This window comes from Juglans microcarpa x Juglans regia, chromosome 2S (assembly GCF_004785595.1).
Source record: "Juglans microcarpa x Juglans regia isolate MS1-56 chromosome 2S, Jm3101_v1.0, whole genome shotgun sequence".
In the NCBI taxonomy this organism is placed as follows: domain Eukaryota; kingdom Viridiplantae; phylum Streptophyta; class Magnoliopsida; order Fagales; family Juglandaceae; genus Juglans; species Juglans microcarpa x Juglans regia.
In genome coordinates this window covers 8657390-8801568 of record NC_054597.1, presented here as the reverse complement: position 1 = coordinate 8801568, position 144179 = coordinate 8657390, and the positions used below count along the sequence as shown (strand labels likewise).

Below are 144179 nucleotides of genomic sequence, written 5' to 3'. Positions count from 1 at the left end.
GCAATATTCATCTCACATTGCAAAACAAAAAATAAAAGAAAAAATAAAATTGTGAGTTTCTTAAACCTTTTATATAGGACAATGTTAGGATCATGTAGAAAGGTGATTCCTACGTTGTACCGATAATGTAAATTATATATATATTTTTTAAATATTTTTTTAAATCCCTTTAAACATTTTAAATAAAAATAATAAATAATAAATTTATTAAAAAAAATTTATTAACTATTAAGTATAGAATAATGATAGGGTTACTACCTTACTACTTACTACCTATCTATTACTCTTTTTGTATTTGATTTTTTTTTAATTTTTAATTTTACTTAATAATTAAGGAAGTGAGTATTAATAAAATTATATATATTTTTTAATTTTTTTTAATGATTAAGGATGTTAAAAAATACTTAAAAAAATAATAAAAAATAAAAAAAATCTTAAAATACACTTAAATAATAGATAGATAGTAATAGAATAGTAAATCTATAACTACCCTAATTATAAACGTCAACAAAATGGACCGTCCAAGAAATCTCGGATCCAAATTCCACAGGACAGGACTGACAACCATCCCCCCAAGATTCCACCGAATTTATCTCAAATAGCACTGAAAATTATTTTTTTAATTAAAAAAATACAAGAATAGTGGACGAGGTAATCCCTATAAAATTTGAAAAATAATAAAGATTATTATCTTCTTACTGCTTATTTATTATTTTTTTTTTAAATTTTTATTTTATTTAGTGATTAAGAAAGTAACTATTAATAAAATTATATATTTTTTTAATTTTTTATTAATAATTAAGGAGGTTAAAAAAAATAAATAAAAGGGGTAATAACCCATCACTACCCATAAAATTTTCAGAACAATGATTGGAATGATTGGAAAGAATAATGCTTTGAACCGATAACTGATTGATTTTTGTTTTGTGTTTTTTTTTTTTTTTTCTTAGTGATTAAAGTTTCGTTTGGCTCCTAAACTCATCTCAACTCATTATTACAATTATTTCAAATTTTAATAAAAAATATAATAAATAATTCAATTTTTTTAAATCTTAATATAATAATAATATTAAAAAATAATATTCTAACAATATTTTATCACATCAACTTAACTCAATTCAACATCTAAATGCAGCCTAAGTAAGGCGTCTCATTTGTTTTCACAACTTATTTCAACTCATTTTATCTAATCATTACAATTTTTTTAAATTTTTACACAAAATAAAATAAATAATTTAACTTTTTTAAATTTCAAAACAAAAATAATATTAAAAATTATATTATAATAATATTTTATTCAACTTTTAAATTTAATCTTAATTTATCTCATCTCATCTGTAAAAATAAATAAGAGTAAATATTATTGAGTTTATGTATTTTTTGTAAAAAAAAAATATTTAAAGATTTTAAAAAAATGAATAAAAGAAAAGTAAAAAAAAAAAAAAAAAAATCTAAAATCCACTTATCAGTTGGATTATCGGACATCGGTCCGTATAGCATCATCCGGGAGGAAAATATGGTACAAATAAAAAGTAAATGAATATAAATATAAAAATACAAGAGAGGGTGAAGTGATCAATAATATAAAATTCTCATTACAATACTCGAGTGCTGGAAGGAAAGAATGGTAAAATTAAAAAATTAAAATCATCATTATCTCATAATTTATATCATTAACTCCTTTTAAACTGGACTACAGCCACACGGGTTGTACTGAATATAGACTCCTATTTTCTTTTCCTTTTTTAAAGAAATGCTACCAAGCATTTGCATAGTTGTATTTTTATTTTTATTTTTCTTAATTATTAAGAAATGCGTTGAATTGGTTTATATATAATTTTAATAATAATCCTCACTTTTTTATAAATAGAATGTGTAAAAATTATATATTTCATAACTGTAATATAACATTATCCATTCTTACTTCAACGCAAGAGATGGGGCTTCTACATCCCACAAGTCGGTCACCTATATATGATTGACCCCCTTGTATTACATCTTTGTTCGAATTAACATGAACCCAATGAGCACTATTAATTTCTTTGTCACATCCCTGCTATTAGCAGATGTACAGTTATCAGGAAAAAGCAGCATTAATGGCAGAGAAGTGGCGTTGTGCATATGATATTGCGTCAGCTTATTAAGGCAAGCTTTCGCTCCAAGTTTCGCCACTTAAGATTTGGTTTGGATTCACAGTTTATCTAAATTCATTTTATTACTATTTATTAATTTTAATTTATAAATTTTATTATTATTTATAATCTATTTCACTATTATTTATAATTTATTTTTAAATTTAAACGAGCTCTAAATGATGATCACAATACATAAGGCTTATCCATACCAACGGCAGGATAAGCGGTTGGTATTCTTTACGTATTCTTGGCGTCATTTATTGCGTTTTTTTTTTTTTTTTATATCTTGTACGTAAAAAAATATATAAAAATTAATGCACATAAAATTTTTATTATTTTAAATTATACAAAAGTCATACCACTGAATTTGTTATTTATTACTCGTGCAAAGGTAGGTCTTTAGCCGTAGGGCTTAACCATGGTTAGTTATCTAACTGGACCGTGGTTACATTAATATTTATAAGGAGAGTAATCATGTGACCTCTGACGACAGGTAACGAGCGGGACAAGTTATCGTTAATTGCGGCGTCAGTGAATTGAATTGAAGGGCAGACAAAGTCGTGGAGAGAGAAAACGACCTTTGGATCCAAATGGCTCTCCAAAGGCCATTTATTCATCACGCATTTGAATGACCCCACCCACCATTTCAGCTGACTTAACTATGGTTAGTGTCGGCATGAAATACATCAACTTATACCCCTTTGTAGATTGTTCATTGTTGTACCATTTATCTAATTGATCTTATAGAAAATTAATATGCATGGTTAATTATATAAACATGTGAAGGATGTATCATCTACATCTTTGTAACTTTATTTACAGACAATAACAAACCAACTTTGAGTTTTTTGTAATTCATAAGAATTTAATCATATATTGTATTAGTTTCCTAATTTTATCTTATATTTTTACCTATTTAAAGTATTCTCATAGTAAACTAATATTCTTTTATTAAGAAAATCAATCAATATAAAATTATGCATGTTGGTCCAATATATATGTTGTAGGCACGACAAGAAGTGCAAGCAACTCATGATAAGACTCTTCATAATAAGCGAAGGAAGCAACAAGGGATCCACATGAAGTAAAGAGACTAATGAATAAAACTTGACATAATGCACCGTATGGTGCTGAGAATAAAGATAAGGAGTCATACTCGATCAGAACCACAATTGATCGAATCCATCACGATTGGGATCCGTGGAGATAAGGTCGAACAGATACTTGCCATGGAGGAGCGCTATCAATAACAAAATTGTGTTTCGAAATGAATGTTACCATATTGAATTCCTAAAAATGTGTTCTATAATGTGTTATGATATCATGTTGATTAAGTATGAGATTTGTGCAATAATTATTTTCATTTACAAACTTTGAACTTTGAAGATGGCAAGCGACAAAGGGCTAAAGCTAACCATGGTTAGCCAAATTTGATGTGAAAAACGTAGAGAAACGAAGGAATGCATGTAATCAAATTATCAAAGCGTGCCTCCGAAGTTGCGTAAGAAGTAAGGGAAAGGCCGGTACTGAATTTGCTCGGATGTGGGACATGGGCCTTTAATTTTAAGGGTGGGGCCCTACATTGAGTCGATGACACGTAGTTTCCTACGTGGATATCACTTCCAGGCCACGCAAAGCACCTGGCCTAGTGCTTACGGTCTACTCTCTGAGCTCTATCTCTCTCTCTCTCCAGGTATGGTACTGGTACAATATCTAATGTATCTGCTTCTAGTCTACTCTTGTTGTTACGATCTGACGTGTACGTGACAACCTTTCTTGACTTAAGATTTGGACAAAATCTCATCCAGCCAATATTTACTTTCTCCTATGTTTCTATTTGCGGTTTAAAAATTACAATCTACCATTGTTTCATATTTTTATTTTTGTCTTTTTTCTTTTTGACATGGAATGGTCTCATGGAACTAGGTTTCGAATCCTTAAGGCCGTTTAGATGATGAAAGCAGCTCAAGTCAGTCTAAGTTTGAATTTCATCTGTCATTTAAACACATTTTGAGCCGACTTTCATCTGTAAAAAACAGTGAACTTATTTCTAAATTGTAGATAAATGTGACACATCCTTGAAAAAGTAGGGATTCCTGATTTCATCCGCCCTTTTTAATTTTTTTTTCTCCATTCTGTTATAACTCCTCCTTCTGTCTCTTCCTCTCTCTTTCCCGTCTTCCTCTTCCCAACCCGTCCTGTAAATTCCAAAATTCTCGTTCCATTCAAAACCTCTCGGATGCTTCCATTCAAAAGTAATATGAAAAACAAAAACTTGAAAGAAAACGGAATTGTGAATAGTGAATACTATGAAAATGAAAAAAAAAACCGATGGCTGCTTTTCGTTTCTTTACATTTTGACCATTGTTTTAGTTGGCGCGAATGGCTGCAGTGCACACAAATGCATCTTTTTTTTCTTTGCTGTATTTGGCACCAGTAGAGTAGACAATTTCGGTTTTTCTTGTCGGGTGAATAATATAAAATAATGGTGGGATACATTTCTTTTACAATTTCTCATAAATATATTTAAACTCATCTTAACATTCAAACACACTTTAAACTCATCTTAAGTGGATCCCACCAAATTCATTCAATAATCTCAACTCATTACTATTTATAAAAAACTCAATTCAGCTCAACTCAGCTCAACATTTAAACGCAGCCTTAATCCATGTGAAATGATCCATTTTTTCCTCTTCAAATCCATCATATATATAGCATTTATTCATTAAAACTAATGTTATAAAATAATATCAAACAAATGTACTAATAAAAAAATTATAATTTAGGAAGACAATTTTGAAAATAACAACTTTGAAAAAAAAAAAAACTAACTTTAGGTTATGTAAGAGTTTTATTTAAACTCTATGTCTCGCATACCCATATTCTGATGGGTTTAGAATAATTCCAATGAGATGGGATTAACTCTATATTGAATCACAGTGGGACACCAAGTCTCTAGATTTCTTAATGATCAGAAGTCTATAAATAGTATTAGAGGGTTAAGGGTTTTTACTTACAATATCATTGTGCCTCTAGCCATCGAGAGATACTCGGAGGTAAAGTTATTAGGGTAATCTTTCTCTCATATTCAAGTTAGATTTTTTATCAAACTGTAATGGAGGGAGGTACATTTTCTAAATGTTATTATTTTATTATCATAGATTATAGAAAATCGAAGATCCAATTATTAATATTTATGTTAAAATATTTAACAGGCCAAAGTTATTGTCTTTACCGTGACCTCAAGAAATTATAATTGTATATTTACTACTCATTTTAGAAGATAGTTATTGTGGCGGGCTCGTTTGGGGAGTGTGATGAGATGTGAATTTTATAAATAGTAGTGAGATAGTTGGAGATGAGTATTTTTAGATTTTGTGAAATAAGAGAAAAAAAATTGAATAAAAAATATTATAAAATTAAAATATTGTTAAAATATAATTTTATAATATTATTTTTGTTTAAAAATTTGAAAAAGTTAAATTGTTTTTTGTTTTTTTGTTTGAAAGTTTGGTAAAGTTGTAATATTGATTAGTTTGAAAATTTTGTATTTGAATTATGTTTGAAAATGAGATGTGATAAGATGAGATAAGAATTTTAAAATGAGATTATTTCTAAACAAGCCCTAGTCATTTTTGAAGTCGTCGTAAATAATATCATATCTAGTCAATTCCAAATAGAAGTATGGGATTTGATCGAACCGTTTAACTTACGATGGAATTATGAGCAATAAACTTTGAATCTGAATAGGAAATGCTAACCCTACACTTAAAAATCAAACCAATTGCAATTAATATTTGGAAATATCATGTAAAATAAAATAAAATAAATAATTTAATTTTTTTTAAATTTTAAAATAAAAATAATATTAAAAAATATATTTTAACAATTCTTTATTTAATTTTTTAGTTTTAATCTTTAACTCATCCCTAAAAACAAAAGAGGCCGTGAGGACGTTAGATTCCTAAGACAAATCAGAGCAGCAACAAGCCCATCCCCCCACCCCATGCACATGCGGATTAATAGTACTACGTACTGAGCTAGCGGACACATCACGTGGCTTTCTCATGTGATTAGCTTCGAGTTTAGCCCCTCGCTCACATGCATGATTTTAAGAATCCAAACGGTTTGTTAATCTCCATGTTAATCTCTGTTTTAGCGACAATCAGTGTCGAACCATTGTATTGGGTCCATCTTATTCTTATCATAGAGGAGTAAACCTAATTTGATTCAAATAACTAGATCATGTTAGTTTGATTTGCGTGTTATTCCTCATGTTCACGTACGTATATAAGCCTTCTTAATTTTTTTCCCCACTGTTCATAGTACGTAATAGACATATTTTTCTAATAAAACTACTTAAATAATAAATGAATATGTGATTCTGAGACAAAATATTTTCTTATTTTTTTCATCATTCATCAATTACACACCTCAATACAATATTGATAATTACATTTATATGAGCATCCACAATGGATTAGCTAAAAGTTAAATCTATTGAATATTTAGTTATTAGAAAGTACAATATATTTGCAATTGGATTAGAAATAGAATTTATCTACAGTGACTTTCAAATGTTTTTTCAAATTTAAAGGTTATTGTACATACATCAAATATATATTTTATTAATTATTTCTCTCTCTTTCTTTCTATTACATATTTTATCACAATTGATATATTAATTTGAGTTCGTGATATATTAATTTAATTAGAATAAGATTATTAATTAATATATAATAGGTAGAATAGTAAAATATGATAAAATTAAATAAATTAATAATTAAAAAAAATTAAATATTTTTGAAATTATTAGTTACTTATTACTATATAATGAATAAATAGATAATTCAATGTAGAGATTTGATGTGAATAACTAAAACTAAATTTATCTTATATTATTTTATTATTATATAATGAAAAAATAGCTATTTCAATGTAGAGATTATGTAAATAGAATAGTCAAAAGTCAAATTTCTCTTACATTCATAAAAAAATGTCCTTTAATTTTGACTAATCCATTGAGGATGCAATATTGATAATTACACACGTCAATACAATATTGATAATTGCATTTATAAGCTGATTAGGAATATATATACCAATTCAAAGGTTTTCATACATGGAGGCGGCATCATGTACTAGAGAAGGCTAGCTTTGACGTACTATCCTCTAGCAGTAGCTAGTGAAAAAAATGGAGGGGCGAGAGTTTTTGAATTATTTTGAATTAGCTTCCATCTTCTTGCATGGACTTGATCATATCACTTCGATTTTGATGGTATACAAGTGAAAATCCTCGAATCATATATAAATTAGAACCATTTGATATATATTTATATTGCAATGCATCAAAATCGAAGTCTCAAACTATATTTTTAAATTCTTTGCAAATTAAGAAGAAAAAATGACTGCGTATACAATTTGATCTTAAAAATTAGACTCCCTTTTTTCTGATGAATTAGATAAATAATGTCTTAATTAAGAAAAATGAGAAAGTTTTAAAGGGAAGATAACCAAACCAATTAATGCTAGCTAGCTAGCTAGAATGTCATGTGTAGAGATGTTAATAATAATTAATATCATATTAATATATAAGTCTAACAAAATATTTAATGATTAAAAGCTGGATCATGATAACTACTTGGAAAAGGAGACAAATAATTCAATAATTAAACGAGGTCAAATGGAAAACAACGAGATCGTTCTTGGCATAACTCATGAAGAATTGGAAACAGATGAATGGGAGGAGAAATAGGTTCGTATAATGCACCTCACGTTCTATCAACGGGGTATCCATCGGATCAGAAGATGCATGGAATATTCTACTCTTTTACTAAAACTTAATTTCAAGAAGATATTAGAGCAAATGGCAAGTAAGATTTCAAAAAAATGTAGAAAGAAAATTAAAAAAAATAATGCATCTAGCTAAACTTAAAAAGTTCTCATCTCGATCAAGGATTACGGATCAGCATAGCCCTTTCATTTTTCAACTATATCATATCATGAATATGGCTATCCCATAGATAAACAAATAATATATAGGTGATTGAAGCGTGCGGGTTTCGCCTTTCTATAGATTCAACCCTCATTTGTTTTTACAGATGAGATGAGATGATGTGAAATAAAATAAGTTGAGATAAAAATTAAAAATTGAATAAAATATTGTTGAATATATTTTTTTAATATTATTTTTATTTTAAGATTTGAAAAAGTTGAATTGTTTATTTTATTTTGTGTGGAAATTTGAAAAAATTATAATGATTATATGAGATGAAATGAGAAGAGAATAGTTGTGAAAACAAACGAGGCATTTGTAGTACTAGTATTAAACCCTTAATAATTTTATTAAAGCAGTTTCCATATATAATCAAAGTCAATAAGTTTTCCGTTAGTGCATCTCAGATAATTTAACAAGAAAATAATCTAGTTTGATTACCGTAAGAATAAAAATATAAAATTTTGAGTTAATTAAATCGTCCGATTTATACGACTCACCCGAAACCGCTCCGCCAACAAGCATTAACGTGATAGTATGATTATCAATTTAACATACAAAAATAGATGCGTTTTCCATCAAACTATAGAGATAAGGTGGGAGGTTTGAGGCCACCATTAATTAAGCACAATGAAACATTCAGGCCATCCTAATCCTAATCCTAATCCTAATCCTCCAAATAATAATACTGTTGTTATTTAGTGAGAAGAAAACAAAATAAATATTCATGTTGTAGCATGATCGATCATCTCTGTTTGTCAGCTTTAGGAAAATTAGTCAAATGCATTATTGGATAGCTAGCCAGCCACCCACCCATAATGCTCAATGATTCACTCAAGTTGCTTTCTTTAGTGTCTCAACCATTTTCTTATCAGCTCCAATAATTCCATTAACTTAATAAAAAAATGAGTTATTTAATAAGTTGACTTCCTCATTTGTCAACGCTGAGCACCAACTTAATGGCTGGAAGTATTTGAATAATTATATCAACAACGAAGAAGATTATTCTTGATTAGCTGGCTTAAAAAAAGTGGACTTTATGATTACATTGCTACAATGATTTAATCATTAAAGAATTAATTTTTAAATTATATAATCATAATTTATATTAATTAAACAAACATTTTAAATTAAATATCATACGTTGTTATTGTAATTTAGCCATTTTCGCGGAAGAAAAGAAAGAAAAGAAGGAAGAAATTTCTGAGAGTAACGGCAATTATCGGAACAATAGTGACAAGACTGAGTTAGCCAATAAGGGTAGTTGTGGGTTTAGGATATGATGTTTATGGTTGACAAAAAAAAAAAAAAAATGATTAAAAAATATCAAATGCAGAAAAGACAAAACGGAAGATCGAGTTGATAAACTTGTAATTGCATGGTTAGCAGCAACTGAGCGGTTGAACCTATAGCATCCCTCCCAATAGATTCTTTTAGGTTGTATTTGAATGTTGAGATGATCTTAAATAATTTGAGTTGATCGTTAAATAATAAAATTTTATAAATGTCATTAAAATATATTTAAATGTAAATAGAATGAAATATGTGTTTAAAATACATAAAGTATGTTGAAATGAATTTAATATTTTTATATAAAGTTGAAAAAATAGTAGATTTCATTAATGGTTTATTTGAGATGAATTGATGTGAGTTTGTGTTCCAAACATAGAAAAATCCCAATTTGTGACCCATATGAAAGGGAAATTAATGAGGGTCTTTGAAGTTGAGAATCTACTAGCCCCTGAGCTGGAGTTAAATGAAAGATCTAAAGTCCAGGATTAATTTAGGGTCATGCCAAAACTTGATTCTAGTGTCATCGCCTGTCACAAGTCCCGCGTGTCTAGTAAAAACCATTCATCCTCTTATGATGGTTTTCCACAACCTAACCTCACCACAAGCCTTGTGTGTCTAGTGAAAACCACCTCTTTCTGATATTTTTCCACCACCCAACACACACTACAGGTGTGTAGTGAAAACTGCCGATCCTATTCCAAGGTTTTCCACAATTCAAAACACCACTCTCCCCAAGCACCACCTTATTTTGAATCTACTACAGTTTTCCATAGAGCTTCTCAAGGTGATATCGCAGCAAACATACACCAAGCTGGGCTCGATTGGGATACCTGTATGAGAAGTTCTTGATCTTTATAATGATATCAAAGGGCTTCATAACCATGTTTGGCAGCGGATATCACATGGGTCATGAAGCATTATAAATGCGCAACATTCTCACTTCCACTTTAAGGATAGACATGAACTATCTTTCCCTACTCAGGAAGTAAATCAAAGTTTAACAAGATATACATTCTGAAGAACCAAGTATAACTCACCTAACTAATCAGAGTAGTTCAAAAAAATGGGTCCCTGTTATGGTAGTTTCCAAACAGTTTACTGACTCCCTTGCCATTAGATAAGAGGCTCTAAGAGTTAATATCTCTAGCACACCACTTTTAATCCGTATCACTTGAACCAAAATCCTCACTGAACAGATCAATCTTATCAAGTATTACCATTCCCACGACAGACTATAGAAGTATAAGTTTACTACAAACACCAAAACCGTTCCAAAACCCCACTCTAGAATTTGAACTTTTACCTTCGGTACCAAGACTAATTTTACCCCTACTCTGACAGTGGTCAGTGTGATTACTCTTCTTTGCCTTTGAGCCTATGTCACACTTCAACAAATGTTATTTAAAATTTCATTTCAGTGAAACCAAACGTTCAATCCACCTTAAAAGGGTATAGCAAATTGGTTTTTACAGCATAGTTTTGGTCCTCTTACTGGACAGTTACCACCACTCATTTACTAGCCCAATAACCAACACAAAAGTAATTTGACCGTAAAAATAAATGTCAATAAAGTAAAAAAGGTTCTTTAATGGTTCACAAGCTTAATCATGGCAAAGGGAAAATAAAAACAATAATTAAAACATTCTCACAATTGCTAAGCTGGTAAAATTAACACTCGATTCTGGCCATAGCTCAACCAAGTGAAGATGCTGAACAAGTTAAAGAGGTAGATAGCACTGCCAAAAAACATGGTTCAAGTTCAAGGTAAATGAAAAGCAAAATTGTCACTCTCCTAAGCAGGAAAATGTTTTTTCATGCATGATACTAACGGAAACAATACTATTCCATATGTTTAATGGAAATTTTACAGATTCCAAAAGAATGGTAAGAACTAGAGGGGTTCTGCAAACCACCTACGCTCACATGTGGGCACATGCTTCTGCATGCTAACAGATAAAGTACTCATTCTTACAATCACCAGGACGCTAATGTTTCTCTGCAGCCATTCCATTGCGCATCTGCAGATCGGTCTTGCAGTTTTCTCTCAAATCTTTTAGTGCCACAAAGTTGGATTGCTGCCAAGAAAAGTCGAGCATATTCAACACACTTGGGTTTGGAAAAGAAAAGAAAAAAGAACTTACATGCCATGGATAAAGGATGATCTTGAGAGATTGGCCAATTACAAGGAAACATCAATGCTGGCAGAAAAACATTGGTTAGAGCATTGACTCACAAAGTTACAGTAGTCACCAGATAGGTGGTTTCGACTAAAGCTTTATAGCCAGCAAGTGGATTCATAATTTCTTATGATAACATGAGTCCTCTAGATCTTTTCACTTTCATTCTTTAGTCAGGAGATTAATCCTTTTTTTAGATAATTCATATAAATTAAACCAAAGCCAGGTCTCTCGAATGAAAGTGGATTTTGAAAGATATACAAATTGAACTATATTAGAAAAGCCATAGAGTTCAGATTGGGTAATTCGAAAAGCCAGGTCTCTCAAATGACACAAGCCAGGTCTCCCGAATTACCCAATCTGACACCAATCCAACACCATTACTCGTTCCATCCGAAGGTGTCAGATTGGGTAATTCGAAAAGCCATAGAGTTCAAGCATTGTGTGGGGATAATGTGTGAGGGTTTTGAAGATGAATTTTTGGCATTACTTACAGCTATTGAAGCTGAAAGTGCACAATCCACAGCTGATTCTTCACTTAATTTGGATAAAAAAGAAAAGAGAAAGAGAACTCAAGAGGCTGACATGGGCTATGAATGATGATCGAGGGGGTAACAACTGATCATATATGAAGCCAAAAATAATTTCTTAGAACGTAAGGGGGGCTGAATGAACACAACAAACGACTCCAAGTCAAAAATTTACTTCGTCAATGGCAAGGAGATATCATATGCTTACAGGAGACAAAGCTAGAATTAATAACAAGGAAAATAATTCGAAGTTTGTGGGGGAGGACATCATGTTGGGTGGTCATACTTGCCTTCTAAAGGAGCATCCGGTGGTGTTCTTATTATGTTTGATAAAAGGGTGGTGGAAAGGTTAGAGGAATGTGTGGGCAAATACACTATGGTCTGCTCCTTTGTGAATGTGGAAGATGGGTTCCAATGGGCTTTTGCAGGAGTATAAGGCCCCAATATTGATGTGGAAAGAAGGTCATTATGGGAAGAATTGGCGAGACTTCTTAGTTGGTGGGAGTTACCAAGTTGGTGGGTTTCAATGTCTCTCGTTTCCCGAGTGAGAGATCAGGTATGACCCACATCACACTAGCTATGAGGGATTTTTCTGATTTCATCACAGAACAGGCGCTCATGGATATTCCATTAACGGGAGGCAAGTACACTTGGTCTAACACTCGTGAACTCCCATCCTGGTCGAGAATTGATAGATTTTTGCTAACTCCAGATTAGGAGTTACATTTTCCAGATGTCACTCGTTTTTGCTAACTCCACAACCTGACTTTTTGTGGAGTGGTTTGGAGGATGAGTTCAAATTCCATTTACTTAATTGGTCAATCGTTTGTACTCTAACTTCAGGGGGTGGACTGAGAATTCGTAACTTGATGAAGTTCAACCAAGCTCTATTGGTAATGGTTGTGGCGGATCAACATGAAAGGGGGGCCTGTGGAAGTCTGTTATTGATGTGCAGGTTGGGGAGACATGGAGTGGTTGGTGTTCAAATGAGGTACGTGGCCCATATGGGGTGGGTTTGTGGAAATACATTGGGAAGGAATGGGAGGTGTTTAGGAGACATACACATTTAGTAGCGGGTGATGGCTCTCGTGTCAGGTTTTGGTATGACAACTGGTGTGGTGAACGAAGCCTCAAAGATACCTTTCCTGCCATATTTGAGCTCGCACGAGAGAAGGATGCAGCGATAACGGACCTCTTGGTGTTTTCTGGTGGCTCCCCTCAATGGAATATTGATTTCATTAGGGCAGCCCAAAACTGGGAGTTGGAGATGATCATAGAGTTCTATGCTGCACTGTATTCTATACGTATGACCAAGGGCACCATGGATAGGATGATTTGGAGACCATCTAAGAGAGGTAAGTTCACTGTCAAATCTTTTCACAAAGTTTTAACGAGCCCAGGCATGCACACATTTCCATGGAAGAGCATTTGGCAGACAAAAGCTCATTCAAAAGCTGTTTTTTTTGTCTGGACGACAGCATTGGGCAGAATTCTCACCACAAATAACTTGAGGAAACATCAAATAATGGTGTTGGATTGGTATTGTATGTGCAAGAAAGATGGGAAATTGGTAGATCATCTGTTTACACATTGTGAGGTGGCGAGGAACATGTGGAATTACTTCTTCTCAGGACTCGATTTATCATGGGTCATGCCTTTTAGTTTGGTGGATTTTCTAGCTAGTTGGAGAGGTCTTCGTGGTAATTCACAAGTTGCAGCAATTTGGAAAATGGTCCCTATCTGCATGTGTTGGTGTATATGGCGGGAACAAAATGATAGAAGTTTCGAAAACCGTGAGAAGACAATGGAGGAGCTGAAAGTTTTTTTCTTTAAAACATGGGTGGGGGCTATTGTATGTAACGGACTAAATGTCCATGAATTTTTACTATCAACTATAAACTTTAGTTAGGTATTTCTCATGTATACTCCCTCTATACTTAGGCTTTGCCTACTCTTATGAATAAAATACCTTGATTACCGATAAAAAAAAATTAAAAAAAAAAAAAAACTATATTAGAAAATGATTTCATATAGAGATTTTAACTGAAGCTGTTAGAAACATAAGTTGCACTCACAAGATGGTTCCTTTCAAGGACAAGCATATCCCCCATATGTAGATAGAGTGACCTCCAGTGACCTGTTAAATCAGATTCTAATTTTGATAATTTGTTGTTGTTTCCTTGGCCATCAACGTTTATCTCCTTTTCCCTGCAACTTTGTTGAACCAAGATGCTTGTTTCTTTCTGAGTCTTCTTCAATACTAGTGGAAAGATATAAGCAATACCAATAAAGGAAACGAAATAATATTTGTAAAGAGAAAAAAAAAAAAACAAACAAGAATAAATTTTGAGAGACAGTAGCCGATCAGCTGCCATGGACAAACATACCAGCTATTCGACCCTTGACATCCTGGTAATGGAGGTCCGACCAAATATAACCGACTGATTATCAAATTGCAAAAATGGCATACCCGTTTTAGTATGATAAATGATATAAAGAATTATATTTCATAATCAGAACAATCAAGCAAGTGGAAACAAATCTCAAAACTTATAGGACAATAAAAATAAGTTTCCCTGTTGGGTGGTTACCTTTCAAGCAAAATGAACAAGAGCAGCCTTTGAGAATGTTGGCACCAGCGTTTAAATTAGCACACACATCACCCTTAACTCCTGTGCATCTCTCCAATTCAGGGAATTTTGAACTCTGTGACTTGGGCAATCTTGGCCACTCAATAGAATGGTAGTTGCTTAAGGCCAATTTACCAACGCCAATATCATTCTCGTTTTCCTTGCACACACGCGTGACAAATCCTTCACTTGCCATTTTGCTTTGAATAACACCAGAACTGTGTCCTTCCCCGTCTTCACACTTCCCTCCAGCCCCACAATGATCCTTCTTGCACGATCCAGAGCATGCGGGCAGCAAAATGCTAGATGCACAACTATCCCTCGATGCATCACCAGCTTCCAAAACACTTTGCGGTACTGCGTCGTCTTTAACAGTTTGCACACTGTCATCAAACAACCTTGATGTCTCCTTACATTCATCGGGTAATGCTGCGCTAGCAGATAAAACATTCTCCAGTGAGGTACCAACTTTTTCACTATCTACTGCAAGCACCGTTTCACATTTCTCTTTGATTAAATTCTCAACTCCTAAACAAACTTTCTTTGCGAACTGTGAATTCCCATCTTCACCATCCACTTTTTTACCATACCCATCTACAGATTTAAGCCCCAGATCACCCAAAACCGAAGAAAACGCCCTTTTCCTATTAGTCACATCGGCTAGAGCCGGACGGGTTTTACCAAACCCATCTGCTAAGTTATCTCCTCTCATCTTGAAACTCACTTGCAGGTAACAGATCGGAAGCTCTATACGCCAAAAACCCACTTCTCCATTGGACAAAAAATCAAATAAATTCCAAACTCTGGCCCATAATTCAAGAACCGCGAATTCACTACACAACAAAAGCACAAACCAGAAAAAAAATTATCAGAATTCAATTTCAACAGTATCAGATCGTAAGCACAAAATGTTCCAATCCACTGTAGGGAAAACACGGTGAAGGTGAGTAAAATCTAAAAGATATTGACGACAAGGGCATGATTAAAATGTGGAAACATCGACTACCATAACTCACAAATAAAAAGAAAAATGAGGAGGGGTGGGAGAGATACCGACCTTGTAAAGATTGACGAGATTTGATAACAAAAAAAAAAGTTGTTCGTTCGGGGCTTTGAGAGTGAAGTGGAACTGAAACCGAGAAGGAATATGCGGTTTTTGGTCACTCGCAAACACTAATCGGACTTGAGCGAGAGCGCGATTGCTGTTTTGTTTACTGTTTAGGGCCCGAGGCGGAGACGGAGGCGGGGAAACATTTTCGGACTCTGAGATAAGAATTTTGTATTTTTTTTTTTAGAGTTTAAAATATTATATTTTAATATTATTATTGTATTGAAATTTAAAAAAGGTGAATTGAGATTTGAAAAAATTGAATTATTTATTATATTTTATATAAAAATTTGAAAAAAGTATAATGATGAGATGAAATAAAATAAAAATTTTGTGTCTTATCCCATCTCCAAATCTGCCCTGAAGGCGCGTTCGAGGTTTGAACGCAGATTTTTGGGACTAGGCATGGGCAACGGGTCTTCACAATAAAGATTACTAATTTAAGAAAAATAAAGTACGATATTTCTTTTATAAATGAAAAAAAGTACGATAATTTTATTTTGTTAAAAATAACTCATTTCATATATCCGAAATGATTACAAACAATGAAGACAGCAAGGAGTAAGGGTACGTTTGGTTACCAAACTCACTTCAACTCATTTCAATTCATCATTACAACTTTTTTAAATTCCAATACAAAATATAATAAATAATTCAACTTTTTTAAATTTCAAAATAATAATAATATTAAAAATTAATATTCTAACAATATTTTATCATCACAACTCAACTCACTTCAACATTCAAACACACCCTAAGTCTACTGTGCACTGTGCATTCTGATACAATGTATTGAGCACTCTCATTTCATTTCAATCTGAGCATTTTTACTCAATGTATGAGTTATTTACATTATTTTCTCCATGGACATGTTTAGTAACACAAACATCTAAACACTTGATCCTTGATCTAATATCTGTTACTTGTTTTTGGATATCTATAACTACAATTTTGGAATCACCCTCTAATATTAGCTTTCTCATTCTCAAATCAATTCCAAAATTTGTTGCTGTTAGTGCTCCTATTGCTTCTGCTATTAAAAGGTCAGGACATAGGATTTGATTCTTCCTTATAGTAGCCAAGTAATTTCCTTCATCATTTCTGATTGCAATCCAAGTGCCAATCTTGTAATAATTTCTGTCAACTGCCACATCCAAATTTATTTTGCAAAAACTTGGTGGAGGATTTTTCCAAGTGCTAGTTCTAACTATGTTCCTTTGAGCATGGTTGAGTGTTCTGAATTCTAACCCAGCAATATCATGTTGCATTTGATGAACTCTATATAGAACTATGTTAAGATCAATAAGAAGGTTTTTAAAACATGTTCATTCCTTCTCCACCACATGTTCCAACAAATTAAAGTCAGTTCTTTCATTTCATTCTTTTTAACTTGTTGAACATACCTGACATTAACACCTTCACACTCTGGCATGAAGCCTTACTCTTTTGGATACTCTTTGAACTTTAACCCAGAATGTCTGCTGCAGAAATGCATTCTCATAGTATGTGTTTAGAGGTTTCTGGTTCTCCTAGGCACATGAGATAGGTTTTATCAGTCAATATCTTCTTTTTGCAAAGATTGACTAAAAAAAGTACATATTTGATGAAATGTCTTCGTGCCAACAAAATTTTATGTTTCTTGTTGTAAACTAATCCTCGCGCTTGCTTTCACTTTTACTCATCATTTCTATATCTGTTTTTATTTATTTTTTTCTTATTATATGTATGATATACAGATGATGAATAGAAGAACTCTCAATAAAAAAAAAAGTATTACAATTATAAGTAGATTCTACAATTTTTTTTTTTAAACTGAAGCTATAGCTATGACTGATAAATATAGGAAAAAATCCAGATTACAAGCCAAATTACTCATCTGCTTAAGTCTTCCCCACAATCATTTCATATATATGAAACTATTTCAAACAACGAAGACAGTGAGAAGTTTCCTCCAAGTCCACTATGCACTCTGATATAATCAGAGCACTTTTACCCAATGTATGAGCTATTATATTGTCTTCTCTACGGACATGTTTAGTAACATAAACATTAAAACATTTGATCCTTGATCTAATGTCTGAGATGATCATCCCAAAGTAACTGCCATCTGTCACTTGTTTTTGGATATCCATAACCACCATTTTGGAATCACCCTCTAGTATTACCTTTCTCATTTTCAGATCAATTCCAAAATTTGCTGCTGTTAGTGCTTCTATTGCTTCTACTATTAAAAGGTCAGGACATAGGATTTGATTCTTCCTCATAGTAGCCAAGTAATTTCCTTCCTCATCTCTGATTGCAATCCCAATGCCAATTTTGTAATGATTTATGTCAACTGCCAAATCCCAATTTATTTTGAAAAAACCTGGTAGAGGATTTTCCCAAGTGCCAGTTCTAACTATGTTACTTTGAGCCTAGTTGAGCGTTCTGAATCTAACCCTGTAATATCATGTTGCATTTGATGAACTCTATGCAGAACTATGTTAGGATCAATAAAGAGGTTGTTGAAAATATGTTATTTCCTTCTCCACCACAGGTTCCAACAAATTAAAGCCAATTCTTCCATATCATTCTTTTGTAGCTTGTTGAACATACCTGCCAATAACACATTCACACTCTGGCATGAAGCCTTACTCTTTTAGATATTCTTTAAACTATGACCCAAAATGTCTGCTGCAAAAATGCATTCCCATTGTATGTGGTCAGAGGTTTCTGGTTCTCCTATGCATATGAGATAGGTTTTATCAGTCAATATCTTCTTTTTACAAAGATAAACTAAAAAATGTACGATAATTGATTAAATGTCTTCGTGCCAACAAAATTTTATGTTTCTTGTCGTAAACTAATCCTCGCGCTTGCTTTAACTTTTACTCACCATTTCTATATCCATTTTTCTTTATTTTTCCTTATTATATGTATGATATACAGATGCTAAATAGAAGAATTCCCAATAAATAAAGAGTATAACAATTATAAGTAGATTCTATAAAAATAAATACGTAATTTTATATATACGTTAGATTTATTTTACACAATTTTATAATTTTTTTATGATTAAAACATTTCTCTTATTAAATTTATTAAAAAAATACTCTAAAAATTTTAAAAAGGCGCTCTTGTATCTTTTTTTTTTTTAAATTGAAGTTACAGCTGTGACTGATAAATATAGGAAAAAATTCAGATTACAAGTCAAATTACTCATCTGTTTGAGACTTCCCAGCACTTATTTCATATATCTAAAACTATTACAAACAATGAAGACAGTTGGGAGTTTCCTCCAAGTCCACTATGTACTATGGTACAATTAGAGCACTTTTACCCAATGTAAGAGCTATTACATTGTCTTCTCTATGGACATGTTTAGTAACACAAACATTAAAATACTTGATCTTTTATCTAATGTCTGAGATGATCATCCCAAAGTAACTGTCATCTATCACTTGTTTTTGGATAGCTATAACTATCATTTTGGAATCACCCTCTAGCATTACCATTCTTATTCTGAGATCAATTCGAAAATTTGATGTTGTTTGTGCTCCTATTGCTTCTACTATTAAAAGGTCAGGACATAAGATTTGATTCTTCATTATAGTAGCCAAGTAATTTACTTCCTCATCTCTGATTGCAATCTCAATGCCAATCTTGTAATGATTTCTGTCAACTGCCACATCCCAATTTATTTCGCAAAAACTTGGTGGAGGATTTTCCCAAGTGCCAGTTCTAACTATGTTGCTTTGAGCTTGGCTGAGTGTTTTGAATCTAACCCTGTAATATCATGCTGCATTCGAGGAACTTTATGTAGAACTATGTTAGGATCAATAAAGAGATTGTTGAAAATATGTTGATTCCTTCTCCACCACAAGTTCCAACAAATTAAAGCCAGTTCTTCCATTTCATTCTTTTGTAGCTTGTTGAACATACCTGCCATTAACACCTTCACACTCTGGCATGAAGCCTTACTCTTTTGGATACTCTTTGAACTTTGACCCAGAATGTCTGCTACAGAAATACATTCTTATAGTATGTATTCAGAAATTTATGGTTCTCCTAGGCAAATAAGATAGGTTTTATCAGTCAATATCTTGTTTTTGCAAAGATTGACTAAAAAAAGTACAATAATTGATGAAATGTCTTCGTGCCAACAAAATTTTATGTTTCTTCTCGTAAATTAATCATCGCGCTTGCTTTCACTTTTACTCACCATTTCTATATCTGTTTTTCTTTAGTTTTTCTTATTATATGTATGATATACAAATGATGAATAGAAGAACTCTCAATAAATAAAAAGTATAAAAATTGTAAGTAGATTCTATAAAAATAAATATGTAATTTTATATCTACGTTAGATTTATTTTACACAATGTTATAATTTTTTTTTTATGATTAAAACATTATTCCTATTAAATTTATTAAAAAATACTCTAAAAATTTAAAAAAAGCGTGCTTGTTTCTTTTTCTTTTTTTTTTAAACTGAAGTTACAGCTGTGACTGATAAATATAGGAAAAAATTCAGAATACAAGCCAAACTACTCTTCTGTTTGAGGCTTCCTCGTACTCATTTCATATATCTGAAACTGTTACAAACAACGAAGATAGTGGGGAGTTTCCTCCAAGTCCACTATGCACTTTGATACAACCAGAGCACTTTTACCCAATGTATGAGTTATTACATTGTCTTCTCTATGGACATATTTAGTAACACAAACATTAAAACACTTGATCCGTGATCTAATTCTGTGATGATCATCCCAAAGTAACTGTCATCTGTCACTTGTTTTTGGATAACCATAACTACCATTTTGGAATCACCCTCTAGTACTACCTTTCTCATTTTCAGATCAATTCCAAAATTTGTTACTGTTAGTGCTCCTATTGCTTCTGTTATTGAAAGGTCAGGACATATGATTTTATTCTTCCACATAGTAGCCAAGTAATTTCCTTCCTCATCTCTGATTGCAATCCCAATGCTAATCTTGTAATGATTTCTGTCAATTGCCACATTCCAATTTATTTTGCACAAAACTTGTGGAGGATTTTCCCAAGTGCCAGTTCTAACTATGTTGCTTTGAGCCTGGTTGAGCATTCTGAATCTAATCCTATAATATCATGTTGCATTTGAGGAACTCTATGCAGAACTATGTTTGGAACAATAAGGAGATTGTTGAAAATATGTTGATTCCTTCTCCACCCCAGGTTTTAACAAATTAAAACCAGTTCTGCCATTTCATCCTTTTGTAGCTTGTTGAACTTACCTGCCATTAACACCTTGACACTGTGACATGAAGCCTTACTCTTTTGGATATTCTTTGAACTTTGACTCAGAATGTCTGCTGTAGAAATGCATTCCCATAGTATGTGTTCAAAGGTTTCTGGTTCTCCTAGGCAAATGAGATAGGTTTTATCAGTCAATATCTTCTTTTTGCAAAGATTGACTAAAAGAAATACGATAATTGATGAAATGTCTTCGTGCCAACAAAATTTTATGTTTCTTGTCGTAAACTAATCCTAGCGCTTGCTTTCACTTTTACTCACCATTTCTATGTCTGTTTTTCTTTATTTTTTTTCTTATTATATGTATGATATACAGATGATGAATAGAAAAACTCTTAATAAATAAAAAGCATAATAATTATAAGTAGATTCTATAAAAATAAATATGTAATTTTATATATACGTTAAATTTATTTTACACAATTTTATAAATTTTTTTACGATTAAAACATTTCTCTTATTAAATTTATTAAAAAAATGCTCTAAAAATTTAAAAAAAAAACGTGTTTGTTTTTTGAAACTGAAGTTACAGCTATGACTGATAAATATAGGAAAAGATCTGGATTACAAGCCAAACTACTTATCTGTTTGAGGCTTCCCGCACTCATTTCATATATTTGAAACTATTACAAACAACGAAAACAGTTGGGAGTTTTCTCTAAGTCCACTATGCACTCTGATACAATTAGAGCACTTTTACCCAATGTATGAGCTATTACATTGTCTTATATATGGATATGTTTAGTAACACAAACATTAAAATACTTGATCCTTGATCTAATGTCTTAGATGATCATCCCAAAGTAACTGTCATCTGTCACTTGTTTTTGGATATCCATAACTATCATTTTGGAATCACCATATAGTATTACCTTTCTCATTCTCAGATCAATTCCAAAATTTATTGTTGTTAGTGCTCCTATTGCTTCTGCTATTAAAAGGTCAGGACATAGGATTGATTCTTCCTCATAGTAGCCAAGTGATTTCCTTCCTTATCTCTGATTGCAATCACAATGCCAATCTTATAATGATTTCTATCAACTGCCACATCCCAATTTATTTTACAAAAACTTGGTGGAGGATTTTCCCAAGTGCCAGTTCTAACTATGTTACATTGAGCCTAGTTGAGCGTTCTGAATTCTAACTCTACAATATCATGTTGCATTTGATGAACTCTATGCTGAACTATGTTAGGATCAATAAGGAGGTTGTTGAAAATATGTTGATTCCTTCTCCACCACAGGTTCCAACAAATTAAAGACAATTCTTCCATTTCATTCTTTTGAAGCTTGTTGAACATACCTGCCATTAACACCTTCACACTCTGGCATGAAGCCTTACTCTTTTGGATATTCTTTGAATTTTGACCCAGAATGTGTGTTGCAGAAATGCATTCTCATAGTATGTGTTCAGAGATTTCTGGTTGGCCTAGGCACATGAGATAAGTTTTATCTGTCAATATCTTCTTTTGCAAAGATTGACTAAAAAAAGTACTATAACTGATGAAATGTCTTCGTACCAATAAAATTTTATGTTTCTTGTCGTAAACTAATCCTCGCGCTTGCTTACACTTTTACTCACCATTTCTATATCTGTTTTTATTTATTTTTTCTTATTATATGTATGATATACAGATGATGAATAGAAGAACTCTCAATAAATAAAAAGTATAACAATTATAAGTCGATTCTATAAAAATAAATATGTAATTTTATATACACGTTAGATTTATTTTTCACAATTTTTTAAATTTTTTTTATGATTTAAACATTTCTCTTATTAATGTTTTTTAAAAAATACTCTAAAAATTTAAAAAAATCATTTTTTTAAAACTGAAGTTACAGCTGTGACTGATAAATATAGAAAAAAATCCAGATTACAAGTCAAGCTACTCATCTGTTTGAGACTTCCCCGCACTCATTTCGTATATCTGAAACTATTACAAACAACGAAGATAGTTGAGAGTTTCCTCCAAGTCCACTATGCACTCTTATACAATCAGAGCACTTTTATCCGATGTATGAGCTATTACATTCGCTTCTCTATGGAGATGTTTAGTAACACAAACATTAAAACACTTTATCATTGATCAATTGTCTGAGATGATCATCCCAAAGTAACTATTTGTCACTTATTTTTGGATATCTATAACTATCATTTGGGAATCACCCTCTAGTATTACCTTTCTTATTCTTAGATCAATTAGAAAATTTTCTGTTGTTTGTGCTCCTATTGCTTCTGCTATTAAAAGGTCAGGACATAAGATTTGATTCTTCATCATAGTAGCCAAGTAATTTCCTTCCTCATCTCTGATTGCAATCCCAATGCCAATCTTGTAATGATTTCTGTCAACTGCCACATCCCAATTTATTTTGCAAAAACCTATCTAATGTGCTTAAGAGAATCAGAAACCTCTGAACACATACTATGGGAATGCATTTCTACAGTAGACATTCTGGTTCAAAGTTCAAAAAATATCCAAAAGAGTAAGGCTTCATGCCAAAGTGTGAAGGTGTTAATGGCAGGTATGTTCAACAAGTTACAAAAGAATGAAATGGAAGAACTGAACTGGCTTTAATTTGTTGGAACCTGTGGTGGAGAAGGAATCAACATATTTTCAACAACCTCTTTATTGATCCTAACATAGTTTTGCATAGAGTTCATCAAATGCAACGTAATATTGCAAGGTTAGAATTCAGAACGCTCAAACAGGCTCAAAGTAACATAATTAGAACTGGCACTTGGAGAACTCCTCCACCTTTTGAGATATGTGACTTTGTAAGAACAGAGTTTCAATCTTGGTTTGTCTAAGAATATTACATTATGTAAAAACAAGATAATCAACCCCTATTCTCCAAAGGAGGAGAAGGACAACCACCCCCATTGTCCAAAGGAGGAGCGGGAAAACTATCCCCCATCCTCCAAAGGAGGAGAGGGTTCTCCTGTTATGGACAATAAGTCCAATAGCTTATTTCTTTTTATTTTTATCTAACACAAGTAACAGAGTAGAAAAACATAGGAAAAATAAAAAAGACAGAAATACAACAAAACATAAACTTGGAATACATTGAAAATTGAAAAAACACTGAGCAAGGAGGCTGTAATGGCGCGTGAAGGATACGCGCCACACTAGGAGTGTGCTGGATCGTCAATCCTTTGTGTAGTGACGCGTGGAGGCCACGCGCGCACTTTAACCCGTGCATGAGGATCACGCGCTGCTCCTTTTGGCAAAACCTTCGGTGGTCTAAAAGATCAGCGGCTTGGGAACCCCACAGTGGGGCACATGGTGGTCGCTGGCCACTGAAAAACATCAAACGCCGCTTCTCCATGCTTTGACCGGAAAAAGCAAAAACAAAACTAAAACATCGACTGGAAAATTAAACACTTGGAGAAAACTACATCTGGGAGGAGGGGAGGAGGGAGGGAGGGAGGGAGGAGTCGAAACTCCCACCCCCCTCTGAGGTGGTTATCGGTTTGGGTTTTTAGAGAGAATGTAAAGCTTCTCTCTTTAGAAACACTTCGATACTAAATCAAAAATTAATAATGAAAGATCGGATCAGGAATAAAAATTGGAATTAGGTATGTATAAAAGAGCTTCCTATGTCTAAATTGTTTTGCAAAAATGATTGCGTGCTTGTTTCTTTTATATATATATGTATATAATATATATAAACATATATTATTTTTTAAATCTCAGCTCACGTACAAGAGATGTGACATCCATTTTTCTCTTGCGGCTGTTGTTATTTTATTTAGTTTAGCATATATTCCACCTGAAGTTATCCATAAGTCATAAACATTAACCTTATCATTCCATTGCTTTGAATTCTCTCTCTTGTAAAACTTCATTTTCAATTTTGTTGATGTCATGTTTCGCATGCCTGAGCCCCTCCACGCTAGTAGTACTCAGGCTCTTCCTTACAAGGAGGAGAATGGGGGAGCTTAGGGGCCATGAAACCTCCGACGCTCAAGTTAGTCTAAGGTTGTGGAAGAAGAAGAAAGAATAGAAACTAGAATGAGATAGCAACAATGTTCAAGTGTGAGAAAGTAACCCTCCTCTTGGTGAAGAAAGGGGTATTTATACCTAACCGGGGTGGATCCCAAGGTGATAGCAACCAGTGGTTACTCCGTACTGTGATCGCACGTTCCTGCAGAACTCTGCTCCACGCCAATCTTCTTAGTCCTAGCCTGGATCGTTGTAGGCATTCAGGAAGGTGCTTAGTTGCGTGCTGACCCTTAGGCGCATTAAATGCGACGTGGCTTCCCTGTGGCGTACTTGCCTTCGACTAATTTAATGTGGCATGGCCCCGGGGTGGCTATGTCAGGGGCGAGAATATCCTTGATGGCCGGCCAACCTCGATTACCAAACTGCCTTGTAAGGGTCAGGTGCCCCCTAGTCAGTGGCCCTGATCTTGTGTTAGGTTATGCCGTTTACCCCTCCATCTCGTCAAAACATCTGACCTGACATTTCTTATTCTGAACGTCCTGGGCCGAGCCATTCCATCCCAAGTCCTGGATGTGGGCTTGGGCTTGGTGACCAAGCCACCCTAGGTCTCGTGCATGGGCCTAGGCCCGGTACCCCTCTCAGCCTTGTCCTTGGGAATTCTTCCCCTCACAAATTCTATCATCATCATAATAGAGAAATTCTATTTGTAATTTTGAGTGGGGGACTGCATGTGCAGTCCCATTGATAAATGGGATAAAAGGGAAAAAACATCATTTTAAAAAAGATATTATTGTAATTTAAATTTTTTTAAACATAATTTGTATGGGCTTGCATGAGCAGTCTCCATTTGAGGACTATATATAGACTAACTCATCATAATATATATGTAATAATTAAAAAAAAAACTTGACTAGCCAATTAGTCCATATGAATTAACATTATCTATAATGTTTTGATTTAAATACTTTTATAATTAAATTAGAGAATATTAAATGTTTTGTAGATGGCATGAAGTGATCTAACAATGTTTACATGTATTTATATATTTTTAAAATTTAAAAATTATTTTCATAAAACAAAAAGGAAAAAGAAATTCGGGTTCTATGTATGCACAGGAGAGATTGAATTTTGATGCACATTGTATGCAAAGGAAAATGATACATGTATCATTATTTTTATAATTTTTTATATAATTCTATTTTAAATAAAAATATTTTATAAAATCATCTTATAAAAATATATTTACTTTAATAGAAAGAGTCGTAGAAATGAATACATTATACGTCTATCGTGCAAAATCAATCTGATCCGAAAAAAGACAGCACTCGTCAATGTTGAAAGGCGCGCCAAAAAAAATAAATAAATAAACAAAATAACTGCCAACTTCCCCCTACCAATACATTTTTGACACGTTCTCCTATATGGCTCGTGCCACGTCACCTCCTCTACCCTTGCTTGTATTATAAAACAACTGAAAGAGGAACCTACGATCAATTCTCCGCGTTCCCATACCTCTTTCTCTCTGCGAATTCTGCGCTATCAGCAGAAATGGATACGCCAGATCTAAATCGGAATTGGACCGACGACGAGGAAAATCAACCAATCGGCCGGAGAATCCAACGCCTGTCCTTGCACCTCACCCCGGTGCCGCGGCAGCTTGGCGACCTGCAGCTCCGGACGTTCACTTGCGCTGCCAGGACGAAGCTCAACGTGGACGCCAAAAGCTTGTCCGTTTTCATGAGAGGGAAGCACAGGGACATCCAGGAGAAGGTTTTCGACTTCTTCAACGCTCGACCGGAGCTTCAGACCCCCGTGGAGATCTCCAAGGACGACCACCGCGAACTCTGCATGAGGCAGCTTCTCGCGTTGGTCAGAGAGGCCGGGGTGAGGCCCTTCAAGTACGTGGCAGACGAACCGTCTAAGTACTTTGCTATCTTGGAGGCTGTGGGGAGCGTGGACATGTCTCTTGGGATCAAGATGGGTGTGCAATACAGGTGATTGCTGTCTGAGCCTCATCTTTTTTTGGGCGTGTTTAGTATTTTGTCAATGATTGCATCAGAACTTTTCAAATTCTGGTGGAATTGTTGGGTATGAGAATTTTTTAAAACGTGGATTTGGTGTTGTTTGATTTAACATTTGGTGAATTTTGTTGTGGCAACAATTTGTATGTCTACTGGAAGTATAACCACGAAGGCTTAATTTAACTACTATGTTCTGAGCTGATAGTGGATATTTGATCACCATGGTTTTGAGTTGATTCGTTGTGCATACTTTTCCTACTGATACAGTGAGTTGATACAGTTTTTTTTTGTTCATGATTTTTTTCAATTGCCTTTTAGATTACGATTGCTTTAGGGTTGAAAAAAACACTCAATTTGATTGCGGTTACTTGAATCACATTAGTTAAATTTTAGGCTCTTGAATGATTAGATCCCACCTAGGCCGCTCTTTCAGTGGTAATGTTCTTAGCTAGTAACTCTATCTTCATAGTTTTCAGCACTCATTTTCTGGGATGAAAAATGATTTGTACAATCTTAGAGTTTGCAAGCTCACGCAGTCCCTTTAAAAAAAAGGTGAGACACACTTGGGACCCACCTGAAACATCGACTTTTTTGTAGTGGGGCCCCACTTTTTAAAAGGGATTGCGCATGGACTTGCACATCTTAGGACTATATCTAGCATTACTCTTCTAAGATAAGGATTTAGCTGGTGTGAGGTATCATATAAAAAAATCTCCTGAACTACCATTTCTTTGGCAATATGCATAGGGCTGTCATCAGTTTGGTTCGGTCCAGGTTTTGCATATTTTCCAAAACAAACCAATTCGTTTAGTTCAGTGCTTTTGTACCCTGCAGTCAACAGGAAAGTCCTAAAAACCTATTCTAATCAGTTCGAAACGGTTCAGTTCAATTTATGGTGTGATTCAGGTTGGAAGTTTACAACAAATTCAATTAAAATACAAAAAATCAACCAACCCAATAATGACAAAATTTCAATGACAACATATTCACCAATGCATTTATTATGTTAAGTTATATATTTGGTGTTAAATTTGGTAGGTTCAGTCGGTGCTGGTGTGGAAAATAAAAAACTCGAAACCGAACTGAAAAAACAGAAAATACCATTATAGAACTAAAACTGAACAAAGTAAAGGGAAATTATTTATTTTAAACACAAATTTTCAAGTCTAACCCAAAGACTTTGTTAATATTTATTTTACATCTTCAAATGATGATTGATATTGAGGCAGGTTCCTCATTTGTATCATTAAAAAGATGAGCAGAAATTATACTGTTCGAAATGTCTCTTCCGTTTTGTTCATTGATTCTAGTATTGCACTGTCTTAGCTGTAAGCTTCATATGGTCAAAATGCTAGCTTTGGTTGAAGAACCGACTAACCTGAACAGCATTATCAGACGCTCTCGCTCTCGCTCTCTCTCTCTCTCTCGATTGCAAAAATTTTGGCTATCTAAGTCTTCTTTAAAATAACAAGTTCTTCTTAGCTCCTACATGGTGCTCGAATTCCGTTGATGTATTTACTTGGGATGTTCATTTGCAAAAAACATTCACAGAATCTTTTCTTGTCCATTTTTTTCAGTGTTTTATTGTCCAGTTATATTTTCTTTCCAAAATAAGAACTGTACGATGGTCTTGCTCTCCTGTGTTGATTATCTATACTTCTGCTGCAGTCTCTGGGGAGGTTCTGTGCTCAATTTAGGAACTAAGAAACATAAGGTTAAGTACTATGATGGTATTGACAATATGGAATATCCGGGTTGTTTTGCCATGACAGAACTACATCATGGTAAGCTTGCCTCCTTGTCTGTTATTGCTTTGTTCCTTGAATTTTTGTTTCCTGCAACTAAGGTGATCATTCTATTGCTGTTGTGTTCTTGAGATCTTCCTGCCATAGTTGTATACACCCTTCTTGCTTTTGTTGAGGAATTTATTGTATTCCAGCTCAAGCAATAACAACAAAGAACCAACTTTGCAGTTTTTTGTCCTGAATCTAATTGTTGACATGATGAAATTTGATCTTAAGTAAATTAGGTTAGTTGGCTAACGGGCACTTTACAACTTGCCCGAGACATTTTAAGATAAAGCCAGTTGGCTTGTATAAGTTTCTTTAGTGATTTGGAACGTTACGTTCACTATATCAATGTCGGAGAATGAAGTCACTTGTTATTTGCTTTCACCATCTACTTTTTTGTTCTCTCTCTCTCTCTCTCCCCACACCACCCCAAAATTTGGTTCCAATTTGGTTTTGTTATTGATATGGTCCATATGTATTTCTTGTTGATGTTTCTTAGGTCTCTGTTCTTCATCATTGCCACTTTTCTTGGCATGCATATCTAATCTAAGCTGTCTTTTGTTTTTGCGCTTAAAAGGCTCAAACGTTCAAGGCCTCCAAACGGTTGCTACATTTGATCCAATCACAGATGAATTTGTAATTGACACTCCCAATGATGGGGCCATAAAATGGTGGATTGGTAATGCTGCAGTTCATGGCAAGTTTGCCAGTGTCTTTGCTAAGCTGATGTTGCCAACTCACGGCACGAAAGGAGTTACTGATATGGGAGTGCATGCCTTCATCGTTCCAATAAGAGATTTGAAGACCCACCAAACACTTCCAGGGATTGAAATTCATGATTGTGGCCACAAAGTGGGCTTGAATGGTGTGGATAATGGAGCGTTGAGATTCCGTTCAGTCAGAATTCCTCGAGATAATCTCCTTAATCGATTTGGAGATGTCTCCCGTGATGGAAAATATACAAGTAGCCTCCCAACGATAAATAAAAGATTTGCTGCCACATTAGGGGAACTTGTAGGTGGGAGGGTAGGTCTTGCATATTCTTCAGTTAGTGTCCTTAAGATAGCTGCTACAATTGCAATCCGATATTCTTTATTGCGCCAGCAGTTTGGCCCTCCCAAGCAACCAGAAGTCAGTATTCTTGATTACCAGTCTCAACAGCACAAGCTCATGCCAATGCTGGCTTCAACTTATGCATTCCACTTTGCCACTCTGCATTTGGTGGAAATATATTCAGAGATGAAGAAGTCTCATGATGAACAATTGGTTGGCGATGTCCATGCACTTTCGGCAGGCCTCAAGGCATACGTGACATCTTACACTGCAAAGTCACTGAGCATCTGCAGGGAAGCTTGTGGAGGTCATGGGTATGCTGCTGTGAACCGGTTTGGTAGTTTGAGGAATGATCATGACATTTTTCAGACGTTTGAAGGGGACAATACAGTGCTGCTACAACAGGTTGCAGACAAATCCCATCCTGTTACACATTTTGCTTAAGACTTTGATGATGTAGACTCCTAGTTTGTTGCATCTGATAAAGCATGAGAGCACCTAAATTGATTGTGCTATTTTCAGAAGTGGTAGGAATCAATACAAGGTTAGTTTAGTACTAGAATAGCACTTCTCCACCATATGGACCCACCCTGCCTTGTGCTGTTCTGAAGTGTAGTCAGGTGGAAACACAGAGCAGGGCTAAAAAATCAACATTATGCTACTCGAGTGGCTGATATTGTGAGGTTCCTGAAAAATCAAGACCCCAAATTAGGTTTGAAAAGCCAGTGTGAACTCAAGCTTTCCGTGTATATTTTCTTAATAGCCTGTCCTTTAGTGTAAATTCAGGGTGAGCTGCCTGAACATTGCACCCTTTGCCATTCCAAGGCAGTAGAGGTGTGCTTCCAATAGATAAGATTATGCTTTGTGGTTACCTTCGAGGGTTCTAGCTTCCATTTATACATAGGAGACTGCTGTATGAACAAATTTTCTATGCAGACTTGGGTTTTGGGAAATATGAAATAATATGAAATAGAAGGGCAATATTTGAGCTATAAGTGAAAGATGAAGTAGATGACCACCTTGCAGGGTTAATATATTCTGGGAAAAAACCCTTTCTTATGGCATTGCACTGTTAAATATATGAGTGCCAATTTTGAGCATCACTTGTCAGGATGCCAACATTCACCATAATTTCGTATCCCCGTATTATGTATATGTGTTTGCAGTACTTGTAAACCTTAATTTCTCTCTTGCATGGAAACTAAACTCTTGAACGTTTCCCTTGTGATGCAGGTGGCCGCTGATCTCTTGAAGCAATACAAGGAGAAATTCCAAGGTGGGACACTTGCAGTTACATGGAACTACTTGAGAGAATCCATGAACACTTATCTGTCTCAGCCAAATCCAGTAACTGCTAGGTGGGAAAGTGAGGACCATTTGCGGGATCCTAAGTTCCAGTTGGACGCCTTCAGAGTGAGTTTTATCTCAGTTCTGCGATTTACAAATTTCAATTGTTGTAAACAATGAATCCATACAGTTATGGCTTAATAAATTGCTGGTTGTGTTTTATTTCTTTTTTGTTGCAGTATCGAACATCTCGATTGCTTCACAGTGTTGCTGTGAGACTAAACAAACACACCAAAACTCTTGGAAACTTCGGTGCTTGGAACAGGTGTTTGAATCACCTTTTGACGCTTGCTGAGTCCCATATTGAATCTGTCATCCTCGCAAAATTTATTGAATCGGTGAAGAGGTATCTCCTCTCCAAATCTGAGTCTCAAATATTCTTTTACGTTTTCCTTCATGAATCTTGGGTTTTTAATTTGGTGTGATTGGCAGCTGTCCGGATGCAAGTTCCCGAGCTGCTTTGAAACTTGTTTGTGATCTTTATGCCTTAGATCGAATCTGGAAGGATATAGGAACCTACCGTAATGTTGACTATGTGGCACCCAACAAAGCTAAGGTATTCTACCATAAAGGCTAATGAATTTAAGAACGTTATTGATATTTTGAGATATGTTATACATACAGAATGCGATTGAAGCATGGGAAGATTTTGACCTGCCTTACTGCAGAAGAAGAACAAAATGTGACTTTTTTTGTCTAATTATTCGTTATATCTTAAATAATTGATAGTTGCATATTTTTGTTTTGCAGGCAATCCACAAGCTCGCAGAATACTTGAGTTTCCAAGTGAGGAATATTGCAGGGGAACTTATAGATGCATTTGATCTGCCTGATCATGTTACACGGGCGCCTATTGCCATGCAGTCTGATGCTTACTCTCAGTACACCCAGTACGTGGGATTCTAATCCCTATATGGGGGAAAAAAAGCAGCATAAAATTCCATTCGAAATGATTGCTGATGTCCAAGTGTTTTGATTCTCCCAGCATGTTAAATAGGTTGTCAATATCGTTGGTCTGAAACCCATGTTGGCATCTCATTTCTCATATAGGTTTGGGGAAGAATAATGTACTCAAAAGTTGAAACAATACGTTATACGTGATTGATTCTAATTTGTAATCATCACCAATTTTTTTTTTTTTAATTCTAAATACAAATTTTAATTATTATAAATAATTTGTACTATACGGGCGGATGGCACCTTCGCCTTCGCCTAGGCGGGTAGTACATCCCATTGTCTGACTACCATGAAAATCACTATATAAGTCTATATCTACACAAAATATAGGTGGAAATTAGAAATACATTTTTGTACATTTGCGTTTGTGTCCTTTCACATTTACATTTACATTTTGTATTAAGAGTACATATAATTACTTCTGTACTTGAACTTTTACAAATAATGAAATATACATTAGAAAAGGATTTTCTCTCAAATCTCTAGCTCTCTGTTTCTCGAAGCTTACTTTTCATCCTTATGCACTCTCATCTCAATGGCAGAGTTCAACTTTTGTCATGGTATCAGAGAATTATCGTTGCTCTAGAATTTTGTCATGGATTCCGGTGCCGTTTCTTTTTCTTCTTCCCCTAACACCTCACTTGAGAATCCTTCAAGCCCCTATTTATTGCATCATGGTGAAAATCCCGGCATAATACTTGTTACCAATTTATTAACCGGTCATAATTATCACTCATGGTCGAGATCAATGTCTAAAGCCATCAGTGCTAAAAACAAAAGTGGATTCATTAATGGAATCCTCAAGAAGCCGATTAATGAAGCTGATCCTCTTTATTTGTCGTGGATTTGATGTAATGATATGGTTGTCTCGTGGATCCTCAATTCAATTGCAAAGAACATAGGATCGAGTATTCTCTACATTGATAAAGCTGTCGACATGTGGAAGGACTTGCAACATCGTTTCTCACAAGGTAATCGTCCACAAAATTTTCAATTGAGAAAAGCAATTAGTTCATTAAAGCAAGATCAGAAATCTGTAAGTGATTACTACATAGACTTGAAGTCCTATTGGGATGAATTGGCAACTTATAGACATAATTTGCCACAGTGTTTTATGGAAACACTAAAATTTTTTGAAGAAATTCAGCAAGAAGAATATGTAATGCAGTTTTTAATGGGGCTGAGTGACTCTTTCAATAGTATACAGAGTCACATCTTATTGCTTGATTATTTTCCCTCCATAAACAAAGTTATTTATTTGGTTTTACAAGAAGAGAAATAGAGAGACTTACTTTGGATATATCTGTACCTAGCCTTGAATCAATTGCTGCCTTGATGGCAAAGCCTGCGACAACTAGAGATTTTGCTTCAAAGCAAACTAACTTTCACAAGTATAAACCTGTGTGTAGTCATTGTGGATACATAGGTCATATTTTTGAAAAATGATATCGAATTCATGGCTTTTCTCCTGGTTTTAAGTCCAAAAGAGGAAGTACTCATTCAGCCAATCAAACTTCTTCTTCTGTGGGTAAATCAATTGATGATGCTCCACAGTTTCCTTTGTCTCAAGATCAATACCAGCAACTACTTGCCATGCTCGAACCATAATCCAGTCCACACTCAGCAAACCAAGCCACTTCTGGTATTCTACCAACTCCACAATTGTCCTCTACTGATAACTTTGCAGGTAATCTTGTTCCCTGGATTATTGATACTGGAGCTACAGACCATATGATCAACTCCATTGCTTATTTTTCCTCCATAACTTCTAAAGTTGCTTCTATTGTTAAACTACCAAGTGGTCATTCAGCTCCAGTAACACATATTGGTATTATTCATTTACCAGATAACAATGTCCTTTGCGTTCCTTCCTTTTCTTTTAACCTAATTTCTGTCAATAAATTGACACGTGATTCTTCATGTTGTGTTGTTTTTGTTTCATCCAGGACCTGTCTACATGGAAAACGATTGGAATGGGTGAGGAGAAGGCTGGCCTATTTCAATTACTGCAAAAACCTTTAGCTGGTTGTTCTAGTTCATCTTCCTCAGAATTTTAGTCTGTGGCACTATAGGCTAGGTCACATTCCCTTTTCCAAGTTAAAATTTCTCAATAATTGTGTATCAAATCTACAGTACCAAAACTTCTTAATTCTTGTGTTTGTACAATCTATCCATTAGCTAAACATAAATGTTTACCATTTCCTTCTAGTGAATTTGTTTCAGCATTTGCATTTGAGCTCATTCATTGTGATCTATGGGGGCTTTTCTCAATTTCTGCTTTAGATGGTTCAAAATACTTTTTCACAATTGTGGATGATTATTCCAAGTCCACTTGAGAACATCTTCTACAAAAAAAAAAATTCTCAAACCAGGCCTTATTTACAATCTTTCTTCAAATTAGTTGAAACTCAGTTGCATTCTCAAATCAAGAAAATTAGAACTGGCAATGGAATTGAATTTCACATGCCATAATTCTTTTCTTCTCAATGTGTTATACACCAGAAAAGTTGTGTTGAAAGGCCACAACAAAATGGTGTAGTAGAAAGAAAACATCAACACTTACTCAATGTTGCTCGTTCTCTAAGATTTCAAGCTTCCTTACCATTCAATTTTTTGGGTGATTGTATTCTTGCTGCTACTCATTTAATCAATCTTACACCAACTCCATTACTCTCCCATTATAAATCTTCACATGAAGTTTTATACTCCAAATCTCCTTCTTATAACCATCTCAAAGTATTTGATTGTCTTTATTTTGCCTCTACTTTGACTCGTGATAGATCTAAATTTGATCTAAGAGCAAGAAAATGCATCTTCGTTGGTTATCCTTTTGCTGTGAACGGATACAAATTATATGATCTTAAAACACATTTATCTTGTGATGTTTTGTTTCATGAACATATATTTCCTTCTCTTCCATTTCTTCTTTTACCACACTTTGTAATTCATTTGTTTTTCCAAAATCAACATATGATTTTCCAAATTTAGTTTTCTATTCACCTTCAACTTCAACATAATTGTCTTCTCAAAATTCTATAGATTCACTTCCTTCTTCTTCATTAGATTTGCCTCATTCTTCTTTTATTACTATTCCTCCACAATCTACAGATTCAGCCACTCCTATTTTCCAATCCATAAGGACAAGAAAACCACCAAGCTACTTGTAGGATTATCATTGTCAACTGGCTTCTCATTCCCCATCTCAGTCTACTTCCTTGACAGAAAAGTCTTCAGGTATCAAATTCCCACTTTCTGAAGTCATTTCTTATCATCAACTCTCTAGTTCCCCTAAACATTTTGCTTTAACCATTTCATCTATTTCTGAATCTCAAACCTTTTCTCAAGCCATACAAATTCCTGAGTGTCAAGTAGTAATGAATGCTGAAATCAAAGCCCTTGAGGCAAATCAAACATAGACTCTCACTACTTTACCTGTAGGAAAGAAACCAATAGGCTGTAAGTGGGTTTATAGAGTTAAGTACAAAGCTGATGGTACCATTGAAAGGTACAAAGTTTGCTTGGTTGCTAAGGGGTACAACCAAATTGAGGGTCTTGAATTTCAGGAGATTTTTTCTCCAATTGCTAAGATGACTGCAGTGAGATGCTTGCTAGCCATAGCAGTTGCCAAAAATTGGCATTTACATCAATTAGATGTAAATAATGTTTTCCTACATAGAGATTTAGATGAGAAAATTTACATGACCATTCCACCTGGTTATGCACAACAGGAGGACTCTAGAGTATGTAAAATACGAAAGTCTCTTTATGGGCTGCGACAAGCTTCTAGACAATGGTTTTCAAAATTGTCTACTGTCATTATTGCTTATGTTTTTCAGCAAGCACAATTAGATCATTCCTTATTTGTCAAATCAGAAAATAGTTCCTTTATTGTCTTGCTAGTTTATGTCAATGATATAATTTTGGCTAGTAATGATTTGAATTCAATTTATGAACTGAAAACATTTATGGATAACAAATTTAAAATTAAAGATTTAGAAAATTTGAAATATTTCCTTAGATTAGAAGTTGCTAGATCTTCCAAAGGCATTATATTGTGCCAAAGAAAATATGTTTTGGATATCTTCTAAGGTTCAGGTTTCTTGGCTGCCAAATCAGTGACATTTTCTATGGAACAAAATGTAAAGTTCTCTAAATCAAACGGTCATCTTTTAGAGTATTCTTTTATCTATAGAAGATTGATTGGAAGACTCATTTACCTTACTATATCACGTCCAGATATTTCTTACTATGTGCAAGTTTTAAGTCAATATATAGACAAACCAAGACAGTCACATTTAGATGCAATACACAGACTGGGCTGGGTAGACCTACATAGGGCCTTTTCTTTCCTGCTAGCTCTGATTTTCATCTCAAGCCTTTTGTGATCCAGACTGGGCTAGGTGTGTGGATACCAGAAAATCAATTACGGATTTTTGTGTTCCTTGGAGATTCTTTAATTTCTTGAAAGTCCAAGAAGCAACAAATGTAAATCTATTGGCAATAATAAGGTTTATTACCCTTTACCAAATCAGCTTGTAAGAAAAGTGAGTAGACAGACATGTTAGCATCCAGTGTGAAAAAAGTTATCCGAACCCGTGAATTTAAGGACTTCACCTTTAGCTTCCAAAAATCTAGCCAAACTAGCTAGTATTCTCTCACACAACTCCCCAAATATTTGATCCTACCAGTACTTTGCAACTTTAATGAAATGTACAAGTATCTAATTCCAACCACAAACTCCGATAATTGCATGAACTTTTTATGTTCTAGTTGGCCCTCCTTTCAAATATCTAATTCGAGCTGTTTCACTTTGCTGTCTAATATCTTCATACATTTTCAATGAAGCCTCCGAAAACTTTTTCAGCTGATCAAGAATCTTTGTCAAACTTGTTTTTATGCTAAACAAATTGGAAGAAGCGTCATCATCCTTCAGATTTTCTTTGCTTTCTGGTTCTCCATTTTCTGCATCACTAGGTTCCGGTTTCTTCTGCGGTTGTTCAGCATGTTGCTCCATCAACTGGTGCACCTCCAATAAAAATGTTTTGATTGCACGACTAAGTTCATCAGATGGCAAAGCTTTAAGCCCAGCTGACCAATCACGACAGAGAACAAATACAGGTGGTGCCAGAACTCGACGAGGGGATAAAGGCTTTCTGGCCCTGGAGTGTTCTCGAGGCTGTAGGATGCAGTTTTGCAGCCAACCATTCAGAGCTTCCACATATGATGTGAGACTGTTAATCCAATCAGCAAAACTTAAGCCAAAGCATTCAGTCTCGTATAGGAGTTGAGACATTATCTGACCATGGGTATTTCCTTGGGGAGTTCCTGCCGACGTCCTTGAATGGTATGCCAATGAGATGGTGATGTACTGTGCATGATGGCATTCAAGCATGGCCTTCCACATTCTGGTCAATCTACATAGTCTCATAGTTAACTCATAATTACTCCAGAGTAAAATCCTGATGGAATAAAAAGTATTAGGAAAAAATTTGGTGTAGAAAAGAATATTTATTTACCCCATGATCAACTCTACCAATTGTGGTTGCAGCTCTTCATCCCTAATTTTCTCAATTCGCTTAGATATTGAATCGACAGAGTGAATTGCCACCCTTATTTGTGAGTGAAGATCCTTCACAATTGCCCGGGTTTTGTCAATAACTGGACTACTACAATCCTTTGCAAACTGCTGCCTAAGCTGATCACACTTCCGATCATACTCCTTCCTGATAGATTCACTGGCCTACCAAGAATCAAAAGGTGAAAAAGTCAGAAGCAAGGAGTTGCATCATTTATAAGTGCTTTTTTTTAAGAGCACATTGTTCCATTTTAAGTGTCCCAAGTGAAGATGCCAAAGTTGAAAAGTGGACCAGTTTGCCAGCCAACATTGAGCTCCCCACAACTGGGTAATTGATTTCCATTGATAAAAAACTATAGCAGTACAAAACAGAGTATCAATGCAGCCCACAAATAAGTCTGACAGCAGGGCCAAACAAACAAGGTCAACAAAATCAGCAAGTGCGGTGACTAGACCTACTTCAACCTACAAAGATAAAACCATCACAATTTCAGAGCAATTAGTTTCAATGAATGCAAACCACTCCATTTACACAGATAAGAGAAAGAACAGTTAAGTGCATATCACTTCCAGTAGATGCAACACAACTAGAACACCCCAACTGTAGCATTTAGACATCCATGCTCAATCCACCCGGTAGCACTAAATCACATCCTCAACAAAGTGCGGCAGCTATTAGCAAACGAGTCAACCAAAAAGATGCCAAAAGAAGCACCAATCCTAGAATCCAATAATAATCTATATACTATATCATTTCCATAGCATGGAGCTTTACTTTCTATAAAGCCAAGTCATCCACTATCTTATTATACTATAACTAAATGAAAATTAAACCATATATTTCACTACGTTAAACTTATTAGATGAAGAATAATATACCCAATTAAATTTCTAATATTATTTTTTTTGATAAAGTAAATTTCTAATTTTATGTAAACTTAAATTAATTAAATGATAAATCAAATGTCTTTTAAAGAGAAAAATCCACTTGGGAAAGAGTATAGAGGCATGAAAAACCTCATTACTTGATGATATTGTAGAAAAAAAGGGCTCAAAAAGATAGGCTCACAACCTTTTTTCTCAGTTTTTACTGGTACAAAGTATAAAGTGAATCTAAAAATTTTATATTTCTTTAAAATTTTTAAAATAAAAATATTTTTAGAGTTATTTTTGAATTGCATATCTGAGACTGTTACCACACACCACGTGGGTTTGCGACTAGCTCTCCATAAAAGCAAGCCAAACAAAGAAATAACAACCTTCTTAAAATACAAACAAACAAAGAGGCCCATCTGCATTTTATGATACATTGATCCTGCAGAAACAAAAAAAGTACAGCACTCCGGTACACAACATTATCCAGACACATCAGAATTGAATGCCTTCAGAAAGGTCCCAAATCAATCGACAATATAGACATCTAGCTGCTGAGTTAAGCCCGGTTTGTATACAAAAATGTCTCCAACTCATTTCATCTAATCATTACAATTTTTCAAAATTTCCACATAAAATATAATAAACAATTTAACTTTTTCAAATCTCAAAACAATAATAATATTAAAAAAAATATTTAACTTTCATCTCAACTCATCTGATCTCAACTCACTATCCAAACCTCACATTAGATAGTGACTGTTTCTTGTTGTATTTGAAACTCCAGCTAATGAGAACTCTGAGTAGACATTCTCTCTCAAATCCATAGACACTCAAATTCGCAAGTGCTAAAATATAGTTGGCATCATATTAAAATATCATTTTACAAATTTTGGATCATCTTTTCCATGTAAGAAAATACAGTTGAACAAGGCTTCTGTATATGTGGCTTTCTTTGTTTGGATGACAACATTAAGGAAGATTCTCCCTTTGGATAATCTAAGGAAGTGGCGTGTTTTAATGATTAATTGGTGCTGTATGTGCATAAAAAGTAGAGAAATGGTTTACCATATTTTACTTCATTGTAAGGTAACATAACTATATGTACAGGCTGCAGTGGGCCATGCCTCGACGGGTAATGGATATGCTAACATGCTAGAAAGGCTAAGATTGGAAATCTACATAGTGTGAATATATGGAGAATGGTTTTGTCATGTTTGACATGGTCTATTTGGAGGGAAAGAAATTATCAGAGCTTAAGGATTGCAAGAGGATAATGGAAGAACTTAAAGAGTTTTTTTCCTCAATTCTCTGAATGCTCATGTTTCTTTTGATTCTAGTTTTGAGGATTTTCTTGCACTTTTCTCTCTTGTGGTTTAGGCGCATCTCCTACAGACTCCCTGTATACTTGGGTAGCACCTCTATAGCTTTTCTTCAATAATATTTTCAACTTATATACAAAAAAATGAAAACAAGACTCTTTTGCTTCTCATAAATTGAAGGGTAGGACAATTACCAAAAAGCAATAAGCTCCTAAATATCGAAGAATCATATCTAACTCTTAACAAAATCGGCCTCTATGCCATGTGCAATCTTCCACAAGATGTATATTTACTCTTTTTGTCCATGTAGAAAAGACAACACTATTAATCATGAAAGGAAATGAAATATTATTCCATGAATGATCTTTTATATTTAACAAGTTTTCAGACTAGTTTTTACATCACATTGAAGCATAACTTAATAACATGACATAATACACTAGAATGTCATGGATATGGTTCATAAAGTAAATAAAAGATATACCTTCCCAAAACAAGATACAAGAATGTGGTCTAGATCTGAAATCAAGATAAAACCACTTACTTTTAGATGCTATTGTTAATAGAGTTCCCTGAAAATGGCTCATTTTAGATTTACATTTATGCCCCAAATCATGAGATCGTGACAAGTTTATTACTTAAGAATGCCCCATTGAATGCATCGCCAGATCCCAGATAATCAAGAGGATAAAGAAGATGTTTCGACTTTTATATGAATTAAGTAGCTTCAACCAAGTACCTTTATTTCATCATAAAGTTTTCTCTCCCATGCATATAGCCGGTCTAGGGTTGAGGAATGGCTTCCTGCAATCATGCAGAACTCTTCAACAAAATCATTTCTGCTGTCATCATTATCTTCTTTTGATGCTGGAGCAAGAGGAATCCTAGATGAGGATGACCTTGAAGATGTTGTTCGCTTCCATGTAATAACCTTTGTTACATTTTGTGAAGGTTCTACACAAACACCGAAAATGAATATGAAGGCAAGGACAGGAAATTTGCACTGTAGTTGCCCATGACAAAAGTTGTCCTTCATTAAGCCTGACGAGTCTTAGTTCGTTGAACATTATGCAGATGATGCCCATATTAATTGAAAACGATAAATCCCACACTAAAGCAAAACAATCTATTAAGATATACTATTACCTAAAAAAGTCTCGCAATGTTTTGTACCATAGATACAACTTCTTGCCACTACCTTTAAAGATGACTGCCATACCCATTTTTTTCTAAGGTTCAACACAGCCAAAAATTGTTTACCAAATAAATGGATTTACCTTTAGTGTTTTAGGGATTATGACTGAAACTGTATAGAACCTTGTTTTTTTAGCAGAAGAGATGAGATGGGTTGAAATAAAAGTTGAAAGTTGAATAAAATATTGTTAGAATATATTTTTTTAATATTATTTTTGTTTTAGAATTTGAAAAAGTTAAATTGTTTATTTTATTTTGTGTGAGAATTTGAAAAAATTGTAATAATTAGATTAGATGAGATGAAAAGTTTTGTGAAAGTGAACGAGGCTAAATGTCCACGGCTAAAACCTAAGAACACCATAGAATCGAAAATCAATTTGTTGATGCTAGGTGAAAAGCTAGAAATTACCGTGAGTAGCAAGTGCAGTTTTCCAACGGCAGCAAACAAGCAGGAAAGCCCCCCCCAAAAGAGCCAAGGATGATGAATTCCCTACGAAAGTTTAGTTGTTATTTGAAACTAGCAGTAGACATTTCAGTAACAATAAAAATTTGAGCCACAAAGTTTTAAACGGAATTTTCAGTACAGAATACACAAATTTAGAAAACAATACAGCACTATTTGAGTGATAATACGCAATTCTCTCATTTAAAAAAATGACTACCTTTTGCCTCAGAATATCCAACCCTGATTGTGTTTGCCTCTAGCATCCTGGAGACCTCCCTACCAGATTCAGAAGCTCGAAAGAAGCGATTCTCTATATCCTTTATGCTCGAAAGAAAATCTTTAGCTCTGTGAGTAATGAATTCTGAAGGATCCTCTCTTTCTGCAGATAATTCCTTCTCTACCAAGGTTTTCTCCCTCTTTGAACCAGACTGTTCTAGAGCAACTGAATCATTACCTGCCAAAGTCTCAGCTGACCCGTTAATATTATTAGCTCCCGACTCTAGCCTGCTGACTTTACCAGAAACCGTTTGTTCAGAACCTTCAACTCCTCTAGAGGTAATTAAATTAGCATTATGCTCCATGCTATTATTTCGAGTAGCCATATTCCTGGGGATTCCACCAGCCTTAAAGGTTCCTTCATGAAGTTCATTAGCCCCATTGCTCTTGAAATGTCTCCATCCACTCATATCATCTGAATTCATATCCAATCCGCTGTGCCCCATAAATCTAAAGCTCTCACTATCATCAATGGGGTCAAAGAAATCCCACGAGCCTGACTCAAGAGGAGGTGGAGGTGGTGGTGGGAATGGAAATGCCATCAATTCCTCATCCACAAAACTATTACCACCACTCGGATTGACCATAACAGTCACAGCAGCACTGCCCCCTGACCTCATATAACTCAAAGCCGCCACGGGTGGAGAAAGGGAGCTCTCATTGTGCAACGGAGAGTCCGAGACTTCAGCAACATGTGACGGAGAAGGAGACGGGTATGACGAATGTGATGGGGTCTTATCCGAGGTCGACAGAGACGACTCGATCATAATCTCTGCCTCGGCCGACCGCCGAAGAGTAATGCCGATGTTTCTGAGGGCTTGGATGTAAGATACATGAGCAGCTGCTAGGGAATACCTTGAATCAATAGCCTGCTTGATGAATCTCATACGCTCTCTGCAGAGACGGAGAGCTTCATTTTTCTCAGTTTTGGAGTTCGCACAACCCATTTTTCGCCAAAATTCTGAGGATGCGGTCAAAAAATTTAATTCATTTTATTTCACAAAATAAACAAAAACGCACATGAACAAAACCAGAAAGTGCCTAAAGATTCAACTTTCCAGCTCGACATCCCCATTCCCAAAGGCTTCAAAGTGCATCTCTCTGCAGTACCGACTGAAATTCCGATTGAGAAAAGCTTGAACGAAGCTAAGAATTTGGACACGGGATATTTACCAAGTAAACAAACAGTCCTTCGAAATGACCAAGAATTTCAGTTCAATAGAGTCACCAAGAGCCTAAGCAACCAACATTTCAGTGAAAATTGGACAACTCGCCTCATGAAACAAACCGTAATTTGCAGAGCCACTTCCTTAGGACCTTCAAAACTTTTTTACAGTAAAGGGTACAAGAAAATGCACAAGCAAGGAGCCCTTATTTTCTACGAACCCTAACCTTGTGGGCTTGAACAGAGGAAAACAGAGCAACCTTTTCCAACAACCAAAAGGCAAATGGCTTCTGCACGAAACAAGAAGCCCACTGGGCGAGAAGGCATGGTTCAGAAGAAAGGAAAAATCCCGATCGTGGAAATAAGAGTAAATCGTAGGAGTTCCTTTCACACAATGCTCAGCGCCAAAAACAGAGAACTAGTTGTTTCCATGAAGAGAGAGAGAATCAGAGCAAGCAAGAGAAGTAGTTGGTTCCTAAAATCGAAGCCATTAACGAAAACCCGAACAGACCGAAAGCAATTAATGGGGGAACCTCAGCGTATCAGCTTCCATTTGGTGAGTCTGGGACCATGATTTTCCATAGTGCTGGAACGATAAAAGATAGATATTTAGCACTAAAGCAAATGTGAAAATGCAGGGAGAGAGAAAAAACTATCCGCTAAAGCTACTGTTAATACTACAGAGAAAGGAGCCTCGAGATGTGTGTCTATTCATTCATTGCAGTTCATTTATAACCATTAATGAAATCGTAAAAAAGAAAAAAAAGAGGGAGTGGCCTTGATTTTTTCTGTCCAGAAATGGATTTTCTCTCTTTTCTGCTGTTAGTTCAAGGACTGTACCTTGGTGGTGGGTTACAGAGCCAGGGCGGAGGGTTGAGCTCATTTTTTTCTTGTAAAAAACCAGAGAGAAAAACTTTGCTTTATACAGAGCACAAAGGGTGAGAGCTGTCAGGCAAGAATTCCTGTTTTCATTGGAAAAGGTGGGTTTGGCTGACATGTTTGGCATTAGGTTTTCCCGAGGGACGGAACCTCTATTCTCTAACGGCTCCTTTATAGAATCCGGTTTTTGGGGGTGATTGGCTTCCTTTTTCTAATTCCTGCACCAGAAAAAGAAAGGAAAAAAAAGGAGTAAAAAGTAATAGCAAATGCCTTTTATTGGAGGTAATTGTGATTTGTGGTAACCTTACAGCTAAACAGTACAACATTTTGCCAGGTTTCAACAGTGGTAGTGGGACAGGGAGAGTGGGACTTGGATGACCAGTGAGGAGGCCACAGTTCTTTTTTGTTTGCCATAAAAAAAGATCATGAATTCATTGACCGACTGGATATAATGTTCTTGGTTTTATTTCATTAACCTGTTTATTTTAAAATCTTGATTGAATATTCCAGTATAATGTACTTTAATGTTAATGCAGTCTGGGTGAGAAGCCACCCATGTCATGGAATCTGGGTGAACAGAACAGAACAGAACAGAACTCCAGTTTGTTGAAGTTCATTGTTTGATGAGCTGTACAGAGATCCGGATTACTTAACCAGAAAAGCCCAACAAGAAGATTTTTCTAAGAAATTTGTTCAAGAAACATGAAATTGGAAGAAGAAATTGAGAAAGGAGGTTTGAGATAAGAAGATGACACATGTTTATGCATGTGGGGTGTGGGGTATGGACATTGGTAGATACGGTAGTGAAGGCTAATCTATCTCAAATGTGGCTGTAATTTTTTTTTGGGATGCCATAAGACCTACAATGAGCTGCCCGTCAAACGCTTTTGCTTGTCATTTGTCGTTTCCCAAATAAAGATAAAGGGAAAGGGCAAAAGCACACTAATCAGGATTTACCTATTTCAACTTTAATCATATCCTTGAAATATGCTTGGATGCCAAAGTGCCCTTTCTTCCATCTTTAGGCCGTATAAAGAATTGGGAAACAAGAAGGGATGCAATAACCTCGTTGGCCAATTAAAATAAAAATTTTAATTTTTTAATAATAAAGCAAATTCCTTTTTAAAAGAAATATACAATACTTACATAATCTATAATTATATATAGAATTACTGTAATATTTTACTTTCATCCCTCCATTTATACAGTTGTACTATCTTCTGCCAATTCTAGGAGGGGAAGGAGCATATTTTGGAAAAATTTTGTATTAGGATATCTTTAAAAAAAACCATATACTAAAGCATATTTTGGAAAAATTTTGGGGGTAATAGCCCCCCAACCACCAACGTAGATCCGCCCCTTAGTGTAGAGTAGTATTTACAATGACTAATCTTAATCTTAATCCCACATGAGGTATTTTAATTTATTTGATTAAAAATAGCATATCTAAGACCTACAGTTTATATAAAGAATTATAAACTAATTAAATTACCTCTCTCAATGGATAATGCTAGCTGGGTGAGTACCCAACAGTGTATTTTGTTTTTTTTTTTTAAAAAATACTAAAACATAAAACACACAAAGAAAAAAAAACACTACTGGATACAATTGTTCGTACAGTTAATAGATGGGCCTAGCATTATCCTCTCTCAATATTATTCTGGCTCTGGTCCATGTCGAAGCTGTTTGGATCAGGACCCAGTTCTTGCTCGTCTCTGACCTGCAGAGGTCCAAATGCTGGAGCCAGTTCTGATTCTATTCTAACGAACCATAATTCCCAAACCAAAGGGGCAAAAGAAGAATCTAGCCTCATAGTCCATTGGGCTCCGGGTTTAACTCATACTAAGCCCAATCAATAACTTTGAACAATAATCGCATTGATCCGTTCTACCCTCTTTCTTCCAATTCAAAGCTCAATGGAAGAAAGTGGATTGTAAAGTTTGAGGAGTTCATGCGTTCGATGCAGGTCTTTAAGTCCAAACCACCTTAAATCCTTCTCTCCCTATAAAAAATTATACCTTATTTTTACATACTTTTTATACATTCCACTAATGTGATTGGTTGCATCATTTTTTTTAATATAAAATAACTGTTTTAACTAACTATATCTGTATAGCGGACAAAAAATAATTGTATGAAATAAAACTATATATATATATATATCAATGATTGACATGCAGTTGCAATAACTACAAGTAATTAATCATGGATTTGACAAGAGAATAAAAGTTTCCTCATAATTAATGAATGCTAGTTGCCTTTATATTTATTAACGAATCGGAGTTTTATAATCTTGTAGATTCAATTTTCAGAAGGCAAATAAACTAATAATTAAACCCAGTGTATAGTTTTTAATAAAAGCTTGAGGTTTTTCTACGATCGTTACGTTTTGCCTGAGATTCAGTTTTCAATTCCTACGTTGATAACGACGTTGAAGGAGAACAACAAAAGAAACACAATCAAAGAGTCACAACAGCTAGCTATCTATTCTAATATATCAATATATCTCAATCTATTTATATTTAAATTATTTATAAAATATTATTATTATTATTTACAGATTAATTCAAATCACCTGAAATCAATTTAACATCCAAAACGCATGAGGATTATTTATTATTTTTCGTCGATCTCGATCGATCTCTAAGAAAAGGTAAAAAGGTATTGAAATATAGAAAAAGTAGGTGACGCAGTCCATGTAATTGCCACCCAATGATATGTCTGATGAGTGCATGAGCTGCCTGCCTTTAGTTTTGCCCATAAAATCTGCAGTGGAATCGATGGCACGAGGGACTGTAGTAGCAGTGTCGTTTATATAGAGCCATCAGCAGGGGGCCCTCTTCTCTATCTTTGCTTTTAAGGTGGTAGGAAACACCAATTATTGCTGCTCACTAAAATCAAAGTACCTTGCTCCTCTCCAATATCTTCGACCAAACACCTGGTGCACACAAAAATATAAGCTTTTATATATACACTATCAAACGAGTCCGGGTGCATTAGTTAGTCTCGGAATATACCTGATATAATAATTTAAATAAAATAAAAATAAAAATTTCAATAGCTTATTTGACGTGAAAAAAGAAAATATAAAATTAAAAAAAGATAAAAAATCAAAATTAAAAAAAATTTAAACTTCAAAAATAATGAAAAGAGACGTCAATTCATGTGTAGTGAGGCTATTAAAGACCTTTTGGTAAAACATGATATTTCATTAAATTTTACAAGAGAGTTACACGTCAAATAGTCAAGGGTCTTAAAAAACTTTTGATAAAACATGATCTTTCATTAAATTCTACAAGAAAGCTAAACGTCAAATATCAAGAGTTTTAATGATCTTTTGATAAAATAAGGTTTAACAAAAAAATAATAAAAAATAACGAAAAAATAACAAAATTACTATTTATAATTAGATAGTCACTTATTATAATAAAATAGATATACATAGGATGTTGATACCTTGCTCTCTCTCTTATCATGTATGTACTATGTATGCGTATTAATATGCAAGCAAGCAAAAGCTACGACAACATGGTAAAAAAGGTTGTACGTTGTGATGCATGCAGCCCACATGATGCATGATGAAGTCATCCCTTCATAAACTCACCACATACATATTATATATACTTTCAAACTGTAGTACTGTACGCAAGTATATATGCATACATTTGTGCATGGATCTATACGTGGTCTCATGTCTCTCACATAAAAGAGGTGGGAGCTAGTCGAGTTTTACATTTCACACTTTACAGTACTACACTTGTTTTAATTTTAATTTTATTTAATTTTAGGGGTGTAACCGATCCGGTCCGGTCTGGTCCGGTTTTGGACAAAATCTAGAACCGAACCGGTATGTACCGGTTTTTCATTTTTCAAAACCGATTACGCTCCGGCTACCCTCCTAAACCAGTACATCCAGTTTTACCGGTTTCCGGTCCGGTCCGATTTTCTGATTTTTTTAAAATGTAAAAAATATATAATAAATTATTACTTCTTATAATAAAATGTTATTAATAATTTAATATATATATATTACGTTTAAAGCATATGATCAATTAAATTTTCATCTTTAAGATTAAACTTTTATTTTATAAATTATAATAAAATTATCTTATATATAATTATATTAATAACATATGATCAAAAAAATTACAAATGTTCATATTTAAGATTAACATTTTAGGTTATAATTTATAAATTATAATATGAAATTATTTTATATATGATATATAATTATATATTATATATAAAAATTTAATATGTAATTATATATTATATATAAAACTTATATATATAAATATTTTGTATAATATATAAAATTAATTTTTATATATGTATTTTTTTCAACCGGTCCTGTTCGGTCCGGTCCGGTTCTGGAAACTACGGAACTGAAATCAGACCGGTTCCGGCCGGTTTTCATAATATAGGAACCGGTTCCGGACCGGACCGGTTCAAAACCGAATCAACCGGTCCGGTCCGGTTCGGTCCGGTCCGGTTTTCCGGTTTCCCGGTTTAAATTTATACCCCTATTTAATTTCTACAAACTTGTCAAGGAAAAAAAATAAAAAATGTATGGTGTGTGATGTGTGAAATGCTAAGTAAAAAATGAGAAATATAATATTATTTAAAATATCGTAGGACCGACGTATTTCATATGTTTAAACTTCTTTATTTTGATAAAAATTTGAAAGAATCATCATCATCTATGAGGATCATTTGAAGATATGCTCAGGATTCGAAAAATTCTTTATTAGTACTCATTTTCATTACTTAATAATTAATAAGCTTAACTACGTAATGAAAATGATAGGACAGAGAAGTATATCAACTAAAAGATTAATAAAGCAATAACTAAACAATAATTAAAGGCTGCTCTCACCAAATATAAAAAAATAAAAATATTGATGTGTGGAAACTTAGAAAGGATGAAAGTGTCAATTGGCCTATATTTGAAATATCTTAAGATTTTGTAAATAATACTGAAATAGTTTATATTAAAATATTTTTATGAAGAACAAATAAAATGTTAGACTAAAAATATTAAAAAATTAAAAAAAATGTAACCTTTTAATAATATTTTTATTTTAAAATTTGAAAAAATTGTATTAAATTTTGTGTTTGATTTTAAAGTTATAAATATTGTAGTGGTTATATAATGATCATATGAAAAAATTAAAAAATAAAAATATAATTAAAAAATATTTGAGAAGAAGATTATCATAAACTTTAAAATTTTTTTGAGAATTCTTGGTCTCTGACTCGTTACCCAAACGTTCCTTAATGCGCGAGGAGGATTGTAAATATGATTTGGATCTCGATGTTGGTGGGTCCATCTGAGGGTCCTACATGCTCGATTGGTTTGCTTTACCATATCAAAACCACTTTATTTTTTCGCATACTATATTTTGAATTATTAGGAAGAACTATGGAACATGGGCCCACAGGGACCCATGAAATGACCAAGTGCACATAATTGTTACTGAGAAGTATAAAAAAATTTAGGAAATGAGTTATCAAAAGCAGCGACCAGTTTAATTACCAGTTTATCCCTTGTCTTTTCTTGAATGCTTTTTTCTTCTTTTTTTTTTCCTATAAAAATTATAAATTTATGTGACTTAAAAGATTATTCGTTAAACTTATTTTATAATAAAAACAGACTTGCAATCTGATAAAGCATATTAAAGCACGTTCGTTCATATGTGAATTTCTTATCTAAGATTTCTGCTCAAATCAATACTCTTATTAAAAGAAGTGTGGTTGTGGGATTTATATATATATATTTTTATATATGTATTTTTTAATATATAAAAAAAATAAAAATATATAATATTATTAAAAAACACATATTTAATTGTTATGTTAAAAAAATTAAAAATAAGAGCGGGAGCTATCAGCGGTACTAGCCCAACGGAAAGTATATCATTTTCCTTATAACAATAATATTATTCATTATAGACTTTATCATGATTGGGAGTAGAAAGTTTAACAAATAGAAATTAATAAAATCTAATACAGAAAGAATAGAGATATTTTATTTTTAATGTGAGTTAGTGCGTGCATGCGTCAAATTGAAAATGATAAAGAAGAGAAAGGGATAGTTTTCCAATCAGAAATGCTAAAAAACCAGGCCATTTTGAATGGGATTGCACCGATCATGAATACAAATTTCTACAGATCGAACGGTGGAAACCCAGTGAAAGACAACTATATATCACTGCTCTTTTGCCCGTGAAAGTGCCCCGAGAATTTGGAAGACAAGAAGACAGACAGCATGCATGGTGTAAAGGTAGCATGACATGGCTAAAGAGATCAAAAGGTGTTGTTGGGTCTCATCTCATGGCCGCGAGCGCCTGTTCAACCACTGTCTACTCAAATACAGTGGCAGTGCCACCGTGTGTGTGAGTGTATGTGGATCATGCATGGCTAGGTTCAACCCATGTTTGATGGCTCTTAGGTTTTAGTCTTTCACATGCACCATCTTTCTACTGCACCTACCAATCTCTTTCTTTCAATTAATCAAACCCTATAACCTCCTGATTGGTAAAAGTACCATAAACAAATTAACCAAATCTCAATGGAAAAAAATAGTTTAATATATATATGTATATATTGTTTATTATAGCACAAAAAATAATTAATAAACCTTACATCATCGGGAAACTGTGCACTCCACCCTAACTTCATCATTCTCTATAAGATTTTTTTTTTTTTTTGAATAAACTTTGTTATTTTGTTCGTCTTTTTCCAAACACTAAACCTCATCAGTTGGTAATTAGATCCTAAGTGATCACGACCCTATGAGATCACTTGCTTTACCGGAGAGTACTTCGAAAACCAACACCCACTTGGTCATCTAGTAGGGGAGTATAGAGTTAAAAAGCAATGGTGCTCAAGGTTTTGAACCGATACAGATTTTAATATTTATATTTGGAGAAATGCTTTAACCAAGTGAGATTTTACAAAAGTAAATTTATAAATTGATATCGCTTGTTGTAGTACGTTAGATTATAAAATTATTTTTATTGTAAAGTAAATCTAAAGTATCATATAAAATCACATCAACTTGTAAGCTTACTTTTGTAGATTCGTTTTGTACCTATAACACTTCTTTTATATTTGTCTTAACACACTTATTCTCACTTGTAGGCTAAACTCCGACAATACGTAGAATATTTAACTAAATGGGTAAAATGTAAACTCAAAATTCGAACTCAGAACTTTTGTTCTGTAGTACTGATACTATGTGAAATAATTAATTATCACAAAAGTTTAAACTAATGAGAAGATGTTAATATTTATATTTATCTAACACTTTAAACATGATGGAATTATTGAGGAATAATCTTACATTACTTGTAGAGAATGTCTTGGACATGTTTATAAGGAATGAACAATCATCTCTCATTGAACTGGTTTTAAGAAATGAGTTAGACTCATAAATTTCTTCATGATATTAGAGTCTGCCACAGGACGAATGGGGTCCACACTACTTACCATGTGACAAGGACCAGAAAAAAATACTAGCCTGCACGTGAGTGAGAGTGTTGAGGAATAATCCCACATTAATGCCTGTGGATAAAGTCTTGGACATGTTTGTAAGGAATGAACAATTCTATCTTGTTGAATCGATTTTATGAGATGAGGTAGACCATAAATTTCTTCAAGAAGATGGAATATGGTTTACATATTGTTATAACTAACACTATCAAACTTAATTATAATGGAATTTGCCCAAGTACTAGATATGATTTTCACTGTGTCGATGGAGACACTACAAGAAAATTATTTATTTGTGACTAGTTAATTTCAACAAAATGACTATTTACAGTTAAAATGAATCTGTTTTAATCATAAATAATCTTTTCGTCGTAATTAAATAATCACAAAAATCTATTTTTCTTATAGTGAGATCATTCGAATCTCTAGATTGAATTGGGACAAAATTTCTCACAGTGTGAGACAATGATCTAAGTATCCGAGATTCACCTGTTTATTAATTACTTAAACAGCAAATTATCTTTATCTCTTTCTTATCAAAGTCATTGAACTCTTATCGAAATTTAGATTGGAGAGCTTAAAATCAGAAGCCAGAAGACCGGATCTCCTCTAACAAGTGTGCAACAGTGCAAGAAGAAGAAAAGTAAACCAGGCGAAAAAAAATTATTAATAAAAAGGAATGCTGCTGATGCGCCGGCCAGCAGTGATCGCTGTAAGTATCCTAGATAAGTGTCCTGGGTAAAATTCACCTTTTATATTTTTTATTCATATTTATTTAATATTTTTAAATATTATAAAAAACTACTAATACACTAATAATCATTTTCTTAATTAATAAATAAATAAAAATTAAATAAATGAATGATCAAAATTGAGTAAGAGTATTAGCATTGACTTGGCTAAATGCATCTTCAAAATTTAGCCGATATCACACTTTTTTACATTTACTTATTCCATTTAAATTCAATCTCTATATTGAATTAATCATTTACTCTCTATAAAATAATAAAATATTATTAAATTAATAATTTGTTTATTTAATTTATTTGTATAACATTTTATAATTCTAACAATTTTATATTAATAATAATTATATTCTAATTAAATTAATATTAAAAAAATCATATTTTCAATGATCATTTAATACTGATAATAAAAAATTGAGATTAAACTTATCTAAAAGTCTTATTCATTAACTAAATATATAATATTCTATCTAAATATTTACTAATCATATTTTTAATGGAGTGAGAAATTATTATTTTAACTTTTAATAAATCAATTTGATTCTTTAAATTTAATCAATTACTGTAACAGAAATCTAAATTATTTTAAAAATACTCAATTTTGAATTGAAGTTTTTTTAGTACAACTTATTTAAAATTTGGCCAACCTTAGATTTTACCCAAGCGAAAGTTAGTGCTCTAACAAAATTGAGTAATAGTAGCATTATTAAAAAGAGACAATAAGAGCATTAAAAAGGTAGAGAAGAATGACGTGGACTTCTTGTACTTGGTGCCTGCAAGCAACGGCTCAGATCGGCTCTCAGCCTCTTCCCATGCCCTTTATCTTCATGCCCACCTTCCATTATCAACTCCTCTCTTGCTCTCGGAAGCTCACTCCCTTCCTCTCTGTGTTTTGTCTGTGTTTCTCTTTGTGCATAAGAGAGAAAAAGATGTTGCTGGGGAAGCGTCCACGCCCTCCAATAAGAAGAACATCAAGCATGACCGGGATCAACGTGGATCCTAGCGTCTTTGAAGCTCCGGATTCTGATCTTCAAAACCCCGTAAATGATCCTCATGCAACAGCGATTGGAGAAGCGCCGGCGGTGGCTCAGACCATGAACTTCGTTCCGAATGGAGGATACGTCGACCAACGTTTCTTGGCGACGGTGAACTCTCCCAGATCAACCCAGCTTGGAAGCAACTCTGGTACTGCTGATCATTTCATGGAGACTGCCCACTTTCTGCATACGTGTGGCCTCTGTAAAAAACGCCTCGCACCTGGCCGAGACATCTACATGTATAGGTACTGCCCTAATTCTCTCTGTTTCTCTCCGTCTCACGCTCACTCACAGGCAGGCAGGCAAGCACTCGACAAATGATTTTTCCTTTTTCCCTTTAGCAAGCGTTATCGGGGGTTCTCTACAGTTCTGGGTTTGATTTTGGCATTGTTTGTGGTTTCGAAGTTTTTTAAAAGATACCATCTGTGTTGTGGTTCGGATATTGTCAAGGCGTTTCTGTGTTCAGGGTTGTGGTCTTTGTTTCTTTAACAATCCAGCACTCAAAATTCTCTTGGCCCCTTTGTCCAATATTTTCTTCTGATATGTGATACGTGCAAATTAGCAGCTATTGGCGATAATCTTGTGCAGTAGGTTGTGAAAATAAGAATATGAACTCCGGTAAATTGCATTTATTGTATCACACACACACACACACACACACATATTAACTCCATGACCGGAATCTTTATTATATATGTGTATCAGATCCAGAAACCAGCCAAATTGTTATGAACCCAACAATTGTAGTATCACCCGTTGCTAGCTGCTCACGTTTCTCGAATCTTTACAGTTTTGTTTTTCCTTGGAGTCCTCTCTCTCTCTCTCTCTCTCTCTCTCTCTTTCTGATCTCTCTGAGATTGAGTTGTTAGTTTTATGCAAGAGTACTTATATAATTACGGTTCGTGATGGTTGCATTAATTATTTTACTGATGGATTGTCTGGGTGAATAATAATTCCAGGGGGGATACAGCGTTTTGTAGTTTAGAGTGCAGGGAGCAACAGATGAAGCAAGATGAGAGGAAAGAGAACTGAAACGTGGCTTGGCATCAAGGAAAAAAAGCCACCAAGCATCGCCATCCACGGCATCATCCACTGAGGCGTCGAGTAAAAGTGAGACTGTGGCTGCTGCTGCTGCTTAAAAACAAAACAAAAAAAAAAAAAAAAAAAAAAAAAAAAAAAAAAAAAAAAGATATTGGAGAAACTGTGTGAGCTATAAAGTTATGCACAGTGAGACATTATGCAATTAGTTAATGTCTCTCTCTCTCTCTCTCTCTCTCTCTCTCTCCATTTTCCCCTTAATTAGTCATCAAAGCACGCGGTACACGTTAATAATGCAGAGGTAAATCTGTGTAAAAATGTATAAAAGGCTTAAGTATGTATTGTGTGGATGGCAATGGAAATGAGCGAAGCTCTGAATCTGGTCCTTTCAGATCGATGGTATTGACATGAACAAACTATCTTTCTTTGTTCTTGATCCCTTTCCTTCGGACATATATGGTTGATTGTGCATCTATTATGTATGCCGAAGTCTAGGCACCACATCATTCCAGATAATACCCAAGCAATGCTCATCCAATATATACATCTATTAAATGAATTTTTCAAAAATAATCTCACAAACTGACGTGATTTCATATGATCCATTAGATATAATTTATAATAAAAGTAACTTTATAATTTGACGAACCACATCGAGCCACGTCAGTTTGTGGAATTACTTTTGTATAATCCATTTGTGGCTAGAGTATTTCCTTATAGAAAAATACTATTTGTACTTAAGAAAAATTTGCAAAAAATTGACTTCCCCACATATCAATTATTGATATGCTAGAAATTATGAAATTTGAAATTCAAAATTTGAATTTGAAAACAAAACTAAAAAGATGAGTCTTGTAAGTAAAAATGTAAGTAAAAATTAGAAGTATATGTAGCACTACTCCTACCCTATATATATATATATATAACCTTCTACTTTAGAGGGTTATAGACAAAAATGTAATCTTAGAATTATGGAAGTACTAAACTATACAAAGAAACCGGAATGTAATTTTTAATGAGAAAATAATGCAATTATATTAATAATGTAAAAGGTATAATAAAACTAGCAAGACGACACGAAAATCAAATGGTGAAACTTATACGACGATAGAAGACATATATATATATATATATATATATATATATATATAAAGCTAAACTGATCATGAAAATATTAGATTCTCATTCAATAACTTAGAAGAAGCAGGTTTAATAGAAGCTCATAAACTTAGGGAACAATGGGCGTCTTTAGAGAGAACTTCGCATAATCATTTCAAGACTTCAGTACTGTAACATTTTCAACTTTTAACAATTTGCTTGAATCAAATAGACCGATCGATCGAATACTAATGGTACATGGGTGATACAATCCCTAGCTATAAAATCCAATACCAAGCACCCAGCATATATATCTATATATATATATATATATATAATCATCATGCACGAGATCCTTTAATTTCAAACTACCCAAGCTCCATTTTTAATGTCTATAGTCCCTGCACTTTAAAGCTGAGGACACAATCGTGCTTGTAGGCCAAAATACAGATGGATGATCAGGAGATGATCATCAGTTGGTCCCGACAATTTCTTTTGACACTTTGCCTAGCCTTCACAACTCTGGATTAACCTTAGAAACTTGCATGTACGTACTTACAAAATCTAGTGACAACTGCCTTTTGTCTTGGAAAAAAAAAACAAAAAACAAAAAAATTACCAATGACGGTCATGATCTTCAGCTCAACAATATAGTTTTTTTTTTTTCCTCTTTATTTCGGTCTTTGTTCTACAAATTTTCGCATAGTTTTTTTTTTTTCCTCTTTATTTCGGTCTTTGTTCTACAAATTTTCGCTTTCTTAGAGGAATAAAGAAGAGGTGGGGAATCTGTGGCGGAGTCAGCTTGGAATAGACTTGCCATTTAATTCATTTGGAGTTTTTTGTTGATTGATGTGAGATCATGGGGTTGATGTATGAATATGGGACCCTTGAATTGCACATAAAGTTCACATCCTTTATTGTCACACTGGGACCAGCTAGACACTAATTGGTCCTCAGATCTACCTCTATTCATTATTGGGACCCTTTCAATTTGGGATTTAAGGAAACTTTATTGTAGGTAGATTTGTAGTGCCAATCATGCCTTCAAATTAATGCATGTAATAAGGTATTAATGGGATTTTAATTAACTTTATTTTAAGTAATAATTAAATTGAACTTATACTAATTATATCATTGGTTTTTGGGTCCTCATGTAAAATGATATTAATAACATCCATATATGTTTGATGTGGATCATATAGTACTTTATTTCCTGCTGATCAACATTGATTGGATTTTACCTAGCTAACTCGCAGCCATGCAATTAAACTGGAATCCTATGTCAATAATATTATCAGTCTGGGTGTGTTAGCTCCCAGACTGATAAAAAAAATAAAAAAGTCTAGTAACTTATTTATTTGAGAAAAGAAAATACAAGATTAAATAAAAACAAAAAATAAAGATTAAAAAAAATCTAAACTTCAACAAAGTATAAACATTGGTCTGCATCTATATTGGATTATCTATTTATTCTTTATATAATAATAAAATATTATTAATTTAATATTAATGACCTTTTAGTAAAACATGATCATTCATTAAATTTTACAAGGGAGCTATACGTCAAATGGTCAAGGATCTTAAGGACGTTTTGATAAAACAAAATCTTTCATTAAATTCTACAAGGGAGTTACACGTCAAATGATCAAGAATTTTAAGGGTCTTTTGGTAAAACAGAATTTAACAAAAAAAAAAAAAAAGAAAATTTAATGGAAAAAAAAAACAAAACTTACTATTTACAGTTAGATAACCATTTATTATAATAGAGTATATATATATATATTTCGGAAGTAACTTCAGTTTCATGAGAAATTTATAATGCGCGCTTTAACCATTTTTTCTGGTTTTTTAGAAGAGTCCACACATCCTTGCTGTGTATAATATATTCTTGCATACATGTAATTGATATTGAATCTGTCCTCTTCTTCCTCCTTGTAATTTGGACATCTAATGGCAGTACGCGTACTTCAGGCTATAAAAGTAGTGAAGAGAAACATTATATTATGTGCAATCAATTTAGAGATGACATCACTTATTTAGTTTTTTTCCCCAATATTTAATATCCCTGGGCTTACGTTTCAACCATAATCTATATTATAGAAAGAGTCTCTCTTCCTCTCATAATGTTGTTAATGAAATCAACGGTGAATGAAAGCTGGAGTTCAGTAGGCATCATTATCCGAGAGAGTATTGCTATTCATAAGCTACACACACCACATACTATAATTTTTTTATTTTATTTTTTGATTTTATTCTTTTTAAAACAATTAAATTATTCTACTCATCATCCATATAACACACATTTGATAAGAGAAAAAGTTTTTAAAAAAAATCACAAAAAAGGTGGTGTGTGATGTATAAGGCTTTATGAATAGAATTTTTCTTATCCGAGACATTCAAGTTATGCTTCAGAAATTGCAGCGATGGAAAGTTGTTTTTGTTCCTAGAATCTTTGATAATTTAACTCATTGTATAGCTAAGGATGCACTTAAACTCTCTCAGGAGAGCATTATTTTGGAGGGAGTCCCTCCTTGTATCCATCATTTGATGTAATAAGTTGAATAAAGATTATTCTTCTTCTAAAAAAAAAAAAAAAAGAAAGAGTTTCTCTTCATTTATAAAGATGATTGATTTTCCTTTTTTAACAAGTTGAAATATTCGGATTAAGCACTTTTCAAAATTTTATGTGAAATTTGAAGGTTTCAATTGAGAGAGACAGACCCATAAAATTAAGTAGGTTCTACAATATTTACTCATGTTATTGTATAGACTTTTTGGAAAGTGTTAAATGTTCAACAAATGTTGTAGGGTTTACTTCATGTATCTATCTTAGTCACTTGTAAGCTTAAAATTGGAACAAGGATATTGATAGTTTTTTAAAATGGTCTACATATATTCTTGTTGTCAGAGTCCTTTAATGCGGCGTGGTTATGCAACAACACTATCAATGTGGCGTGTAGTCCGATAGTGGTGCCATTAATGTGACGTGGTTTCCAGGCCTTGCTTTATCCTTTGTGAGCCGTAGATGTTCCTATGTTAGTGGATCGAGGGTTCTCTGCATTTCTTGCTACGTTCCCAAGTTCAGAACGTGGCCGAGCGATGTTAGGCTGATCTGTCCTGCCAGTCACTTGACCCCTTTCCCTAGTTGACACCTTACTTCAAGCATGGTCCTGGTGACCCTAAGGCCGGGTGTTGGGCCGAGGCTCAGTGTCCTTTGTAAAGTGGAAAAAATCTCCTTACAACACTCTTCAAATTTTTATGTAAAATTTGAAGGTTTCTATTGAGAGAGACAAATCCATAAAATTAAGTAGGTTCTACAATATTTACTCATGTTATTGTATAGACTTTTTGGAAAATGTTAAATGTTCAATAAATACTGTAGCGTTTACTTCCTATATCTATCTTACTCACTTGTAGCCTTAAAATTGGGACAAGGATATTGATAGTTGTTCAAAATGGTGTACATATATAAACAGCTTTACAAAACTTATATTTTGACCCCCGCAAATGGTGAATTATATACGTTTAGTGGAATAATGATGGTGGCCACTAGACTCTGCTTTGATGAAAGAGACAAAAAGAACAAGATTGCCGGGTATTGTGATAGCAGATCGAACATGAGCTCCATGACCATTTGCATATATAAAGATAATGCCAATATATAGTTAATAATTCAGCTCTACTCATGATGATGCTGCGCTGCAGTGCTAATTTGTTTATTGCTGCTAATTCAGCCTTCAACATCAGTGTTATATGTTTTTTTAGCAACGCTATCTCATATATAGTAACACAAAACAAACATCATAAAGTCATTGCAGTTTATATTTTAAGCCCCAGTAGTGGATTCGCGCTCATACTACTCCATCCATCCCAATAGATTACAGACCACTAACTACTAATACTACACCATTTCTTTCTGCTGTGTTTTTGAAGTACTGCAACCAAATCTTGAACATCAAAGCAAGGAGCTTGCAAGGCTCAGTAGTACTGTTGGGGTTTTGGGGGTCAGCAGGCAGGCAGCACCTCTGCGGTCGAGTGAAGGGTTCACCTTTACACTGATGAATTATTATCTTCCATCCACACAGTATCTTTGGAATTTATTTGTAACAAAATCTCTCTTTAATTATCGAAGAGGGAGGAACTCTCTTCCACATTCTTCTTTTCTATTGAGTTCATGATTTGTTCGATCTCTTTGTATTTCCTTTCTAATTCGGAAGTACTATCTCGATCGATCTACCTTATGCTAACTAAACAAGTACGGCACCATCAGTATCTATTGTCAGTTATTTCTAAGAAATCTGTTACGATTTGAAATAGCGGGAAAAAATTATTTCTACAATAATTTTGATTATTTTGATGATTATTTTGACAAAATTTCTCGCAAAAAAAAAAAAAAAAAGAATTTTTATTGTAGTGACCACTTCATTACCAACAAATAATATACATTAATATTGGTACATCAAAATTAGTAGCGTATAGCGTCACATACCACCCAATTAGTGCATCATGAGTTGCACATACCATTGCAAATCAGTGACTCCAATACCCATATCCACGCCCACATCGACAAGTTCTTTTGTTCTCAAATCTTCAAGATCAGCTCCACTCCCATCATTATATCATACAATCGCATGGGGCACAGTACGTGTCAATATAGACGCGTGCATGCATTCCTCGAGTGTTGCCAATTAAGGATCCTAGTAGATATTTTGTTTAATTTGATTAATGAAAGCATTAAAATAGTTGTTAAAAATGTTCCTTTACTGGCTCAGCTTATTCCCGCCGTCCTTTCAATGCCATTGTTGAATTATTTGAATCCTGGTCTCTTTCAGTGGTCTCTACATGCACCTTGGCAAATGGAACATGATGATTCATTAATTGTCCCTTTTTCTCTCTCTGTCTCTCTCTCTCTACAATGAGACTTTTGTTTGGAATTGGCCAATGGAACATGATTCATTGTCCTTTTTTTTTTTAATTTTTCTCTCCACAATGAGATTTTTGTTTGAATTAAATACCCCTACTCCAGTCCCTTCTCTTACAGCTCTGGCTCTGATTTATTTTAATGTAAAATTGATTAGGAAAAGGAAGGTAAAAAAGAAGGAGACATTTTTTTTTCTCAAGTTAGTGTGTAAAGTAAATTATTCACATCACTTAAATAATAAAATTTGATATATAAGATTTAAATTTTAAAATTTATATTCGAAATCAAATAATACTATATAAGTAGTTTATTAGGTATGTTCCATACACCGGCTTGAAAATAGGATTTAAAAAAAAAAAAAAAAAGAGTAGAAAGCTGCAGCTATGAAAGAGAAAATCTATTTAGAACTTTTTATGCTTTACACATTCAGAACACGGTTGATGTGGAAATGCTAAAAAATGATTTTTTTTTTTTTGAATTTGGTGGATTATTATCTGTTATTTGTTCAACATTGTTCCTTCCTCGGCGGTTCATCTTATATAATATCGTAGTGGGCCATTTCATTGCAGGGCTTTGAGCATCCTGACCCGGACCCAGACCCAGACCCAGATCCTGTCGTGTTGTTTAAGCCTAGCCCTATCCATTATCCAAGCCCGTGAGTATCATGATGTTATCCTTAATTTCATACTAGCCCGATACTATTTGTCCTTCGTGGCACCACCAAATTCAAATTCAATCTTACAAGTCAACATTTGCTTTCAGCCACTTCTAAACAATCATCCACCACTAATATGATTGATGATCATCAGCACCTACACTTACCACTTTGTTTTTTTTTTTTTTTTTAATATCTGAATGATTAAACATCAATGGCAACAAAACATGTTTATTGCACCACTATCTTACCTTATGCATCCGACATAATTTGTACAAATTATTTGAAAAAATAAAAAAAATTAGAATCCACTCGTAAAGCTAACTTTTACCTTGAATTTGCTTTTTTATTATTATTATTATTATTATTAATTGGGGAGGTGGTCGAACCCAATACCTCCAAAATCCATCTTGGGGGCTTGGGTGTTATGCCATCAGGCCATATGTCTTTGGCAAAATTACGAGACTTGTTTCTAACATTACTTCCCAAAATTATTGAAGAATACTTTGGTGTACCTATGCTTTATCCATTATAGTTGTGGATCTACTAAGTCCTTCATATATATATATATATGTTGTGTGTGTGTGTGTGTGTTCATGGCAATGATCCGCAACTTATGTGCCCACAATCACCCCACATATCTGATCCATTGGCTAGGCTACATTGGACCACTCAACTTCTATCCTTTTCCCTGCCGCCCTACTCCCCCATTGAATTCACTTTTTTTAATCATTGATCACTTTCTATCCTTCATTTATCACCGAGAAGAGAGAATTAGCATATGACAGAAAACAGGGCCAAGATAAGATGATAATTAGCATATACACAATATATTCATCTATTTTACAATACAAAAGAGTTGCTTGCTCCAGAATGAGCCAACGCAACTGGGCTACAGATACAACGCCTTCTGCAAAAGGTAAATTTAAACATCGAATTAATGCTACTATGTTACTAACAACCCTCTCACGCCAACATTAACATCACACAGATTTTAAGGGAATATCATTCGTAAACTTTAAGAACCCATCTCCTGTCGATCCCTGCATCCCTGTAATTCACTTGTATTCCAAAATCATGTTGTTCTCGGGAGCCAGCCCGACACAAGCCCTCAGTATGTTCTCAAGCATAGCCCGCTGCTTCGACAGTGCATTCACAACTGGGGTGCCAGGAGGAACCTGTTATCACAAATCCGAAACATCATTTACTGATTAGGTAAATTACTCCATGACAAAGAAGTGTTGATTACATGAGATTGTTAAGACTGTTAAGAGTTACATGATCCATATGATACAAAATATATTACAAATTACCACTTGTCCTTTCAATTAAGTTGATAGTTAGAAACAGCATTGAGTTTACTCGCTGAACAGTCATTCTAATTGTATAATCTCAAACAGGGCTGCTGATTTTCTTGCCAAACAGGGTGCAAGTGGGGTTTCTAAGGAGTTTCTGGCTTTTGCTGATCTTCTAAGAGAGATAAAAAAAGGAGCTTTGTGATTGATATAGATCTGGTTTACCATATCTGAGATGTAAATAGCATATGATGTTTAGTTGGGTGTAGTTGTAAGCTACACTATGGAGATCACTTTTGAAAGGTAGTCACCATTCATGTTGGTGACATGGGTTTTTACACCATGGTTTTAAAAGGATTAATTTCGGGACAGTACTGGCCACAACTTTATTTTGTTCGGTCTTTCCCTCACTTAGATTGTGAACTCATGCAGTAAAAAACCTACAATATTGGAGACAGTATGTAGACTTACAAGAGGAGCCTTGGTGAGGTAACTGAGAATAGTAGCCACAGGGTGGAAGGAGTGAAACTTGCCCTGCAATATAAAACCCCGTAAGTAAATTCTCTGCAATATCATATCTCTGTGCATGCGTGCGTGTAGTAAGGATGCTGATTAATGTTTCATTGACAGACAGACCTCTTTCTCAGCTTTGAGCTGGATACGAGTACTGAGCTCAGCAAGAAGCACCAAATCAAGGATGATGGGAGCAGCCAAAAGGGAGTCCTCGCACGTGTTATGCATCACTATGGTGCTCTTCCCACCCAGGAATATCTCTGAGGTGTACTCATCCATGGCTCTCTTGCTATCCCCCACGTACGGCACATACTGCAACACAAGCCCCAAATTAACCACACCACAAAGTACTTCGAGAACAAAGTATGAAAAGCTACAGAAGAGAGAGAAACTCTATCTGCAAGTGCAAGCCAGTGTTAAGTATACACATTCTGCATTACTGACATGTCAGGATTTGATATCCAAGTGAAATTTTTAAAATTTGGGTATTAATGCAAATCAAGTTTTGCCTTATAAGCGGCATAGATGGTATGTACGCCACATAGAAGGAATCAGTTACCTTGATGACCACAACATGGTCAGGATGCTCGCCAGGCTCATAGAGGATGGCGTTACTGGAAACCATGTCATCAACGACATTGCTCTTGGAGATCTCTTTGGAGCGGAAGGTTTGTGGGGCCGAGAGATTCATCCCGTCATTGTTTCCTAAATGGTTGTAGCTCACTATGGACGTTGGCTGCCACCATAACCACCACAAATAACGGTTCGGATTTAAACAACATAATAATCTGTACAGCTAGCATCCACTAAAAAATATTTATAAAAGCTAACATATTGAAAAGAGATTTGCTGTGTACCTTGATACCAGCCCCAACAAGGAAATCGACCAACACAGATTTCATTTTCGTCTGACCACTCTTGAAGTCATCCCCACCAATCAGACTGTTCCTCTTAATAGCCAAATCAATCAGCCCTGGAAATATCAGAAGCAAAGTTACAATCTTATTTACAATCAGACGCTTTACCATTATTTACTGGATGAGGGAGAACAATAAAAAGACTTAAAAGAATTACCAGGTACAAAAGTGTTCTGAGGGCTTCCGTTGATAAAAGGAATGTTTTCAAGAATACAAGCCAAGGCATATAAGGTGGAAGGAGATATCTCGGCCTCATTCCTGTCCAGAGAAGCCAAAAGGTTTTCGGTGGTGTCGTTTAGACCCACAATCACATTACTGTACCTCTCTGTGTTGGCAGTCCACAGCACAACCACCTTATCCACCTTACTTGCCTCCTTAAACTCCCTAATCAGCACATAATAGTAAGAAGCAACCAATCAACTTTTTACCCAATAAAAAAAAAAAAAGATCAATTCTTTAATGATTAAAACACATAACTACCTAATATCTTTAACGATTTGTTGGACTTGTTCTTTCTTGGTCCCTTTGATCACATTGTTGGCACGGGCACCTTGGTTGGCAGCAATAAAATCAGCGTCGTAGATTCCAGGAAGCGGAACCATGGACTCCATGTAGGGCCTCAATTGCTTCTGCAGATCAATGTCCAGCACCTTGGCCCTAGCCATGGAATCTGCTAAGTTCATGTCACTAATATCCCAACCCCCAAATACAATGTCGTCTGGGTTCACCTGGAATTACAGTACAAAATTACATACTTAATCAAGTGAAATGATGATATCAGGAGTTTATTGTTTGCTGAATACAATCAGAGAAAATCTGGGTACCATAGGGAGCAGGCTCTTGAAAGGAGCATAGATCTCCTCTCCATTAAAAGACCCAACTCGAATTGTTGATGCTTGGGTGAGGGAGCCAAAGTAATTGGCTTGTTGTACTTTGTCCTTGGTTGCCCAGGAGATGCCTCTGCGAATATTCAATACCCACTTCTTTGAAAACAATATTTTAATATATTCTAGTAAAAGTATATCTGAATAAGAAATTGTTTAAGGTCAGAAAAAAACATTAAAAAAATCGTTTGAAGATCACATTTTCATGCCAAGAACACTCGTACCAATAATAGGAATCTGATTTTGTCTGAAAGAGCATGACAATAACTACGTGTAAAATGAAAGAAACTCACTCTCGGTTGGCAATAACACCAGCAGTGAGGGTTGAACCGTTGTTCCCTCCCCATCCCACAAGCATAACCCTAACAAAAGTGAGATAAATTGGGAATGTAAGAAAAGAAATGAACGGAAAACAACATTACAAAAACGACCCAGAAAAAAAAAAATGTTAATGTTGTTCTCTAAACAAAAAAGATTCTGGAAAAAGCAAAAGGTGAGAATTAGGATAACACAGTACCCTAACTTAGGGACATGGGTATCAGTCTTGAATTCATATTTGACAGTCTTAGGCTTGACAATCCAGTGATAGGTGCCATTCCTGTTCTCGTGGACAAGCTCTGTGGTTTCGTAGTTGTACACAGACTGAATCTCATTCTCTGTGTACTTTACATTCGGACTCTCTACCTTGAATTTCTCGATGAACATTTTTGTTCAGATAAAAAGAATGAGGGGACTCAAAATCAACAGTCCGATTTTTTTTTAAAAAAAGGAGGCTTTGAGCAGAGCAAAAAGGGACTTCGAGAAAGAAGAAGGAGAAGAATTGTGTATAACTTTCTCCTCTTCTTCAATCTGTGAATCCTTTGTCTTGTGCTCCTTCATTTTGCTCCCCGATGAAGTGAATATATAGAGCAAAAATAAGACCAATGTGGCGATACGTGGCATAGCTTAAGTGGGCAGCAGGCCACCTTATAGAAGCTTGGCCATGCAAAATAAAAAAAAAAATTCTAAACATAAACTTCTCACTTCAGCGTATTATTTAAAAATATATAATTTTATTTATTTATCTTCATATTTTATGAAATATAAAATATGAAATATCAAGATAAAAAAATAATATTATATATTTTTTAAATAATATAAATAATATGTGAGTGTGAGACTTGTGTCTATCACTTCAAACACGAGTTTCGTTTCATGTCGTTTGCCATTTCACGCAAATGGGAACGCACGTATGAAGCGACACGTGCGGATCTGTGGACCACCTTCACACGTGGTGCAATCGGAGGCGCCATTAGGAAGGGACTCGAAGGGAGAGGGAATGAAGACGGTGACGCGTAAAGGGCCCATCTAAACTCTGGGCTCTCCTCCTAACGCGCTCGGCCGCGTCCTTAAAACACGCCGAAAGCCTGTCGGTCTTAACTCTTAACTTGTTTTATAAGACGACAGTACGTGGCCCTTTTTTTATTTTTTTAATTAATTAATTATGTTTTTGTTTCGTTTAATGTTTATGTCCTATTTTCCTTTTACGTTTTCTTGTATTTTTTTTGTTTTAAATTTTATTATTTATTTTCATATTCGTGTTCTTAGTTTTTATATTCTTTTCTAATTTAGACTTTTGTTTTTTATTATTGAGGTGTATTGCATAGAAATGAAATGCTAAGAACCACAATCACATTGTGACTTTTAAAAATCTTAACAAAAGATGGATGTCAATATTGAGTTGCGAGTGTCATAATTAAAGACTAAAGATCTTATAAAGATTACAAATCGATATATATAGTTTAATATAATATATTGGTCTATTTTATAATATAATTTTTTTTTATAATCTATCTTATAATTTAAAGTCATGCACCTTTATACGGTTTCTTTTGTGTAATCTTTTTATAAACTAAATATTTTTCTTTTCGTTAACCATCCACTTGCCTTGGAGATTGAAATATCAGTACATGTGGCATACCATGTGGAATGATGCCTAGAAATGTTATTATACATACTCTTATTCTACTTTCATTTCATCCACTTTCATTTCACTGTAAGGAGATGATATAACATTACTTATCAAATTTTAGATTTTTCTTTAAAGTAAAAAAAATTATGGTGATAAAAATACTTATATATTTTACATTGTTATGGAATAAAAATAAGACGAGAGTCTATAATGTTTCTCTTTATATACATATATAGAGAGAGAATACATATGGAGAGAGATGCCTTTACAAAAATAGCATACTCATTACAAATATGAATAAAAATGAGTTAGGAGTGAAGGGCTTGGGCTGTTGGAGTGATGGAAAAGACGAGGCAGGGAAGAATGGTCAGAAACATGTGAAATCCAAAGGAGGAGAGTCCCTCAAATGGAGAGCTAGCCATCCATCAACCACGAGATGGATTAGTGGTAGCGGGAGCTCCATTCAAAAAATAATTGAGTGGCTATCCTCCGCCGATAAAGTGCATTGGGAAAACCTTGCCCCAAGCGCATGCATGCGTACGTGTGTAACCTAAATGCATGGCTCGGAGTCCCCACACCCACACCATCATCCCCTGCATGCGCACAGCTAAATCAAATTTAGCTGATCTCCATGATGGTACTCACTGATCTCTGTACATTATGTTTGGTAGCGATCATAGGATCATGATCAGGAGGCCGGCCCCGGAAGGTAAGGGCCGGAGATAGAGGATAAAAGAAAAATAGGAGAGAGGATCAATGGATTTGATTGCATGTTTTGACAGATGGGAAGAATAAGATTGTTGATGTCCGATTTTAGACTCGACGGTCAATAATTGATATATTAACGTCTTAAAGACGGTAAAGATGGAGGAGATCATGTATAATCGTAAATATGATTGCCTCTCAGTTTAATTATAGAGTGAAAAAAGGAGAAGGAAAGTGAATCATTTACAACATGCATTAATCATTCTGAAGAGAGATGAAAAACAAAGGTTTATTTTGGAAAAAATTCCAATGGTCCCTAGCTAATTGCGCAATCACTTTCGATCCGGTTTGGGGTCACCTTGACCTGGTTAAAGGGTTGTGTCGAAAGGAGGGCCATGTCACATCGACGGTTCTTCTTCTCTTACGATTTGCATCCATTTATGACGTTTGCATTCTCAGTCAAAAACGTCTCTTTCTTTTCTTTTCTCTTCTCTTCTCTTCTCTTTACCTCTACTAGTGAATCTCTCTTCCCCATTTCTCTTTCCACTAGATTCCAGAGTCTTCTCTATGTAAAAACTTCAACTAAAAAAGATTTGCATTTTGCATCAATGCACAGTTGAAGTACTTTATAAGCAAAATGCCGGCATTGCATGGATCACATGTTCCGTTTTATGAGAAAAGGAAAACTAGACCGAGACGGAATAAGAATAATGTATATATTTAATTCATGACCCACAGTTCTCTTGCATGCATGCTCACCCAATATAAATATATATTATATATATGACAGCAAATATCAATGCAAATATAAGTGGGTAATTTGTATCAACAACTAGCTAGTATTATAAGCCATAAGCCTTAATGCATTACGTGAAATATTTTAGAGCAGCCTGCAGGGTAGAAACTGAGGACGAGAAATTAAATTCTAATCTATTTCAGCGAACCTCGGTACTTAATGCATGATGCTATAGATTCGATCCATTCAAGTCACATGTCCACAGTCCTAGTATGTCATAAGTACTTTACCTCAACCTGTCAGTACAACGTCATCAACTTCTATTCAGGAAAGGTGACATCTTTCAGCAAGAACATGTTTTCAGAAAAAGTGTTGTGGAAGTTTATGTTCATATGGTTGAACTAAGCAACTGAAAACGTAGGGAATGCTTGCTTACATATGTTTTGTTAGGACGAATTTTCTACACAGTTTGGTGTGGCAGAATCCCGCGAATCATTCATGTCTTTGTTTTTAGCTGGAGTAGTAGTACTGTTGTCATGCATGCATGCATGCAGCCAGTTTTGAGCCCGATTGGCACTTTTGCTTTTCGTCAAAACGTCATTCTCGGCTATTTTCCTTTCCATTACCATTTTAAACAAGGTAGGCTCCAATTCCACATGCACTACTCATGTTATATAATGACTGTTTGGAATTTTTTTTTTTTCTATATATAAATTATTTTTTTGCTCGAGTATATATATGGTAAAAATCCTCTTCAAAAATATATATTTTTCTTTAATTAATCATTCTCAAAAATCTTGCTAAAGAGGCCGAATTATTTTAATAATATTTATTTTATATTTATATAATAGGAGTATATAATTACTTAATTGGGAAGTCATTTCTATATTTTAAAAGTTTAAATTGATAAAAAAAATATAGAATTATTATTTATAATATAATCTTTAATAACATGCCACTTGTCAGAATCTTTAAGCGTTGGTCCAAAAAGCGAAAGTACTTTAGGTTGTTAAGTGTAGACAAGTAATTCAGAATCTTTAATTAAATGCCACTTGTCAGGAATTTTAATGCATAAGATAAGGAAGGCTCTTAGACGTTCCTTTGGAAAATAATGTAATGTAATGTAATGTTAGGTTGTTAAGTGCAGACAAGTAAAGGCGCTTTCATGTGCAGATTTTAAGGCATGTGCTGTGCATTAAATTAGTTTGGTACACATCGTTGTTGAACAAAATTGATCTGGCCTCAATAATTTACTAAAAGTAGTAGATTGCTTTGCTTTTTAAACATGAATTTTTGTTTGTCTTCACTGAGTTGATGAGATCGATTCCATGTGTTAACCTTTCCATGACATGGGGCCCATTCTACGTGCATGATATATATATATATATATATATATATATATATATATATATATATATATACACACACACTCATCACTCTCGTTGATGTCATTTTAATTTGTTTAGTCAATGATCATGAGGCCGCTAGCTGTTCATTTTAGAGAGATCATGTCCTACTTTGCCTTCTCCTCTCTCTCTCTCTCTCTCTCTCTCTCTCTCCATTAAGGATAAGTTGCTTCTGATCTTTTATTTTTTTTATTTTTTGTTTTGTTTTATTTTATCATATTTTTAATAGCGTTAAATATGATATGCAAGTCTTACGCACTCCCTTAGAATAAAAATGAGTCCACTAAAAATAATTTTTGTCATGTGAGTCCTACCTCCTAACTATCTAGCTAACTAGATTTGTGCAGTACTTTTTTTAAAAAAATGAAATATCGTAACACTGTATTTAGTATTATTTTTATTTTTTTAGCAAGTGAGTTTTAGATATTTCACTAAAAAATCTTAGGATTTAGTTATATCTAACAGCTGAATTGGATATAAGATGCAAATTGAAAGAAAACTATAGTAGCTTGATGTGCCAAATTAATAATATTGTTGGGTATGATAGTTTAGGATGTTATCTGAAAAAGTAGGCGATAATTCAAAAGTGCCAAATCAAAATTTAATGAACGATGTACTTAACATGATCGTTAATATAAGTTGTATCTTAATTTACCGCTGAAGTTTGCTTCCATAATTAGTTTTCGAAAAAGCTATTGGGCCTCCAATTTGTGGAGTAGAGTCCAAGGCAGTTGCTTATTATTTTCTGATTCATTGGAGTCCAGTTTTCACATCGGAACTGACATCTTTGTTATGGGCCCAACGATGCTTGCCTAGTTTGTCGAAACCAACAGAAATTTTAAATGGAAGCTTACGCTCCCTACTTTCATCTAATTAATATATAATTTATCATTTTTATTATTCTATATTAATATTTAAATATGCATTTAAATAAAATGATAAAAATGACAAATCACATATGATTAGATGAAGATTATGTGCGGTGTAAGATTTCCTTTTAGACATACTCACAGTAGATCCAATAAATCCCCTTCAAAATATGGTTATTTATTTGAATAATATTGTAGGTGTATCATGATTGCTTGAGTTTGTGAGTTTAAAATGTGAGATTCGATCGCGTGATATTTCTAATCGATACAGAAGATAAAAAACACTTTAGTAATTATTTAGTGTATTCTCGATCCGTGGATACAAACATGCATATAAGGTTGCCCAAAGCCAATGCAAATCTTGTAGTTTTGTTTGCATGTTTCTATTTGTGTTACTCATGTGAGTATCATTCATGTTAGTCCTAAATTCTAACTAATACTAGAGTACTTCTTCTACATTTAAATTTTCTAGGAAAAAAAAAAAGTAGAAAGAAAAGAGGAAATTAGAAGATTGTGATTTGTAATTAATGGTTCATATATATGACATGATCGTTGGACTATGTTATGGATCAATTTCGTAGTTTTATTCCACAAAACAAAAAACAATGGGTTCAATATTGCCTTGGAATCAATCTCTCTTATTTTTTTCACATATTAGTCGGACCTATATATTCCAAAAGCAAATATATATATATATATATGTATGTATGGGGCAAAGTTATATCCACAATTATTAATTCTCTATTGGAATTAAAATATAATCAATTGTTATTTTGATCCTAATTTTGTCATTTTATGGAATAATATATATTAATGTAAATTAAAACAAGATTATCTCAAAGACATACAGCTGTTGACCATGGTGCGCCTCCATCTCCTAGTGTTGTATATATATTTGGGGTTTATATTATATATATGGGGCTGAATTATCTATCCATCTTTAAGATATTGAATATCTAGAATATTGGGTTTATTAGTGTCCGATTCAGGTGGACGGACCTTGCATTTGAGTATTAAATTCCAATGGATGAAGGTGCCAGGAAGATAATTGCAGCTTAATTATCATAGGATCAATATGTTAAAAGCCGGCTGAGATATAATTAAACATGTGCAACATGTACAAATATGACAGGATAATTACGCTATAAGAAAAATGGATATTTGTGACTTTTTTTTTAATAAAAAAGATTATTTACAATGAAAATATACTCATTTTAATTAAAAATAATTATTTTGTTAAAAATAACTGATCGCAAATAAGTATGGTGAGAATTAGAGGACGCCCTGATCTCTTAATTTGTGGTGATAGAAGATGGCCGGTTTCACATTGTCTTGCAAAGGATGCATTAAAACTTTCTGAGGATAGCATTATTTTGGAGGGTGTTCTTCTTTGTATCCGTTCTATGTTGCAAACTATATGAATAAATGAAGTTATTCATTTCAAAAAAAAAAAAAAAAAGAAGATGGCCGGTTTGTCATCTATATATATGGATCGAATATAATAATTTTGATCAGTTTTTTATATCATATCGTACACGATCAGTTGGCCGTGATTAAGGCAAGCCTCGGGAGATCACTAGGTATTAATTTTCGTCTTTAGTTATAATTACTTATTTTGGTCTTGACATTGTCTCTATATGGAGCGTTAAATCACAGCGAAAAGACTAATGTTTGATTTTAATCTTTTTTTTTTTTTTAAAGCCAATTCTGATTTATAATATAATATTTAGGCACGACTGACTTTATGATCTTCTTGCATGCTGGTCCCATTAATGGACTAAAAAATCAACTTTATGTCTAGTACTTTATTAAATAGCTCAAATCCGTGGAAACCAATGTATTTAATATATTATTTTATGTATAAATATATAATGCATATTATATATTTGTATGATAATTTGATTATTATATATTTTTTAAAGCTTTATTAGTAATTGTTTTTATTATCTTCTTAGAGAAAGCTAGGTGATCTATCAAAATCTTTTTTAAACTTGAGAGATCGAGTAGTTTTAAGTGAAAGAGAGATAAAACATATAAAATAGTTCATAAATCATTTGTTTTGTATTTAATATTTGCCGAAATATATATAGCAATATTACAGTGATGAACTTCTTGGAAAATTAATCCGTTTTATATATCTAAAATCTTTTGTCAGCAAAGTGGGAAAAGTTTGCATGGGTGAATTGAAGCTGCATCGATTGATTCTAATTAAATTTTGGCTGGGTACGTAAAACTCTCACCTGTTCTTCTCGTCTTGATCACGGCCACTTTTGTTCTTAATGGTAGTAATATTCGGACTGTTTGATTTAGTAATTTAATTACTTGACATATATATATATATATATATATATATATATATATATATAGAAATTATATGATCATCTCATTGTGGCATGCATAATCATAGAATGCGGTGCGCGGATCGATGTAGCATTACTTCAAAAAATTGATTTCTGATCGATATGGAAATCACCAATATCATGAATCCAAACGGAGCCTTAATGGAGACAAGGACGATGGTTTGATCAGGTCAAAACAACGTTCTTTTATCAATCCATGGTTTAGGTAAACAATATATATATAATTCATGGGGTACAAATTTCACTATACAACAATATATATATATATATATCATGGTATAGACCAAGTACTCATCCATACTCAGCTCTCTCTCTCTCTCTCTCTCACGACAGACGCGGGGACGCACGCCATGGAGATCTCCTTGCGAATGAGTCCGAAGATTGCTACAGTAGTACTGGTACCAAAGCTACAGAAAACAAGATCATCCAGGAGAAAAGCTTATCATGAGTTCAACAATATATCGTGTAGATCTAATGAGGTGGCCATGCAAAAAAGGGACATCACCAACTTTTATGAAGTTCTTTCCCTTGGTTCTGATCATCGGAACGTTAGCTTCGATGAGATAAAGAAGGCCTACAGAAACTTAGCTCTCCAATGCCACCCCGATGTTTGTCCTGTTCCATCGGCAAAACAAGAGTCCACCAAACGATTTGTTGAGCTTAGGAAGGCTTACGAGACACTTTCTGATCCAATTTCGCGTCAGATGTATGATTACGAGTTGGCTTTAGTCAAGACAATTACGTGGTCTGAAATCGGGGGTGTTTCTGCCGAGGAAAATAGGAATTACTCATCCCGATTTTCCAAGGAAGTCTGGGAAAAACAGCTCTCTGGACTAAAGAAGAGGTCTCAGATCCGAATGGAGATCAGGACGAAGAAATATGCAGGACATGAGATGTAGAAAGATTTAATTTATTAGTTTTTCATTACAAATAAGCTATAATTAGATTAACTTGTGGAAAAATTCATGCAGCTTCAATTTTGCTTCGTTTCCAATGAGTTTGAATTGGAATTAGATCGAATGAGTCCTCTCACTGCAACAAATCTGATCTTTTGGACGGACGAAATTTTTTTGGCCCAAAAGGTCACTTTGAGGGACATAATGTTCGGCCCAAAAAGTCTCAGTAGTCTGATTCTCGTTTGAACAAGAGACCTGATGCTCGAATGGAAGAATTTGGGACCACTACAAGAAAAAAAAATATTTTTTTTACGGATTATTTGTAACGATAACGACTATTTACGATAAAAATAGACTTATTTTGATAGAAAATAAACATTTTCGTTAAAAATAACTTCTCACAAATAAGCAATTTTCTTGTAGTGGACAAAAAAATATCGTCCTCAAATAGATTTACGATTTGAACTAATGATACACTGTTTGAACTAACATAAATTTCTATTCAAACATATATAATTGTAGTTCGAATAGACATTTTGGTAGGATAATTGTATATAGTTTGGGCGCAAAGTATTGGATGTTGTTGGAATCAAAATTTTTTCATTCGAACATAGATAATGTTGCTCGAACAAAAACATGTAGTTCGAACTCAAGTTTCTGTTCGAACTTATAGCGTTTTAATTCAAATAAATATAAAAACAGATCATGGGTAAACATTTTTACACAATGCCCATTGTGTAAAACCATTAACTAGATAAGAAAAGTATATTAAAAATATAACATGTCACAAAACAAAATTTAATATCTAGTAATTAATTTAGTCCATGTCCAGAGTCTTGACAATCAGCCATATCTCCTCCGAACAACCATCCACCCTGTTTATATGTCGATCAATGAGAGGCATCATACTCCTCTCAATATCAGCGAGAAGGCTCTTCGCAGCTCAGGAATTGCCGCACAGATCTCTTTGTGCACAATATCAGCAATCTCATCTGTACGTGCAGTTGTTGCGAAGGCAGTAGTACGCCTCCCTGAGGGTGGAACACTCGTGCCCTCAAGAGGTTTAATTGCTACCTACTTTGGAGATGCCCACGCTTTTGCCCAAGGTGACGATATTTATCAAGCTGATTGTTGATTTCCAATGCTCAAATGAAGTGACTTCCACTCTCGCAGACACAACTAGTCTAGAGATCGTTAGTGCAAATGGCAGATTACTCCCAGAAAAATACTTAGACTCATCTCTTATTTAGGATAGGTAATAGAGAGTTAGATGAGTCAGATAGCCTCCCACCAATCGTAAAATGAATCTAGTCCGATCAATGCTGAAATTCATCATATGCTTGCTTGGGTCTATATTATACGAGACGATTGGTGCCAACATTCGAAAGAATGTTGTGTAGTCAACCTGCCGGATGGCCTTGCCGCCATGATAAGGAGAAGTTGTATCCTCGACCATTAACCAACATACCTCTTCGTCGAAAAGCTCATCCTTTGGGACAATTTGCTCCATGAGCTCCTCGGTTCCATCCTCTTGTTAAACCACCTCCAATGTAGTGTATGCACCGAGCTCACCAGTCATGTGAAGAATCTTAGCTATCTTGTCAGTTGAGAGTGTAATACTCACCCTTCGTACAGTGAAGGTGAATGCCTCATTTGAGACACCCATCTCACTGACTCCTTGATAGAACTCGTACACCAAGTTAGGATAGGCAACCTCTGACTAGTCACAGATGGGAATCCATCCCCTATTAGTGAATATAGACTCCATGGCCCTACCCTCCCAGATGATGTCATTGAAGTCACTAAGCTTAACAACCCTCTCGATAAGTATCTCCCTAGGAGGCCAGTTTAGTGCAGTCAACCATGTTCCCTTTGATGACCTAGCATGTTTTGATCTAGAAGTAGACATCATGTATAAAATCTGCAAATTAAGAAAAATAAACGTTAAGATCAATTAATAGTCAAAGCATTCTGATACACTAGTATTCTAAGTAGTTTTTGTATTATGGTTTGTGTTCAAATGGACAGGAACATAGTTCAAACATGAGACATAATTCTATTGGACCTAGAATTCAAACTCAGATTTTTGCTCAAACTAATATAAATTTTTTTCAAACAACAAGTAGTATGTAAACAAGATGTAACCTAAACTATGTATTCTGGTTGTTATTCAAACAAATGCAAAGTTCGTTTGAACAACAAGCAACCTGTGAAAAAGTGGGAAGTTGAACACGTATTCTACATAGGTGTTCGAACTATCGAAAAGCTTGTTTGAGCAAAAGGCAATATGTAAACAAGCAGTAACTTGAACACTTATTCAGGTTGATGTTCGAACGGACGTAGTCTTCTTTCAACAACAAGCAGAGTGCCAAAAATTGGAAAGTTGAAAACGTATTCGGGTCGATGTTCGAACAAGAAGCCGTATATAATCTTACTATTAACTTGAACACTTATTCGGGTTGTTGTTTGAATAACAAGCAATATTTGAACAAAAGTTATTGCTGAACCAATATTCGAGTTGGTGTTTGAACTCAACTTGATATCGTTTGAACAATATAATGATGTGGTCCAAACCAATAGAAATTTTGAATGCACAGAATTTAGGACTGAATCTACATTCGAACGTTAAGTTTATAGTTCGAACGATTATAACCCTTATTCAAACGTCATTTGAATTAGCAACTTTCTTATTTAAACAATTTGAGTTATCGTTCGAACTGTAACTGCACACCTTCGAGCCATGTATGGTCTCAACATTCAAACTTTTCTCAACCCATTTGAACGTGACTAAAAGGTTTTAATGCTAGGCTTATATCGTAACAATTTGAACAATATTCTCTATTGGAATGAAAGTTGGCCATTTGAATGCTTTTTAGGGATGAAATACTTTCATCACGAAATTTTTTTTCATTCGAATGGGTTAGGAAGATTTCTTCCCAAAAGATATTTTTTGGGATGAAATTTCTTTCTCGTCCCATAATGTCTTTTACAACAAACCTTTTGGGATGAATTAGGGACAAAATTTTTTCGTCTCTAATTGTATTATGGGACAAAATCATTTTTCATTCCAAAAGAGGGTTTCTATTGTAGTGCTTCCACTTTTCTTTGAATAAGAAAAGAGGGCTAGCCTTGCTACCATAGGCTAGAGGGAGTGGTGACTCTGTGGCGGAGAAATTAGACTTGAAGTAGTTCCTATGCATTGGGTTGCTTTACTTGATTATGGATGCCGTGAGAATGTGTTGGCATGACGAATCAAATTGCATAAGTAAGAGGGAATATAATTGAGGGTGTATAATTGAGGGTTTTAGCATGTAAGTTTAGTCGGTAATGAATTAAGAAACCCTTCAAAGTAGGAAATCACTCAAGAGATATCCGTGATACATGGAAGAGCTTATAAACACATGGTTTGATGAGTATACGAATGCGAGTTTGGGCATTTTTAATGTTTTTGGGCCTTGGGCTGGCCCATCACACAGATGGGTGGGCTATGTCCAATTCTAATGGGCTTGAGTCCAATTATTTAGGCCCACATTTCGACCTTAGAAATCTTGGGCCGGGTCTTACAATGTTCAAGACACAACATGGTCTATACCAGTGGATGGTCATGCCTTTTGGACTGTCAAATGCACCTAGTACATTCATGAGGTTTATGCATAAGGAATTGCGGCTGTTTATGGGGAAGTTTGTCGTTGTTTACTTCGATGACATTCTCATATATAGACCGACAACGGAGGTGCATATGGAGCACCTTGGAGCTATCTTTGATGTGTTACAAAATGAATGCCTATTTGTTAATTAGAAGAAGTGTTCATTTTTTACTACTTCTGTCACATTCTTTAGATTTGTTGTTTCTACTTATGGTGTTCATGCGAATTAGTTCAAAGTAGAAGCCATTTTGGAGTGACCAATGCCCAAGACCCTACAAGATGTGTGGAGTTTCGATGGATTGACGTTTTTCTATCGTCGACTCATTCGAAATTTCAACACTCTGATTGCTCTTATCACAAAGTGCCTCAAGGGTTGAACATTCCAGCGGTCTAAAGAGGCAAAGAAAAGTTTCTAGTTAGTCAAGCAAAACACGACAAAAGCATCAATTTTGATACTCCCTGATTTTGAAAAAGTCTTTAAGGTGCACTGCAATGTTTATGGGGTTGGTATTGGCGATGTTATGAGCCAAGAGGGGAAACCCATTGCTTTTATTAGTGAGAAGCTATTGAGTTCTAAGAAAAATTATTCCACATACAAATTGGAGTTTATTTTTTTATTTTATGGTGATGTTTTGCTGTATATCGCTTTTAGCACTGATTCTTATGTCGGTTTGGGCCAAGTTTCTTGGGAGGCACTTATTTTATTATGCATTTTATTTTTATGTAATAATTGGAATTTTATCTTTTCGTACAAAATTAATAGAAACTCGGGTTTCAAAGTAGGCGAGCTAGGAGATTTAACATTGACCGTATCAGCTTGCCTTAGGATGAGAGCACTTCTTGTAAGAGATACCGAACTCACAAAATATATAATACCCATTATTAAGAAGCACTCTCAGTACTCCATATATATATGAAAGCGGTAGGAAATAAATATACAAAATCAAAAGCAATCGGTTTGAGGAGGCATACGTACTACGTTCAAAAACAAAAACATCCCAATGATCTGCCAATTTAGTACTTTACATGGATCTAGTCTCTAGAGGAGTTTGCGAGGTGGTGCTGCTGCTGCTTGATCAACTTGATTAGCCTGCATATTAATATTCTGATCTTGCTTCTTCTTGTTCCATCGCTCAATCTCCTTCAGTAACAAGCTCTTACTTTCCTCCTTCCCCTCATCTCCCAACCTAACAAAATGTACTCCTTTTGGCATCTTCAGCTTCTGCCCCAAATTAAAACACATCTTATCTGCTAGCAGCTTGCAATATTAATTATGCGATACATCAATAGCCAAGTTAGATTTATAGTGACAGTACTGTTGATTTGCTTCCTACTGCATGAAGACAATAAATAGATTTTCTTTATTACTTTCTTCTTTTTTTTTTTGGGAGAGGTTTTTGTCCATAAAGGGAGATGACGGTGAATACAAGAAATTAGAGATCGACATCATGTTGATCCAATCATTCGTAGAATAATTAATTAATTAATTAATTGGATCATCACTAGCGTACATGAATATGCACGAAGTGCCGTTACCGAAGTTTTTTCACAAGGGAACAACAACTCCCCTAAAGTCGTCGTCCCGCGCGCACTACCCCGAACATAAGGATCAGATAACCTTATTTACGAGGCAAATTATTTAATTCTTTCACGTTAAGAGTTATTTTTATTTTATATATGTTTTGGTGTTTGAAGGCTGCATGGATTAATAGACATTGAGGAACGCTGCCGATGCCAATAAATTAAGCTGACATGCACCTTATATATATATATATATATATATATATATATTATAATAGCTGGATGAAAGTGAAGTTCAATCTGAAATAATCTCTTTACTTTATCAAATTTTGGATTCTTAGTATTTGCTTACACCTATTTATCGGCTATTACAGTTTTCCCACTCAATGAGATGGGATGAGATGAGATGAGATGAGATGAATTGAGATTAATATTAAAAATTAAATAAAATATTATTAAAATATATTTTTTTAATATTATTTTTATTTTGAGATTTAAAAAAATTGAATTGTTTATTTTATTCTGAGTGAGAATTTAAAAAAATTGTAATGATTAGATTAAATGATATAAGATGAGATGAGTTGAGAGGAGTTATGAAAACAAACGACTAAAGGCTATTTGGACGCTGAGGTATTCTTAGGTATTGTTAGATATTTTTATTTATTTTATTTTTAAATATCACTCAAATAAAAAATATTATCTAATTCTTATCATAATACAAAACTCAATACAACTTTTCCAAACAAAATAATAATAATTAAAACAATATAACTTTTTCAAATTTTAAAACAAAATTGAAGGGAGTAAAAATAGAAGGCCCAGCCCATCAAAGGACGGCAACCATTAGGAGGCAAGTGAGAAGAGATAAGGAGCAGACAAGGAAAACAAATGTTTGATGGGAAGAGAAAAAAGAGGAAAAAGAGGGAAACAGGAAAAAGGGGAGGAGAGTAAATCAAATACGCAAGGGATGAGTAACATAAAGTTGACCTTCTCACCTATCACTGACAAGACCACAATAAAAAAGGATTTAAGATATGAGGAAAGCAGACTTTCGTACAACTAAGCGACTATCACGAGAACATAGAGGTCATCTTCAACTTCAAAACAAGATCTCCAAGATATTATCTTCTCTAGAAAAGAGGTTTTTGACCTCTATTGTATAGAGAGAAATGAGAGACCATGAGAGACTATAAAATACTTATATTATAGTAAATTTTCAATCCAAACGACCTTTGAATGTAGGCCTTGTACCGAACTAGGTAAATTTGTGTCTTCATCTCTATTCATATTTCCTGTATTTATATTCTATTCATTACTATTGATGTACGTACATGCAGCGTACCACTGCTTCGGACCGCCTTATATAGTCTTGGACTACCTCAGTGGGTCGAGAATAACTCTTTCTTCCGTTCTGGCCTATTGTGCGATTTTTGGTATTAACATTTGACGTCGTCTGTGGGATTGATTTGTTTTCTATACCGAAAGTGGGAGAATGATGATTTTCTGACTTGCAAAATCATCAAATTTCATCTTAGATAAGGACTCTCGACTCTCTATCTCTCATTTCGTTTTTATTAATACTGCTATTAGGAAGATGAAAAGGTGAAAACCTAGTACCCAGACGTGCACTGTGCATTGGGAGTATGTACCATTGCTCGTGGGTACAGATCGGGTGTGCACTGTGCACCGTGGGGGGATATGACTGTGCATGTCATGCATAATGCCATGCACGGTGCAAGAGGGGTGCACGTTACCGTGCACCATGGGAGTTCCTCGCCCATCGGTCGTGGGCCCAATAGAGGTACTAGCGGCCACCATGTGGACCACCGACACCTTTTGTACCCATCGTGCTAGTCTCCCCCCACGGAGCTGGTGCACAATGTGGGCATTAGTTGCAAGTCACTACCCACCCATGTGGCTCTTGATGGAGCCCAAGGAAGGTTTCGGCTGCAACCACGTGGATCGTAGGAACTTTCTGTCTCCACCATGCCAATCTTCGCCCACGGAGTTGGTGCATAGTGCGTGCATTAGGTGCACGTCACCACACACCCATGTGGCTCGCGACTAGCGGCCCTTGGAAGGTTTCGGCTGCCACCACGTGGACCGCAAGAAGTTTCTGTCCCCACTGTGCCCGTCTCCAACCACAGGCCATGCATAGTGCTGGTGATGGGTGCAACTCAACTTGAATCCGAGGAGATTCGTAGTGTCCACCATGTTGACCAACGATGTTTTCTGCTATGGGAGAGTTGTCCCCGACCCATAAGCTGTGCTCGTCATGGCCCTTGGCTATGGTGGCCATGCACGTAGTGTGCATCCATGGGGCTCCCAACTTCCAATCGTGAGCTAGGTGGGGCTGTCGGTGGCACCTCTAGGACCTCCGGCATTTTCTGCCACTGGAGGAGTTGTCTCCAACCTACAAGCCATGCTTGTCGTGGCCCCCGGCTACGGTGGCTATGCACATAATGTGCATCCACGAGGTTCACGACGGCTAGCCGTGAGCTAGGTGGGGATTCTAGCGGCCACTTCTTAGACTATCAGTATTCTTTAGCATTGCCGAAGTGCTCCCCAACCACGACGGACAATGAGCACACGTTTCTATGCACCCAAGTGGTCCCTCCCTGTGATGTCCGTGGGCCGGCAAGATCACCACCGGCCCTTGCCAGGACCGCCTGAGATTTCTAGCAAGGTGTCCCTCTGCCACTACCATCCCGTCACATTGGCGAGTTTAATCTCCCGCCATGCACACAAGTGGGCAAGAACGTGCTCAACCACCCTTAATGGCCTTGGCCTGCTTGGCCTAAGCTTGCCCTGCCAGAGCTCCTCGGTCACAACCGTTCTTCGGCTACACAGGCGGACAACCACTTCCTTGGCCAGAGTTCACTTCTTTGGCCACCACTTGCTCGGCCTACAAACTTTCACTCAGCCACAATGAAACTTCTTGACCATGTGTTTCTCGGCCATGGTCAAAGCTTCTTGGCCAACATAGGTCCCTTAACCATCGCTACCTGAACTCAACCAAGCTTCTTGGCCAACTTGCTCGACCACACGACGTATGTCTCATGCAACGTGCTGCTTAGAGCTAGTCTTTGGTGGTGTGGATGCACCGGCAACCATGGACCTTCCTTTGGCTGTCACCATCTGTTAATGCCTTAATTTGCACAATTGACCGGAATGGAGGAAAAGATTATTCCCGACCCACGATGGTGATACGGGCACCGCTATGGTGGTTTTTGCATTCATCCATAAAATAAATAATAAATAAGTAAATAAGAATAAATAAAGAGAGACATGAATTTACGTGGTTCAGCATAATGACTACGTCTACGGGTTGTTTAGGGAGAAATCTACTATAATGGGTGATTTTAAAATCTCTCATTGTCTCACATATCTTATAATACAATAAAATAATTTAGAAAAAATCCTTTAGAGTAGCTATGTGTGGTAGAGTTTGGCGAAAGGAGCTTCTGTTGAGAGTGTGTGGAGAGTTCGTCAAATTTGTGAGGAATCTCCTCTTTATATGGAGGTCTATTTTCTTGGAATGATTGAGTTCAATTTGCCTTGTGAAGCCATTTCATTTTAGAAGTCTGAATCTCTTTCCTTTTAGGAGTCTGTGTATTTCCTCTTAGGAGTTTGAGTCAACTTGTTTTATTTATTCATTGTTTTATCTCTTAGCTTGGTTTTCGGCCTTATCTCTTAGCTAAATTATAAGCTGTTGATTTGATGCCTACAGATAGACCTCCAAAACCTTTAAACACCAATGACGAGTCCAAAGACTCGCGGTACCCAGAAACACCAATGACAAGTTCAAAGGCTCGCGGTGCCCACGAAAATGGGAAAGGTTAAAGACCACCTGACCCGATTCACACCTCACCGAGAATCTACAGGTGGGACAAGTCATTAGACTACCTGACCTCCCTTGTGACAAGCTAACAGACGGGAAAGGTCAAGGACTGCCAGACCTCCCAGGCACCCAACAAGCGGGAAACTCTATGGATTGCCCGACCCCTCTCACCTAGACAGCAATACAAGCACAACTTTTTCTCCAACAAACGTCGAGTGTTTACACTCGTGCCACAATTGCCGCCAGTGGATTACCTTTGGGAACGAGCCTCCGAGCTCCACAATTGCCTTGTGTGGGTTTCCTTTGGGAACGAGTCAACGGGCTCGGCAACCGCCTAAGACAGACCCAATGAGTCGATGGGTTTCCTCACCACTTAATTACGGGTTACTGCAAACAAACTACAACATCATCCCCAAAATGGGAACACTGAACGACGATTTACACTAGGGGCAGAAAATCCACTACTAGTAACAATAACAAAACAGGATCACGAAAATACACACAAAAAACCAATCTTTGAAATATGCACTATTCACCGACAATAAACAACTTCTCAAGCAAACATCCACACAAATAAATAACCTCAAAATCGAGCTCTGCGCTCACAACTAATGCAATCGAGTATATCTCCTGACAAATCCGAGCTCCGCGCTTGCAATTACCATAGTCGAGTACATCTCCCGCCTATGTAGAGTTCCGTGCTTGCACCTAATGTGATCGAGTACATCTCTCGCCTATCTCTCCAAGCTGAGCTTTTCACTGCTTAGCACAAAACAAACAAAACAAAGAGATCAAATAGGAAACCAGAGACCAATTTTTAAAATTTATTTTGCAGATTATTGAACATTCTCAAGGCCTTCTTGTCCAACAAATTGCCCTTAAGAATCGCGTGGGGGTCAAATTATAGGCTGTATGGGTCAAATCAGTAGCCTATAATTTAGCTAAGAGATAAAGCCGAAAACCAAGCTAAGAGATAAGACAAGTTGATTCAAACTCCTAAGAGGAAAGACACACAGACTCTTAAAATGAAAAAGACTCAAGACTTTTCAAAGAAAAATGCTTCACAGGGCAAGTTGGACTTTAATCACTCCAAGGAAATAGACATCTATATAAGGAGGAGATCCCCCCACAAATCTGATGAACTCTCCACACGCTCTCGACAGAAGCTCCCTATGCCAAACTCCACTACACATAATGATTCCAAATGATTTTTCCTAAATTCCTCCATTATATTATGAGATATGTGAGGTCATGAAAGATTGTAAAATCACTTATTATAGTGGATTTTGCCCCCCGAACAATCCATGGACGTTGGCATTATACTGAACCACGTAAATCTTTGTGTCTTTCTTTATTTATTCTCATTTGCTTATTTATTATTTATTTTATGGATGAACATGAAGACCATCGTATCGACGCTTGAATCACTATCGTGGGTCGAGGATAATCCTTCCCTCCTTTCCGATCTATTGTGCAAATTAAGGCATTAACATCGTCTCTCGCAATAGAGATCTTACATGCCATGAGAGTTCCCTCCACACATGAAGACCTTCCAAGCCACCAAGAGGTTGCGACCATCTTCATCGCCAACGTGCAAAGTCCCACTTCTGCCATTGTCTGGACCAATGGAAGTCGCTCGCCTGTAGTAAGTGGTCACCCACAACCAGTGCTCATCGCAATAACTACTTGCTAGAGTGATTGCCATGGGTCCACTAGTCCCAACTCAAATGCGAACATAAAGCATATCAACCGTATTCAACAAAACAGTAAGGATATTGATCCTATGTGAACAATGAATTTAGTTCGGTGATACCATTAAAACAAAAAAAAAAAAAAAACTCAGAAAAGAAATACCTAGGGCGGATAACCTCCACCATGTGAAAATCCTTCAGCAGCAAACAATCTCAATTGGGAAAAGTTTAAAAGGCAGCTAAACAGCTCTGGTTCGTCTCTCTCAGACTTGCTATTTAAAATTTCATTTTTATTGACAAATTTGGTTTTGAATGTTCTCCCTGCAAGACTCTTTGAAGTTCCAAGGGAATCCTAACGGCTACACTGCCCCACTCTAACACTTTTTGAACATCTTAAACTATCCTCAGCAAAATAGATTGCTCTGTATCTCGGGCACCCCAGATCCTCATCATAGCCAAAGCATGGCTGCCCGTAGACCTCGTCGATGCACCTCAAACCCTCACGATACTCTAGCAAATGATTCAGGTTTGGAAATCTCACACTTGTGATTTAGATTATCTACACTAATCGATTTGAGTTTTTAGTGCAATCAAGCATCTCCTTTAACAAAAGTTGAGTCATTGGACTCTCTGCGGACAACGCGCAAATAAAAGCCGAGTCATTGGAATCGGTGCGAAGCAACAGGCGATGACAGTCCCTTGATTACTTAACCCTCGTGTACAAAATCGAGTCCCTAGACTCATCGCAAACTTTGGGTAGTGATAGTCCCTTGACTGCCCACCCCTGGCGTACTAAGTCTGGTCCCTTGACTCACTGCAAATTATGGGCAGTGACAATCTCTTGACTTCCCAAATCTCACGTACAAAGCAGAGTCAGTAGACTCACCACAAACTATGGGCAGTCACAGACCCTTGACTGCCAGACCCTCGCATGTAAAACCTGGTCCCAAGACTCAATGCAAACTATGGGCAGTGACAGTCCCTTGATTGCCCCACCCTTACATACAAAATCGAGTCCTTAGACTCGTTGTGACCTATGGGCGGCAATAGGCCCTTGACTTGCCAGACCCTCGTGTACTAAACTGAGCCCCTTGACTCGTCACAAACTATGGACGTGGATAGTCCCTTAACTACTTGACCCTCGCGTACGAAACTGGGTCCTTAGACTCACCACGAACTATAGGCAATGAAAATCCCTTGATTGTTTGACCCTCACGTACTAAGTCGGGTCCCTTGACTTACTGTGAACTATGGGCTGTGATAGTCCCTTGACTATCCAACCCTTGTGTACAAAGCCATGTTCCTAGAGTCACCGGGAACTATGGGTAATGACAATCTCTTGACTGTCCAACCCTCACATACATAGCTGGGTCTCTTGACTCACCGCAAACTATGGGCAGCGACAGTCCCTTGACTGCCCACCCCTCACCCTCAAAACCAAGTCCATACAAACAAACACCAAGCCGAGCTCCGCGCTAGCAACTAGTGCAGTAGAGCACATCTCCCGCTTAGCTTTCCAAGCTGAAGTCCACCCTCGCAACTAGCATGGTCAAGCATATCTCCTGTCTAGCTTTCCAAATCGAGCTCTGCACTCGCAACTAGCACAGTCGAGAACATCTCTCGCCTAGTTTTCCAAGCAAAGCTCCGCGCTCGCGCCTAGCACGGTCAAGTTCATCTCCCACCTAGCTTTCCAAACCGAGCTCTACGCTCACACCTAGTGTGGTCGAGTACATCTTCTGTCCAAATCGAACTATGTGCTCGCACCTAATGCTGTTACATCTCCTGCCCAAACCAAGCTATGCACTCACACCTAGTGTGATCAAGTACGTCTCTCACCCAAGCTGAGTTCTGTGCTCACATCTAGTGCAGTCGAGTACATCTCCTATCTGACTCTCCAAGCCAAGTGTGGAAATCTTTATCGCTTAACACAAACAAACAAAAAACAGGGACCTGCCCCGAGAATTTATTTTTCTACAATTTTCTACAAGTTATCTTTATCGCGGTTGACTTGAAGATTCTCAAGACCTTCTTGTTGAGCAAATCCCCTTTAAGAATCATGGGTAACTAAAGGGGTTAAAACTAGTAGGCCCAAATATACCAAGTCCAACCCATCAAATGGCAACCATTAGGAGGCAAGTGGGAAGAGATGAGGAAGGGACAAGGAAAAACAAATGTCATAAAGGAAGAGGAAACAAAGGAAAAAAATGAGAAATGAAAGAAAAACAAATCAGATACGCAAAGGAGGAGTAACATAAAGTTGACCCCTCACCTACCACTAACAGGGTCATATAAAAAAGGGATTTGAGATATGAGGAAATGAGACTTCTAGATGGCTAAGCGACTATTATGAAAACACATAGGTTATCTTTGACCTCAAAACAAGAGCTCCAGGATATTATCTTCTTCAGAAAAGAGGTCACCGACCTCCATTGTAGAGAAATAAATGAAAGACCATGAGAGACTATAAAATACTCATATTATAGTGGATTTGCCCTCCAAACGATTCGTGAGCATAGATCTTTTACCGAACCACGTGAATATGTGTCTCCATCTTTATTTACATTTTGTACATTTATTTTCTATTCACTGCTATGGATATATGTACGGGCACCATACCATCGCTTTGTACCACCTCATCTAGTTTTGGACTACCTCAATGGGTCGGGAATGACTCTTTCTCCCATTCTGGCCTGCTATGCGATTTTTTATATTAACAAAAATTATATTAAAAAATGATATACAAATAATATTTTAACTTGATAATATTTTTATTCAACTTTTTTTTTTATCTCATTTCTCAAAATTTAATAAAATATTTTAACTCAAATTATTTCATTATTATTCAAAAATTATTTCACGATTACGTAGTTAATTAATCTTTTTTTTTGGATTCTGCATATCCATCCTACTGGCGTGCATTCCGTCGTACTACAACTAAGCAATCTTCATCCGTCGCATTTTGAAACTTGGGGATGAGTCTTCGATCCGTTCCAAATATTGAAGGAGATGATGATGAGCTTTTGTTTTTCAACGCTAGCTCCGTCGGATGGAAATGCAGATCATGCATGTGACTATCTACCGCTAATTTGCTCCGTCGTCGACGTACTCAACGTAGTAGCGTATGAGAATGGTTGAGCAGGTTGGTTATAAGAGGATGCTAATTAATTTCCTTGGGCTGGGCTTTACACACCAAATTTGTTACTCCTCATGTCATCTGTTTTTATTTGCAAAATTGATCATTTGTGTCACTCATGATGTTGTGGATGATCATATGATCAGAATATCAATTAATTAAAATAAGTAATAAATGATTATTATATCCATCTAGATGTCTCTAGCTCTAGCTAGCTATAACCATAAATTTTGTAGACAAGTAGTAATAAATTATAACAATATATGATTAATCATATTGCACGATGTGTATATATATATAAATATATATATATATATATATATTACATACCAATTAAAGAAATTAAAGTGTAACTAAAAGTACTATATACATTTTTCCATGCAAACTACCGCATGTATAAGCTGGAAGTACTATTGCATGCTCTCTCATATCCAGTGCAGGTTGGGGTAGATTTCCGGTTAGTTTCTTCTGATCTGCAAGGCAATCATGTTTTTCCATTTGTTCTACTTCGTGTCATAACTGTAGAAGAGCCCAGCTGCCACTTGCCATGCAATGCGCTTGGGAGACTTGATTCCTAATTATTCCATAAGTGTGCATGCATGTAAATAGATATATAGTATATTATTGACATGTGTGATAAATTAAACGAGGAGTGATACATCTATAAAGAAATTATATAAAAATAATTCCGTAAACTGACTTGGTTTTATTTGATTCGTTAGATTTATTTTACAATAAAAATAATTTTACAATCTAACAAATGATATTAAGTCACGTCAGTTTGTGAGATTGCTTCTGTGTAATCTCTTTGTGACTAGAGTACTTCTCTAAATTAAATACTTTAATCAGCTAGAGATCACCATGCATGCATACCAAGAATAGCACTGTTGCACAATGCTTGAGGACTTCCAAGTTCATCCGGACATCGTCGAGGCTCCTGTTTATCAAAGTTTACAAGGCCTTGATTAGGATTTTGTTTTTATTATAACCAAAGGATCATGGATCGGTCTTATTAATTATGAAATCTAATTATCCGACAATTAAGACAAATTACATGCATATACCTGTGCTTTTGCTGCCCAAGCCCAAAGTAAGCAGCCAATGTTTCCATCTAATTACAAAATTGAATGAAGTCAAGATTGTTCTGATGAATAATATTATTGCATATATGTGAAATTGGATGAACAAATAAATAACATAACACCCCAAAAAACCATAGATTTAAGAAATAAAACACATTAATTGGCTCCTAATCAGGGATTAAAATTAGTTGCATGATCTTCGTACGACGTACCTTCATATTTCCAGCTCTTCTGCCAAACTTGTCGGTTAAGACCCCTAAAGAATCAATCATCCCCGCTGGTTGTGGTGCAGGCTTTCCAATCTCAGCAAAGGCCTCCTTAATACGAATGCAGTCGAATCTTCGAATGTTGTGGCCTGCCCACACCCTGCCATTCAGAATACTGAATATCTTGTCTGCAACATCTTCAAAATCCGGTGCATTTGCAACAACTTTCCTAGTTATTCCATCACATCGTCCGGACCTCAATGACACCACTGACAAATCCTTGGGTCTCACGAGCGTGCTATAGCTCTCTATTTCAACAAGTTTATGCGGGCAAACCACTATTGCTCCAAACTCCAACACCCAGAACCGTTTCCAACCTCTGTTGGGTACCGTTGTTTCCATGTCGAAGAACACAATCTCTGCTTTACCTTCTCTGCCTGACGTAGAGGTCTCCATTTCAAGTTTCTTTTTTGCACTACTTCCTGTTTTTTTTTTCGTTGCCAGGTTTTTGTTGATCATGTTCTATATCATCGCCATCTTGTTTTAAATGGGTGGAAAAAATAGAATTCTTGTTGAGATTGATTTTCGTGTAGTTCAAGTTAATAGTTTATTTGGATGAAGGGATCATTGACTTCTTGAGGATGTTCAATCCAAAGCAATTCCAGGTAGACAGGAATATTACCATTAAGAATATTTCTGCCTTGATCTCTTGTACTGCTTTTGAGCTTGAAGGAGAAACTTTTTATACGAAACCTTTTTTGGGAAAGTTCAAAGTTCAAACTTTCTTCTTCATGTATTATATATAGTTCGTTAATTACTGAAGATGTTAAAACATTTAAAGCCAAGTCCCCTGGGAAAGAATATTCCCTGCAACCATCCAACCAGCTTACGTGACTTGGATATGTTTACCATCAAAAGAAGGCACAGGCACGTACGGAATATTTGTGTTTCCTGCCACGGAATTCTTGAACGCGTAAACCATCGGAATTCCTGCAATAATAATTAAAGTTTATATAGAAAGAAATCTTCGTACACAAAAACCTGAATATAAGTGTTTTTAGGGTGAGAGGGTTATTTAAAATTTTCAGAGTTTCCTTATAATGTACGAAACCCAACATCACAATTCATAAGTGTTGGCTTTAACTTACCAAATGAACGGCAGGAAGGAAATGACAAAGACAATGTCAAAGTTTATCCAAGTCCGGACAAATATAAAGACAATGCTGGCAGAAGAAAGTGACAAACAGGCCATAATCTATATCTTTACCATCTTTTCCAAAATGATTATTACATAAATTGTTTGGAAGCTGTAAAGAAGAAACAACAAATCACACATAGTTTGTTTGCCTTATTGGTGCATAGTAATTATCTACATCAAACCGGGACGGCAGGCCTGAGCGAGATAATGGCTTTCTTAATTCTCTCCACAGCAGCCTCAAGGGTTGTGAGGGATTCTGCATAAGAGATGCGGATGCAGCTGTCATCCCCGAATGCACTCCCGGGCACTAGCGCAACCTGTAAGCATAATAAGCAGTCATTACCCAGCTAAAGAGGATGAACTGCTCCCACACGCTTTTCATTGCCCCCAAACTCCAAATAGAGTACATAACAAATATAATTTTATAAAGATATTCTAAAGTTAAAAAACTGTTTGAATATAATTTTTTAATATAATTTTTGTTTTGAAATTTTAAAAAATAGTACTGTTATTTGTGTTGTGTTTTGGAGTTTAGGAAAATTATAATGATTATGTAATGATCAAAAGAGAAAGTTGAATATTTGAAATTGGAAAGTATTTTGTATTTGAGTGATGTTTGAGAATGAAATATCTTAGAATACTTATGAACAATTGTGTTGCCAAACGGACCCTTACGCCTTGTTTGGATTTAAAAAGCATCTCATCTCAACTCATCTCATCTAATCATTATAATTTTCCCAAATTTCCAAACAAAAGTTTTAAACAATTCAACTTTTTCAAATCTCGAAACAAAAATAATATTAAAAACTAATATTCTAATAATATTTTATTTAACTTTCATCTCATCTCACTATCAAAACCTCCCCTCAGTGGCATAACAGAAAATATACATCACTTCCCAACCACTTCAATGAGGAGAACTAAAATTTAAAGTTCGAGAAAATAATACTGAAACACCACCGCATGAAACATACCTGACCCTTATCCAGTAGGTATCGGCAGAGCGACTCAGAATTCTCAATTTTACCAAATCCTCTGGCATCAGTCCCATAGTAAAAGCTGAAATCAAGGAAGAGATAGAAAGCTCCCTGCAAGTGGAAAATGTGATTATCAGAAGGGGGAAAATTTTAAAAAGGGAAAAGCGCAATCTGACAGATAAATCGAAGTAGTCATCCAAAATAAGGGAAAAAAAGATGAAAGAAAATTGATAATTGAAGTCGCTACCTGGGGTTCTGATATCTTGACACCCTCCAGTTCCCCAAGGCTTTTAACCAAGAAATCCCGCCTCTCCCTGAATGCTTTTACCATGGTAGAAACAGCTTCCCCACCGGCATAACCCATTCCTAGTGCTGCAACTGCCGCTTTCTGTGAGATACTACTAGCGCCTGAAGTGAACTGGAATAAAATATACTAGAATCAGCAGGAGTATTCAGTACATAATGAGCAACATGGAATGTAACTGAAAAGGGCAGTTTGAAATATTGAAACATTTACACAGAAATTAAACAACAAATTAAGAATCATTATTACAAAGGAAAATACTACATACTACTCCATCATCCCACTCTTATCTCACTATGATAAGGTAACATTGTCCATAAACTTTTGATATTTTTTCAAAGAGATGATCCAAGGATAATGGAAAGTACCACATCTACAAAGTGGAATGAAAGCAAGATCATAGGGTAGTATATAACATTAATGATCTATTACAAATACACGATTGGCAAGCCTGATCTCTAGTTTCTGCTTGTAACCTCTTTAGCAGTTCCAACTGCACCTTAACACCTTAAAGAGCCCTTTTTTTTTTTTTTTTTTTTTATAAGTAAACACCTTGAAGAGTTTATACCCGCTTAGTATATGTTCCTTTCCTTTTAATGACTTTTTTTTATAATGACTTTATACCACCTTAGTATACATTACTCACTCGTTATATGCTCACATTGTCTTTCTCCCCAACAACTCTGCATGCCAAAGCATGCCTACTATTTGGAAAAATGAGGTTTTCCAGTAAACTTGTTACCCACGCCAATTAATTCCATCAACGCTTCAACATCTGCAAGTGTCGACCCAGCAACAAAATCTGAAGTAACAAACTAGAGCAGATTCAAATCAAACTCACAATGCGAATCCTGAAGTATTCAACTCTAATCAATCAGAAAATTTTCTAACAAGATTTTGTCCATGTTTTGAGAACAATCACAAAGACTTTGATGTGGCATGCATTGCAAGACCTTTGCACAGGATCAGTATACTTTAGCAAGAAGTCCTTAATAAACAGTCTGCAGAAACTGTATTGCCATAAATTCGGACACTAAAATGGATCAAATGTCAACACAATCCATTGATTCCATTGAGACAACAAGAGAAGACTGGGTGGTAAGAAGCCCTTTGTTAGGTTCTCCACTGTTGAATTCTTACCACACTGTTGGAATCAACAAAGTGCATGATGCAAAGAATCAGTCATAGACAGATGCAGATTGCTAAAAATATGATAATACCTGACTCTGGATCTTTCCACATGCAGCAACAAAGTGTTTTGGACCAGCAAGATATCCAAGTCGCCAACCAGTCATTGCAAAGGCCTACAAAGTCCCATAATCTAAATGTCAATTCTCAGAGTAAGGCCCATGACATCATGTATTAACATACAGCCACGACAAGGCGGATCCATTTGACGGAAGAGTAGTAAATGAAAATTAATCAACGGAGACCAATAGCAGTGTTATTACTTGCCTTCGAAAATCCATTGACTGTCAGAGTCCTCTCCCACATGCCGGGCAAGGAAGCAAAGCTCGTGTGAGTTGCTGGAGCATAGATTATGTGTTCATATATTTCATCAGACAGCACCTGATGTAAGATAACAAAAGAAAGTTTCAAATTGAAATGCTAGTAACATTGAACGTATTCAAGTGCAGGTTCTTAGGTGCAGGTCAAGAATTATACCAGAAGCCGGGGATGCTTTGCCACAACTTGAGCAATCTCTTCAAGCAATCTCTTGGGGTAAACAGATCCTGTTGGGTTGGATGGAGAGCAAAGAATCAGCAGTCTCGACTTTTCAGTGAGTTTGGATTCAAGGAGCTTTGGATCCAAAAGAAAATTTTCGGAGAGGCTTGTCGGAAGAATCACAGGTGTTGCATCAGCCAACCTTGCCATTTCCGGGTAACTCACCCAAAATGGAGCTGGAATTATAACCTGAAAAGTTAGTGCTGTTAGGTAAATGAATGCAACTTTCACATATAGGGCTGTAAATGAACCAATTTGTTCGATAGCCCACTCGGTTAAACTTGAATCAAACTCAACTCGTGAAAAAAAGAAAAACTCGTCCGTGAAAGCAGATACTAGCTCGAATTGTAAATGACACATGCCCGACAAAACTCGACTCGACTGGACTTGGCTAAGGCTCGTTAAGGCCCGCTCGTTTATGCTCGAGTCTACTCGTTAGCTCGACTCGATTAAAACTCATTCATATATTAATAAATATATATATATATATACACCTATGTATATATACATATATATATATGTATGTATTAACTAATAATAAAAGCATACCACTTTTATAATTAAATATATAATATGTAATCTAACTACTTATGTCTATATAGTGAATATACTTCATAAGTATATTTTATAATTTGTATAATAATTAGTTGATAAAATTTAATAATTTCATATACTAGTATGTGAGAACCATAAATGAAATAGATATATGCTATCAAATTAAGTGTATGTATTAATAATATATGTAGGCATATAACATATTATTATTTTGAATAAATATCAACTAGTTAGATATTAATTATTTAAAAATTTTTAAAAATTTTATAATTCAATAGAGGTTCTACTTGTTAGTTGCATAAATTTAATATTAGATTTTTTATTTTTTTAATTTATTAATTATTAAATCTTATTCAAAAAATTAAAAAATAAACAATTCGAGCTCGAGCTCGGCTCGACTCGAACTCGTTTGTGGGACGAGCTCGAGTTGAAAGTTTAGCTTATCGAGTCGAGCTCGAACAAAAAATAAAAAAAAAAAATCTCGAGTTCGAGCTCAAGTATTTTGAGTCGAGCCGAGCTCAGCAAGCCAAGGACCAGCTCGGCTCAGCTAGATTACAGCCCTATTCACATATAATGAGTATTTCAATGTGTCAAAACCCTTAATATCAACATGCATCAACAAAGAAAAAAAAAATTCCAAAAACCTCCATAGCTTCCAGAGGATCAGGAAAAGAAGAAAAAAAATCCACACAGTAACCAATCTACAGAAACCAACACTATAAATAGCTAGGCATGAGAGAGAAAAAAAAAACATCCATTCAGCATCCAATATACGTGATCTGGAAAGAACAGCCTAAACAAGTTATTTCTTGTTTAATATAGAATGCATAATTGTCAAGCTATCTACATTTAGGAGAATTAAAATTCCAACAGGTTTGTATAAACGTACTTTCAAGTAGCTTTTCAGTAATTTAACCTAATTGAAGTGACGGCTAAACAAGCACAAAAAAAGTGAAGATTCCCTAGAGGCAATCTTGTTCCAAAGTGTATATTCAAGAAATTAGATAGGAAATTGTATAAAATGGAAAAAATTCAATACAAAACTGATAATGCAGTACTTTACCTCATCTCCAGGGGAACAAACCGCAAGCAAGGCTTGATGAATGCTCTGCTTGGCCCCGTTGCTGACCAAAACCTGATCAGGCGTGTAAGAGATCTCATTCTCCTCTGCACAAACACAATTGTCTGTCAGACTACCCCCAACTCAGAAATTGAACCCAATCCCATCAACGTATAAGTATTTCTTTGAGTTGTAATAAAAGTAACCCAAGTATTGCAAGCACTAACCCTTCAACTTGTGACAAATTGCTCGGCGGAGATCCATATTCCCGGCATTCGGAGTATATCTCGTGTAACCCTCTCGAATCGCATTTATCCCCGCCTAGCATTCAAGACAAAACAGCGACGGTAATATAAAAACTAGAATTCGATAAAACAAAAACATTAGATTTGAACATGTATTATATGCAGTAAGAACCTCAGCTATGGGAGCTGGGGTATCGAAATCGGGTTCTCCGGCGGCTAACCGAATGACAGGTACGCCAGCTTGTGCGAGAGCCGTGGCCTGGTCCGTTATGGCCACCGTTTTTGAAGGCTTCACAGAATTCACTCTGTGGCTAAGAGAGATATCAAGCTCCATCGGGTCAAGCCCAATGTGCTCCCTCACAACCACACTTACTACGCGGGATTTCACCAGTCTCGTACCCTCAAAAGACCTACAAAAAAGGAGAATCTGAGAAGGAAAAGAAATGATCTTTAATTCGGTTGAACAAACAGAGAAATAGTTCTGTAACATACGTAAGAGACGGGGAGCGGAGATGAGAGGTGAAAGACAGGGATCTGAACGTGGGCTCCGAACTGGAGTTGAGTCCGAGGAATTCGCCACTGAAACGGAGACGTGGTGGAATGGTGGATGAGCTCTGTAGCGACAGAGCCATCTAGTCGCGGATTTTATTTGATTCTATTGGGAATATGGTATCTACGGGGAGTTCGTGACCTCGTGAGGTTTGATTCCAATACAACATTAACAAAACTTTCGAAAAGAGAGGGAATAAAATGGAAGGGAAAATGCTAACCACACCGACTCCCAGGTGCCAGTGGGGTAGGTGACAAGAAAGCGAAGAACAAGTTGGATTTGGTGAAAGGGATTTTTTTGGAAGAGAAATGATTTGAAGAGTGAGAGGGTTTTTCATGTTGATTTGACATTTGTCTACCCTTTTTAAAGAAAATATGATAGAAATTTGTACAATTTAAAACTATACAAATTATTTTTCATTGCACGCGGAAAGTTAAGGTGAAAAAACCAACATGAAAATAAAATTAGAATATATGTTGCTGCATGATCATGATTCATGATGCTTAAACATCTATTCTAAAGCATCTAGCTATGGACGATTAATGCCAAACTCAAAAAAAAAAAAAAAAAATATAGAGAAACCCGTAAGATTTCGAATCAGTCTATGGACTTTTCAACTCAAGAAAAGACATCCACGACACTAATTGATTAATTAGTGGATAATTGGGCAGTTTGACTTTGGCTTATAATGCAGCATGCTATTTGCAATTTGCAGTTTTGCACTAATTGGTCATTAAATATATATGTGTTAAATACTAATTATAAAAATATGATTTTTGTCATATTAGTATTCTCAATTTTTTTAACCATTTCATTCTCTTGACTGGTAACCCATATATAATTATATTATAACAACCAAAAGACAAAATGAGTCACGTGTTGTGACATATTTAGTACCCAATAAAAAATGAGTATTATGCAATGTTTGGTACAATCTCTATTTGAAGACTGCAATACAAGTCTAAATAATTTTATCTTTGAAATTTTATAAAATTACAAAACTATCATTCTTAAAATTATGTTTTTTTTTTATTTAATAAAGAGCATGCACATACAGTCTCCATTTGGAGACTGTAAATAGAATTTCTCTTATTTAAAAGAGTGGTGTTATTCTATCGCCTCTGTGTCCACTAAGTGTGTCACCTAATATAAATTATACTTTTTTTTCTATTTTTTATTTCAAATATTTTTTAAACATATTTAAATATTTTTAAAAAAATTAAAAAAAAATATCAATACATTAATAGTCATTTTTTTAACCAATAAAAATAAATAAATAAATATATGAATGATCAAATTGACAGGTAAAATGAATAAGCATACTAACATTATTCTATCTAACAACAAGGAATCTTATTTAAAAAAAAATGCATTTTGGAGGGAAAGGTCCCGGCCCCCTGATCAATGGAGCGCCCCGTAGCGAATTCCACCCTTAGACCCTGCTGGGAATGATCATAGCCAGCCCAAGATTCAGCTAAACTAGGTTTGGGGGTGGCTGCAACCTCCCCGGCCCCTTTGATTGAGAAGGGTTCTTGTGTGCAATTTTTTTTTTTTAGAAGGATTCTAGTGGGATTTTGTTAGTGGATCTAACAAAGTTGAGAATTTAAGGATGAAAAAATAAAAAAAATTTAAAAGTTAGTGAGTATTCTATCTAAAGGCCAAAATACAGAGACTATTTTAATACTTAAAGCCAAAATATATAAATTGCTTTCAAGCTATAACATCTCATTATCATTGCGATTATTTGATATATTACTTTTGCCATCTCTTTTGAGACACATTATCTATTCTCTTATGTTGGATTAAGATCTTTGTCAAGAATTCGAGGGCTTTTTGTTAGGAGAGAAATAGACACATAAAGTGAATAAAGATAAAAGTTAAAAGTTGAATATGAGGTTAGGACAAAATCTTCCTCAAAATTAGTTTCTAACGATTTTTTCTTATAAAAAAAACTCAATTTTTTTTTTTTTTTTTTTTTTTTTATAAATTTCTGAAAATTTTGGGGGGCCTTTGCTACACTTAGATCTGCTCCTGGAAGTAGGTATATAACATTTATTATTATGATCTATTTGGATTTTTCAAACAATATTAATTATTCCATAGATATTTTAATGCATATTTTATGTATTTATTTCTCTCACTTGAAGCCTTTTAAATCAAATAAAAACTTTTAAAAAATTTACTTGGAGATAAGAAATATTTATAGATGACATCATTGACATGTCTCAAAAGAAAAGGCAATTTGGGTTGGGCTTCGACTCTGATGAAGTCAGAAAGTCCAACTCTGAACTCTGACTCTAACAAAAGTGGAGGCGAAGTTTGGCTCCAACTCTGACTCCGATCGTCAAAGTTGGGTTTGAGATTTTAGGGGAGACGAGGCCAAGAGAAATGACACAGGGTGGGTATGAAAATTTCAAACTTTTAGTCCAGCGCCTTAAAGTTATAAAAAAAAATGTAAATGCCATGTAGGGTTGTTGTGCAGACTGTTGTTTAAAGTGAAGTGGGGGGTATCATTTTTCCTATTTATTACACCTATATTTTTTTGAGCATTTTCCATATGCTATATGTAGGGGTGACAATATTGGTTAACAATCGATACGCACAGGGTCAAGGACAACTCTTGTTCTTAGGCACTGACGGTTGGACAGACCTAGAAGGTGGGTGCGCCAGATAGAGGCCACGTTACATTTAATGAAGGACAAAGATAGATATGCCACAACATGAACCCTAGATTGTCAGCAGTTGTAACGATCAGGCATGGATGACCTGTCGCATGACAGAACGTTGAAAGAGGGCACGACCTGAGTACGAAGCGACATCACCACGATCTGCTTGCCAGGGGACCATCCTCACTAGGTATATATACCCTCCTCATAAGAGCAGAAAACTCTCTAAACGCTTGTATTTGAATACCCTTAAATTATAAACTGAGAACCTAAGCTAACTTAGATATCAGATGTGTTTCTCACCACCCCGAGCCTTTATTTCTTTATATTCGCAAGAACAAATTGACCCATCGCGGAGTTGGTTGGGTTGTGAAACACGATATCAACAATATATACTATTTTTCTTCCACCAAGCATTGAATAACGAATAATTAACAGAGTGAAATCATATTAAGACTAATGCTCGGAACAAATTTCAAATATATATATTTGCACAATCCTTTTGTAAAAAAGGGAATTTTATAAAAAGAAATTAAAATTTTCACATTTTTTTATAATAAAAAAGGGAATTCTATAAAATACCTCCACAAAATTTATACACTTAAAATTTATATAAATCATTACTCTCGTTAAATTGACAGTGCAAACACAAAGCAAAATAAGACTGACATGTAGTCTAAAATCGCGGAGCAATCCTAGTCGATATCGTTCAAGTCAACGGGAGCGACTAGGACTAGCCAACAACCCCACGAAATTTCTCCCTTGTGGACTGACTCGCTATTTACATACATGCATCTACTTTCTTCCGCGTGGATGTGCGGATGAGTTATGTTCCACACACCAACCCAATTAAAAGTACTCAAGATAAAAGAAAAAGAGAGTTTATTTTATCTCTCTAACTTGACACTTTCGTTTGACTATTAGTTAAATTTTTTTTTTTTTACTTAGTGGTTAAGAAAGTAATTTTAAATGTATTGATATATTTTTTTATTTTTTAAATATATTAAAAAAATATGAAAAGAAAAAAAAATTTTACGCTGGACGGTATGCCCAGTGGTCAAAATAGGGCGGCATAGTAGCCGCCCCCTAAAAGAAAATAACTAATTTTACTTACTATTTTTACATATTATATATCACACTTATTTTAATTTTTTTCATTTTTTTTATACCAAATATGTTACGTATGAATTACGAAATAATTCAATTAGTTTCACAAGAAAAAAAAAAATAAGAAATAATTTTGAAATATATAAAATATGTGGTATAAAATTATGAATAGCATCCGATCCTCAAAAAAAATTGATTGAAATAAAAGACGGGATTTATAAGTAGGAATAATTTTCTTAGGTCTAAGTTGTATAATTTAATGTGATCACACCATAATGACAATAAAATATATCATGCTGATCAGTCAAATTAAGGTATGAGTTCACAAATATCAATCATATATGGTAGCGGTCCATTTGATAAGACTGATAGCAATCATGGATGTTTAATATTGCCGTTAATGAACATTAATGGTCCTGCTACCGGTAATGATAAAACGAGCTGGATCGGTAAGAGTAAATTTTTTTTCTACATATTTTTAAAAAACACCAATTCACTAATAAAACACTTTCTTAACCATTAGGTTTTTTTTTTTTTTTTTTTTAAACATCAGTATCGGTCGATTTGGGGGTCCAATTCATCGGTCCCGCCCCCAGCATTTTCCATAAACTATATATTAATCCTAACGAATTCTTAGAATTCTCCGATCATCGCTTCAACCATCGACATGATCTCGATCGAGGTGGTAGCTATCAATTAAGCACCCCGAAAATTAACTAAAGTAATTACAATCATCGAAATTTTATATTTATTATTAAATGAAAGCTGAAGGTGGCTAGCGGCCGTAGCCGGAATCTGCTGGCCAGCCACAGCCACCGGCATCAATTTTTTTTTTTTTTTTTTTTTCTAAAAAAAGAATTAGAATTGTGTCTAGCTAAATGAATATTTTATTTATTTATAATAAAAAATCTGATACGATAATGATTTTTGGTTTATAAGTATAAAAGCTCCATTTATAAATTCGATCGGCATGCATTGTGATTTAAGATAAAGTCAATGGTACTCATGAAATTTGAAGAAAAACTCTAGATGCAGGCGCAGCTTGGACCTGTCCGCGGACAGCATCTGACGTGGAGGGAAACACACCGTTTTTGAATAAGTAAAATGGTACGTTTAGATGCTTCTGAGGTGTGCGTTCGGCTTCTTCAAAACTGTCTACCAAAATGGTGCGTTTTTCATTTGTTTTCTCTCAAATGATCGACGTTTCTCCCAGGTCTCTCTGTGCGATTTCATCACAGCATCCCAACCCATTTCTCTCCACCAGCTCGGCGTCTCTCCCAACCACATACTTAGTGCGACTTCGGCTCTAAAAGTACTTCAGCCCTCGCATCATCCCTTGACTGCGACTTCAGCCCTCGCATCATCCCCATCCCTTGCACCCGAACCCTAACCCTAGGTAACGACTCCAATCGAAGTCAATTATTATTTTTCAGTTATTTATATTTGTTTATTTTGGTAAATTTGTGGATTTTCAGCCTAATATTATGGATGAGTTCAAATTTTAGCATTGATTGTTATGAATCCGATTTTATGAGTTCAAATTTTTTGGATGAGTGTTATGAACCCAATTATATGAGTTCAATTTTTTTGGATGAGTAAATTTTGTGGATAATATTGATGGAGTAATTCGTGGAGGGAAATTGTCGTCTAGTCACTACAATTATTGCAGATGTTAGAAAAAAATTCTGTTGGTTGACCTCGGGCAGACTTCTTTTGGTATTGTTTGTTTATGGCAATTGATAACTAGTTTCTTCTCATGTTTATTAGATAACGTTATATGCCATGGTAACAAAAATGTGATAAAGGAAGGGCATAATGTTTCTTTTGTGTGCATTGCTTGTAAGGGGGGATGCAGTTAGTTAAAATTATTTTGGTATCCAGGACATAATGTATGTTTCTGTTTATTTTGGTAACTTTGTTGATTTTCAGGCAACTTTTTAATGAAGTCAATATTGTGGATGAGTTCAAATTTTGTACACTATTGTTATGAACTTGATTGTAATGGGTGATGTTGATGTATCTTTTGTGTGCATTGCTTATAAAGGGGAATGCAACAGTGAGTGTCTAGAAGGTCATAACAATGAGTTAAAATTATTTGGATGAGTAAATTGATATCAGTATTGTTGTCGGGCTTGATAATATTGATGAAGTAATTCATATAGTAAGAGAAGCTTTAAGTAATGGTTGAGCTTGACCTTATTTTTCTAACATTAAATCTCTTTATCTTGCCTGCTGAATTTAGCTCTATTTGTTCCCGTTGGTGTAGGGCTGAGCACCGCCTGTTTCGGAGTCGGAGGGCCCAACCTCCGACTCCGACTCCGACTTTGTCGGAGGTCGAATCCGACCTCCGACTCCGACTCCGACTTGTCGGAGCGGAGTCGGAGCGGAGTCGGATTTTTTGATTTTTTTTTAATCTTTTTTAACTTCATATTTGACCTACTTTTGAAAAAAAAAATTGTGAACTTTTAAATTTCAATTTTCTCAACATTACAATCTAAACTAATTAAACTTTTGATTATAACAAAAAATACAACTAAATGAAATAAGTAATATACTAACATGCATTCAAAAAGTAAAAAAAAAAAAAAATCCTATTTTTACATATACTCTCATCATCCATATCCTGATATCCACATCCAACTAAATACTAATCACTACAATAAACATTCACATATCACACCTACCATCCATCATCCATAAAAATTAAAAAGAAAGTTCTATTTTGACATGTACTCCCATCATGATATCATCCATATCCTGATATCCACATCATTCTAACAACAACAAAAATCCAAAATATTCTAAGAGCCAACCAAAATAAATGTTCCCAAGAACATTTAAATATTTAATTACAAACTTTCAAATGCACCAAAATAGAATAAATTACAAACTTTCAAATTACAATATTCTAAATGCCCAACAAATGAACCAAAATATATTAAATGTTAGAAACTTCCATATGTTCCAACTTCCAACTTTCAAGTTGTGCCTGAAAAGGAAAAAAAAAGAATATTAGTAAGGAAAACAACCCAACTTTAATATCATATGAAAAAAAAATTTAAACAAATATAAAAAACATTTATATTACATCTTATTAGGAAGATGCAAAATCTTATATAGTTGTAATATTCTCAAAAAACCTATTAGGAGGAATGGATCCATTTAGCTTTTTTGAACTAAGGTCTCGGAAACTTAAATAAATATGAACTTATAGTATAAACAAAGTAGAAGTAAATAGCAGAGTTATCTTTGAAAAGTAAACAGAATTCAGCATGAAGCATTTAGTATTTTGGATAGTAACTCAAACCTCAAATGCTCAATATGTCAAATTGTCAATCATCTTCACGAAGTAAGTTGGCCATACCAGTGATTAATTCTACATTAAGATGTTAAAGTATAGGAGGTTAGTATCAGAAAATGGCAAAATCAACATATATAACAACTTAAAAAAATCTCTAAATACATTACCTGAGTCTAACTTATAACTCTCCACATCATCAATGGCATCCGTATAATTTTGACTCAAGCATATAGGAGTTGACTTCAACCAGTTTTGTGTGCACACAAGAGCTTCGACAGTTCTAGGAGCCAAAGAACTCCTAAATGGATCCAGGACACGGCCTCCTGTGCTAAATGCCGACTCAGATGCAACGGTGGTGATCGGAATGGCCAAGATATCTCTTGCCATTAGAGCAAAAACTGGATATTTGCTTGAGTTGACTTTCCACCATACCAAAATTTCAAAATTTCCCATAGGAACCTCAACATCCTCCAACAAATACCGCTCTAGTTCAGACTTACAATCCATCAAGGATGCTGATTTTTGATCTTTATGGAATCCCAACAAAAAGTCCATGGGATCATCATCATTACAGGCACTACTACTACTACTCCCATTGATGCACTAGCCTCACCACTCCGACTCCGAGTTGACTTAGACCCAGTTACGCAACCACCACAAAATCCTACATATTGTTCATACAAATATTCCATATCCCTCTTAAGGAGTCCAACAAATTCCTCACCCCTCTCATCGCCCAATGTTTTGTTGAACCAATATGCTTGAGCAACCAATTTGTACCGTGGATCAAGAATGGCAGCAACAAACAACAATTGATTTATTTTTTCTAGATCACCCCAATATTTATTATACTTTGTCTTCATTCTCAAAGCCATTGAACTCAAGCGTCGATTACTATTGTTACAAAAAGTATTCAAGTTTTTATGAATATTAATGAGCTCTTGGACATACAAATTTGATGTGACATATAGTGTACCAGAAATACGCAGGGTGACATTATAAAATACATGAAGAAACTTTGAAAAGTTTCTTATGGTCTCCCAATCATCAGCCCCAGGAGCTCCTAGACCCTTTTTCCCATGCCCATCCTCAGACAAATAAACTCGTGAGTAAGGATCCTCATCAAGCAAAAGTTGGAAAGCTTTTTGATACTTCTCAGCCACGTCCAACATAAGAAAAGTCGAGTTCCATCTAGTAGGCACGTCAAGACACAAGAAACTAGAACATGACACTTTTGACCTATCAACACAAGACTTGAAAGTGACAAGTCTTTGGGGAGAAGACTTCACATACTTAATCAAATTTCTGACTCTTATGATCGAGTCATCAACATCTTTCAAACCTTCACTCACAACAAGGTTTAAGATGTGTGCTGTACACCTCATGTGAATAAACTCGTGAGCTGTAACACAATCCTCACTTCCTATTTCCCTTGTTCTCAACCAATCAATAGCAGAGTCGTTAGAGGTAGCATTGTCCACGGTAATTGTAAGGATTTTGTCAATGCCCCAATCAAGCATACACTCCTCCAACTCCCTCCCAATCGTTGCCCCCTTGTGGTCGCTAATCCGAACAAATGAAATGATTTGCTTCTGCAAATTCCAATCACTATCAATAAAGTGAGCGGTCACACACATGTAATTAATATTTTGGATAGAAGTCCAAGTGTCGGTGGTCAAGCACACTCTTTGTTTGGTGGTCATAAACATTTTCTTCAAGCTATCCTTCTCTTTCAAGAATAGCCTCATACAATCACGCATTACGGTAAATCGAGAAGGAATTGAAAACCTAGGATCAAGGGATTTAGTGTATTCCCGAAACCCTTGGCCCTCAACAACCCTAAAGGGTAACTCATCCACTATCACCATCCTAGCAAGAGCTGCCCGGATTTTTTTCTCATTGTACTTGGTCATTCCTAAGCTCTTCTCCCCTTGGCCTTCAATTCTTGCTTCTGGGACCAAGAATGTTTGAGTCTTGTCAAACTTACTCTTACGGTTTTTGGGGCAAAGTTGGATGTGTGTTTTCATTGCCGAAGTGCCTTGCCGTTTGGGATGGCATTTCCATTGCCTCCCACAATGGTTACAAGTAGCTATAGGCTCTTCGGGATCACAATCGGGCACTCTTGTGAAGTGGACCCATACCAAAGACCTGTTCTTAGGAACTCTACTACCAGGTGGAGGGCGAGGATTAGAACAGAAGGCACTAGGAGTGCCTACCGAAGATTCTATTGGTCCGCTAGACTCTTCAACTATGGGACATGGAGCATCAATAGACTGTTCTGGGATGCCAGGGGAAGATGCAGTTGTGGATGTAGGAGTGTTTGTGCCTTCTATATTCATGATTTAAGAACTAAAACACAACAAACAAAAAAAATCATACGATTAAGACAATCACTAAAACAGCCAAACACAGCCTTAAAAGCATAATACAAACTCATTAACTCAACTAGTGGATGTTTTACAATCACTAAAACATAAATATATTTGAGAAAATATATACTCATCTTAAACAGAAAAATAGAAAAAAAAAATCAGACCCAACATTCAACAATATAAACGAAAACACCACTAAAACAACATCAAAAATTACATATTTTTGGCCCTTTTGGGTAACAGATTCCCCAATCAACAATCAACAAAATAAACCCAAACTTGATGACTGATGAGTGTTGTGTTTGCATGAATGCCAAAAATTATGGAGATCATTTTGTTATGAATTAAACTATAATGCCAAATTTAGAAATAAACATAGAAAAAATCAATGATCAAAATAAACATAGAAAAATCAATGATCAATCTACCGAGAGCCGAGAGGAGCTGAGCGAGAGGGGGGCTGTGCAAGAGAGGGGCTTCGCAAGAGGGCTGCGCCGCCGCGAGGGAGGAGCTCCGCGAGAGGGCTGCGTGAGGGAGGGGCTCCGCGAGAGGGTTCTGGGTTGCGCCTACGCGAGGGAGGGGCTCCGCGAGGGAGGGGCTCCGCGAGAGGGCTGCGGATCCGCGAGGGAGGGGCTCCGCGAGAGGGCTGCGGCTGCGCGAGGGAGGGGCTCCGCGAGAGGGCTGCGCGGCAGGGCTAGACTCGAGAGATTGCTGTGTCGGTGCGAGAGAGTGCTGCGTGAGAGAGTTGTGTTAGTCTACGACTACAAGAGAGGGCTGCTGCTGCGCGAGAGGGAAGGGAGGGCTGCGGGACTGTGCTGCGGCGCTGCGCGAGAGAGGGACAGAGTCTCATCAGCGATTCAGCCGAAATGCATTAGCTATGCCTATTTAGCCCTAATTCACCGAATCACATGAAGATGAAATTGAAAAGGGGGGGAAGTATAAGTATAAATCTAAACGGCGCCGTATTATATATATTAGTAGTATAAAATCTATTTTATCTATTATATATATATATATATTAAGATTCATAAAAAAATATATGATATATATATTATTATATATGAATATTAAAAAAAAGGTACCGTATAAGAAATATTAGTAATTTAGTAATACACTAATATACTTGATATATTATATATATATGTATATAGATTAAATCTCTAACCTCTTAATTCTTATACTTGATATATATATTAATATATATAAATATTAGTAAGACACTAATAGTATTAGTATTAGTATTAATATTAGTTATACTAGTAGTGATATTAGTTATACTAATAGTTATATTAGTATTAGTTATTATTAATACTATATATTATACTAATAGTGATATTAATACTATATAATAGTATTAGTATTAATATTATACTAACTATATCACTAATAGTAATTAGTATTAGTATACTAATACTAGTATATTGCTATAGTTAATAGTACCCTATAGTAATATAACTATATTAGTATTACTTATAGTGATTTAAATTTTAGTATAACTATATTAGTATAAGTTATAATAATTTAGTATAGTTATAATACTATAAATTATAACTATAGTCTATATTAGTATTAGTATTAGTTATGATGATTAGCATAATTATATATTAGTGTTTGCTATAGTGATTTTAATTTAGTATAACTATATAATAGTATTAGTATAAATGTTATACTGACTATATCACTGATTGTATTAGTACACTAATATCTAATACTAGTATATCACTATAGTTAATAGTATCATATAGTAATATTGTAATATAATATTAGTAATTAATACTATAGTGATTTATATAGTAATTTATATATAGGCTTAAAGTGGTTTACTAATTTATATATAGTAATTAATACTATTAGTAATTTATATGAATAATACTTTAGTTATTATACATTAATATTATATGTTATTATAAATTTATAGATTAGTGTTTATACATTAGTATTACAATATTACATGTCGATGTTATTATGCATCTTAGATTCTTAGTGTTTATGGTATATTATATATACATTAGTATTATATGCTATTATATTTATACATTAGTAATTTAGTGTTGCATGGTAGTATTTAGTAATATTGTAAATTTGTAATAGTATGATATTTACATCTAGTTATATACTAAACTATTATTAGTCAATTTAGTCCATATATTATAGTATAAATATATTATTTAACTAGAATATTATTGAGTTTAATTAGCTATATAAGATATAGTTGTATAAAATTTAAATAATTAATATATAGAAAAACACATCTTCTTATAATATATATATAAAATCGGAGGCGGAGTCGGAGGGACAATCGGAGTCGGATCGGAGCCGGAGTCGGTTCATCCGAAAATCCGACTCCAACTCCGACTCCGACTTCTAGGAGGAAAAAACCTCCGACTCCGACTCCGACTTGTCGGAGTCGGAGCGGAGCCGGAGCGGAGCCGGAGTCGGAGTCAGATTTTCGGATTTTTGCTCAGCCCTACGTTGGTGTTCCCGTTGGTGCTCTTATTGTATCATTGACAATAACATAGAAAAATGGCAACTATGCTAGAGTTTTGTGTTGTTAACTAGAATTTGTATTTGAAGCAGAATCTTCATTTGTAGCTTACTATATATATATTGAAGTAGACTTGAAGCCCAAAACAGAATCTTCATTTGAAATGTCGATTGATTTTTTTTATTATTATATCACTTGTTATAAGAATGAGACTATATATATATATATATATATATATATTATATTCGTTCAAAAAACTAAAACTTTAGTGTATAATGTCATTATCATCAATTGCTTCATCACCAATTTCTAACATCAAACATACTTTCTGATTTGTGTATAATTAGGGAATACCATTGCAAATATTTCAAGTGGACAGTTAATAGTGATGTCAGAGAGAAAACCCTTGTAACTAAAGAAGCATAATTATTAAAGAAAGAAGAAGTGCTTAAAAGCATAGAAGGAGAGATTGGGAAGAGGGAGCTTGCACTCCACAATGATGAAGCCCAGCTTCGGAAGCAATTAGCTGATATGAGGCACGCACGCACACTACTTCGTTTGTATTAGTTGTTCGTCATATGTATTTCATTGTATTTGATGAGCAAATACATAGGGACTTTTGTAATGATGAAGAACTTGTGTTCTTAGCATTTGTAACTTGAGTAAAGCATCGCATATGTACTTAAGAAATGTACTTGAGACTTTATCTAGCTTTAGTGATCTTCAAACCCATCATTAGGAATTGTTGTATATTTGAGATTGTATTTAGCTTTGAAATGCCACTTCTACTTACGAAAGTTGCAATCTTTTCTGAAATGAATATGTCAAAAATCATGTTTACATGGATTGGATATGTTGATTCATGAATAAATAATTGATATGTTTAAAGTTTTTTTTCCCTTGACATGGCAAGCAGTATCAGTTGTGGATCCATTGCAGCATGGTGATATATAGATTCTTGATTGAAATTATACTAACCAGATTCAATCAAATTTACATAAAACTTGTACTTGAATACATAATTACAGTTGAAATACATATTTGTTCCATACATGAAGTTCCCCATAAAGTACAAGTTTTGAACATTTTAATACATAAACAACAACAATCTTTATACAAGTAAATCTTCCCATCACTAGTGCTATGCTTCCATGACATCCAAAGCAGGGTTTTTTTGTACCTGATACGAAAAAACACTTAAATTACATGTTTGCATAACAATAATGACAAAACACATTCATGAGTAAATTAGCAAAGTAATCACAACCAACACACAACTTAAAATCACCAACACATAACTCAAAATCACCAACACACAACAACTAAAATTACTATCAAAACACTTGAAACTACGCAAAAATCAACACACATCTTAAATCAACAAAACACATGATTTTTACAAATATCCACTGCTACACAACATCTCACCACCACCAACACAACTTCTTAAATTACCACCAATACACAACATCAAACCATCGTCAAGTAATGACATACTCCACTAGTGGCATTCAAACTACTTGCTGGTTGTGTTCCATCTGCTATCAAAGGTTGCGTTCCATCCATTTCCAGTTGCATTTATGCATGTAATAGTAGAGAAAGTAAGACATATAACAACATACAAATACGTTAAATAAAAAAATGTGGTAATTATACACTTTCTTGGGTTCCCATCACTGGGATTTGTACACTATCTTCTGCTACTGGTTGTTGTACATTTTCTTGGTTGGCCATCACGGAGGTTTGTACAGTTTCTTGTGTACCCATCATCGATTGGTTGATTTGGTTCCCACTGCTTTCTAATAGTTCAGTGTCTAATCTACGTCGCTGCTTACAATCCAAAAAATAAGCAAAAATAAATATATTATCAAGTATTATATAAGCAAAAATATAGTATATTTTTGGGTACTATATATCTTTTATCAGGTAACCACCAACATAACTTGCATTCCATGCGCTCACTGGTTTGCTTTTTCCTTTGTCATTGCGGTTTTTAGCAGCTTTAGTTTTTATTTTCTTCACCTTTTCCTCCATTATCGACATCCTCCTCTTAGACGGGGGTCTTCATTTACTTCTGACAACATGGAGACTCAGTACTTTTTTACAACTTCCTTCTGTGGTGGCATTAACAGTACTTAATCCAACATTTGAAACTACGCTGCTCAGATTCTAGGTGTGATATACCTCATTCATCGTATACAATTTCGAGACCATATCCTCAGTATACCCATCGTATGACGCTGCATTTGCTATTATTTCATAACAAATTTTCAATAGACGTTTATATCTAAATGTTTCAGGCCTCTGATCCTTCTCGTCATAAATGCTCGGAATAATAGTATACCTACATTTTATTTCTTTTCTCCACCGGTCCAATATGTACTTTTCAAGTAACCCACAGACTTTTCTAGCTGAAAATATGACGAGGATATGTCTACATAGTATCCCCCGCATCTCAAACAACCCGCATACACACTTTGCCTCCAACTCGGCCTCATTAAAGTAAACAGTATAAACAACCTCTTTGATGAAATCTTCAATTTTAATTTCATTATCGACATGGTAAGTTGTGATTACTCCATCCTGTTTCTGAAAATGGAAATGACAATAAATCATTCCCATTATTTCTTGTTGAACCTCCCTGAATTTGGCATTCGTGTACACCTCTTGAAACTTCTTCTCAAGTGTCAAGTGTGATATGCAAAGAATGATAAAGTTAAATGAATGGAAGTCAGCTTGGTTTTCATTCTCAATTTTTTTCTTCAATGCACTGCCGAACTGATCAACAAACTCTTTTAGGTTTGTCTTAGCATGCAAATAGCCGTCGAAGAAAGCGTTCATGCTCTCATTACGCTGAGTTGTACTCATTTCAACCCAAAACGAATTCACCAACCATTTTCTTGCAAGTTGTACATTGTAATAAGGACGTTCCAACCCAACTCAAACTTCTCGATAGTAAGGGAGTCATAAACACAAGATAACAACTTACTTTCCAGGCCACATTTGTATTGACAATCAGCACCAAGCTTCTCAGGGACCTTATGCAGTACGTGCCACAAGCAATATCTATGGCGCGTATTAAGGAACACAATGGCGATAACATTTTTCATTGCACGATCTTGATCTGTAATAATAGTAGTCGGCGCCTTTCCATCTATGCAATCAAGCCAAGTTTTAAATAACCATATAAACGATTCTGTATCCTCGCTTGAAATAAGCCCTGCACCCAAGAGGATTGACTGCCCATGGTGATTTACACCCACGAAAGGTGCAAATGACATTCCATATCTATTTGTTAGATACGTGGTATCAAATGTTACCACATCTCCAAAGTAGTTGTACGCCCCTCTACTACGGGCGTCCGCCCAAAACATATTCCTCATTCTATCATCATCATCCAAATCCATTATGCCGTAAAAACTATCATTCTTGTATTGCATCCTTCGAAAATAGTCAAGTACCACTTGTGCACCACCTTTCCCCAACCGTAGGTGACGTGCCTTATCAATGTAGTTACGACAATCTTTTTCCCCAAATGGTACGTTCTCAAACCCACCCGCATCAGTTATAAGAGCTTGGAAACTCTTATTCATCCATATGCCAGCCTCATCATTTGTATCCAAAGCCCTCTTAACGGACTCACTAACTTCTCTATTGCATCTAAAAAACTTGGATTTTCTTGGACTTAGCACATGATTGTGTGTGTTAAATATCGATATGACTCACAACTTCTCATTCTTTAACAACACATTCATCATTGCCTTGCAGTCTGTCTTGCTTGTTGGCCGAGGCTTAGAGACATTTGACGTCTGATTCTGTGCCTTGCCACCACGAGCACATCCCAAAGTGACATATTTGATAGTCTCATCCTTCTCTCTTTTACTCATCTGTGTCATTATCCCAAATCCACATTGTTTACCATACTGTTTATAGTAAGTAATCAACTCATTTTCTGATTCAAAGCACATCCTTGCCTTTGGCTGCTCAATGATATCACACCCTGATGTAGGCTTTGTGGATAGTGTCCCAGAACTACCAGCCTCATTAGTATCAATAGTATTACCCAAAGAGGTAGTAGATTGTGCTTCAATTTCTATCGAGTCTAGGGATGCATCACTAATTGTATCAACAGAGCAACTTTGTTGCGCCTTATTTTCCTGATATTTAAAAAAAAACAATTATAACGAATCAATATCTGTTGTGAAAAATGTGCATACACAGTACAATCATGTGGAAAATAAACCCATCACCTCACTGCCACATGGATGTGGGTTGGAATTTGTAAGATGAATAAATGCTGGTAAAGCGGAGCACGAGCTACTAGCTACACTAGAGCTAGCACTGGTAGTGGAATTAGGCATGGCAGCGAAACTAGGCATCCATGAATATTGCTGTAATTTACAAAAAAAAAAAAAAAAAAAGATTAAAAACTCGAAATCACACTAAGTACATGGAAACTCAAAATCATCACCTGATTGCTCTATGGAAATGGGTAAGTAGTTGGAGGAGGTCCCATCACTGGTATGACAGAACTATACAAGGCAGTGGAACTATTCAAGGCAACGGAACTTGACGTGGCAATAAAACTTAACGTGACAACGAAAGTAGAGTTCTATGGATGTTGCTGCAATTATATAAAAAAATAAATTAATACCCACATAAATAATTAAATGTTATTTAATGTTACCACATCTCGAAAGCATCACCTAGTTGCTCCATGTAAATGGGTAGGCAGTTGGAGGAGGTCCCATCATTACTATGGTGGAACTATACAAGGCAGCAGAACTACTCAAGGCAGCGGAACTACCCGATTGCTGCAATTTTTCAAAAAAATTTAAAAAATAAATAATTAGAACAAAAACTCAGGTTCATAAAATTGGTGTCCATATACTACTTTACCATTCTCATCATTTGGTTGTTCCATGGATATGGGTTGGCATTTGGAGGAGGCACAAAATATGGTACCCACGCATGAGGCATTGGACCGTAGTAACCATGCATGTAGTTTGAAAAATCTGGATAATGTGGTCTCAATATGTCCTAATACAACACACAATAATGTTAATCAACCTAAGTTGGCATTGAATACACATAAAATAAATATATGACGACTGTTAAAATAATATTACAATACCTAGGTTGATGGATTTGCGACAGGTGATGTTATGCGAGATGTGTCTTCTTTCTCTTTCTGCATTTAGAAAATTCAAAATATAATATTGAGATCTTCTATAATAACAAATCTAGAAAAGTGATAGCCAAAATGATAATGCAAACAAGTTGTTGGTTTATGGCTCTAAATTGGTTTATGACTTTATAAACAGTCTCGTTTTTATGACTCTAAATTGAGTTCTATGACCTTATAAATTGAGTTCTTGTGTTTTAAAATTTAATCTGGTCTCTAATCTTCAAACCCAATTGAAAACAAAAACCCATTTCTTCAAATCTTTAAAACAAAACCAATATCCTTAGCACAAAACCCAAAATCAAAGACAACACACAAAGTTTTATGGATTTGTTGCGGACAAACTTTCAGAGGCCAGCTTCATGTTTATTTCTCACTCTCTTCAAAATTCTCAACTCTTTTCTCCTTGATAACTCTCAGTTCAAATTAGTGCAGATTTTTCTTACAAGTTGCATGCCGCAAATACCAACAGCAACACCAAGTGCAGCATCTCTCTAACGGGGTAGCAGCCCATTTTTGCTTACAGGTTTTTCACAGAGAGAGATGCGACATTTTCAGAGTTTGTCCACAAATACCAACATCAACAGCAACACCACTGCATTTTCAAAGTTTTTCACATAAAACTAACCTCCTAATGCATCTCTCTCTTAGAGAGATAAATTCAAGCACAAATCAGATGAACAAAATTAAAATTTTTGATCTTGAATCTTACCTGGTTCGACATTGAGTGGTAGCAAACGTCGCAAGCGCACGAAAGGGTCTATTTTGACTGAAAAGCTGCAGCTAATAGAGTTCTCTTTCTTTTTCAAACTTTTTTTTTTTATATAGATGATGACGTGGCATTTTGCCACGTCAGAGGTGGGCACATACAGGCATAAATTTTGCCTGTATGTAGCAGCTCTGAGAATAATTCTAGGTGCAGTCCTGAAATAAGGCTTCCCACGCACGACTTAACAAAATGGGGAGTTTTAATCAATTAAAACGATTCCATTTCAATATCAAGCTCCAGGGATTGAGACTCGTCTCTCGCAAATGACCTGACCCTCTCTCCCCCCTCCCCCCAAATTTTCCCTTGCCCAGGCACTGCTCAAAGGTGGGCTCTCTCTCTCTCTCTCTCTCAAATTTGACGTCCCAACTTACCCAGACCAAAAGTCGTCAAACGCATATTTGGAAGATTGAAAGGCGAGTTTAATCGCCAAACCCAGACCAAAACTTTCCCAGACCAAAACTCTCTCTCTCTCAAATCTGATGTCTGCTAAACATACACCTCAAATCAGACTAGATGTAGTTTGCTAAATGTAGACTATCTGTAGTTAACTAAATGGGCTTTGGTCTATTTTAATTTTGGATTTCGATTTCGAGTTTTTTATCTTTGATTTTAATGGATTTTATCAATTTGACTTTAATTTCCCCATGTCCATTCTATTAATTCTTTGGTTGATTTTGGTGGTGTTTCTGGGTTTTAAATGGTTTAGGATCCTGATATAGGGTGTTTGTTCTTTTACAAGTTTTGATTCCAACAAGTATTGCTTCAAAGGAGAAACCCAAGTTTGGATTTTAAGAATTCTATGTTTATCTTGCTGAATACAAGTTTTTTACCATTAAGTTACGTAAATACCAGAAATTAGGAAAATTTGAGACCGTCCATCCAAGTGCTAAGAATCAATCTTTTTCGAACACCTAGGAGGATACGAAACACTGGCCATTCTCGGGCAGAATCGCTGGAGGGAGGGAAGGATGATCTAATAATTTGAGCTCTAAGGACCTTTTTGACATTTCACCTCAATTTAAAGAGTAAATTACCATCAAGCCCCATTCGTCCGCATGCTGACCCCTATTTGGGATTGTACCCAGCAGTTCTCTTTCGCTAGCTGCTCGTCCGCATGCAGACCCCTATTCTAAGATCGAATATTATTTATATTCCAACGATCTCTTTCGCTAGCTACTCAAACTTTATGCAGCTTCTTCGTCTTTTCTCTTGGCTTCATATATATAATTCCACATTATATTGTTGACCAGGCAAAACTTTAATTACTTTGATGTATCTACGTCATACATTCGTTGCTCAGCTGGACTGACTCTTCAATATCAGTACCCATCGACGTCCATATCGATCGAAACTCGCTTTGAATCCGGCGATGATTGATCATGATGCGTGTGATCCACGCACCACCACCTTAAATATTACTTCAATTATTATAAGATATTTCAGTATTTTTTTTTATTAAAGTAGACCCTTGACCAGGTTTCTTTATTCTAGAATCTAGAGAATGAGAAAGTGAAAGGCGGCTAGCTAGCTCTGGTATCCGACGACGTACTCAATTTCAAACAGTACTAGTTTTCAATGAATCCTAATTATTTCCTTACCCTATATGCATGGCTGGCCTATTAGTGGAAGTACTGTACAAAAAACTTGTTCGTCTGATCTTTTCGTGATTCTGTCCAGCTTAACTCAACCAAAGATGCAATATATATAGTGTGCCCAGACAATTATTTATCCGTTGATCATCAGTACCATTCCTAGCTCTACAAAAGTACTTCATTTATTTCTATCTATCTTTCTACGTACGTACAGATCATTGTCATTGTTGTAATGGAGCTTTGTTCAAAGTACCCTTCGTCTCCTATTTTCTGTGTTTGATTTTACAGCATTAAAATGCTGCAGGTAGCTAGGCATCGTATCAGAAAGAAAAACATACATGTTAAAGGAGTATTAATGATACATGTATAACCTTAATTTATTACAACTCTTTATACAACCAACCATGTTTATAATTAAAAGAAAGAGTCGTATGTCTATCTTTTCCATGAAAGTTTCAAAGTCTTCCGTTCAATTATATCTTTAGACAATAAGCTGATTAGAAGACATCAACACGGTTTTGAAACATTAATTCTTAATTTTCTACGACTTTTTGTTCTTTTTCTTTTCCATTACACAGAATCAAATTAATTTGATAAAGAGGGAAGAAATCTCTCATGAATTCTCCTTAGACATATCAACGACGCTGTGGAATACTTCTTTTTACGCCTTCTACTTTTCTTTATTATTCCAGATGATCATGATCATGTGATCTGGCCATTCAAAATTATAAACTCCAGAATTTTTAACCAAAACTTTCGATACAAAAATCTTATCAACATTAAAAAATCTCAATAATTATTAAGGCAAATATAAATAATTAAATCTAAACTTAAGTTTTTAGAACAAATGTTGATTTTATATAATATAAATAATTAAATATAAGCTTAAACTTTCAGGATAAGTGATGATTTTACATAGTGAGTACATGACATCATGTGAGCACATTTATTAAGGGAGAGTCTAACCCATAAGTGAATGGGAGTGTTAAAATATAATAAATAATAATTTTATTTGAAGACCTTTACACCATACATTATCCATATGTTATAATTTGATTTGGAAGATAAATATTAACAAACCTAAAATCTTCAATTTATATTAATGATTTACACGATCTTCTCATAATTAGCTTAAGCTTTTGAAACATGCTTACGATGATTTCACAATAATAATTTGTCTTGATTTCCATTAAAAAAGAGACTCAAAAGTACTATAACAACCTTTAAAAAAGAAAAACCATCTATAGAAAAATATGCCCAAACTAATTTATTCTCGATGCATGTGGACCTGAAAATCCGACAAACCCTCGTGAAATCGTGAAACATATGAGCGGCACAATAGCAATGATCAAGAAGTCAAGAGTCGAGAAAACAATAAAATTGGGTGGAAAAAGATGAACATCTTTGTTGATATATAGATATTTGGAGTCGTGGAAGTAAATTACCAGCTAATTACATTCAATATGCGACATGATATATAAGCTATTCATGTGTATTGTTACCAACTAATTCCAAAGTCGCATAAATTATTTTCTCTGGTCTACCCTGCGAAATTACGATGAATCTGTCGATCTAACTGCCATATTGGCCACAATTTGACCAGCTCTTAGATCATATATAATTACAAAAAAAATTGCTTATTTGGGATCAGTTAATTCCAGCGAAATGACTATTTGCAATTAAAATTAATTGCGAAGATTCTTTTAGTTACAATAAATTAGTCACAAAAATCTATTTTTCTTGTAGAGATATATAATATATATATATATAAATATATATATTATATGCATAGAAAATATCAGTCAAACGACAATCCTCTATCAGTATTAATGCAGGTTGCCCATTTCGGTTTACAAGTCCAAGACATTTTTGTGTTTTTTCTTTTCACTAAAATAAACATTTCAAGACATGGCCGCAGGCATTTTGCAATGCAGAAGATTTATGTTGAAGTTTCTAGGTTTGTATTTCTTCACCTATTTGCAGTACTACTCTCAAATTGCTGAGGCCAGAATTCGGCATTACAAATGGGACGTGAAATACGAGTACAAGTCCCCTGATTGCTACAAGAAGCTGGTTATCACTATCAATGGGAGAACTCCAGGACCCACAATCGTAGCGCAGCAAGACGATACGATTATTGTCGAGGTTAAGAACAGCCTGATTACAGAAAACCTTGCAATCCATTGGCATGGAATCCGACAGGTATGACTAGTTTACATATATAAATCATCTGTTTAATTTGTTTTGCTTTTTAAAAATGCATAGGCATCTGTTTAACTTGTTGCAGCGTGAAACACCCTGGAGTGATGGAACAGAGGGGGTGACTCAGTGCCCCATATTGCCTGGGGAGACTTTCAAATACCAGTTTAAGGTCGATAGGGTAAGTTCAGTGGCCAAAAAGCCCTTGCAATTGGCTCTAATATTTCCATTTTGTTTGTTCTTTTAAAGACTCAGTTTCTTGTCAAAAGAGAAGGAAACAAAAGCAGTAAGCATGGTTTCAGTTTCCTGTTCATAACCTAAGTTTTGCTCATCTGCATGCAGCCTGGGACTTATCTGTACCACGCGCACTATGGAATGCAAAGAACAGCAGGATTATACGGATTAATCCGTGTATCAGTTCCTGATGGAGACTCAGAACCCTTTGCATATGATTATGATCGAAGCATAATTCTGAATGATTGGTACCACAACAGCACTTACGAACAAGCCACTGGATTGTCTTCCACTAATTTTGTCTGGGTTGGGGAGCCTCAGGTATATATATTTCTGCTATATATATATATATACACATATATATTTAACAAATTATAGATCGAGTTAGCATTACTGTCATGTAATTGTTCTTGCTTTGTCTATTGGCTTTTGCTTTTTATCAATTTGCAGTCACTTCTGATTCAAGGAAAAGGAAAATTCAACTGCTCCAGTACTGTTGCCAGTAGTCCATCCTGGGTTTGTAATGAATCAAACCCAGAATGCTCTCCTTATTTAATAACAGTAATCCCGGGGAAAACATATCGACTAAGGATCGCTAGCTTAACTGCTCTATCCGCTCTTAGTTTTGAAATAGAGGTAACTTCCATGAGCATCATCAACTTCAAACAAATTAAAAAAAAAAATAATTATTACATCTTTTTTGTTTGACCACAAAATTAAGGATAATATTTAAAAGGTTTCAGAATCATAAAGACAAACTATTGAAGATAAAGACGAGCCAACAACAGATAAGGCTAACGTCAAGTAGGGACGTGGATAGTAACGAAATATTTAGAGTAATATTGATATATAAATCGATCCCTTTCCTAGACATTTTTTTTTATATAATTATATTTTAAATAGAGGGAAATTATGCATGTAAAAATAAAACATCATTAAGGTACAATTTAGATAGTGAGATAAGATAAGATGATTTTAGATGAAAGTTGAAAATTGAATAAAATATTGTTAGAATATTATTTTTTAATATTATTATTGTTTTGAGATTTGAAAAAATTGAATTGTTTATTATATTTTGTGTGAAAATTTGAAAAATTTATAATAATCATAAGATAAGATGAGATGAAACACTTTCATTATCTAAATTGTGCCTAAATTAATGTGCCTTTTTTCCTTTCAAGCAGGGCCATACTATGACCGTGGTTGAGGCAGATGGACACTATGTAGAGCCATTTGTAGTGAAAAACCTTTACATATACTCTGGAGAGACATACTCTGTCCTTATAAAAGCCGATCAAGCACCTTCAAGAAATTATTGGATGACAACAAATGTGGTTAGCCGCCTTCCTAAGACCTCCGCCGGCTTAGCCATTCTCAACTACTACCCGAACCATCCACGGCGATCCCCTCCGACGGTTCCGCCAACTGGCCCTATTTGGAATGATACCGATCCCCGGTTGGCTCAAAGTCAAGCCATCAAGTCTCACCATAGTTACATCCACAGCCCTCCCCAACATCAGATAGAGTCATGGTGTTTCTCAACACGCAAAACACCATAGATGGTTATCGTCGTTGGTCTGTAAATAATGTCTCTTTCAACCTCCCCCACACCCCTTACCTTGTTGCACTTAAGCTGAACTTGCACCATGTGTTCGAGCAGACTCGTCCTCCTACAGGGTACGACTTTAAGAACTACGACATTTACAGCAAGCAGAACAACTCAAACGCAACTTCTAGCAATGCCATCTACCGATTACAGTTCAATGCCACAGTAGATATTATACTGCAAAATGCAAACACGATGAATGATAACGATAGTGAGACTCATCCATGGCATCTCCACGGGCACGATTTTTGGGTGCTAGGCCATGGAAAAGGCAAGTTCGACATCTACAAGGACCCGAGACAGTATAATTTGGCGAACCCAATAATGAAGAACACAGTGCCTCTTCATCCATATGGTTGGACAGCGTTGAGGTTCAAGGCGGATAACCCTGGTGTTTGGGCTTTCCATTGCCATATAGAGTCTCACTTCTACATGGGCATGGGAGTTGTGTTTGAAGAAGGGATAGAGAGGGTGGGAAATTTGCCTTCATCGATTATGGGCTGCGGTGATACCAGAGGATTGGGCAGGCCCTAGATAATTAAAACTACTTTTTTTTTTTTTTTTGGGTAACGGTGACCAATTTTCCAGAATATTTTTATTTTTAATTTCTTTTTTTTGGAATAGAATATTAGCAAACTCAAGATCTACAGTTACAACAGTACTCTAGCTCGCATCTGTCTCTCTCTCATACATTGATTAAAATGTTTCGAGAATACTATGGTTGTCCACAATTCATAATCTTAGCGATTTTTAAAAAGCATCACACTACTTTATTTATTAACCTCACTTATAGCAGAGTAATTGCATAAACTCTACAAAAAATCAAGGAGTGAAAACAGTCAATTATTTGGTCTAGTAATTAAGAAAAACCACAGAAAAAAAAATGTTTTAATGCTGAAAATATAATACACGGCTTAAAACTAGCTGCGATACTTCCTTAAATTCTTTCTATAACATTGTCTATTTTTTATTTATAAAAAATAAGAGAAATTCTTATTGTAGTTGGGTGGGGAAATCTCTGCGTAGTTGGTGTTGTCCACGTAGACAAAAATGAAACGAACCGTTTAATAAACAAAACACCGCGTCCCGTTTCTAGTAGCTCAGACTTATCTTCCTCTTGTATCTTTCAACTTCTTCCCTAAGCATTTCTGGTCTATAGTTAAAACCTTGGAATCTTGAAACTGCATCTGACAATAAAAGATCCAGCTTTTCAAAGAAAGTATCCATGTGCCGGCACAAGTCATTTACTCTAATGCCATTCCGAATAACTTTGCTCTTGAGTAACATGGCCCAATGTCTTAGTTGTGCTAATAAAAGATTTGGCAAGTTCAGACACTCTAAGCCCATCCACCACTTGATGGAAGTCAAATAACAAATGAGCATGGTCAGAAACCAGTATCATTCCTTTGCAAGAAACCCCATTGGATTCTAGGCCATCGATTTCTTGAAGCAGTCCTGGTAGATGCACCACAACTCCATTCCCGATAACAGAGTATCATCATCAAGGATATCGGAAGGAACTAGGTGAAGGAAAAATTTCTTTCCCTCTGCATTGTAGATAGTATGTCATGCATTGGCTCCACCCTGACAAGGAGCAAAAATATCACAGATTCACATGTGATTATTCAATTGGATTTATATCTGAAGCTTGGAGGTGCTTTTGTTGTTTTCTTTTAAGAAAAAGAAAATCATAGAACAACAGAAAAGTGTACTATTGGTGAATGACTACTCAAACGAAGAGCAGAACCCATGAAGACGAAGATGAGACCCACGAAGAGTAGGACCCACGAAGATGAAGGCGAGACCCACAAAGAACAGAACACACGAAGATCACCAAAATGTTATGTTGAAGTTCATCTTCCCACATTGACAGACACCCTCCCTTCGAAGACGAAGAGTTCCTGCACTTGTTTTCGTCAGAACTTTTTTCCTTCCTAGCTTTTTACTTCTATTTTTGTCTGTTTTTTATCTTTTTATTAAGTGACAGACTAACGTGGCAGCGACTCCCAGGCTTTTGCATCTCCTGACTGTAAGTAGAAGAACTGAAAAAATAAATTGCACTATTTTTCTTGAGCTAGCTGGATTTTTTTTTTTTTTTTTTTCATTCGCTAACCCAGGATGTATCCTTAACATTGAACCAATGCCGCTCTTTGTGCTAGCGCTTTATGAAAATAAATAATAACTTACATTCAATAAATCTACATAATTAATATCATGATATACAATAAATATTATATTTTTGTTTATAATCAAAACAATAATTAACATATATATCGAAATCATATTAATTCATCGCTACAGAAATTGGTGTTAATCGACATTGAACGAACTGGTGCCAGGGCAGCTCAAGGGGTAGGCACCTAAGACACCACCCCCCCCCCCCCCCCCCCCCCCCCCCCCCCCCCCCCCCCCCCCCCCCCCCCCCCCGGCGCAACAAAGACACACTGAGTAGGCCTCCAGCCTATACGAGACCCTAAAAAAGAAATTATAGAAAAAATATTAGTTAGCATAAAAGAGATGAATTTTTTTGCCTAAAATAAAATCAATCTTAAATGGTAAAATTTGGTAAAAAAAAAAAAAAAAAAGTAAATATAACATTTTCACTCAAAAAGATCTTACTCAAAATCAAAATACAATAGTGAAAATAGAGTAGGAGTAGCAAAATGATGGTATATTAGTCTTAAAAATTTTCTAAAATATAATGTGTATTAAATTTGATATTGATGGCCTTATTTGTTTTCAAAATTAAGCATTAAAAGAAGTATTGTATATGGACAGTGGATAATAGGGGTGAAAATCGAAGGTATCGGTATGGTTTTGGTCCAAAACTGAAACCGCACCATTCCCTTAAAATGATGTAAATCTCGATCGAAACTAGCCAGTGAAGGGGGAGAAAACCGTCGATATCGGTCTCGGCGTAACTACGATCAGTTCGTCAGCTTCGACAACCCTGCTGCTATGTGTGAAGCCTCAATGTGTGTGTGTGAGAGAGAGAGAGAGAGACAAATAGAGGGGCAGCGTGATAAAAGAGGAAAAAGAAGGAGAAACAAGGAAGATGAAGGTGTTGAGAGTTTAAACCCTAGAGGAAAATGGCACCAAACCAAACGGCGTGGTATTCTTTATATTTTTTTTTTCAAATACTAAGTCTTAAAATGATGTCATTTCACTTACTTAAGTGAAATGACGTCGTTTCATATATGCATAATTTAAAAAAAATATTTTATCAGTGCGGTCGATTTAGCAATCCGGCCCAGGATCAAATTGGAATCGAATCGTTGAACATCAGTTTTTGCCAAATTCAACCGCTGGCCAATAGATTCTACGCTGGTTTTGGCTGGTTCTGAGCTCTAGCGACCGATCTGGGTTGGTCCCAGTCGATTCTCTGATTTCTTGTACAGCCCTAAGGGATAGTACTACTCAATTTACAGAAAAATTAGATTTTCTCAGAAAAATTAGATTTTCTTTGAAAAATTGTTATATTACTTATAGATATTATTAACCAAAACAATATTAATATTTGTTTTGCATATAAAAAATTTTTATTAAAATTTTGTTATTATTTTAAAATTAAAGCATCATGTACTTAAGCAACGCCTTAGACCACAAAATATTTTGAGCGGCCCTTGCTCATAGCACCATTAGTGCAGAATGATGTACAAATAGCATGCAGCTTATTGCATTAACAGTGCAAACTCAAACGAGATAAGACTACCATGCAGCCTAATATCGAAGGTCAATGCCTTCAAGTAAAAAAGATAGACTAGCCAACAATCCCATGAGATTTCCCCTCGGGGACTGACTATTTAGTGAATGTTTAAACAGTAAATTGAGACAAGATAAATTAAAATGAATTAAGATGAAAATATTATTTTTTAATATTATTATTGTTTCAAAATTTGAAAAAATTAAATTTTTTATTATATTTTATATAAAATTTTAAAAAAAATTATAATAATTAGATGAGATGAATTTGAGAACTTTTATATTAAACCGGACGTGCATGATTTACAAATACGAAGCTTACATGTGAATGTGCGGATCGATTAGTCTTGGTGATGGTCCACGCACCAACCCAATGAAAGTACTAAAGATTACAGAAAATTGATTAATAAGTAGAATTTATAAGATTGATTAAATATTAAAGATGGGATTTATAAGTACGATTAGTTTGCTTAGTTCTAAGTTGTAGGATTTAACGGTGATCACACCATAATTGTCATAAATAAAGTTTATGCATGACGAGTACTAGATCATGTATAAGTCAAATTAGGGTGTGAGTTTGCAAATATCAATAATGGTAGCGGTACCTAGCCAAAGTCCTTTAAACCAGATAATAGAAGGTCTGGTCTCTAAATAATCAAGTTTAAACCCCTCACTCCCATATAAAAAAATAATAATAGCAGTGGTCCATTTGACTAGGTTGATAGCAATGGATGTTTAATAGGGGTGCTACCTACCCCCTACGGGGCGAGGGCACCCCTCCCACGCCCCGCATGGGCAGGGGATTGATTCCCCCCCCCCCCCCCCCCTCCCCTGGGTCCATTTGATGAGGGGCGGGGGTAAACCCCCATTCGTCCGCCCTCACCTCCTATTGGGCCTTCAGCCCACCTCATTTTTCTGAGCATTTGTTTTTGGGTCCAGAATTTGTTTTTGGGCACAAAATTTAACTAAAAAAATTAAATATATTTAAAAATTAAAAAAAATATATAGTATATACATATATATAGATAGAACTATTAACTACTAAGTTATTACAATTTACAATTATACAAATTAAGACTCTAAGAGAACTAATAAACTTAAACTATTACAATATTACAAACTCCTTTAAAAATATTAAATATTACAAAATACAAATTGTACTATTAACTATTGTAGCAACATTACACTTAATTGTAAATTAACAATCATAACTCATAACTTTTCAATTTGATCAATTTGGGATGGCGGCGTGGCGCTGTATAGGGGTGAATTCACTGAATGGTGAGTTGTGTCGATTGTTGTGAGACTGAAAATCAAGATCATAAATGTTAATAAGTTATAAAACCTTAAAGGCTGAAATATTAATAAGTTAAAAATAAAACAAATTAGAATTATAAAGTTATAAAATGAAACAAAAACTTAAAAAATTAAAATACAAAATATTAAAAGTACTAACCAAGATGAGATTGGGATTGGGCAATTTAAATTTGAGATGAAGATGAGGCAGATGAGCATAGATCGGTCATTAGAATTGGGCATATGTATAATTGTATATTGAGAATATAAAAACTAAAATAAAAACAAGCAAAATAGTTAGATACTAAAATATGATATAAAATTATAAATACAAAAAAAATAATAATAAAGGACAAATTGTGCAAACCATGGCAATAGTGGGTCCAATACAAAGTCATACTGCATCGGAGGTAACCGTTGACGTTGTCTCATGTATCACTATTACAATAAAATTTGAAATTAAATTAATGAATACCAATTAAATGAAAATAAATTAATTAATAAGAAATTAGAAAATGAAATTAAAATAAATACCAGATCCAGGCTAATCACCACTCTCCTCCTCGACGTCGACCTCCTCATACTCAAGAACATCCGGAACATGAATTGGAGTTCCCTTGATCCAATTCTGCGTGCAAATCAAAGCCTCCACAGTGGTAGGAGCTAATGAACTCCGAAATGAATCAAATACACGCTCTCCGGTGCTAAAGGCCGACTCCGAGACTACGGTGCTAACAAGAATGACCAAAAGACTACAGGTTATCTCTCCAAGGATGGGATACGTCACGGCATTCACTTTCCACCAATTTAATATATCGAAGTCTCGTGAAAATGGTATTACCTCCGCTGTTAAGTATATGTTTATCTCTGACTAAGCCTATACATAACTCCGCATTAAGGGGGTCTGCTCAAACCTCTCACCCCAGTCTAATCTACGTCTTTTCCCATCATCTTCTTCTTGAACCGGTGTGGGGGTAGGTGTAGGTGCCGCAATATTACCACCCCGCAGGACGGTAAACTCATCAAATAATCTACAAAAGGTTTTCCGAACCCTTGCTGCAATAAGCTCTGCCCATGCTTGCCCGTACGCAAGGCCCAATCCAAATACCATGCCATCCACCTTAAACCTCGGGTCAAGGACGGCAGCTACATATAACAAAATATTAGCCCTAGTAAAATCTCTCCAATACTTGTCGTACTTTGACCTCATAGCCAATGCCATCTCTCGCAGCCTACAGTGACCACCCGCGACCATGTTATCTAATTCTTCTTTTATCTTACATATTTGCTGACATAATTGATGAAATGTAGGGTACAAAGTTCTAGATATCATCGTGGTGACCTCATAAAAAAGCCTAAAAAACTCTACAAAAATAGATACAATCTTCCAATCATCATCTACGGGTTTCTCCAATCCCCCGTGATCATCAAAATATTTAACATATTGGATGTCTTCATCACCCAATAGTGCAAATGCTAGCCTATATTCTTGGGCCGCCTCCAACATCAAATATGTTGAGTTCCATCGTGTAATATCAGTATAAAGGCCATTCTTGGATGTTAGGCCCATAGACTTTGAAGCAATCTTGAATTTCTCCAACCTCGAAGGAGAAGATCTAACCCATCTCACAGTAGTCCTAACTTGAGCAATCGAGTCATGAAGATCCCTCTAACCATCAGTAACAATAAGATTTAGAATATGTGCCGCACATCTCACATGCAAACATTCACCACCCAAGATTGTCTTATTTGCCTCTCTAAAATAGGTCTTCAAATTTTCCAATGCGATATCATTAGACGATGTATTATCAACTGTGACTGTAAGAACTAGGGTCAACCCCCACTCATTTATTGCGGCTTCTAAGGCCTTCCCAATTGTTTCACATTATGATCGATGATTTGATAAAATTTTATAATTTTCTTATGCAATGTCCAATTACAATCAACAAAATGCACAGTTAAAGACATATAATTAAAATTTTGGACTGATGTCCAAGTATTAGTGGTAAGGCAAACAAATTGACCGGCCAATTCACCCATCAACTTCTCTTTTTTAGGCCAAAAATATTTTTTTACATCCTTTACCATCTTGTGGCGAGAAGGAATATTAAACCTTGGTTCCAAGTAGCGAGCAAACGCTTGGAACCCTTTCCTATCAACAATTTGAAAAGTTAGCTCGTCCATGATAACCATACGAGTTAAGTGTCTTCTACACTCATCGGGATCATACTTAGTATATCCCCTCAAAGTTGCACACCCACTAGTCCCATCCGCCATTTTTTTAAGTCCAATTTCTAGCCTAGATTAGATTTTCTTTTGTAATGATCGTAATATTAGACTTTTTTTACATTGGTCTTCTAAGTGCATCTTTAATTGTGAGGTGCCATGTTTCGTATAGTGGCATCCATAGATTTTTCCACAATGGTTACACTTAACTTGGGATTTATTGGGGTTACCACCCTCTAGTTTGGTGAAATGAGCCCAAACTATAGAAGCAGGTTTCTTGTTGGGTTTGGAGGCGGGGCAAGGTGCCGTAGGAGTAGGTGTTGGGCCAGGGGTAGGGGTAGGGGTAGGAGTAGAAGTAGGAGTAGGTGTAGGTGTTGGGGTAGGATACCCTGGGCATGGAAAGGAGAGCTCGCACTAGAATCTGCTAGCATATCTATGAACTCAATCAAACAAAAAATCTGAAATCAAAGCAAACATAATAACATGCCAAACAATTACATCTAAGCATTAACATATATATTGGAAGTTGGAAAATGAAACATCAATGATCAAACATCAAACATAAAATGGGTTATAAAAGACTACAAGTTGTAAAAAAAATGAAATACCCATTACCCAATTAAAATGGGTTATACAAGTGAAATACCCATTACTCAATTAAAATGGGTTATACAAGTTGTAAAAAAAAATAAAATATAAAATAGAAATACCCAATTAAAATGGGTTATACAAGTTGTAAAAAAAATGAAATAGAAATACCCAATTAAAATAGGTTATACAAGTTGTAAAAAAAATGAAATACCCAATTAAAATGGGTTATACAAGACTACGAGTTGTAAAAAAAAATGAAATAGAAATACCCAATTAAAATGGGTTATACAAGTCGTAAAAAACCTGAAATACCCAATTAAAAATTAAAATGGGTTATAAAAGTTATAAAAAAAATTGAAATACCCAATTAATTAGGGTATTTTAGGATTTTGATTATTTAGGGTTCCAATCCGAAACCCTAATATAATTTAGGGGTTTCAATCCTTGAAACCCCTAAATTATATTAGGGCATTTCGAAAAAATTGAGAAAAATAAGCCAATCACGACAGATTCACACACGAACATAGAGTTAACACACTGTACAATCAAGTGAACCACATGCACAATCAGTGAACCACATGCACAATCAGTTTTCCATAGCACACAATTCACAAAATCTCATCCTCCATCTCCGATTAAACTCCATCCTTCCTCCAATCTCCATTCCATACAATAAATATCACAACAAATTGTAGTATATGATGGGTTTCTTACCTTCGGCGATGGAGATGAAGAAAGGAGTCATGGAAGGCTGCGGCGACGGCGAGCGATGGAGCGAGCTGAAAGACACAGAGAGCGCGACAGGTGAGCGACGGAGCGAGTCTGCGAGACGCCGCCGAGAGAGAGAGAGAGAGAGAGAGAGAAATTAGAATCGAGTGGGAGGGAGGGTGATCAGGGGGGAGATTCTAAACAAAAAAGAAATGACGCCGTTTCACCATTGACGAAACGACGTCGTTTCGTAATGGGTATATTTAAAAAAATAACCCAGGCATGAAATGACGTCGTTTCATGCTTGGGTTATTTATATATATATATATACTTATATAAATATATATATATATATATATATATAACATAGCTGGGCGGGGCGGGGGTTGCCCCTATCTTGCCCCAGCCATTGGGTTCAGATGAGGGCGGGGGCTCTGCCCTGTTTACAGGGGGCAAAGCGGCAGCGGGGCCTGCTGCCCACCCCTAATACCGTTAATAAACAAGGCTTAGGAATGATGATCACTTGTACATTAGATATGAGCGGTTGGATTTCCTACTTTCCTTACAGAGGAAATGCTAAAGGAATTAAGTACCTTCTACCAAGATGTGGTGCTAGCTTCAATCACAAGAAATCTTTAGGTTTGTGGAGCCTGCGTTTGTTAGTATATCGGATCTGATGACCTCGATAAGGATGTGTTATGATTTTTCAGTAGATTTTCAATGAGGCCTAGGGAAAGTTTTTGGCACTATTTACGATCAGAAAAAGTGTCAGGAAGAAAGTTCGCTCGACACGCACTCAATAGATTGTTCAAGAGAAGCATAGACAGAGTTCACTTGACATGCGCTCGACACTCCGTGAGAGCGAAATTTAGACAGAGTGTTCGTTCAATGCGCACTCGACACACTGCAAGAGCAAATAACACAGAAAAGTAAAGATTAGTACTTTTGCTCTGTGACACCATACACATGTACTTAATGAGGATTTTGAGTGCTCTGAACTAGTGTTGTAAATGAACCAATTTGTTCAATAGTTTGCTCAATACTAGCACGGTTAAACTTGAATTGAACTCGACTCATGAAAAAAAAAGCTCGCCCATGAAAGCATATACCCGCTCGATTAGTAAATGACACATACCCGACTTGTAATGCCCCAGTCCTGTAGAGGTAGGAGAGTTACTTTTTTTCGCTTAAAATCATATATCATAGTACCAATATAGACTCCAAAATCTCAATGCCATATAAAAATTATTGCTTCAAACCAATTACTTCAATATAATCAACCTCCCAAAATATCAAGTCATCAGAACACGACAAAATTCCTCAATAAAAATTCGTCAAAACTTATAAACCTTCTATGCTTAAATCATCTCACTAATGCTTAGGGGTGTAACCGGTCCGGTCCGGTCCGGTTTTGGACAAAATCTAGAACCGAACCGGTATGTACCGGTTTTTTATTTTTCAAAACCGATTACGTCCCGGCTACCCTCCTAAACCGGTACATCCGGTTTTACCGGTTTCCGGTCCGGTCCGGTCCGGTTTTCCGATTTTTTTTTAAATGTAAAAAATATATAATAAATTATTACTTCTTATAATAAAATGTTATTAATAATTTAATATATATATATATATATTATGTTTAAAGCATATGACCAATTAAATTTTCATCTTTAAGATTAAATTTTCATTTTATAAATTATAATAAAATTATCTTATATATAATTATATTAATAACATATGATCAAAAAAATTACAAATGTTCATATTTAAGATTAACATTTTATGTTATAATTTATAAATTATAATATGAAATTATTTCATATATGATATATAATTATATATTATATATAAAAATTTAATATGTAATTATATATTATATATAAAACTTATATATAAAAATATTTTGTATAATATATAAAATTAATTTTTATATATGTATTTTTTCCAACCGGTCCGGTTCGGTCCGGTCCGGTTCCGGAAACTACGGAACCGAAACCGGACCGGTTCCGGCCGGTTTTCATAATATAGGAACCGGTTCTGGACCGAATCGGTTCAAAACCGGACCAACCGGTCCGGTCCAGTTCGGTCCGGTCCGGTCTTCCGGTTTTCCAGTTTAAATTTACATCCCTACTAATGCTCTAATAATGGATGAGTTATCAACAATTCAGTAAGCATAGAACATATACTAGTATATAAATATGAGTGTTTTCACAGAGTTTAGAATGCAGAACAAAATATTTTAGTTTCAGAAATGCAAATCCAAAAACATGTTATTAGGGCAACAGTTCAAAATGATCATGTTCAAAAAATGTGCTTTGGCATAACATGATTGAACATCATCATCTTATCATATCATATCAGAGCATCATATCAAAACATAGATCATGTTTAACCCCCGTGATAAGGTTGTACATTCTGTGGAAAGCCAAGCAGAACCTAAATCACCATGATACCAAAGTGATTTCACTCAAAACAGAGACCACTATTATATCCCGTGGCAGGCCAGATGTCACTATTATATCCTGTGACAGGGCCAGAGGTCCCTACTATCTCCCATGATAGGGTCATATCAAAGCAACATAGAACCAAAATCACCATATCATAACAAAAATTAAAGTCAGAACAAAACCAGAAAGTCATGCCAAAGGTTTTTCAGATGCCACATCATATCAAAACAGAGTAGTGAAATAAATTCAGATTATCTAACATGTTCAAAAACAGAGTCAGAACATTTTCGCATCACATGCACACATTTTTATAAATTTCATATTCGTTCTTTTTGCATAGGTTAGAAAATATAATGCATAAAACAAGCTCATGTCTATACCAGTCATGATAGAAAATACTTTCTTTTATATAGATTTTATGCATATGTAAAACACATATTTGAAGTTGTTCTCATATTTCTTTTCAATACAAACATGCATATTTTCAAAATCAACCTCACTTAATTTTGTCTAACATAAGAACCCTGCTTATCTGAACTTTTTTAGTTTTTTTGAATTTCCTTACAACAGTACTAACGGAAAATCGATCATCACCTATAAAGTAGTCACGCATAAACGCGTATTTTGTAATCAACCCCAAGTTATACAAAATCTATATTTTCCTATTATCTAAAAAAAATTCTCGAAACTCTAAAATATCGTCACTCTCCAAAATACTTTAAAAAATACCTAAAATGCCTACAACTTCCAACATCCAATAGCTCTTAGTTTTATTAAAAAAGAAAATCCCTGTAATTAAGAAATATTGGATCACTTACTAAGAGGGGCATACATGTAATTTATTGCAAAGGGCTTAATGGGAAGTGGAGGAGAGTGACTTACGAACGGGAGTGTCTGCATGCGATGTGCGTCGTGGGTTTGGCCATGAACCTCCAGCATGGGTGAGTGAAGGTGGATGTTTAGGCGCAGAGCCTGAAAATGAGAGAGAGAGAGAGAGAGAGAGAGAGAGAGAGCTCGTTTATTGAAAGAGTCGTGAGGGGGAGACACGGCAAAGGCGACAGTGGCTTACCATGAGGGGGACGACAAACCTGGGGTGGCAATGGTTGGTGGTTTCTGTGGGTTCCAGTGCATTTGGCTCTCGGTTGTAGTGGTTGCAATGGCTCACAATGAAGAGGTTGATGCTCTGTTTTGGGGAGCAAAAACAAAGTTTCCTTTTTTGGTGATGACCAATGATGGCTCCAAGTGGGTCATGGCTCAGCTACAGTGGTGAGGTTTGGGCAGGTGTTTAAGTGCAGTGAACGTACACAGGTTGTGCTTCCGTGGTAGAGAGGATGCACAAGAGTTGGTTTCTTCCTCTCGGTTTGTTTCGATGCGTGGTTGGTGACTTGTGGAGGTGCAGTAGCTAGGTCTTGGGTCGGTGGTTTTCGTGAGGTGGAGTGGTGGTGCACAGCTAGGTAGGCTTGGGAGATGGCTTATCAAAGGGAGGAGATGAACGGTGGCTCTAGTGTAGCCGTACACGTCGTAAAGAGCCCGTTTACACTTTGGGTGGCCTGCAACCCTCGTTTCTCGGCCTATCTCGGTGGGTGGTGGTGCAAGGTGATGTTGGACGAGCTGGCAGTGCATGTCAGTGGGTCTTTGGGATTTGGTGATGCTAGTGCTCGGTTAGCATGGGGTGGGCTAATGGTTGGCGGCAGTGGCAGTGGAGGTTGTGAGGGTGTTCTGTCATTACTTGCAATATTTCTATGGTGGTTTCTTGGCTTCAACGCACGATAGAGATGGAGATGAACATTGAAGTGGTGTGTGAAAAGGGGGAAGAACTGTCATGGGGGAGTTGGCTACAGAGTGATAAGGAGGAAGAGTTTGTTAAAAAAAAAGAGGATGTGGGTCATGGTGGTGGGAGGAAACTGTCGCCTACGTGTGATCTAGGTTTATGTTATCCATATATATGGATGCTGATGAAACCTAATGAAAGAGAAGAAGCAGATCAACATGCATGATGGCCCATGCACGTATGCAATGCTTTCAGTTAACTTGTGGGCTTTGGCCTGTTCATTTTGAAAAAAAAAAATGGGCTTGGTATTGGGCCATGGTGTTACACTTTTAAACTCGACTTGACTCGACTCGACTCAGGTAAGGCTCGTTAAGGCCCGATCGTTTATGCTCAAATTGACTCGTTAGCTCAACTCAACCAAAGTTTCATATATTGATAAATTAATATGCAATATATCTCCTCCTATGTATATATACATACATATATATATATATATATATATATATATATTAGCTAATTAATAATATAAGCATATCACTTTTATAATTAAATATATGATATGTAACCTAACTATTTATGCCTAGTCATTTATGTCTATATATTGAATATGACTTATAGCTATATTTTATCATTTGTACAATAGTTAATCAATAAGATTTAACAATTTCATGTACTAGTATGTAGGAATCATATATATATATATATAAAACAGATGTATACGATCATATTATGTGTATGTATTAATAATTTATATAGGCATATAAAATTTCACCCCAAAGTATATTTTTTTGACTCTCCAACATAATAAAATCATCTATAGTTCTATGGACGTAAACACGTTGTCGAAGCACATTAATTTTGTGTCGTGTGATTGTTTGGTAGTGTTTAGTACTTTTACTTTATTTGTCATTGTTGGTATCACAGCAGAAATCACCTAATGATTATACGACTTTTAAAATAAGGTAGACCACATAGTATTATTACTAAAATTCTGGAAAAGGAAGTTTGAACCCCAAAAGCTATAAACCCTAATAAAAGTTTTTAGAATTCTGTGTGTTCATCGCTTCAACCATCTCTTGATATATATGGTAGCAAGCACTCCGAGATCGAAATGATCAAGGTATTACAATCATCGAAAATCTATTAAAAAAAAACTTAGAGGTGGCTGGTGGTAGCCGAAAATCCGAAATCTAGCTGCCGTACTCAATGAGTTGGAATTTTATTTTATTTAAAAAAAAAAAGAATTAGAATTTTGTGTAAATGAGTATTTTATTTATGATAAAAAACTTGATATGACAATTTTTGGTTAATAAGTGTAAGAGCGCCCTTTATTCCACATCGCGATTTAAGACAAAGTCAATGGTGAATAGCATGGGTTAAGCTGTACTGGGTTCAGTTTGCCTCCAAAATGATTTCCTCGATGCCTGCCAATCGAACGGTACGTTTGGTTAATAAATTTATCTTAATTTATTATTATAATTTTTTTAAATTTTAACATAAAATATAATAAATAATTTAACTTTTTAAATCTCAAAATAATAATAATATTAAAAACTAATACTCTAATAATATTTTATCATTATAACTCAACTCAACTCAACTCAGTTTAACATCTAAACACAGTCTAAATCGAGTTCACTTTAATAGAGGAGAATCAAGGATGGCAATACCTGATGACATTATCGGTGAATTCAATACGTACACAATACGAAATTAGAGGATAATTTAAATTTGATATATATAGATTCGAGTCAAAATAGATTGACCCCATAATATACGATTAATAAACGAATTACAAACAGGTCGACTTGCTAGACCCGCATTCGCAATAACCATTTTAATTTTAATTTTAAAATTACAATTTTATTATTGTTGGGTTGTAATATTGATATTTTTCAATATACTTTTTTTTTTTAGATTATAATTATGAACCTATGCTCATATTTTTTTTTTGTTAGGTTTATAATATTGATTTTATTATGAATTAAAATCTGAAAAATATTAATATTTTTTTAGTATGCATTTTTATTGTTCTTTTTAAATATTGTCTCTACTAATAAATATAGATTTTAACTTTTATGTGAAATTATGTTAATTAAGTCAAATAAGCTATGCATGTCAGTTTAACCCATTTACATAAAATGGGTTGAAATGAGTAGTGTCATCTAATGCATTTCTAACTAATTATTAAACCGGGCAAAACGGATGACATGATACAATTCGTTATTTAAATAGGTCGTGTTCAGGTTTGAAAATCTGACTCATTTAACTTAATAGATTCAGTTTGAGTTGACCCATATAATCGAATGTTCATGACTTACAAGACTCGCGGACATGAATTGTCATCCTTAGGGCATATATATATATATATATATATATATATATATATATATATATATATAAGAAAAATGCTAAATGTATTTACGAAAAAATTAGAAAAAACTTACTTCTCCACATGCCAGTTATTGCTATGTTGAAAATCATAAAATTTGAAATTCAAAATAAAATTAACAAAATGAGTCTTGTAAGTAAAACTGTAAGTACATGTAACACTATTCATATAAGAAACTAAAAATAAACTTCTTTGTTGAATTTAAAATTAATAAGTATTGTAAAACCTTTATAATATAGATAGGAAAGTCATGGGAGGTTTGTTGCCTTCACTACTAATCGTTAACTCGATAGTAGCATAGATATTGCTAACAAAAGCAATCAAAATAAGCAAGCTAGTGAAATACTTGAAAGTAAAAGTATAAATAAATTAAAAAATAAAGTTGTAAATCTACCAAATAGCTTGTAAAAAGAGATTGATTTTTTTTTTTTGCCTATTATATATGAGATGTCAGAAAAATTAAAAAAAAAATCAGTGTGAGAATGTGAGATTTACTAATAGCAAAAAAATAGGTGCAAGTATGAAAAGATTGTTAAAAATTTTAAAGGGGCCAAATTATCTTAATTGTACTGAGAGTATCTTCAAGAAAACTATATACTAAAAAAGATTTTTGAAAAAACAAAAAAATTGGGGAGTGGCAATGGCCCCCCCGACCCCTAGCAACGTAGTTCCGGCCCTTGTCATGCATTACAAGAAAAATAAGTATTTGTGACGGATTATTTACGATAATAACGACTATTTACGATAAAAATATATCCATTTTGACAGAAAATAATCATTTTTATTGAAAATAATTGGTCATAAATAAATAATTTATATATATATATATATATATATATACACGCGTACGTAGGATAATGGCCTGAGGCACCCCCTTTGGCTATTACAGGGACAGCCACAGCCACCCCCAATGGCTAGCCAGCTAGGGTGTGGTTAGATCACAACCCTTGAGGATGGGATTTGATAGGTGGCCGACCACGGTGTCTTCTCCTTCTCCTTCTCCTTCTCCTTCTCCTTCTCCTTCTTCCTCTTACTTTTTTTTTTGTAGTTTATTATAAGAATGATATCCTTTTGGAAAAGAATTTATGGGGTTTGGATATTTTAAGAATCTTGGCGCTCAACTCCTATTCCTAATCCCATTTTCATGTCTTTTATATTTAGAATAGATATTTCGCAAACAAAGCATCTCCTTAAATATTAGTGAGTCGAAACATGAGTACATGAGTACGTACCTCTTCATCACTATATATATATATATATGTTTGAGCTAATTAATTAACCAAGGTTTTTGGTCTTTCCATTGCTACACATCTTTATGGATCTAGTACTATATATGGGTATGGCAGGGCTAGCTGGGCGTTCAAATAACATATTGTAAAGGTGAGATCGCAAAGGATTCAATTAGAAGTGGTAATATATAACACGACCCGTTAACCCAACACAAATATGACACGATAAAAGGGGGTTAGAGTTTAGTCTTAACGGATTCGGGTCAAAACGGGTTGACCCGTTAAGACACGATAGCTTAATGGGTCGATAACAGGTCAATCCGTTATGACCCGTTAAGAAAGTTAAAGTTACAATTATACCCTTATACCTAAAAAATAAAATTTTTGAGATTTTAATTTCGATATTTTTATTGTTTGGATTGTAATTTTGGACTTGTAGTTAGTTTTATATATATTTTTTTATAGATATTGTGATTTTAACATTTATATAAAATTATGCTAAATTTAACTAGATCAAGGGGTTAATTTTGGGTCTGTTCAATTCATTTACATAAACGGGTCAAAACGGGTTGACACGACACGACCCGTTATGTTAATGAGTCGTGTTAGAGTTTGAGATCTTGACACGATAAGCTTAACGGGTCGGGTTAGGGTTGACCTATATAGTATAATATACATGTCTTGACACGACACGAACACGACCCATTAATACAATTTGACACCCCTAGACTCAACCTGCAGTAGGCCGACTTAATGCAAATGAAATTGTTGGCATATATCATTCTATTGTGGTTATGACATATATAATAGTATGATCAATTTTATATGATTTTGTTTTATGCGGGTGGCTACAACACTACAACAGAATTTGACTTTTGTGATGGACGAAACCGTCACCAAAATTAAGGAAACTGTGGCGCCCTCGACTCCATGTGTTATTTTTGTAGAGTTCGTGACCCCAGGATGATGACCACACGGATCACGCACCCCAAAGACCAGTGCTCAGAGTTTGTACAATATGCAATAAGTGTACAAAATAATATTCGCAGCAGAGAAATAAAAATGTCTTTCTTTATTAAGTACCAGAATTGTTCAAAAATAGTAAAATATTATTACAAGATTTATACAGTCATCCGACATATAATTTAAAGAGAATAAATAACATAAAGGAAACAAATTCTAAAATGCTGAACAACATATCAACAAGTCAAGCCTCTGGTAGAGCTGGTCTCTCGGGCTCATACTCGAGTTCTGTGTCAGAATCTACATCACCATAAGAATGAATCGTAGGGTAAAACACCACAATGAGATTATGACATCTCAGCAAGTAATTAACCGAAACAACATCCAAGAGATTTACAACATATTAGTATAATCACACGTCCCCATACGGATAAAATGAAGAAAACATCCCCACATTTTCTTTTTCCCGAAATTACACTTTTAATCACTCACACCAAAAATCTCATTTAGCCCAATCATAAACATTATTTTATTATGCATGCATCACAGTCTCTCCTATGGACCATCCGCACATCCTGGCTCTTATCATCACACCACGGGTAATGTCCGTGCATGAGATTTCGTAACGAGCGATGTCCAGTTCCGCGCCCAGCATGTACATAGCCAAACATCCTCTAACCTCGCCAGCCAAAAGGTCACGGAGTCGGTACGAGAGCGTTACTGTCTCGTCCGTTCCCTTCGTCGCCCTACGACAACTCAGGGGACGTCACGCCAGTCTGTTATGCTCTCGAGTGACCAAAGGAGCTCCACCGAGATAATGCCCCATCTCGACTTGGGGTCGTGATATACACGCATCCATATAATCAGTCTCATTTCCAAACAGACAACATGACATCATAGCATAATTTATTAAAGACGATAAATGTGTATGACAATAACAATTTATTGGATGACATCGTAAATAACTCTTTTACATAAAATCTCAATAATTACAAATATACAGTTTCACAACTACACGCGTAATCCCATCCTCTAGATCCGACTCAAGGCCCAACACCAACACCAACTGCAAATAAAACCCAACACTTCAACGGCCCAACGCCCAATTCCAACAAACAACAGTTTATAAATAAATTTCATTTACAAAGTCAATTTAAATCTCACAGTCGCGATGAAAAATTACTCACATAAAGACAGGAATTTTTTGGAAGATCACGCGAATGGAAGTGTTGCCAAAAGTGGCGGCACAGTGGCGGCAACAGTGATTCAAGGGCAAAATAGTAACAGTTTTGGTGAGTTTCTCTCAAGAAAAAATTCGGTCTAGGAAACTGGATAGAAAACTCGACTCACGACAAGCTAATAATTTCACCAAGAAACAGAGTGAAATTCACAATTTTAGAACAAAACAGAGCACGACAACTCACCAACAAAATTCACTAAACAACAAACTAAACACCTAGGGATGAAAATAGCTTATACAAGAAAGGGAGGAAGAGGAACTCGGAAGATTTTATTTGAGGAACCCGTGGCCTATTTATAGGCCAAGTAAGTTGGTTTGATTGAAGATGACTAACACGATTCACATGCAATGGAAGCTCGAGGTGGCAGTGAAGGTGGCCGTGTGGAGCGACGGGTAAAGAAGACGAAAAATGGCAGAGCAAGCCGTGGAGGAGAAAAATACTAAGGTGCGGACGTGTGGCGCGGCAGCTGGACAGCAACTCTTCGGAGTTCATTGCCGAATGACACGGAGAAAAAAAATAGGGAAGAAGGAGGTGGGAGGAAAGGAGGTGGTGGTCGGTGGTGAGGGAAAGTACTTTTCAGTGTTACCGTGCACTGAATGGAGGAAGAAAATGTAGTCGGCAGTTGTGGAAGAAGAACCCAGAAGGAAGAAGAAGAAGATAGAAGAAAGATGAAACTGGGCGGCACAGGAAGGAAGAGATGGAACCCTAGAGTTCCTCTCCAAAACGGCACCGTTCTACTAAGGGGAAGGGTTGGGTTCTTGAATCCACACGGGTTGGGCCCAATTTAAACCACATGGCTAGGCCATTACTACACACGGGTTGGTCCTCTCATCACACACAACCCAAAAATAAATTACTATAACTACACACAAGCCTAACCAAAAATTAAAATACAAAGTAAAATAAAATAACAACATAAGTAAGATATCATAATCAAATAACAAATAATTAACATACAAGAAAAATTAGGGATCTCACAGAAACCGTCACAAATACTTTTTGTGACGATTTGAGACCGTCACCTAAAATGCGTCACAACAAGTTTTTTGTGACGGTTTACTATTCAACAGTCACAATAAGATTTTTTTTTTTAATGATGTTTGGAAGCCTTCGGTGAGATGTAACGTTTGAACGTGATTTTTTTTGTAACAGTTAAAATCTGTCACAGAATGTAGCGTTCGCACTTAAAAATTGATGTTCAAATGTTAACTCGATCGATTAGCATTTGAACGTAAAAAATTAGACGTTTTTTGTTTTTGCTTTGCACGATTAATATTTACATTCAAGCGTTTGCTCGGAGACGTTTAAATGTAGCATTTGGATGTTAATGGAGAAGCGTTCAAATGTACAATTTTTAACGTTCAGATGTTGGGTTGTCTTTTGAACGTATCTATTCTAATCATTCGAATGTTTATATTGTTTGTGCGTGAAAAAGTTCGAACGGAATGACTTATGTTTGAACGTTTTGTTGGAATTCGGTGGTATTATATTCGAACATTGGATCGAACGTGAAGTCATGTTCGAACGTTTGTTTTTTACATTCGAACATACTGATCAGAAATAGTAATTTAATAAAATTAGAAAGCATATAAATTGTATCATATTACACCATAATTCTAAAAACTAATATTGTCTTATAGAGTTGCAAAAATAGATAATAAAAGTTTTTAATAATAATAATGATATATTCATTTCTTCTTCTTTTCTCGCCCACCGCGATCCTGCTGAAGTGATATAACTTGTTCTATTTAGACCAACATCTCCCTCTGTAGTTGCTCTAGGACTTCAATACGTATTCTTTCCTCATGGTCTCTTTGTCGCTCCTGCAAACGCGTCTCTAAATCAAACTGTCACGATAAGAGAGACTCCAGCTCCTGCTGTCTCGACTTCATCTGCTCAATTTCTTGGTGTGCTGCATCTAAATCTTGAGTAAGATTATTAACTTCCGAAGTCGAGGGAGGTCATGGAGGATGAACCAATATGCTTGAAAGAACGTCTCAAACCTGTTTCAAAACCAGACTTGCTCCTGAACACTTGTGTGAAAATGTCCATGTCACTAGGAGAGGATTCTTTAGAGGCTGACTGAATCTCAATATTTTTTCCTGCAATTACAACGAAAACACACAATAAGTAACATATTAAAACAAATGAGGAATCAAACATAATATGAATTCACATGTTGCATAATTTATTCACATAAAATACCCTCACTTAAATAATTATCTTTAGCAAGAGGATCAACCCACTCACTGTGCTCATCAATGTGAGTAGCAGCATAGACATTAATGAGGGAGAAATTTTTAGGATCATCACGTTTCTAACAAAACCACATTAGTAATTTTAAAAAATAATATTAGTACTTACATAAAAGAATATGATAAAAATAAATGAATTTTAATAAGTTATTAATTATCATTTTATCGGCAAGACGTTGAAATGACCTTAAACCGGTGCGATGGTGGATTGTCAAAGTCATTCTATTTCGTACATTGATAGAACGTAAGTGCTACAGGAGAAATTAACAATGTTAAATATAATATATGAAACCAATATAGATGTAAATAAGTTATAGAGGATAAATCTAGAATACCTAATACTCTGGACTTGCAAAAAGATCACAACACTTCCATCAATCGTCTAACTTCATTTTCTAAAATGGGGACTGAACAACCTCTTCCAACGTCTCAAATTTCTTGAAGTGGTCATGACATCGTCCCTTGTGACGCTGAAATAATGTAGCCATCAACTCATTTACAGTTCACACATACTCGTTACGACCAAAATTGAGGTCGAATTCATCCTAAGAAGTGAATTGTGTAAAAATATAAAATTAAATCATCTCTAAAAAAATTTACGTTCGCGTATAAACTCATCGGTTCATGACTCCGAATGTGATCCTTGACCTCATTCGGAATATCTTTCCATGATCGCACATAAAATGGGGCATAAGCTCGGACTAGTGTGCCGACATAGGAGGAAAGCGATGCTACACTATCATCCACTCCCCTAGTGAAGTTATCAGGAATGTTGACCTTGATTTTTCTGTACCTTTTTTTTTTTTTTTCTAGAGCAAGGCCATGTGTTAAGCCACGTCCTTGACATGACAAGGCATCAACTAATATTTTTAAAATTATTAAATACAGTCTCCAAAGTATTGAAATATAATTAATTATCAACAAAATTTCTTTATTGGTAGGTACTGACTTGTTGTCTGTCTCCTGAGTATCAACTTGTTTAGGAGCGGAGTCCTCAGTTGGGGAGTCATGAATGGGTTTGGGATTTGAGGGAGGAGGCACATTTTTTCATTGTCGTTTTGGTAGCATCCTTGGAAAGAATTAATATTTAAAAAAAATTAGTATAGAATAATTTATAAAAAAATGTATTGTACTGTCACCTATGTAAATAAAATATTTAATACTTTTATTTTTCATCTCCAGATGTATTTTCCATACTTGTTTTAGAATCGACTTGAATAACATCTTTGTCATTATCATCTTCTTCTTCGTCTTCTTTATCGACTTCCTCTTCAGACTATTTTTCTTTTTCTTCTTCAGACTCTTCTTCTTCTTCACTTACTTCATGAACTAAATGATTATTTAATACAGATGTGTCAAGATGTACAGGTGAGACTTCATCTCCACATAAGGGGATTAGTTCAAGTGCACCGAAGTCAACAAATAAATTAATACCCTTTCCATCTTCCTGATAGGCTTTTATAATTGAATTGTCATCTTCATCTCTGCTATGATCGTGATCTACTACCATTCCTGCATCATAGATATTCCGAGGAACAAATTTTTGTATAACTCGCCAAGTTATCTCTTTACTATCTTCATCGGCCCCTTTCATTGGATCAACCAAGTAATAGACTTGGGTAGGTTGATAAGCCAATACGAATGGATCATCTTCATATCATTTACATGCAGTATTGACACTCGTAAAGTGACTATCCCAATGGATCATCTTCCTTATACGAGTGACACGTGGAGAGCCCATCGACTTGTCAATTCGTATTTTTTAAAGGATCCGTTACGAGGCGAGTATCGTCTCCACAAACAACCTCCCATACAGAGTCATAATTACCTGGCTATTATTAGTCCGAAGTGTGCCACCCTAGGCAGAGGAGTGGCTGACAGAGCAGATCAGCCCCATCGACATGACCACACATCATCGAAGCATTGGATAGGGGAGGGGCATACTCGGCGTCAGCCTGAGCCTGTACCAGATCTTATTCCTCCGACCCAATCTGGACCCGGTGTTTTGCTCCCCACATTGGGAGTACTAGTCAGTCACCGACGGGTACATCTGCAGGGGATGTGCGACCTCCTTGGGTTGATGCGGTGATCTCAGATCTTACTGCGCATATCAGGCGATAGATCGCAGCTGTAAAGGAGACTGCCACCGAGATTGCCCATCATGTCGATATTCTAAATGAGAAGATCACGACATTGATTGATGAGTTTCGCAGCACGTGTTTTGTGAACAACACTTTGACCTAAGTGTTGTTTACAAAATTTTATCATATATTTGTACTTTATTTTTATTATATGTAATGAAAAATATTATTTAATATATTTACTGTTTTTGAATTTCAATTCTAAATCTTTTTTAATGTTAGCTTATCCAACTTTAATATTAAATCACTGCACTTCAATTCTCAATCTTTTTTAATTTGAAATATCTAACTTTAATATTAAATTAGTCAACGTTCAAACTTGAATTACTAACGTTTGAATGTTGGCAACAACAATTTACTCGTTCGCACGTAAGTAGTCTCAACGTTTGAATGTCCAAGGCCCGTTTGAACGGGAATATGTATACGTTCGAACATAATGCAATTTCTTAGCTGCCTTTAGTGATAGTTTCCACAAATTGTCAAAGAAAATACTTTTTAGTGATGATTTGGAGACTGTCACAATTGTCAAACCGTCACAAAAATTCATTTATGTTATAGTGCAAGCTGCTGCTAATCGTCGAAATTAACTGTTTCAACAATTTTATTGTGGTGAAATCAATTTTTGCCATAAATAGGTAGGTATATGCGGCGAAACAAGTCACTACAATAGGTCATAAATTTGCCACAATAAATCTTCATTTCGTTGGACAATGTCATCGTATAATTCTATTGCGGCGACAAATAATTGCCACAAAAGGTTGATTTGCGGCCGAAATGATTATTTGCGGTGAAATTAGTTCGCTAGAAATAGTCTATAAAAAGTTTTTAAAAAAAAAATCTGATATGGTGTTGCGATAATCATCAAAACAAATAGACCTATATAGGTTGCAAAACCGTGAACGAACATTAAGAAAATAATTTTGATGACAATATCCTCAAATCAGTATCACAACAATTTAATAGTAAATACATAGAAATTCATATTTTACAACTTAGTAGAAGCAAACATCAATTTTACAAATGAAGAAATGAATCCTTTACTCATACATAACACAACCACCCCTAACAAATACAGCCCCTATAAATTGGCATACTCATGAGGTCATTAGGGAAGTAAATAATTATAGCATAAATTTTAGTGATATAGATTGATATGAACAAATTGTCTAGCCAATTTGAAGAAAGCTGAGACTTTAGAGATTATTATATATCATCTAAGCTCCTGATGTTGTAGTGAGTCTAGTGACGCAGTGTCCAAATTATTCACAAACTAAACAATATTCAAAAGTTAGGAGGAAAAAAAACAGATGTATTGGCATGAAACATAGCCAACAAAATACATGAACAACAAGCATTTTAGCTTAGTTGATATTTTACACAACAATTTTTTTAAAGCACAAATTTGTAAGAGTAATGCTACATGCAGTCGTAGAGTGCGCAAACGCCATACAGTCATTTTGAAAAAGAGTATGGTCTACTATTAAAAAATTACTTTATTTTATGTGGGTTCCATATATATTTATTTTTTTTAAATGATTGTGCGGCACTTGCGTACTCACGACTGCAGTTATCATTTCTCCATTGAAGAAATGTTATTGATAGCCATTTCCATCTTCAAACAACATGAAAGGTTTGGACTTATATTAGTGTGATTAGAATTTCTTTAAAAAGCAATTTCTTTAACAAGTTGAGTAACACCTAGCAAGTTTCAATCTTGTGCTATAACTAATTTTAGCCCAATCTAAGTGCCTCTCTCAACACAAGAAATTGATAAGAAGCCATTCCATATTAGGAAAATAAACTTATTCCATTCCCTCACAGAGCACATCTACAACTTGAGATGAAAGGGCAAAAGAAGCAATAAGCAGAGTAAAATGTACAACAAAAGAAGTTTTTAAACAGGCATAACCAGTTTAGACAACAGTAAAGGAAACAAGAAAAAGGCCAAGTTGACCAATTAGAGAACAGTAACCAGAATTTTTTTTTTTCCTCAAATTAGAAGAAGTTTTTAATCCTCCCAGCTTAGATATGGCAATAATAAAAAACTTACTTGAAATTCTTTGGAAAGTGGATGTAGCATTGTTACAAGACAAGATTCAACTCCATGACTGTGGATAACAACTCTAGGATTACGCATCTCATATGCCTAGAAAAAAATAAAATCACAAAATCAAGATAGGAAAAAAAAAAAAAAAAAAAAAAAAGAGATTAGAAGGCAGCTTGACAAAGACGTAATTGCCATTGACCATTCCATATATATAAAGTCATAACCAAAAGAATCCATTCCCCAAAAGCAATAGGAAGATGAAACTTGGACGAAAACACTGTATAACTTTAAATTTCTAAAGTTGAGATCTCTGATCATTCAAAATATAAAAATACAAATTGAGCAAAATACAACATGCCCAGGAATCAACCACCTTGTAAGAGTGTAAAAACACAAGTTGAGCAATACGAAGAATA

At 35.2% G+C, this 144179-nt stretch overlaps 11 protein-coding genes and 1 long non-coding RNA gene across 13 annotated transcripts; 4 read left to right on the top strand and 8 right to left on the bottom strand.

Annotated features, from left to right (window-relative positions):
- Positions 1–11203: 11203 nt before the first annotated feature.
- Positions 11204–16030, bottom strand: LOC121252873. The gene is made up of 5 exons (XM_041152702.1): positions 15821–16030; positions 14725–15596; positions 14521–14574; positions 14209–14393; positions 11204–11501 (listed from the first exon to the last, which is right to left on the bottom strand). The coding sequence occupies exons 2-5, from the start codon at positions 15473–15475 to the stop codon at positions 11412–11414; spliced, it is 1080 nt and encodes a 359-aa protein (XP_041008636.1). The 5' UTR covers positions 15476–15596; positions 15821–16030; the 3' UTR covers positions 11204–11411.
- A 10543-nt stretch (positions 16031–26573) lies between these two features.
- On the top strand, positions 26574–32434 carry LOC121252819 (acyl-coenzyme A oxidase 2, peroxisomal). Its single transcript, XM_041152641.1, has 7 exons — positions 26574–27082; positions 28778–28893; positions 29477–30357; positions 31186–31365; positions 31479–31645; positions 31732–31855; positions 32050–32434. Exons 1-7 carry the CDS (start codon positions 26637–26639, stop codon positions 32203–32205), a joined length of 2070 nt encoding a protein of 689 aa, XP_041008575.1. The 5' UTR covers positions 26574–26636; the 3' UTR covers positions 32206–32434.
- A 4398-nt stretch (positions 32435–36832) lies between these two features.
- On the bottom strand, positions 36833–44422 carry LOC121252099 (protein ALTERED PHOSPHATE STARVATION RESPONSE 1-like). 2 transcript variants are annotated; one of them, XM_041151585.1, is made up of 7 exons: positions 44289–44422; positions 43947–44203; positions 41883–43692; positions 41630–41710; positions 40766–40980; positions 37773–37996; positions 36833–37670 (listed from the first exon to the last, which is right to left on the bottom strand). In XM_041151585.1, the coding sequence occupies exons 3-7, from the start codon at positions 42886–42888 to the stop codon at positions 37016–37018; spliced, it is 2181 nt and encodes a 726-aa protein (XP_041007519.1). In that variant the 5' UTR covers positions 42889–43692; positions 43947–44203; positions 44289–44422; the 3' UTR covers positions 36833–37015. The 2 variants fall into 2 exon arrangements, with proteins under 2 accessions (XP_041007519.1, XP_041007518.1); XM_041151584.1 differs by having other exon boundaries at positions 43947–44353.
- An 8629-nt stretch (positions 44423–53051) lies between these two features.
- Positions 53052–54691, top strand: LOC121253094 (FCS-Like Zinc finger 6-like). Its single transcript, XM_041152989.1, has 2 exons — positions 53052–53507; positions 54222–54691. The coding sequence occupies exons 1-2, from the start codon at positions 53053–53055 to the stop codon at positions 54292–54294; spliced, it is 528 nt and encodes a 175-aa protein (XP_041008923.1). The 5' UTR covers position 53052; the 3' UTR covers positions 54295–54691.
- A 7086-nt stretch (positions 54692–61777) lies between these two features.
- LOC121252030 (inositol-3-phosphate synthase-like) lies at positions 61778–65466 on the bottom strand. The gene is made up of 10 exons (XM_041151483.1): positions 65101–65466; positions 64877–64945; positions 64524–64659; positions 64180–64427; positions 63857–64083; positions 63640–63755; positions 63342–63518; positions 62906–63094; positions 62741–62803; positions 61778–62152 (listed from the first exon to the last, which is right to left on the bottom strand). The coding sequence occupies exons 1-10, from the start codon at positions 65286–65288 to the stop codon at positions 62033–62035; spliced, it is 1533 nt and encodes a 510-aa protein (XP_041007417.1). The 5' UTR covers positions 65289–65466; the 3' UTR covers positions 61778–62032.
- Positions 65467–72960: 7494 nt separating this feature from the next.
- On the top strand, positions 72961–73509 carry LOC121253331 (chaperone protein dnaJ 20, chloroplastic-like). The gene has a single exon (XM_041153363.1). The coding sequence runs from the start codon at positions 72961–72963 to the stop codon at positions 73507–73509; it is 549 nt and encodes a 182-aa protein (XP_041009297.1).
- A 14079-nt stretch (positions 73510–87588) lies between these two features.
- LOC121252800 (protein NEN4-like) lies at positions 87589–89637 on the bottom strand. Its single transcript, XM_041152616.1, has 4 exons — positions 88634–89637; positions 88404–88450; positions 88213–88276; positions 87589–87913 (listed from the first exon to the last, which is right to left on the bottom strand). The coding sequence occupies exons 1-4, from the start codon at positions 89144–89146 to the stop codon at positions 87824–87826; spliced, it is 714 nt and encodes a 237-aa protein (XP_041008550.1). The 5' UTR covers positions 89147–89637; the 3' UTR covers positions 87589–87823.
- Positions 89638–89835: 198 nt separating this feature from the next.
- On the bottom strand, positions 89836–95559 carry LOC121252797 (bifunctional aspartate aminotransferase and glutamate/aspartate-prephenate aminotransferase-like). The gene is made up of 10 exons (XM_041152615.1): positions 95184–95559; positions 94864–95101; positions 94674–94767; positions 94450–94553; positions 92772–93020; positions 92562–92675; positions 92327–92410; positions 91050–91220; positions 90800–90913; positions 89836–90142 (listed from the first exon to the last, which is right to left on the bottom strand). Exons 1-10 carry the CDS (start codon positions 95321–95323, stop codon positions 90002–90004), a joined length of 1449 nt encoding a protein of 482 aa, XP_041008549.1. The 5' UTR covers positions 95324–95559; the 3' UTR covers positions 89836–90001.
- A 13782-nt stretch (positions 95560–109341) lies between these two features.
- On the bottom strand, positions 109342–110040 carry LOC121253330 (protein FAR-RED ELONGATED HYPOCOTYL 3-like). The gene has a single exon (XM_041153361.1). The coding sequence runs from the start codon at positions 110038–110040 to the stop codon at positions 109342–109344; it is 699 nt and encodes a 232-aa protein (XP_041009295.1).
- A 17-nt stretch (positions 110041–110057) lies between these two features.
- On the bottom strand, positions 110058–111068 carry LOC121253329 (protein FAR1-RELATED SEQUENCE 5-like). The gene is made up of 2 exons (XM_041153360.1): positions 110899–111068; positions 110058–110832 (listed from the first exon to the last, which is right to left on the bottom strand). The coding sequence occupies exons 1-2, from the start codon at positions 111066–111068 to the stop codon at positions 110058–110060; spliced, it is 945 nt and encodes a 314-aa protein (XP_041009294.1).
- Positions 111069–111122: 54 nt separating this feature from the next.
- Positions 111123–112373, bottom strand: LOC121253237. The gene is made up of 5 exons (XR_005938379.1): positions 112307–112373; positions 112138–112212; positions 111879–111986; positions 111423–111563; positions 111123–111329 (listed from the first exon to the last, which is right to left on the bottom strand). It is a non-coding gene; the product is annotated as an uncharacterized LOC121253237 (long non-coding RNA).
- A 4137-nt stretch (positions 112374–116510) lies between these two features.
- Positions 116511–119414, top strand: LOC121251387 (L-ascorbate oxidase-like). Its single transcript, XM_041150643.1, is given in 6 exon segments — positions 116511–116920; positions 117006–117098; positions 117260–117472; positions 117602–117787; positions 118336–118663; positions 118666–119414. Coding segments are annotated over 6 exon segments (1740 nt in total). The 5' UTR covers positions 116511–116626; the 3' UTR covers positions 119292–119414.
- Positions 119415–144179: the final 24765 nt, after the last annotated feature.

What these genes read in the sequence shown, in the direction of transcription:
- LOC121252873 (XM_041152702.1), bottom strand. Translation starts at nt 15,475, where the DNA reads ATGAGAGGAGATAACTTAGCAGATGGGTTTGGTAAAACCCGTCCGGCT. An exon ending in TTGTTCATTTTGCTTGAAAG is followed by an intron (nt 14,575 to 14,724) that starts GTAACCACCCAA and finishes TTTGATAATCAG; the next exon opens with TCGGTTATATTTGGTCGGAC. An exon ending in TCCTTGAAAGGAACCATCTT is followed by an intron (nt 11,502 to 14,208) that starts GTGAGTGCAACT and finishes TTTTCTTGGCAG; the next exon opens with CAATCCAACTTTGTGGCACT.
- LOC121252819 (XM_041152641.1), top strand. Translation starts at nt 26,637, where the DNA reads ATGGATACGCCAGATCTAAATCGGAATTGGACCGACGACGAGGAAAAT. An exon ending in AAGATGGGTGTGCAATACAG is followed by an intron (nt 27,083 to 28,777) that starts GTGATTGCTGTC and finishes CTTCTGCTGCAG; the next exon opens with TCTCTGGGGAGGTTCTGTGC. An exon ending in TTTATTGAATCGGTGAAGAG is followed by an intron (nt 31,646 to 31,731) that starts GTATCTCCTCTC and finishes TGTGATTGGCAG; the next exon opens with CTGTCCGGATGCAAGTTCCC.
- LOC121252099 (XM_041151585.1), bottom strand. Translation starts at nt 42,888, where the DNA reads ATGGGTTGTGCGAACTCCAAAACTGAGAAAAATGAAGCTCTCCGTCTC. An exon ending in AACTGCACTTGCTACTCACG is followed by an intron (nt 40,981 to 41,629) that starts GTAATTTCTAGC and finishes GTGTTTGTGTAG; the next exon opens with AACCTTCACAAAATGTAACA. An exon ending in AACTTTATGATGAAATAAAG is followed by an intron (nt 37,997 to 40,765) that starts GTACTTGGTTGA and finishes GATTCTTGGTAG; the next exon opens with GCCAGTGAATCTATCAGGAA.
- LOC121253094 (XM_041152989.1), top strand. Translation starts at nt 53,053, where the DNA reads ATGCCCACCTTCCATTATCAACTCCTCTCTTGCTCTCGGAAGCTCACT. An exon ending in CGAGACATCTACATGTATAG is followed by an intron (nt 53,508 to 54,221) that starts GTACTGCCCTAA and finishes TAATAATTCCAG; the next exon opens with GGGGGATACAGCGTTTTGTA.
- LOC121252030 (XM_041151483.1), bottom strand. Translation starts at nt 65,288, where the DNA reads ATGTTCATCGAGAAATTCAAGGTAGAGAGTCCGAATGTAAAGTACACA. An exon ending in TCAAGAGCCTGCTCCCTATG is followed by an intron (nt 64,428 to 64,523) that starts GTACCCAGATTT and finishes CTGTAATTCCAG; the next exon opens with GTGAACCCAGACGACATTGT. An exon ending in ACCTCACCAAGGCTCCTCTT is followed by an intron (nt 62,153 to 62,740) that starts GTAAGTCTACAT and finishes TTGTGATAACAG; the next exon opens with GTTCCTCCTGGCACCCCAGT.
- LOC121253331 (XM_041153363.1), top strand. Translation starts at nt 72,961, where the DNA reads ATGGAGATCTCCTTGCGAATGAGTCCGAAGATTGCTACAGTAGTACTG.
- LOC121252800 (XM_041152616.1), bottom strand. Translation starts at nt 89,146, where the DNA reads ATGATCAACAAAAACCTGGCAACGAAAAAAAAAACAGGAAGTAGTGCA. An exon ending in GAAGAGCTGGAAATATGAAG is followed by an intron (nt 88,451 to 88,633) that starts GTACGTCGTACG and finishes TTTTGTAATTAG; the next exon opens with ATGGAAACATTGGCTGCTTA. An exon ending in GTGCAACAGTGCTATTCTTG is followed by an intron (nt 87,914 to 88,212) that starts GTATGCATGCAT and finishes TGGAATAATTAG; the next exon opens with GAATCAAGTCTCCCAAGCGC.
- LOC121252797 (XM_041152615.1), bottom strand. Translation starts at nt 95,323, where the DNA reads ATGGCTCTGTCGCTACAGAGCTCATCCACCATTCCACCACGTCTCCGT. An exon ending in AATTTGTCACAAGTTGAAGG is followed by an intron (nt 94,554 to 94,673) that starts GTTAGTGCTTGC and finishes GTGTTTGTGCAG; the next exon opens with AGGAGAATGAGATCTCTTAC. An exon ending in TCAAGATATCAGAACCCCAG is followed by an intron (nt 90,914 to 91,049) that starts GTAGCGACTTCA and finishes TTCCACTTGCAG; the next exon opens with GGAGCTTTCTATCTCTTCCT.
- LOC121253330 (XM_041153361.1), bottom strand. Translation starts at nt 110,040, where the DNA reads ATGAGTACAACTCAGCGTAATGAGAGCATGAACGCTTTCTTCGACGGC.
- LOC121253329 (XM_041153360.1), bottom strand. Translation starts at nt 111,068, where the DNA reads ATGACACAGATGAGTAAAAGAGAGAAGGATGAGACTATCAAATATGTC. An exon ending in TTGTTAAAGAATGAGAAGTT is followed by an intron (nt 110,833 to 110,898) that starts GTGAGTCATATC and finishes CAAGTTTTTTAG; the next exon opens with ATGCAATAGAGAAGTTAGTG.